The sequence below is a fragment of the Lepidochelys kempii genome, chromosome 7, assembly GCF_965140285.1.
Source record: "Lepidochelys kempii isolate rLepKem1 chromosome 7, rLepKem1.hap1, whole genome shotgun sequence".
Taxonomy (NCBI): domain Eukaryota; kingdom Metazoa; phylum Chordata; order Testudines; family Cheloniidae; genus Lepidochelys; species Lepidochelys kempii.
In genome coordinates this window covers 100,031,481-100,134,622 of record NC_136386.1, presented here as the reverse complement: position 1 = coordinate 100,134,622, position 103,142 = coordinate 100,031,481, and the positions used below count along the sequence as shown (strand labels likewise).

The 103,142-nt window shown below is 40.1% G+C and overlaps 1 protein-coding gene across 1 annotated transcript; it reads right to left on the bottom strand.

Annotated features, from left to right (window-relative positions):
* Positions 1-25,878: 25,878 nt before the first annotated feature.
* On the bottom strand, positions 25,879-95,836 carry LOC144930751 (uncharacterized). Its single transcript, XM_078853845.1, has 8 exons — positions 95,620-95,836; positions 87,954-88,065; positions 87,717-87,782; positions 81,741-81,818; positions 67,763-67,816; positions 43,606-43,704; positions 41,324-41,449; positions 25,879-27,100 (listed from the first exon to the last, which is right to left on the bottom strand). Exons 1-7 carry the CDS (start codon positions 95,695-95,697, stop codon positions 41,409-41,411), a joined length of 528 nt encoding a protein of 175 aa, XP_078709971.1. The 5' UTR covers positions 95,698-95,836; the 3' UTR covers positions 25,879-27,100; positions 41,324-41,408.
* Positions 95,837-103,142: the final 7,306 nt, after the last annotated feature.

Genomic DNA, 103,142 nt, shown 5'->3' with positions numbered 1-103,142 from the left:
AAACCTAGCTCTGTGTAGTTTGCAGTGTGGAAGAGTGCAGAGTGTAATGGGTGCACGCGTTCTGCTCATTTGATGCTTAACTTGTATTTAATGTTTTTAACTTTTGAAATCTCAGGCGGATCAGAGAGGCCAGTAGCGTCCTTAGCAAACAAAATAGGTCTGGAAAGAAACACATTTTCCTTGGAAACAGCTTGTCTTAAGGAGAGGCTCCGAAATGAGTGTATCTTGTCTGAGCAGGTACATGACACGTCTAAATTCTGCCTGGGATCATTCTGGGAAGCGTGGTAGTTACCAAATCTTGACCTTAGAAAAGTTAGTCATGCAGAAGGTGTGTGGATTTGAATGAGATTTGCATGCTGCAGCCAAGACCTCCCGAAGTAACGACCCTCCTCCTTACAGAGTGTGAAGTATTCCTTTTGTGTGAATTTACGGGGTGAGGCTTCAATGATCCCCCACAAATTTGCATTTAAATAGCGACATCAAGCGATTCGCGTGCCACACACCAGTGGGCTCCCAGATGTCAAGCCGAAGTCAGTCAGATGGCCATTGCCCAGCTGTCCTCCTAAACATCATACCAGAGCATGCAGTGACCTTAAAGGGACAGAGCCCTCCCTTGCTTTTCCACTTTCCCGGCTTTCGGTTTGTTCCTTCAGCATATCCCAGTGTACAGACATCACCTTGTAAAAGCTTGAAAAGGAAATCTCAACATCTACAATAAATCAAGTGTAAGATTCCTTTCCTCCTTCTCCCAGTGTTCTAACAACACACAGCGTAATAGCACATAATCACATACTGTACATGGCTCTCACAGATTAAAATTGATAGCCTCATTTCCAATGCCGTTATAGGATTCTCCTCAACTTTATTATTTTTTCCTCAGGACAATTCTCTTGGGACTATTATCTTAATCATTTCAAATTTTTGTCCTGAAAGAAAACGTTACATTCCGATGTTTTAAACCATACCACTTTTCACACGTATGCACTTTGCAGTAAATTGCAACACTGGTCTGCATGGTGCTCGCATCCAGTGCTGCTCCTTTCCTTCTACCAGTGTGTGAGAGCTTCGTTTACCAAAGAAACTTTTTCCGTTGAAAGTTCAGCTGGGAAACTGCAGAAGTGATGACTACACAAGTTTCAATCTTGTCCTTCGCTAATTTACGATTGCTTTCTTAGAGGGGCAAGTACAGAATGAGAATCAAACTTGCCAGCATACATTCTTCAATTTTATTGTTTTAAGGCGCCTTCATTATTAACGTGTTTGGTTACAGTAGGTGTAATTTATGCCTGATTTAACCGAAACGCATCTCTAACTCTTGTTTCCTGTGTTTCAGAGGAGTTATAAATTCGCGTTTCAGGTATTTTTAATATAGCAATGGAATTCCCAGGTAAAGTAGATTCCCCATTTAGGGGGGTTGACCGCTGACTGATATTTCAGAATACAGTTCGCTGTGTAAATTCGAGGGGGAAAGACTTAGCTAAGGTTTTAATTAGTATAACATGGTGCAGTTTTAAAGAAATCGATATTGCAGAGAAAGTCTGAACTAATAACACTCTGGCAGCTCCGGCACAAGGTGTTAATGGAGCAAGCAACGGGATTAGGCAGCGGGGATCATCCCCCAGCATCCAGGGCTGGAGTTTTGGGCTCCGGGGCTGCACAGGACATGTGTTCCCTGGCTGTGGGCGCAGAGGTTTGGCGGCCCCTGTTCACAGTTGCCATCTCCTCTCCGGGAGAAGCGACAAGCACAGAGATGCTGAAAAGGTTTCAAGAGCTGGAACTGCAGCCGACCTACCTGTCTGTGTTTCTTCACTAAATCAAACCCACCACTTCCTTCCAAACAGCTCACAACAACCCCAACACAAAGGGCAAAGTTACAGGGACAAACAAGGAGGACAGTTTAGAGTGGACGTGGGGGATTTTAAAAAAAAATCCGTATGCTAAATCGTCCACACAAAGCTATGTGCTGGGCAGGTTAAACTTCATCACGGATTTAAGAAACTCTCACTATATTTTCTCTTACTAGCCTCGCGATTTATTTATTTGTTTGTTTGTCTTAGTTGTTCAGATACTTGACTTGGATTCAGATTCTTAAACATCCAGAGTCGAATGAAAATAGGTACGGACTATATATACTTAATCACATAAGCCTTGCCCTATAATGTCTGGAAAGAATAATATAATAATAATAATAAGAGACAAAAGTAGGTTTATATCGATATACTCTATGTGTGTGTTCTGAGTGTCAAACATTTGTCCTTTCTTCTTGGTGCCCCAGGGAGATAAAATAGTCCTTTTCTGTAACTAGTTTAATTATTTGTAACGTAAATGTTATGCTCAAGATGTTTAGGATCTATAAGAACACACGTTTGTTTGTTTGTTTGTCCCTCCCCTTCCCCACCTCCTCTTGGGTCCGAAAAAAAAGGGGGTCTCGAGTTAATTGTCATGATGGGATATCAGCGAAAGGTAAAGAAAGGAAGGCACCTTTTAAAATATTAGATGAGTTTCATTAAACAACAACAACAAAAAGTCTGAGCAAGGATGTTTAATTCTATAAGTGAAGAATTTCTAGTGCAGAGGAATCGTGCGAGGGCGATGAAGTTTGATAAACAGCGCCTCCTGGGGTGGAGAGAAGAGATTTTCATCTCAAATCAGATCTAGATCGCAAGAAAAAACTATCATACTTCATATTGTCTTATTAGGGATAAGGAAATTATATGTTTATCTACCACTATTTCAGAAAAAAACCTCATCTTTACTGGCCTGCAGTTTTGGCTTTCTTTTTAACAGGTCTTGCTGATCATTTAACCCTACTTAACAAACGGGACGTCTGAGAGGGCTGTCTGAGCAAGATACCTAAAGTAATTGTAATATTCTTATATGTTCTTATATTGCATAAACACTTTTGCCAGCAATATGATTTTTTTTTCATATTGTAAGTGTCTAGTTCGGTTTTTAAAGTATAGTTTACATCTTTCCACTGACGTACGACTAACTTCAAAATATATAAAAAGTCATTTTATTTGGCAAATAACGTGCATAGTATGAGAATACCGTTATTTATGAGTAAACAATCTGTTAAACTATGCAATGATATTTTACACCAAAAAACGTTTAGAAGTGGGCTTCTGGTGCCACGATTAGATTCTCTGAAACCCGAACGTTTTTAAACTTAAAAACCCACCCCGTTTTTTTTAGACGTAAACTTTTTCTATAGCTACATCGTGTAGGTGACCCTGGCGGTTGTGTGTCAAGGAAAGAGGGCTTTCCTTAAAGATAAAACTATCCATGTGCGTGGATTGCAAATCAAAAGCAGTATGGAGGCACATTGGCACAGAGGTCCGCAGCCTTTAAAACTGTTTGTCACAATAAAGACTGAAAAACAGAAATCAAAAATAGAAACGGAGATGAAAACTGCCGAGCTAGGAAGGACCTTGCTGAGAATGGAAAGATTGTTTCATTCGTGCTTATAATAAAGTTTCACAGCGTTTTAGGAAGTGAGAAACGTTTCCTTGCTCAACACACTGCTCTGACCCTGAAAGAAACTGCACAGAGGCAGTTCATCTGTATTTATTTTAATGACGATTTGTCATTCTCACCATTTGAGCACTGTACCGTACATACCTATTTATTTGTAAACCAAAAAAAACTTTCATAAAAGAAGTTTGCAAATCGATCAGTTTTCCTTTATGCTACGATGAAAATATAAACTGACGCAAACTGAACAAACAAGCATCGATCAGATAATTTCAGATATTATAATTGGCTTTAATTAAACACACTTCGTTCTAATTAACTCTGAAATTTTAGCATGCTTTGGGACGTTGGTGTCTGATTTGATATTGTCAGTCCAGATGTCCTAATAAAATTCAATCCTCCACTCAAGACTTCAGTATTCACTAAGAACAAAATGCAAATTAAATGTAAAACCTAAAGTATCGCCAAAGGTATAATCAAGAAAGGTGTCTCAAAACTTCTCACTTTTTATTATGCAGTAGTTAGATTACATCCTAATAAGACCTCTCCTGAATAATATAAATCTTAACTCTTTCCTGGTCGAGGATTTTCTCTCGCTCATGCTCTGACCTAAAGGGGATTAGTAACATAATCCCCCAATATACAGTAAAATCTTCATGGCACAATGATAACGTTTAATAAAAAGTGTGTCCGTTTAATTCAGAAATGAAAGTCCTGCATCTCCTGGCAGCGTAATTTTTGGACAATAGGTTAACAAAAGTTTCAGCTATGAATAACTACTTTGCAGCCAAAGCCAAATGTCCAATAGCTGTTTCAGACCATTATGGAGGATGTATATTTCCTTTTCCGTCAACATAAAGGAAGTCGTGCAGTGGGCAAACGCCCGGCCCTTTGGATAGGTCAGCCAGCTCCAGTAATGAAATAAACTGATAGGGGACACGAAAGTGATATGACAGTAAGTCAAAGAATGAAAATAGTACTCCTGCCCTTGAAAAAGAATGCGCACAAGGGCCCCCTTCTTTTAGCCCCAGAGCTTTCCATATACTTAGACTTTCTTTGTGAGCAATAACTGTCTTTTAAATAATTAAAGCCTTAAAAGCAGGTCCATGATCTGCAAAGTTACACGACAGTCTCTCTCTGCAAAGCCTATTAGAGATACAATTTAATGGCTATTGGATAGTTTACCTTGGTAAATGTCACTTACTTGTTTTACTCCGGGTTCTTCCAAGATGAAGAATTTTTTTTTAATTAAATCAGAACCTTTGCTAAATGTACAGACCAGAATAAATACTGCTAAAAAAGAAAGCTAGTCCAGCATTAAACATTTGTATGGTTTCCATACTAATGGAGTCACTTAAAGCTGTTGCTAATTTAACTTTTTTTAAAAGGCCACACTGTGGTGATTTGCATTTTCTTTAGGATATTGAAATGAAGAGATAACTGCTGGGCGGTTAGGCTGCCCAGAGCATAGCTGGGGGCCATGCAGAAATAAAAACAGATAAAGAAAAGAAGAAAGAAAGAAACTGGCTTCTCTTCTAGACTATTAATAAGCAATTTGTCCCGCTGAAATTTACATTGCAAAGAAAAACGTGTCCAAGCGTTCGTCTGCTGTTTGAGTTCTGTCAGCGCTGTCCAGCCTGTGTGGTGGATAGACACATTTTACCACAAAGCTGATTTATGAGAACGCTTGAACTTTCAGTCCTTCCAACCGTTAGGCAGATCCAGCTGCACAAGGCTAGGCTGGCCATTTATTTGAGTATACATGATCACCTTGTGTTGTTCTGGTATCTTTCGTTTCAAAACGGACTTCTAATTCCACTGTAAATGTCCAGAAGCACAGATCACACACTTGGTGACTAGCTGAACAGTTAGTTTTCAATTCAGCTCTGATTGCTAAACGTGTAACTTGTTTTTGAAGTTTATTTTTAAATCAATTTAGTAGTTGTTGGGAAATAAATACATTCTAGTTTAGATAAACAACAAGTGCTGAGATCGACATTTCTCTCTACCAAATTTCCCTCTTGTAGCAGAGAAAGGAGTTTGCTAAACTCTAGTGTGGGGACGGTGTGCCATCTACAGGACACTTTCATTTGCATTTACAGCAGGAATGGCAAAACCCGGGTTTTTCACATAACACTCTTCTTATATTTTGATTGCTGTTTAAGTCACTTATAAAAATAACTTGAACGTTTCTTTGTGCCATTTTGGTTATGAAACATTGATTACTTGTTATTTGAACTTTTAAACACTATATTAAAACTTTAAAAATAATAAAGGCTTTAGCACTGCCTGCAATTTTTAGACATTAGATTAAAAGATATGAAATGTAAAGATAATGCAATTTGATTTGTTAGTCTAACTCTGCGATTTGAGAGTTGATGTCCCCAAAGACCAGGCTAGCTTTTTCCCTTTATTTATTTTTATTAAAACATCAATCTACTCTGGAGCTGGGTGAACTCAGTTTCACCTAGAGAACATAAAATTCTCCATACCAAGGAAATAAGCACCTTTCATAAATCAACAGTATTCCTGACAGATCGATCAATTTTTGGTTGTTAATCCGAAAGGAGGAGTTTTAATTGCTTCTTGCGTTTTAGTTCAGGCACCGTGGCGTTTCAGCCCCTTCAGTACTTGACTGTGTTCTTTGCTTTTGTATTGGGGGTGGGGGTGGTGGTGGTGGTGAGGGGAAGCCAGATTATTCGGTTAAATAATCAACATCAATGATCAACATAGCAGCATTCCCGATTTTGTACACAGGATTCAAACCCGCTTTGATTCATTAGCTCCCACCTATCCTCTTAAATCGTCTAAACAAAGTAAGTCTGGGTAACACACTAGTGCGCAAAGGACGAATAGCGCAAAGACATCCACATAGAAATAGACACTTAAAATGATTGGAAAGTAACTGCGAGGTAAGATATATAATATACACATGTACTTATAACCTGTTTGATGTATGTAGCAAATTGACAGTAAGTAGCATAACTCTGCTGCCCTGTTTGATCAATCTGTCCCAGCCTAATTGTAGGCAGTGCAGCCCAAGGAATGGAGCGAGAGTCACTCCTTGCAGTTCGGATTTTACGTTATCCTTTTACTCATCCACACGCACAGTCTTGTGCAACTTTCCCTATCATTTATGCAGAATCAGACCACGCCGCGGTGACACACACACACACACACACACACACACAAATGGGACTTGGAAACCCAATCGCTTACCTTTCACGGGTAATTAGGCAACAGACAGGTTTTCCTACTGAACGCCCCAAACTCAGAAAGGAGGATAGTGTTTATTGTGGAGGAAAGCTGGGCTGAGGAGTGTGTGTGATCGGTGCTATTTAATACATTACTTACCCTACGACAATCTCGGGAAAGCTCTGTGGGGCAAAGTGATGTGCGGCGCGCAGCAGTGCGCAAGCGCCCCCCCCGGTTTAAACAGGAGGGAGGCGGGAGCAGGAGGCTAGAGGGACTGGGCAGAAATGGGGGTGGGGAGGCAGGAGGTTAGGAAAGGCAACACACCGCCCGAGAAAAGTTTTGGGGAGCCTGCCCTGTAACGGGAGAGAAGTGCCTTGCGATTCCCGCCCTTGAGCTTGGGTCAGCTGGGAGAGAAATCAGCACCAGGACAGCAGGTTTGAGGGATGTGACAGCAGGACTTGTGCCTCTGATTTGTGCCACTTCCCTGGGGAGAGACTTTCGCCCACTCTCCCCAATGGGAACGGGCTGCGGCGAATTAGCGAGGGGGAGCGCTGATGAGCAGCATTTAGCACAGGCAACGCGCAGACCTCCCTTGTGGAAGATCAGCCAGGGGACATACAAGGTGCACAGCAGAGAGCCGCAAGTGGGGCGCATGGCGTGACTCGGCTGGCAGGAAATGCCCGTTCACAAGTTTCCTACTTAAAACATTCAGACCAAAGGGGCAAATCTGGCTGTCCGTCTGTTGGGTTAGGGCCAGGAATGAGGAATGAGGAAGAGAGGGAGATTTTAAATGGCTTCCCTGAAACGCATTGCAAAATCCTTCAGCACCAGAGGTAGAGACTTTAAAACCGGTCTAAAATGAATAGAAACGGAGGAAGTCTGGTCTGCCTCCCCCAAGAGGAGTAAAGCTCGACACGCCTCTACATCTGGTTCCCTTTGGTAGATTTCTCAGCCGGACTTGTTTGAATGCTGTGCTCTAAACTTGTTTTGAGTTCCAGTTATAGAACACACGTCTCGGTCACGCGGCCTTGGCGTGGTGCTTCCCCACCAAGTGCATTCCGCTACCAGGAGCTGATGGATTGAGCGCTTCAATTTAAGGACAACGTTTGCGGAATAATAGCATGTAACACGCGTGCTAACTCATTCCCATTTTCACACATCTGCACTGATGCTTTGATTACGTTTACATAATCCCTGCAGAAAATGTATTCTCCCAGCAAGTTTGCATTGGGCACACAGAGTTATCCCAGGTTACCGCTAGACACTTTAAATAAAAGCATTAGGAGACGTTTCTAGGAAGGTAAATTGGGTCGTTGCATTGCAGGATTAGATCAGAAAGAGCAATTGAAGTGTTATAGGAATGCACACAGACTAAAACTGTTTTTACCAATATTGGCCTGCTTGAATAATCAACTAGTGGAATTTACATATGGTTAATCATTAACATTTTACTAGCCCCCATATTGTTTAGCCCACAGGAGCATAATGGTGCCATACAAGGAACCTGCTGTATCACACCATTTTCAACTGCCTCTCGCTTCAAATATTCTCAGTCCTCCAGTGCAGCCAAACTGTTTTATTAACAATAAGGTTAAGACAAAATACCTGAAACGATTGTAAAAAGAAAGTGGAGCCATGGCGTTATGGCAATGAATTAGTTACTGTATTATCATGTGTAACACAAATGTGACCTGAGAGTAGATATGTTAGTTATTTGTGCTTAATAACCATTATATGAAACCATGGGAAGGTTAAAAAAAAATCATGCTAATCATTGGTACCCAGGATTTGCGCACTCCTGCGACTTACCTTTCTTTTGTTGCCCTCTACATAGTTTGTTTGCATTTGAACTAGTTGCATGCCAGTGAGGAGAAGGAGTCTGTGCAGAACTAGAAGCACTCATTGTTTTGACAAGAAGTTTGTGTTATATTTTCTGAATAAATGGTGGTAAGTCTCTAGATACAATATTACCTTTTTATGGATTAGATGCTATTTAATCTGGCCCTGTACTTTAGAAGGCCTCCAACCTGAAGAGCATTTGCTTCACCTGTTCAGACGGTGCTTCTGTTTTGGAGCTTGTAATGAAACTCTGTAGGATAAATGAAGTGTGCATCGGTATGGAAAGTTTCAAAACCCGTCACATTTCTTGTTCTTCATCTGCAAAGAAAACAGTAGGGTTTAGAACTAAAAGGGATCGATCCTTGAGACTTTACCATACGATTACTGGCATGCTTTAGTAAAATTCATCTCTGTGACTTGACACAATTAGAGAGACAAGGTGGGTGAGGTAATATCTTTTACTGGACCAACTTTCGTTGGTGGGGGAGAGAAGCTTCCTAGATACATAGAGATCTTCTTCAGGTCTGGGAAAGAAGATCTCTGTGTGGCTCGCAAACTTGTTTCTCTCACCAACAGAAGTTGGGCCAATAAAAGATATTACTTAAGCCACCGTCTCTCTGTTATATCCTGGCACCCACAAGGATACAACTACACTGCATACAACATGGAGAGATAATGCTTTTCATCTCCTTAAACCAGGGAAAAAAATCTATTTACCCTTGCTACTCAAATGCTCAATGAGTATATTTATTTTGTAATAGGTTTATTAATTACTATTTTAAACTGTTTAACTCCATTTTAATTATTAAGAGTTTAAGAAAAATGCATAAAGACAACTATTTTCCTTGTTGTAAACATAGTGGTTTTCCAGATGTAAATTTTCTTCCCAAAGTAAATATTAAAGGTGATGAATTCTTGTATTCAAAATATTTTAATGAACAGCAGGTTTCTTTTACAACTTTTTCTTTCGTCAGTTAGTGTGTTTTCAGCTTCCAGTAATATTAAACACATAAATTTACCCATCTTAACTTTCAACAAAAAACATAGGAGAAAGCAAAACAAAACATTACCACCAATAGGTAGCTATTGGTAAAGCTCTGTTTTAACTATTTAGTTTACCTATTTCAAGTGGAGTTGAAACTGAATTTTTTTGGTCATGAAAATGAAGAAAAGCAGTGAGGAGCTTGAAAGTTTGCCTTTTTCACCAACAAAAGTTGGTCCGATAAAAACTTATCACCTCATCCCACTTTTCCCTTTCATAAAATAGGATGACCTTCACAAGTACTGGGTTTCCCAGACTTCTTCCATAAGTTAATATTTGATACTGAAACATATGAGGGTGTATGCAGTGTATAAAGAGCATGACTAGCTAGAGCAAACTTTGACTGATGCTGTTCATTTATTTGTTTTTTTTTAGGTTGGTTGAAGATCTTTATTGGTATTGGTTATTCTTTTAGGATGGAATTCCTGTTGTGATCTTTTAGCAAGCTCTACTATGACAGATATCTTAAACTACTATTACATGTCTGGAAGTGATGCACAATTATTTAGTTTGAAGATATTTGGAACAAAATTATAGTTACAAAATCAGACTGATTATTTAGATAATGGAAAAGGCACAGTTTTGGAATGCAGTTAGATTTAAGAAATTAAAACTTTTAATGTTAACCCCTGTCATAAATTCAAATAACATCTCCTATGTTTTTCATTATTCTAATGCCGATATTTGTTTTGTTTTTAAATTTCAAACATTTATTTAATTTAATGATCATAGAAAGTATCAGGTTGGCAGCCTTGGAAACAGAAGATATCTGTTTGCAGCACAGAAGGTATTGCAAGGGGAGCTGCAAAACAAGATTGTTCCACTAGTGTAGCTCAAATCTGACCTGAAGGGACCATCTGTGCAGTGAGAAAGGTAATTCAGCTTAGACTGTAAATTTGGCAGGACAGGATCTGTGCCCTACTGCACATTTGTGCAGCACCTAATACTGTAATACGAGGTCCTGATTCTGACAGGGACCTTTATGTATAATAAAATGAGTTGTTTCTTTGTCTTTCTGCTAAGGACACCAGTTACTTCCAGTTGGGATGTTGTTCTCTCCATTACTGACTAAACAGCCATCCGTTCATTTCAGATAGCCCACTGAACAGCCTTCAGAGGATATTGACTTTTGTATTAAGGCTGTCCTGGGTTGGCTTTGCAGCAATCCAGACTCTGCAGGAGGAGAACTACAGTCTTTTAAGACATTGCTGGATGTGTCTACCACTGCATTTTGTTTGAATGAAATTTCCAGTGAATCAGATCAGTTCTTGGTACTGGGGGGCATGGATCAGCATTCATGTTGCACTCCCCATCAGTACCTGGCCCAAACTGGGGAAGCTCATGATTCAACTAACAGACCAAATTTGGTGATGAATCCTGGTCACATGCCATTTGAAGGACTTTGCACATACACTAAGAAGGTCTTAGTACTAGTAACCCATAAGTGTCCTTGCTGTAGCATTGAAAATGGACTTGTGCAAAGATGTTAAAGGTAACCTTGGTAGTGCCATGATATTTGCACATGAAAATAGCTTGCCAATAAGTCTTTAGTTATCTGCATTTTGGATGCATATTGGTAGTTCTGAGCAGGGTGGAGGAACATAATGAATTGACTTTTAATTACCATTTCCCTAAATACGTTTTCCTTTCTCAGTATGCTGTCCAGCACATTTTCTTCTCTTAAAGACATAACCAGCAGCCAAGAGAAATGGTGAAGCTTTACAAGCCTCTTTGATTAAGGGAGTACACCTGCTCCTTGTTACTGAGCTTCACAGTTTGGGGAACGTGTTAAATCCTCAGCTGTGGCTGAATGCTCAGCCATAGCTATAACCAATATTGCTCTTTAAATCTGTGCTCAGTAACAAGGGTGCAATGTTTTCTCCTAATGTGTGCCACACAAGTTTTGTATACCTTTGCCATGTTAGAATTAGACTCTTGCAATGTTCTGTGCACAGGGCTACTTCTTGGGACCATTCAGAAACTTAAACTAACATAGAATGCATAAAAAATAGCCATTGCATCTGTGCTCAACGCCCTGGTTAATCTCCAGGTGAAGTGTTGGTTTTGACCTATAAAGGTCCTACATGGGTTGGGATCTGGCTACCTGTGATAGCTCTGTAGTTGTGATCAGTAGAAGGACTTTGGCTAATAGTTCCCTGTTTTAAAAAGATGCTGGAGGCAGGGCGTTTTCCATGAGAGATTATAGAAGCTAGAGCTCAGAGCTGCCATTTGACCCTAATAGGATTATTAGGATGTTCCAGAACAGGTGGGATGAGGGATTTGGAAGGACTGATTGGGTAGGGGGAAGTTATTAATTTATGATGAATTGATTTCAAGGATAGTCTATTGTTAGAAATGTGAGTGGTCTGTATAGAAAGTGGTTAAGTTTATATACTTTTATTAGGGCTGGCCAGCGAACAACAATTCCAGTTTGTGAAACATTTCAAAGTTTTGAAATCTGATTTTGTTCCACACTGGAATGAAAATGAGGCCTTTCAGAATCTTTTGTGAGATAGGGTTGGATGGGGAGAAGAGTGAATGACACACACACACTTATTTGCCTGGTGTGTTGGGCTCTGGCCTGGGCTGTGGGAGTCCTAGATTCAAGTCCTTGTGCTGTCTGATTTGGTGTGAAAAATTCTGCTCTGACTCTCTCATTCCGAGCAAAAATGAAAGCCTGGACTTGAGAAATCTTCTTGACAAAATGTTCAACAATATGTTTTCATAAACCATTTTGATTTTGACAGAAAAAGTTTCCTTGGAAAACTTCAATCGGCTCGAACTCTGATATCAATTTGTAATGTTATATATTTTAATGTTTTGTACAAGCAGCTAGAGCTTGGTATATTTATATTAAAATAAATAAATAGAAGATTTTTTGACTGACTTACAGGAATACATCAGACCCAGCATAGCAAATCATTCTCAAGAGATTGTATTCAATGCTCCTGCAAACTATTCTGTATTCCTTTGCCCAGAGGTTCGATGGAGTGAGTTCTCCCTCACACTTTCACTTTTGAACTGTAACACACAATGTTGCATTTAGTTGCTGACCATGAAAAAGCCTTTCAACACGTTTTAAAATTAATTGTGCAAATATTTTTATGCTGTCTGTAGAATTGCAAATACATTTTTTAAATTTTAAATGCAAACCCTTTATTTTTCACACACTCATGTTGCTCAGAAAAGAATTTCTGGTTGTACTCAAGGCTTTTAAACACACCAGAATGATAACGTACAGGCAGATGTCTGAATTGTCCTAGATGCTAAGAAAGAATATCAGTATCATAATTTCTAAATTCTTTGGGCCGAATTAATCTGTAGCGTTGTTGAAGTCAGAAGAGTTGCATGCAGGATAAAATTGTCTCCTTTATTTTTAAAAATCAACTGGTACTGTATATGTCCTCCTGGCCTCTCCCATTCAGAAGTTAAATTATCTTGCTTTGGGACTTCTTTCTAAAGGTAGTCAGTTAAGATATGAGAATGGGTCTAAAGGAACACATTGATGTTCCCCGTCCATTATGAGAATGGGTCTAAAGGAACACATTGATGTTCCCCGTCCATTTATTATTTGCTCATTGTTTAGTGCACCTCGCCCTCTATCAGCAGTTTCCATTCTTCATTCTTTAATCTTAGCTCTAGCTTGCAGTGCGTCTTGCAGTGCTGAGGCAGTGACACTCCACATTTCAGCTCTGCAGGGATGCTATAGAAGTGAGGAGGTAAGTTTCCCCACGGTATCAGCATGTTACCTTTGCAGTTTCACTCTTCCATCAGCCTGGAGCATCTTGTCCACTCCAAATCAGGGTTTTCCTCATGACAGCACATATTTGCTGCTCTTTTACTAGTGGGCATGTGGCAAACATGTTTCAGCATATGTGAAATATATTGTTAATACTTTAAATTTTCAAATTCCATCTGTTATGTGGGAGTTTGAAATCTAGGATAAAGGGTCTTGCATTTTCTGTGAAAAATAAGCATTTATAATTAAATGAACCATCCTACACTAGTCATTCTGCATATTCTATATTAACTCATATCAATTTGTGACTAGAAGTATATAGAATAAGTGTTTGTTTACAACTAATACATTATTGGGATTAATTTATAATGATAAAGGTTTAATTATAGTGCCTATTTTTAAATGATTTTATAAAATGCATTTCTGATCTTATTGAACAGTCCTTTATACAGGACTTGCAATAGATTTGTAAGGATACTTGGTTAAAAAACCAGACTACTACTGAATCATAATTAATGATTAAAAAAACTGCATACAATTCTTTGTTTTTAGTTAATCATGAAATTATTTTCTTTATTTGGTGAAATATTTTACAGCTCTTCTTTTTCTGCAGAATAGAAAGTGAGTAAAGCACCATGATAGAAAAGGTCATAATCTCAAAACCTTAAAAAAAAGTAACGTCATCTCCTCTAGTGTTGAAGGTTAAATATTTTAGTGAAAAGTGTCAGGGATGTAAGAGGACATTGACTGAAACAGTGGCCCACTTTCTTAAGTAACTGTCTTTGTGCCACAGTCTTGAATCCCCTAGTTTAAAGACCTATTGGAAATGAGGTCATGAGGTGAGAGGTCATGTACCAGGTGACCAAGAGTTCAAGTTAAAATATGGCAGCAGCATTCATCAGGGACAGAGCAAACCAAAATCACAAAAACTTCACCAACAGTCAGAGTCCTGTCAGGCACACAGAAAATAAAATCTGTTCTCTTTCTGTATCAAAAATTAAAACAAAAATGGGAGCTATAGTAAATGTTGCCTCTAGGCTTGTTTGCTAGGGGGAAAGTCTTATCACCAGCTGATGGAGACTGTTGGGATGATGAAGGAAAATGTGTATGGTTTTATAAAAAATAACAGTGAGCTCATAGAATTTAATTACTAGTAGAGGATCCCATAATGTGAAAAAAGCATTTTTAAATAAAAACCATTATAATCAGAACATATTTACATGATTATGGACTAATAAAAGTGTTAATAGTGTATATTTTATTTCCAATACACAGAATGTATAATAGATATAAAATAAGTATTCTTTAAATCACATCTGAATTTAGTATGCAATTTTCAGCTTTTAGCCAACATTTAGAGTTAACTTTTTTGGTGCATGTAAAATATGAAGAATAAGAAATTATAAAATAAGATATTGTGAATGTTTGACTGATCAGCTACATTATATATTTTCTTAGTGTGATGAAGTATATAAACCCAGCACTGGGACTGAAGGGGTTAAAGATGATCTCGCCCAACTGCACATGAAGATCATGCTCCAAATGGAGGTGAAACTTAAAAAGAAGCCAGAAAGCTCAGAAGGGGGCTAAAAAGACAGGGAGAAGAACCTGCTCTGGGAGCTCCGGAGAAGGCACACTGCAGCAGCTTCTCTGGGGAATGAGAAGCCTACCTGCTGAGCCCACACATGTTAAAGGTGCAGTTTGTACCTTTTCTTATTTACCTTTTGCTGTGGACTGCAAAGCTTGGACCAAAGAGATGGGGGTAGGAAGTGCTTCAGGGTGGGCAGCCTTAGAGCGCTCTTGGGTGCCTGACCTTTGGTGATCCTCACAGGTGCATGGGCTGGAGCCTGTGGATTGTGAGGACCCTGGCTCCCCTTTCAATCCTCCTCCTCGTTAAGAAGGAACTGACTCCCTAACCACTCAGCAATGCTTCCATCAAGCAGCAACTTTCACACAGACATACAAAAGGACTTCTGCATATGCCTGTCCCTGTGAGATAGAAGAGATTCTGGCACATTGTTTCAGGTTCCCAACTAATAACAAGCTTCCAGACAATGACATGATAGGCCTGGGAGTAATGTTCCTGTCTGTTGGCATATGAAAAGAAAAACTAGAAAAGATTCTGAGCAGTTAGATACTTCAGAACTTGTACACTGCATGTCACTACAACAATAGTTATGAATGATGGGACTGTCATGGAATCTTATAGATTATTCCATTCCATAGGTGGAATGCTAGTGGGCTCCATTGTGCTAAACAGAGTAGTAAGGGCATTTAACACAAAAGTACAAGAGCTAAAGTGCTGAAAACTTCTGGAGAGTTAAAAGGGTGTGACCAGACCTTACAAACTTGATGCTCCAGCCATGGATATGGAAGATGTTCACTGGCATTGGCTCTTGTATAACAGGATGCTCCATGGAAAATATTGTTGAAAAATCCAATTGATGGGGACCATTAAATGTACAATTTTCAGTGGCATTATTTGGTTACTGAGGGAGCATTCCACAGGCAATATTGAATACAATCGTGTCTAAAAGAATCTGCTGTATAGCAGTATCCATTCCCCAGACAACCTTCCATGTCTATATCCACCTGGCAAGGCATCTACTAGAATACTGTTGGCATGATTACTGCTAGTAAGCATAATCAATTAACTACTTGAATTGGGTATTTAATTTTTTTTAATATTCAGTTCTAAAGGCAGAGAGTGACAGTTTCTGTTATGCATTAGACATATTGGATTAAAATAGTTCTAACTGTAAAAGCCACCATAAGTACTGGATTCTGATTAACTTGAAATAGTAAGTACATACAGGTTTCACTCTTGGAACATAATAAATGCAAATGACATCCCTCACCTTAAGTTTTACTACTAGAACAGGTTAGATATGCACTTTTGTTCAAAGGATATTTTGTCTACACCATACATTAAGAAAACTGACACACCTCCAGTTTGAGGAATGAATATTTGCTGGGTGTAAGCAAGCCAGCCAGCGAAGTAGGATGTGAGAAAAATGAAATGCTTGAAGGATCTTTTTTCACTTTAAGCAAAGCAACTGATCCCACATATAAACAGGACATAGGCATCACCAGTGTTGGTCCATTGATCTTCAGTCCCATACTTTCCCTGTTTACCAGGCATGATCTTAACACAGTCCTTGAATTATTTCAGTAGGCCTTTTTGTTTGTACTAATTCAGTCTTTCAGCTTCTTTTGCATCTTTTCCCCATCAACATTTATTCTTATATGTTATTGTGACGCTATATAAAACTTTCTCACAGTTGAGCTCACAATTAAGATAAATTTGCAGACCCACTTCAAGCCCCACCTCTAATTTTATGCCCTGGTTTAGAAAATATCTTCTTTTATAGTAATAATTTTACACTGTGAAATAAAGAACAAAATATATTTTACAAAATCATGCCCTGTTCTGTTTCTAGGATATCAAAGCAGCACCAGAGCTGGCCATCATGGAGCTTAAAAAAAGAAAGTTTCAAAAATGATTACAATAATTTATTTGCAGAACGTCTCTCACTCTTGCTGCTAGAGGCATTCAGTACTTTCTTCTCCCACTTTCAACAGAAACATCTGCAGGCATTAATTTTATGTGGGTATTAATTCTATTTCTCTATACATTAAAATAGAATTGCTCTATACAATATCAAAAATGTTTTTGGAAAATGAAAATTTCCAGTTGATAAATTTCCTGATTGTGCTATTGTTTCATACTCCTCTGTAAAACTCCTGGGCAATTTAGTTGTAAATTGCACCTGTAAAGTTGACCTGACATTATTCAAGAACAGAATACATTGCTATGCAATTTGTTTCAAACTCCTAATGTACAAAAAAAGGAGGAAATTGGTTAGAATTTATTAATAGTTCTTTTATTCAGTCTTTATAATATAAACACAAACCTGTTACAATTTACATCCTGCCTCCATCTATGTAACTTACAAATATTATTGTGAGGGAATAATATGTAATTTTAAAAATATGAACCTTCCCTCTATTCTAAATATTCTGTTTCAGAACACAATTTACCCTGTAATTAAATCTACAAGTGTTCAATGGGTCTAGACTCCTAACCTCAGATTCTTCTTAAATTCCTGTTTCAGTTTATTCTCTTGCCATTAATTCCAAGGAAGCAATATTATTTAGGTGTAGAAACTCTTCATGCAACCCTCATTTCTTCCATGGTTTCAGCACACCATTCCTCTGCTGCTTTGAGATTGGAGGGGCTTTTACCCATTATATGCTCTACTTCTCTAACAAACTTTATTGACATTCACTTTCTTATAATTAAAGCACAGCAGGAGAAGCCTTCAACCACCTGAGAGGTGGTTCCAGAGAGGATGTTTCTAGAGTATTCTCAGTGGTAGAAGAGAACAGGACAAGGAGTAATGGTCTCAAGTTACAGTGCGGGAGGTTTAGGTTGGATATTAGGAAAAAACTTTTTCACTAGGAGGGTGGTGAAACACTGGAATGCGTTACCTAGGGAGGTGGTAGAATCTCCTTCCTTAGAAGTTTTTAAGGTCAGGCTTGACAAAGCCCTGGCTGGGATGATTTAATTGGGGATTGGTCCTGCTTTTGAGCAGGGGGTTGGACTAGATGACCTCCTGAGGTCCCTTCCAACCCTGATATTCTATGATTCTATGATTCTAAGCCATCCCCAGGTGCTGGTTGTGGGATGCTGGGAGGAATAATCACCCTTGAGGTTTTGTAATTGTCTCCCTATGTCTCCCTTTATTACAAGAAGTGGAAGGTTGGACATATGACCAGGGAAGAGTATAAAAATATTGCTTGGGCATGTAGGAATGAAATCAGGAGGGCCAAATCGCACCTGGAGCTGCAGCTAGCGAGAGATGTTAAGAGTAACAAGAAAGGTTTCTTCAGGTATGTTGGCAACAAGAAGAAAGCCAGGGAAAGTGTGGGCCCCTTAATGAATGAGGGAGGCAACCTAGTGACAGAGGATGTGGAAAAAGCTAATGTACTCAATGCTTTTTTTGCCTCGGTCTTCACTAACAAGGTCAGCTCCCAGACTGCTGCGCTGGGCATCACAACATGGGGAATAGATGGCCAGCCCTCTGTGGAGAAAGAGGTGGTTAGGGACTATTTAGAAAAGCTGGACATGCACAAGTCCATGGGGCCGGTCGAGTTGCATCCGAGAGTGCTAAAGGAACTGGCGGCTGTGATTGCAGAGCCATTGGCCATTATCTTTGAAAACTCGTGGCGAACGGGGGAAGTCCCAGATGACTGGAAAAAGGCTAATGTAGTGCCAATCTTTAAAAAAGGGAAGAAGGAAGATCCTGGGAACTACAGGCCAGTCAGCCTCACTTCAGTCCCCGGAAAAATCATGGAGCAGGTCCTCAAAGAATCAATCCTAAAGCACTTACATGAGAGGAAAGTGATCAGGAACAGTCAGCATGGATTCACCAAGGGAAGGTCACGCCTGACTAATCTAATCGCCTTCTATGATGAGATTACTGGTTCTGTGGATGAAGGGAAAGCAGTGGATGTATTGTTTCTTGACTTTAGCAAAGCTTTTGACACGGTCTCCCACAGTATTCTTGTCAGCAAGTTAAAGAAGTACAGGCTGGATGAATGCACTATAAGGTGGGTAGAAAGTTGGCTAGATTGTCGGGCTCAACGGGCAGTGATCAATGACTCCATGTCTAGTTGGCAGCCGGTATCAAGTGGAGTGCCCCAAGGGTCGGTCCTGGGGCCGGTTTTGTTCAATATCTTCATAAATGATCTGGAGGATGGTGTGGATTGCACTCTCAGCAAATTTGCGGATGATACTAAACTGGGAGGAGTGGTAGATACGCTGGAGGGCAGGGATAGGATACAGAGGGACCTAGACAAATTGGAGGATTGGGCCAAAAGAAATCTGATGAGGTTCAATAAGGATAAGTGCAGGGTCCTGCACTTAGGACGGAAGAACCCAATGCACAGCTACAGACTAGGGACCGAATGGCTAGGCAGCAGTTCTGCGGAAAAGGACCTAGGGGTGACAGTGGACGAGAAGCTGGATATGAGTCAGCAGTGTGCCCTTGTTGCCAAGAAGGCCAATGGCATTTTGGGATGTATAAGTAGGGGCATAGCGAGCAGATCGAGGGACGTGATTGTCCCCCTCTATTCGACATTGGTGAGGCCTCATCTGGAGTACTGTGTCCAGTTTTGGGCCCCACACTACAAGAAGGATGTGGATAAATTGGAGAGAGTCCAGCGAAGGGCAACAAAAATTATTAGGGGTCTGGAACTCATGAGTTATGAGGAGAGGCTGAGGGAACTGGGATTGTTTAGTCTGCAGAAGAGAAGAATGAGGGGGGATTTGATAGCTGCTTTCAACTACCTGAGAGGTGGTTCCAGAGAGGATGGTTCTAGACTATTCTCAGTGGTAGAAGAGGACAGGACAAGGAGTAATGGTCTCAAGTTGCAGTGGGGGAGGTTTAGGTTGGATATTAGGAAAAACTTGTGATGATTTAATTGGGGATTGGTCCTGCTTTTGAGCAGGGGGTTGGACTAGATGACCTCCTGAGGTCCCTTCCAACCCTGATATTCTATGATTCTATGATTCTATGTATATGAAAGAAACCAGGGCAGAGCTTAGAGAAGTTATATTTTATAATGATAGGAAATACCATTCTTTTATTAGTGATTATCACTCTTTTTACTAGTGTATAAATACATGCATATGTATTTTTAAAAATGCAGATACATTTTAACTTGTCGGTGAGGGAGAATCCACAACAGCCTTTGATAAATACTTCCAATGGTTAATTAACCTCACTGTTTAAAATTTGCACCTTATTTCTAGTCTAAATTTTATAGCTTCAACTCCTAGTCATTGGGTCTTGTTACACCTTTGTTTACTAGATTGATGAGCCCTCTAATATCAAATTTCTGTTCCTCATGTAGATAGTTCATCATCAAGTCATGCCTTAATTTTCTCTTTGTTAGGATTAAGAGATTGCACTTCTTGAGTCTTTCCCTATAAGGCATGTTTTCCAAGCCTTTAATCAGTCTCAGGGCTCTTCTCTGAATTCTTTTCAATTTTTCAACATCTTTCTTGAAGTGTGAGCTCAGTATTCCAGTATGATCATGTGACCAGGCTGAGTGCAAAGCAAAAAGTAAAAGGCAGGTGCTGTTGCTTAATCTGTGAATGACCTGCTTGAGAGCCAAGAGGACTGCAACCATCAGGTCTCTCCAGATAAGGGCAGGCCAAAGAGCCTAAGAGGGTATGGCTGGGAATCAGTGAGTGGGCCTGGGGCCATTTGAGTGAAACAGTGGAGAGCTCCCCTAGCTGGGGTGGAGCTTGAGGAACTGTTGCGTGCAGTTGGATACAGGCAAGAATATCTACTGACTTTGTGGAAAGGTTTGGGAAGCCTGAGGGGAAGGCTTGAGACTCTGGGAACAGACTGATCTGAAGGGAAGGAGCCTCAAAATGAGAACATCTCCTTTGCAAGATAAATGACACCCAGCTGTGGAGACTTTGGTTTGAAATGTAAAATGTGGGGTTTATGTGTGCATGATTGTACGGAAAGGTGGAATGCGAGGCAACAGCCATACACTGACAATGGGCTAGTGAAGCACTCTGTGATTGTGCTAGACCCTGAAATCCCCATATGGAAAAATCTGACGGTATGTTTACAATTAAAAACCTGCAGCTGGCCTGATGCCAGCTGACTTGGACCAGTTGTGGGTTTTTAATTGCAGTGTAGACATACCTTCTCTGACCTCAGACTGGACTATATATGTATATTTGTTTAGTCAGCAAATGGGCCAGACTTTCTGGTGTGGTTACTTTACACTGCACCAACAGAAGAATCTGGCTACAGAGCTGGTGTATTTGGCTCTGGGAAGATCAATATTTAGGGATCTGGGGCAAAAATTTGGGATTGGCCCTGCTTTGAGCAGGGGGTTGGACTAGATGACCTCCCAAGGTCCCTTCCAACCCTGATATTCTATGATTCTATTCTATGATTCACTCTAGCGCAAGGGTGATTATCCAGTAAAGAAGGAACTGCCTAGACTAGACTAGACTTACACCATGCCTGCTGCCAGGGAGACCAGGGAACTGGTAATCTTGGAATTGCAAGAATGCAAATGTGAGCATTATGCTACCTTTGTACACCCTCAGAATCCCACATAAATCCATAGCATGGATAATCCATAATACCCAGTGGACCGCATGCCTAAGGGAGATGACCATGTGAAACTTCCATAGAAAACAATGAAAGTTGCAGGTGTTAAACACTTCTCAAGATTTGGCCAATTGTACTTATTAAAGCTGTTACTCTGCATGTGCAAAACAAGTTTTCAAAAATCACCTATAGTGCTGTATTTTTTTAACTGAGTTGTAAAAAGTTTTGCATGTCTCTTGGAAAAATACTTTTCTTTGAATGGATGAATGAAAAATAGCATCTACAGGGAAAGCAACTCCTCACCAACTTCAAGGCTGAGACATTTTAATAAAAGTTTCAGAAAATATTTACACCAAAAATAAATATAATCATGGTCTTCCATCTAAATACAGACTGTGTCCCAGCTACAGGACATTTTGGGTGCTAATAAATGGCATACTTGCTAGTATTTTTTTAATGCCAGATACTTCTTGGCATGAAACAGAGAAGCACCTGTTCAAATGGCAGAAGGTGCAGAGAAGGTTCTCATACTAACAGTGGTGAGACTGAATGAAGAGACTTAAAGGAGGATGTGATACACAAGAGGAGGAAAGAGAGGCATTGTCCTGGGGCTATGCTGGGAGCCCTGGTTGGTTTTAAATATAAGGACATTTTTTGACCACAAGCAGCACAGATTAACACACAAATTAGCTGCAGTCCACAGGAAGGTTTGGCATCTGTTGTTCTGTGTCGCTTCAAGGTTTATGTTTTGGATTAGGAAAACTTGACTGTTGTCATTGTTTACAAGCTCCATGGCCACTGGGTTAAGGAATTGGGACTTAATATCTCTACGTGATAATGCACAGAGTATTAGCAAAAAGGGAGGGAACTAGAAAACCTGGATAAAAAATCCTGGCAATATATAACCAGCATCTAAAGGGTTTTGTGTCTTAATTTCTTCTGTATGGATTAGAACAACTAATGCACAAGTTGTTTTAAAGCTGTTTTTCTGCCACATATGACTGGTTATTCATGGTTGCTGAGTCATTGTGCTGACAGCTTCATATTAAAAAGTACACATGGGCAAGTCTCACCATCACTATCCATCTCCTCATGCAGAGAAAAGAAGCAGCAGGCTGTGTTTGCAAGCTCCTTGCATCTTCTGAAGTGCTGAGCCAAACTATTTTCAGTTGGGTTAACACTGAAGTTAAGTGTGGCTTTTGGTCTGTGAGCACAGAAAGGAGAGCACTTTGCTAACTATCTCTAAGCAGATTAGGAAATGGCTTAGCAGTAGCCAGCAATTGCAATAGCTGCTGTGTGAGACCAGATTTTGGAATTTGGCCTTGATTAGTAGCTAGTTTTGTTTTTTGATATACTCTGGGGCTCGGTCTAAATGCTTATGATCAACTTTTCTTGCTTGCTGTAAGTTTTGGTTCTGATTGGTTGAGCTTTGGCAACTGACGTCCCAGACCAGGCGAGATGGTGATTTTATTTGAAAGTGTGGCTATGTGAAGTGGGTAATATTTATCACCTGAAGGTTTCTGTGTTTTTGCTTTGCTTTGCTTTTTTTTTTGGCAGTTTTCATTTAGGCACAAATCACAGGGCAGGGAGCCAGGACTGCTTGTCTCTGCCACTAACTAGCTCTATGTTTTACATCTCTGCATTTGTTTCTCTACCTGAAAAAAATCCCTACCCAATTTTGTAAAACACATTGAACCCTACAGATGAAAAGTGCTAATGCTGGATGACCTGTGTCATAAATATAAAGGGAAGGGTAAACCCCTTTAAAATCCCTCCTGGCCAGATGAAACTCCTCTCACCTGTAAAGGGTTAAGAAGCTAAAGGTAACCTCCCTGGCACCTGACCAAAATGACCAATGAGGAGACAAGATACTTTCAAAAGCTGGGAGGAGGGAGAGAAACAAAGGGTCTATGTGTCTGTCTTTATGCTGCCTTTGCTGGGGATAGACCAGGAATGGAGTCTTAGAACTTTTAGTAAGTAATCTAGCTAGGTACGTGTTAGATTATGATTTCTTTAAATGGCTGAGAAAAGAATTGTGCTGAATAGAATAACTATTTTTGTCTGTGTATCTTTTTTGTAACTTAAGTTTTTGCCTAGAGGGATTCTCTATGTTTTGAATCTAATTACCCTGTAAGGTATCTACTATTCTGATTTTACAGAGGGGATTTCTTTACTTCTATTTACTCCTATTTCTATTAAAAGTCTTCTTGTAAGAAAACTGAATGCTTTTTCATTGTTCTCAGATCCAAGGGTCTGGGTCTGTAGTCACCTAGGCAAATTGGTGAGGCTTTTTACCAAACCTTGTCCAGGAAGTGGGGTGCAAGGTTTTGAGAAGTATTTGGGGGGAAAGATGTTTCCAAACAGCTTTTCCCCAGTAACCAGTATTTGTTTGGTGGTGGTAGCGGCCAATCCAAGGACAAAGGGTGGAATATTTTGTACCTTGGGGAACTTTTTGACCTAAGCTGGTAAAGATAAGCTTAGGAGGTTTTCATGCAGGTCCCCACATCTAGCGTTCAGAGTGGGGGAGGAACCTTGACAACCTGTCTTTTTAAGGGGTTCAAACACTAATTCTGACCTATGCCTGGTGACAGAAATCAGGTGACTGTGAGCAGTATAAGGAGTAGCTTGCAGCCAGGAGGGTTGGGAGTAACACTTTTGAAAGGCACTGCAGCAATGGGGTACTGTCTATTGGTATCTCCCTGCTGAAAGGGAGCTGGTGAAGAAGCAGCCTAGGGAGGAGGCCTAGAAGGTGGGTTACAGAAGGACCTTGGAGAAGGGTTTTTGAACTATGGGAGCCAAAGGTGAAGGCCTGATAGACCATGGGCTTGGGTACCACAGGAAGTGGCCCTGACAAACAACAAAGCAATTTAGGGTAGAATGCTGCTCACAGTTTAGAGGCTTGTAGCAGAGGTAGGGCAGGCACCCCCAGGACTTACCTCTACATGGTGCCATGAGAGAACTGGCAACACCTGTGTTGAGGGGGAAAGGAATATTGAATCCAGAATAGGCTGATTAAGGGTTGTCTCTGATTAGTTTGGGATATCTTCTTTTGCCAGGAAGAAGAAGCCTTTTGCTTTGCCTAGAGAGCCAAACCACCAACTCAAGGGAGCACCCAACTATTTGAGAGTGAAAAGAAACTGAGGCATAGGTGACTGGATGTGGGACAAGAAAAACAAGTTTGCAAGACCCAAGGATAAGTTATCTAGGGATAGGTTGTAAATACTCCTTATGTGGCTCTGCAGTGGGGAGCCGGCTAGGGGGTATAAGCAACTTCCTCTCCAGCCCATTTGTGCCCAACTCTCTTGTTACCCATGTAAGGGCTAGCCTGCATTGCAGTCCTTGCATATGGAGAAATGCAGGGAATGCTACTGGGATGCTTTTTCCAACCTCACCCATGCAATTCTCTTGCTAGGAGCACCATGGGGTAGGTGGAGCCATGACTCTGCCTCTTGCATGCACAGATGCATGCATACTTGCCAAATGCTCTCCCCTAAATGTTGCTGAGGTGTTCTTAGAGGCATCCTACCTCTTGGTGGGGAGAAGGGAAATGCTTCCAGTGCAGCTCCCCAGTATTCCTTATGGGCTAGATGTCACAACTAGCTCTTATAATGCAAACTCTTTATAGGACTGTAACCTGTTGTATGGACAGGGATGACTATACACTTTGGGAAATATATATAATAAATTATTACTTCAGTGATATTACTCTGATTTGTACCTGTGTAACTGAGATGAGAAGCTGGCACGTAGAGGGGGGAAAGAGAGGTTGCAGTTTACCTTAAGGATAAATTGAGTCTCTTGGACATATCTCGGCAATAAAGGGCAGTATGGAGCCATATATCATGCAGGGAGATTAGGGAAGTGTAATTCCTTCCTGAGCTCCCCAGTGCATGGCAGATGTGCAAGCTGCACCATTCCTTAAGACTGTGCAGTCTTCCTGTCCCATAAGCTAATGGCCTTGCCTCCTTGCTGTATGATTGTGTCTGGTGGGGTGCTCAAGGGTTGTTCAAGGGAAGAATCATCCCTTTCCTTCCCAGGCTAAGAATAGTGTAATTTTAAAATGGAACATGGTGCTTTTGTGATTTTAGCCTGATTGTGAAATCCTTAATCACACAAAGTAGCACTTGCCCAGCAAGTAGTCCCATTGAAGTTAATAGGGACTACTCATGTGAGCAAGGCTGGCTACTAGGGTTGTGGAATCAGCTCTTGTGGCCTGACAACATCATGTAATAATGTAAAGATTTAGTTAATATTAAAGTGATTGCCATCAAGAAAAACAAAGTGAGGATTACCCAGAGTGTATGCTGTCAACTTTTAGGTTTTTTAAAATAATACAATCCATGCCTATGTTTTTTGTGATTAAGTTTTTATTAATTTTCATAAAGAAACAAATCTACAAAAGGTAAATGATTGATAACTTGTATAGGTTACCAAGTACTGCACATTTCACAGGATTATGTAATTACACAACTTTACAACTTGTCAGAGCTGCAAGACCAGACAATACAAAATCTGACAATATTACATAGATATAACATTTTACAGGGGGAAAACAATAATAATTAATTAAGCAATAAACAAATAGTTGAAATGGAGGTCAGGCATTTTGAACTAACTTCTGCTTTTTCCCTCCCTCTTTCACCATTCCCTCCTTCACCCATCTCAGCATTTTTTATCCAATGCATCAAGAAATGGGGGCCAAATTTTTCTCAATTAATATTATTACTCTCTACATTGATAAGCTGTTCTTTCTTTGGCTGCTAACTCAGGCAGGTCCAAATACCACTGCTCTATTCTGGACATAAGCCTACTTCTACATTTTTGTTGACTCATACACTTGGTGATCATTGTGGCCCTCAAGAATAAACGTGGCAGAGTTGTGGCAGAGTAATAGGTACATAACCTAAGATATAATTTTCAGCTGAGTTTTGGTTGCTGACTCCAAGTACTTGTGTCCGCCTCTTTTCTCAGCTGCCTGAAGGTTGGACAGTCTCACAGCATATGTATAGGGCTCCTCTTCTTTATGACAGCACCAACAAGGATCCAGGCCCCCCTTCTTGCACAGCTCTGTGGCTTCCAACAAATTCTGAATAGAATCTTTTGCAGTATCAGATATAGCCTGACACCCACAGAAGCATTTTTAATATTCCATAATATGCCCTGCCACTGGGTTCTTTTATGAGCTGTGATAACTCCCCTTCCCATGCTTTTGTAAAGAACTCCAAACCAGTGAAGTTCTTCTTTATCACTAAAGCATGCATAATGGACATGGGTTTAGGGAATTTGAGTCATTTACAAGGTTCCCAGTAGTTCTGGGACCTGACAGTCCTCGGACATCTGGACCAAACTGATACATTAGCAAATGTTTTTAGTTGTAAATATTGCCACTCCGCTGAAGGTGGCAGGTCATATAGTTACTTTAGTGTTAGAAAAGAGATTAAAGCCCTTTTCCTTGACTAATTGGGAAACCCGTATGATGCCCTTGCTCTTCCAAATTATAGTTTTTTCCTCCCATTTGTAAGTCTGGATTACCCCAGATAGGCGGTTTTGCCTGATGGTGAGGATGAAATTGGTACCTCTCAGCAAGGATAGCCCAGACCCTTCACGCAGCCACCACTGCAGGCACCTTATTTTTCTCCATCAGACTAAAAGAGGAACCAAGGAGACCTGCAGGGAGAATTGGATGCATTAATACCCATTTGATTGCTATCTGTGTGGGCAAAAAAGGTGTTAGCATGCTGGAACCAATTTGACAACTGTGGCTTGATAAAAGCATAATAGTAATTTTGTAAATCTGGGAGCCCAAACTCTTCCTTGGCTATAGGATGCTGGATAAGTGATATTTGTGGGCATTGACCAGAGCCCCATAGAAAGGCTCTAATAATGTTATTAAATTTTCAAAAAGAAGACAGAGGGTATGTTTAAGTTTTAGGTTCACGCAATCTTAAACTGTTGCAATAAATATATGGAATAGATGAGCAGAAATCTTATTGCTAGCTGGCCAAAAGTAGTATTTCATAGCAATGCTTATTTATATAATCAGGAAAGTGTTCCAATCTAATGATAGTGTTTTTTATTGCATTGTTCTATTTTGTATCCACAACCACAGACTGGAATATGGTCATTACAGTTGAAATGCCTCAAATATGTAATTATAGGGCTATAATTTAATGCTTGTGAGGCCATAACCATGAAGTACGACCTTTATGCAGAGTAAGAAAACCCAGACCAACTATTATGGTGTCTCAGCTAGTAGAATTCTGGTATGCAAATGACCTCATGTAAGCACTGATGTCACAATCTATCCCAGCCTCCTTCATCATAATTCTCTCAAACTACCTACAAAGCTTTTCTTTCTTTCTTAGTAAGAAAGTAAGATATTTCTATCTGGCACACTGAACAATACAGGATAAGGGGCTAAAATGTGATTTTAAAAATGAAATACTTAGCAGTGGCATTTACCCCCCCAACATGATTTCATATTGATATAAACATAAAAGTCAATACACATTGATTTAAATATAGCTGTTATTATTCTTAGTGTCATTCCACTACCATTCAAAATGCATTATCTTACAGAGATCTCAAAATACAGCTTTAAGTGTAAAATATGGAAATAAACATGGAGATGCACAGGACGCTTTATGATTAAAATGTTTCACTAAAGTCCTAAAGGAAAAGTGCTTATAAGCTTCCTTCTCTATTAGTACATGTTAAATAGAATTTTCCCCTCATCATCATATGTTCCACTGATAAAGACAGGGATAAATTTTACTTGCCTTACTCACACAACTGTTTCATAGATCTAATCACATAATGAAGATGAGCAGGATTTGGTCCACAAATAACATTAAGTTCTGTTTGTTCCATGTAGAAATTGATATTTCAGATCACATTATGGATTTTTACATTGGACATTTTCTTCACCATTTCCTGTATTACAAAGCACTGTGACCCAGTCATGCTACGCATAATCAATAAAATGTTACAATGGTGTATTACATTTGCATATACTGTATATAATTCCAACTTCTTGAAGAATAATCAAAGGATTAGATAAACTGCAGAGTTTATTTTTCTTGCAAGCCAAACTTAGATACAGTACATGGTTTTCTTGTGGGTACATTTCTTACCTTGTAAAGAATATGGTGGTAGTAATGAATGTCTTAGACAAGATGAATATTGTTATAGTGTAAATTTATCTGTACTTTTTTGTCCTGCTTTGCTCACTTTTGAAAAACAGAGCCTTTGGCTTGAATTAATCTGATCTGGGTTGTTTGAGACACTAACTGTGTTTTTTTGCATCCATAACTCTTTAAATTGTCCCTAAATGTGTACTAACAGATCCTGCTAGGATAGTTAAAATACAAAAACAATTGGCTTTAAAATGAAAGAATTTTGAAGGAAAATATTATTCTGTGTCTCTTACTAAAATGATTTTGAATGATCTTATCAGGCTTTGCAGGCCTGCCATCTACTGGTTACTTTTAATTTTTTTTTAACCAACAGGCAGTCATGGTGACTAAAATGTAAGCCTCCATGGAAATGTCTCAAACTTTCTTTACAGAGCTACGGGAGATGAGACTAGGGAGAACGTATTCTGCTGTATTGGGCAGCATATGTACATGACAGGCATAAATTTATACCTAAAACTAACAGAAGACCAGAATGGAAGAATCATACTTGATAAGCTTTTGGACTTATTTCTCTTTTTAGATTGCACATAATTTTAACTGTGTAAATAGCATACATTCATCTATGGATCAAAACTTTCATAATAGCAACAGAAAAAATACCTGGTTCCAGATCCGCTTTTGATCAAGGTCAGCTTCCCCCTCCCTCTTTGAAGCAGCATAGCACAGTGGCTGTGTTTGACTATTTTTAAATTATGCATGTAGTGGGCTTAATGAATGTCACTTTAGATCTCAACAACATATTTGCTTTTCATTCACAACTGATCCATATGTTAAAATTTACTAGTGACAGATAATATCCAAACACACTCAGCTCTAGGAATAAAACAGATGAAGTGAGCTGTAGCTCACAAAAAGCTTATGCTCAAATAAATTTTGTTAGTCTCTAAGGTGCCACAAGTCCTCCTTTCTTTTGCAGATACAGACTAACACGGCTGCTACTCTGAAACAGTAAAGGTTATATTTCTAAATATATTGATAGTTTATTAGATAATAACTGATATTTCCCCTTCATTATCTGCTTTTCACCTAAGGATTTGGGAACTCCAATCTTCTTCCCCAGGTTCCTCTTTTATGGGCCCCGTCTGCAGTTCTTCCTAAATCCTAGTGAAATTAATGGATACTTGGTCAAAATATAGATCATGTTAGGACTGCAGGATTTATATAATTGGATTATACGATAAGAGAATTTCAAGGTCCAGGAAAACCTAAAGGATCTCCTCCCTTAATGACATTCTGCAATGTCACCTACTCAGGCTCTCTTCTCGAACTGTTGCCCAATTTTTAAAACTTCCTGCTCAGTTATTCATTTTTGGTGAGAAAACATGGCTGTATTCAAGAAACAGGTGGCTTAATGCATGAAGCCCTTACTAATGAAGGGAGCAATACTTCTTTCTTTAAAGATGCAAAAAATAACAACATTAATGGATTCCTGTATTTGAGCATATAGCTAATAGATCTGTGAGTACCAAGTGACCACTGTGAGGATTATGCTGCACACTACACCAGTAGCAGAGCTAGAACGCCTGTCTTACTGCTGCAAAAACTAAAGCTATTCTCTCTTGCACTAAATGAAAACATCGCTTTCTGGTTTCAGTACAGGGTCTATGAAATATAGTTAAGCTGCTTTGATTCTATCCAGCAGATGACAGTACTGTACACATAAACAAGTTAATTACAACAGAAACAACATTCATGCATAAGAGGTTGAGTCAAATGCTGCCTTGAAGTCAAACATCTGTGTGTGTGTGTGTGGGGGGGGAATTAATGGGGAGGTGGACTTCGGAGACATACTATTGGTATAGGGATGAATGTTCCACAGAAAGCCAGCATGACACTCTTTTTTTTTTTTTTTTAAGCAAGAGCAATGGGTGTGTTCTTACTGCTGTTGGCTAGTGCTTGTGCCTGATGACAATGGGCTTAACAGCTGGACATGCTCTTCTTACTAGAGATCATTCCTCTGGGGAGATGTGGTGTAAGCCTTGCTGTAAAGTGTGCATAATTCCCAGAGTGCATGAGTGGACTTTGGCAGGACCCTACCCTTACTCACAAAGGGGAAAGTAGAATAAAACTCCCTAAGTATTCTCCCATTGTACACCAGAAAAAGCACAGGGCAGGATTTTCCTATAGGCTTGCTATATGTGACTTCTTGAGTGATCTAATACCTCAACCTTGCTGCACCAAAACAGCTCTTATGCACAATAACTCCAGTTAGAAAAAAGTGTGAGTTTTACATGAAAAGGGCTTCAGGATAGGGGAGATCAGCCATTAAAACTGTTCATTGCTATGTGTGTTCTAGGGCTATGAATGTTCATTTATCCTTTAATTATTCCTTTCTCAAATGTTATGAATACAACTTTAAAGTTTTAAAATTCTCAAGCATTCTAGATCTCAGTAAAATAAAATTAGAGAGTATGTTAACGATACTGCAATGTGCGCTTTTTTTGTTGATGGCCTTGATTCTGCAAACACTTATCCATGTATGTGAGTACTCCCATTAACATAAATGAGCACACTCACATGTACAAATGTTTGAAAGATCAAGTCCTATTAGTGAAAACTTTTACCACTCAAAAGTGAACTCAGCTTACTGTACAAATCATTATACTTTGGGGTCAGACTTTCTCCTGTCTAAATTACAAACTGAAATAGTAGTTCTGTTGGGAACAGCTTTGTTATCCTTTTGTTCTGTTCTCCCCCCTCCCACCCCCCCCAAGGCTTTTGTTAATTTTAGTCAGTTGCGTGCTATGTGACAGGTGTTTTTTTTTTTTTTGCTGCTAAATGCTTGTTTGTGGAAAAACCTGTTCAGGAATTGGAACAAAGAATTAAAAGGCCTAAATAACAAATAATAAAATAAAGATTGTTCAAGTCCTCTCTTTTTTTGTCTTAAATAGGTCTCAGTTTGGCTCTAGAGAGGAAGGCTTAGTTAAAGAACTGTTAGAACCAGCATATTTCAAATAGTGTTATCCTTACTGAAAAGAGTGTGAAATTCCTAGAGTGAAATTGTGGCCCCAGTGAAGTAAATGGGAGTTTTGCCACAGACTTCAAAACTTGAACTGGTGTAAAGAATCCATGATGAATACACACAGAGCTGCTGCAACCTTAATTCCTGCCCTGGACAAATTCTTGCTATTCAAACTTTCTGTCTGCCAAATTCTGCCTTCAGACACCTATCCAAAACTCCAGCTGAAGCCCAAGTGAGTTGTGTACATGTTTGGAAAGGCAGATTCTGACCCTGTGAGAATACTGTGAAGGAAAGACAAACATTTGTTTAGTGTGAGTGATATATCCGCCATTTCACCAGACTCTAAACATAGTTTTCCAGATCCTAAAGTGTGAGTAAGGAGAGCTCAGCATGGACAAATGCAAAGGCAGCTCTGACCCTGGGGCAACCTGGGTGTTGGTCTGGTATTTGATGTAGATCACAGCCTGAAAACTGCTCTAATTTATGCTAATTGCCAACAACCTGAGGGACTGTTTTTTGGCATTCTGAGCATAGGGATGCCCTGGCTGCCTCCTTTCCCTAAACCAGGCTCCCTACCACTGCTGCCAGGACGACTGCTGGTGTGGGATTTATGATGATTTTGAAAATAGTTTCCTCACACATCTTTTCCTGCATAGTCACTTCATCATTTGAAGAGGTAGATATACCAATAAGTATACACTGAGAAATGAGAACACCACATTACAAAAGTATTGGTTGTGGTACATCTTTATGTTCATGTCTGCTTTATGTGGTCAGTGAAGGAACTGGGAAGAGAGGAGTTGGGGATATTAGAGAGACATTTAGGGTGAAATTCTGGTCCCACTCAAGTCAATGGCAAAACTCCCATGATGTTTGGATGGACATGGAGAAGAAAAAAGTGGAAAAAATGTTGAGGGAATGCATCCTGGGGAAAAGTGGTTTGTCTGTTTTAACTGATCCCACAACATACCTACAATGTGTTTGGAAAACAAATTTTCTCCAATAAATTGCATTGTCTAGACTATTAGTATCTAGTATATTTAGAGTGCACTGCATATTATGTAACATAGCCAAAGAAGACTAGAAAACTTATCAACTACCAGAGTTAAAAAAGGCATGGAGTTGACACCATGTGCTTTCTGCCTGAAGTGGATGCTACAGAATCATTTTTTAATGGAAGGGCTGTAACGAAAGGGCAGTTAGTTACAAGTCTGAGGCTTCCTATCAAACTGTGGGGGTGTATCAAGTGGAATCCTGTCCTGGGTCTGCTACCAGTCAATATTTTCATTTAATGTCTTGGATAATAGAATGGAGAGAGTGCTTATAAAATTTACAGATAACACCAAGATGAGAGGATTGCAAGCACTTTGGAGGACAGGTTTAGAATTAAAAATGATCTTGATAAATTGGATAATTGGTCTGAATTCAACAAGATGAAATCCAGTAAAGACAAATGCAAAGTACTACACCTTGGAAGGACAAATCAAATGTACAACTGTAATACTACTGCCTAGCCAGTTATTCTCCATTTTTGTAGAAGAGGATCTGTGGGTTGTTGTGGATCACAAATTGATTATGAGCCAATAATGCAATGAAGTTGCAAAAAAAGGCTAATATCATTCTGGGGTATATTATCAGGAGTACCATATGTAAGATATGGGAAGTAATAGTCCCACTCTGCTCTGCGGAGGCCTCTTCTGGAGTACTGTGTGAAGTTAAGGGAGCCACACTGTAAGAAACATGTGGACAAACTGGAGAGAGTCATGAGGAGAGCAACACACAGCTTAGAAAACCTGACCTATGAGGAATCATTTTTAAAAAAACAAAACAAAACCTGAGTATGTTTAGTCTTGAGAAAAGAAGCCTGAGGAGAGATTTGGTAAATCTTCAAATGTTAAAGACTGTTATAAAGATGAAGGTGATCAATCGTTCTCCATGTCCACTGAAGGCAGGACAAATAAGTAATGGGCTTACTTTGTAGCAAGGAAAATTTATATTAGATATTAGGAAATCCTTTCTAACTATGATTGCTAAGTACTGGAATATGTTACCAAGGGAGGCTGTGGAATCCCCATCATTGGAGGGTTTTAAGAACAGGTTAGATAAACATCTATCAGGGATGATCTATGTATATTTGGTCCTGCCTCAGCACAGTGGATGTATGAGATGACCTCCTGAGGTCCCTTTCAGCCCTACATTTCTATGATTTTGTGAAACCCAGTAGAATAATGCTGCAGTTTGTGTGCATGACCTCAAAGAACTTAGCAATAATATTTGTAAACCCTTTTATCTTTTATCAGTGTTGTTCACGTATGCTGGGTTTTTAAAACTGATCTTGTTTTCTTGTTATGCAAGATGTTTTTGCAGGGATTTACCATAATAATGTCTTCTAATAAAGCTGATTATGTATCCCATATGGGACATTAATATATGAATACATTGTTCTTAGGGTACATCTGTTTATCAAATGAACTGTAATAAGCATAATACAGTGTTCCATAGAGCACAGTATACAGTGTAATATATATGCTGCATTTCTAATATTTTCACTCTTTTTAACTTCTAGACTCATTGTCTGAACAATGAAAAACTGAAGCGATTAGTATGAGAAGGAGAAAAAAGAATTGAAAGATCTGAGGATGACTGCTGGGGTCTGTGCTGAGGACAAATCCTCACTGATAAGGTATATCAATATGCAGCTATCACAAAATCAGTTTGCCTTTATGCTTATTATTGAATATGGTGCTTCAGAAGGAGCACGGATGTTGATTCAAAGCTGTACGGGGAAAACTGATTATAGGTGGTATTTAGAAAGCAACAGAGACATCTAATGAGGACTGTGCCACATACAGACAAGAAACAGTTATTGCTGTTTCTTTTACAGGTCAAAAGAAACATGAGTGTTCTATTCCTGTGTTTTCTCTGCCAAAGGCTTGAATAACCTACTTTCCTGTTCTTAAACCACAAAAACCTCTACACAACTGCCTGTATATTATCTTTTATTTTAAATCCATAATGTCAGGTTAATTTTTCTTTTTCAACGTATTAAGTGTTAACGATGCCTTCTATCTATATAGCAATGTGAAATGCAAACTACAGCTCCTGTAGTACAGTTTTAATACAAAATGAATTGGAGTGCATAACCCAACAACTCTCTACTCTCATTATGAAGCTCTATGCTATATCTGGCCATGCTATAAAGCAGCTGCATGTTGGCTCTTTGATACTATTGAAATCCTATTGTCATTAGCCTCATTGTGACAATACTTCTTTATAATATTCAAAATATGCCTCTCCAGCAGTGTATTTGTCTCTGTGTTACACAATAGAAAAGGAAAATAAAGCAGGGAGTATGTGTAATGGGAGAAGGGGGGATTCAGATCCTTTGATTAGCATCCCCAAGACCAGTGGTGGTACTAAGAGTAAAAACTTTTTCACCACCTCAGGGGGTGTGTGTTTTGATGGTGATGTCTGTTAGCAGATGGAAAAAATGGCTCATTGATAGTGTTTCCTCTTAAACTCTATAGTTGCCTTAGTTAACTACATACGTTACCTCAGTGTTTACATTACTCAGTAGGTATCCCTGTAATAAGTACAGGGATAAAGTAAGTACTGAGTTAACATGATCTAGTTACTTAAGAAAATTGGGAGGTTTTTCAGGGTGACTTCAGTACATGTTGTTTGAGTGCAATGAGTGAAATCAGTGTTCTGAAAGATGGCTGTGAAAGAACAGATTTAAAAAATGACAGTAAAGAGGGCATTTTAGTCAAATCAGGAAACAAAAGAAAATGGCTTTGTGATACCGGTTCTGGTAAATAGTAGGATGACTGGAAAAACTGATGTAACTTTTGTCCTGAACTGGCAAGCTTTGGGGTGTTTGCAATTCCTCACAGGAAAAAAAAACAAATTCCAAAGGGCTAGACCAGTGGTCCCTGAACTTTTAAGGGTTGCACCCCCCAACCCCTGCCAATGCCCCTGGAACTGGGACCAGGGCCGCAGCTCCCAGAGGGAGGGCGGGTGGTGGTGCAGGCAGGGGCCACAGCTGGGGGTGAGTCTGGGATCAGGGCCGGGTGCGGAGCCACAGACTGGCTGGGGGTGGGGCCAGGTGTGGAGCTAGGGCCACAATTGGGGGCAAAGCCAGAGCAGAGCTGGGAGCGGAGCGGGGCTGGGTGGTGCTCCCTCCCTGCCCCCCCGGGGACTGGCTTGGGTCCTGCTGCACCTGCAAACATTCCTCCATGCCCCCTGGGGGAGTGCACCCCACAGTTTGGGCTAGGCTGAGCAAAAGGCCTATTTGCCTGTTTTAGGGAGTAAGAACCCCTCTATACAAGCTACCTGGATCTTGGATCTGGACAGGCAGGATCAAATGGGTCTTACTTCTCTTCAAAGCAAGAGGGATTAGGAGAAGCAGGGAATGGGCAGAGCCTTGGCTTTGCCCCTCACTCATTGACCAGCACAGTGTAGCTAGCCTGGAGGGAAGGGAGGTAGTGGTTGGCTGTTAGAGTAAGACAGAAGCAGTAAATTAATACATACAGGTGGAACTGTATCTAAGCTACAGGGCTTCCTGGGATGATACAGTTTACATGCCACCTCTTGCTCAGGGCTGTGCCTAAAGGCATAATCTAGCCCATAACAATTTTCTTGTTTGTCTGCAAAATCTGCATCAGAAAGGTGGTGGTGACTAGCAAGCTATTGATTGGTTGCCTGGATTTCAAAAGCCCCCTCTAATCCTACATTCTTTGGGATCTAAAATGGGCTGGGTATAACTAAATATGACCTGAGAATGGGGCTTTGGTGAGTTCATTTTATAAATAGCTCTATCAGCCAAGGTGAAGATCTATGACTGGAAGTCTACAACAAATTTAAACTATGCCTCTAGTAGCCCAAGGGTAAAAGGGTACTAACTCATATTGTTCCATTAGTGTTATTTCTATACTTCAGTTTTACACTAGTGTGTTCTGTCCTCTTGCTCAGAATGTCATTCCCCATGTACTTGGATAAAATGTTAATTAACTGGTGTATGAGTTTCCCAAGGGACCAGAAAAATCTCTCGTACAGATAAGCCAATTTTTATTGTAGGTAGGAGTGGGATGGTCCATTTGTAGAGCAAAGTGCGTTTTGTGTATTAATGTGGTAGTTCTCCATTGTTTTTCAGGGGAAAGACAGGTTAGAAAAGTCTGAGCTGGAGGTCAGCAATAAGATGAATATGGGGCAGTTGGGGTAAATATCCCCCCCCCCAGTGTGATTTGCAGACTTCAGAGAACTTGAATCCACATTAGTTGCCATGTTTATATGTATGTGGGGATCTCCTAATAGATGACTGAAATAAAAGTTGCCACCATGATATCTCCCACAAGGGAGGTCATTTACCCAAAACCTATTGGCCGGGCAGGGGACTGGTGCACCAGATGCAGAATTTTGAACTGGATGAGGAATAGCTTAGTTTCTGTTCCTGAACCATGGGGATAATAGGCAACACACAGAACCAGCCCATATTCCTAGGAGCATTTTCCTTTGTAAGTGCCTTGTCATTATTAACTCTCTGTAGTGTAGCGGTGTCTTCTATAAACCTTTTTTTCCCAGCATGTCTTTCTGGAGCTGGCCCTTTAGGACTGCAGCTGCTTGACTTTATCATAAGTAAAGTGTTAATTTTGCAAGTGGCTTCTGTTTGCTACCTCTCCCTCTCTTCCAGCTGTTAAGTATTAACTCTTGTTATGTTTTCTCCTTCTCATTCCTATGGAGACGACATATGCAGAAGATTTGTTTCCACTGTCTCTCAGAAAATGTAGTTTTACAACCCCTTACCCAGTTCACATTGGGATTACATAGTTTGGGGGCTGGGTAAATCAATTCTGGAGTAAATGTTCTGGGAGTGAGAAATAAGATAGTATGGAGGGATGTAATCAGCAGGGCTTGAAGAGTGATGCTTGCTTCTGGAAGAGTAAAACTTACTGTACAGAATGCGGCATACATCTTGTCTGATATCTTGCCTTTAGTGATCAATATTATCAGACTAAATGTAAGGGGATATTAATGGGAGTTTTACTTCCATGAGATTACAGGAGTGGGGCTTTAGTTAGGCTAACATTGGAGTATGTTCCTACAGGGAGTCTTCTACTGTGGGTTATGGGAAGGATAGCAAAACCATACAGAAATTGCCAGTGTCTATTTCAGCTTGCACGTGTCATAGGCATAGCTCTCACACTGCAACTTTTGTAATTCTCAGTGTTTTTTTTTATACTGCATAAGGAATTTATAATCTGCATGTCTGACTGGGAATACCATTTTTTTTTTTTTTTTTTTTTTCATCTGAGTGCACTCCATTTTGACTTGCGTACCTCTTGGGTGTATAACAGAGGATGCCAGTTGTGTGGAGAGGAAGAGGTTTGCTGAATCACAAAAGAGCACACTATCAGAAAATCTAATAATGTGCAACACTCTTTTAAACTAAACCCTGTGTGACCAGCTGGAACTTTGAAAATTTTACCATAAACCACTGGGACAATTAATCATAATAGAACTTACTTTATATGCAGTTTTCTGAAGTAACACATGATTGCATAATTATTACAAGAGAAAACATGTTGGATGTGATTTGGGGTGGATTTTAAATAAAAAGCTGTTGTACTGTTTTTCTATAGGTATAAAGACAAGTATTCTTCGAGTTCTCTGGTGCTTGGTTCTGGTATGAGAAAACAAGCTGCTCAGTTGCTATAGCACCCCAATGGTATGTAAAGATACACGGGTATAGCCTCAGTTATGGAGCTTTTTTGCAAGTTGTCATACAGTGAGGTAATGACAAAAATTAATAATTTTCAAGTTGAAGATCCAGCTGTAAGAAGACAAGACAGCAGTTTATTTTATTTGTATGTGAGTATTGATTATAATGAATAATTAAGTTTTTGAAATGTTTTTAAATTCAGAATATATTTTGGTGGGGGCGAGGCTGACTGAATTGGATTTGTAATGGTGAAGGATGGTCTAGTGGATAGAGCGCTAGACTGGGGCTCAGGAATCCTTGGTTTAATTCCTGGCTTAGCCATAGATTTCCTGTTTGACCTTGGATATGTCTCTCAATGTACCCTGTGCCTAATGCTTCCTCACCTTTTCGGGTAATTGCAGGATAAATTCCATTAAAGATTGTGAGGCACTCAAATATTATGGTGATGAGTGCTATATAAGTACTTAGATAGAGATTGTGATCCAAAGTTACTACTATTTGCTGGTTGTTTAGTGGTCTATCAGTCTACTTCAGAGTGGGCAATTGTCTAAATCACAAAACACCATTACATTTAGGACTGATTGGAAATCTCAACAGAGAAACCAAGGACAAGGAGAAGGAATTCTGTGCCATTGGCCTGGATGATTCTAGAAAGGGTTGAGGTACACAGACCGGGCCTTTACTGTTCTGCCCGTGCTGGAACTATTCTGTAGATAAACAAAAATCATTAATCTCCTTTCATGAGCTCCAAATTCATTTTACAAAATTTTAAATTCACACTATTCAGAATAATAGATTCTCACCCATAAAACCTCCTCCTAGCCTTGCATTATAACTGGCTTTCCATGTTCAAATGCTTGACAATATTGCATGCAAAATCTAGCATGAATGCAAACTTAAGGTCAAGATATCAAGCACTTTAAAATAAGGATTTTCAAAACCTACAAAGTTAATTTCCCTATATTGCACCTCTTCCCTATTTTGATATAGATCAAATAAATATTAAAATGTACATTTAATAAAGAAAACAGGCATAAAAAAACCCCTACATTGTGGCAGAAACCTTAGCTTCTGGAATTCTGACACATGAGTAAATTAATTTCTAAACTATCGTGTTGGATCATATGTAGCTCTTAAATTTAATTTCCTTCCTTGTTTTTTTTAAGAAAAAATATCAATGGAGCCTAATCAAGAGTCTTAACAAAGAGTCTTAACTGAGATGCAATTAATTGAAGAGTTCTAAATTCAGTTGACCTTTACTGAGAGTGGCTGGCAGCTGGCTGTGGGTCTAACCCTGCACACACCTGCAGGCTGTAAAACCTCAGATAGCAGGGTGATACTACTGACAGAATCTATGGTCTGTAGCAGTTGCTGAGGCCTACCCACTACAGGTGCCCTTCACTCTTGCCAAAAGTTGCTTGGAGTAATTCTTTCCTTCAGCTTCCACAGAGATATCCTGTGCAAAGTCTGCTTACTCATGCAATGATCTGATTGAGAAGATACCATAATTTTTACTGTATTACTTCATAAGACTCTCTGAAATAAACTTGATGTATGTGGCATCACTGTTTATAATATCTTATATTTAAATATATATTTTAACAATAAACCATAGTATATACATCCGTTTATTTACTGAAAGGCATCAGTCTTCTAATAAAAGTCTGTTGTGTAAAATTCTGTTATACTTACTGTGACGGGTTTCCCCCTGGGTTGCCACTGAGCCCTCTGACCCACCAGCCTGGGCTCCCTCTCACACCGTGCTGCTGTGACAAGCTGCAGACATGCTCCCAGTCTTACAGTTCCACCAGCATACATATAAGTAGGGACACAACCAGCTGCAGTTACGTGCAGGCTTTCTGACCAGCCACTGCATGTGGACCAACAATAGAGAGGCTACAGCCAAAATAACCTCCAGCTTTCCAGTTTAGGACCCCCTCTGGAGTATAAACCCAGAATTATACCATCTTGCGCTGCACAGGGAACTGTACAGTGTAAACTCATAGAGTTTGCCCCACCCCCCAGCGTGGAGAGGAATATGCAACAGCCTTTGTCCCTTGAGCTAAGATTTCAAGGCACTTCACTCCAAACTCATTGGCTTAGATTAAAACAAAAACAAAGATTTAAAGTGATTACAAAGCATAGCAAACAGATCAAAGCAGATTAAGCTTAGTTTGTGTTTTGTTTATTTGCTAAAAGAACAGGAGTACTTGTGGCACCTTAGAGACTAACCAATTTATTTGAGCATGAGCTTTCGTGAGCTACAGCTCACTTCATCGGATGTTACTCTGAAACCTGTTTATTTGCTAGGTAATCTACTAGATAAATTGGATATGAATTAGCAGATTCTCGCCCTAACTGATGGTACAGGCAGACTTGTAGATTCTTAAGGCTCAAGCTGCATTAGCTTTACAGCTTGGGTTTCTCAGGTCTTCATACATCGGCTAGAAATCCCCTTAGTCTGTGTCCAGCACTTCCCCTAGTTCAGTCTTTGTTCATCAGGTGTTTCCAGGAGTCCTCTTCTGAAGAACAACAGATGTAACTCCCTGTCTTATATAGTTTTAGCATATGGCAGGAACCCTTTGTTTCAAAATTTGGTTCCTATACCAGTTTGTGGAAAAATACTGACATCCCAAGATGGAGTACAGAATCATGTGACCTGGTCACATGTCCTTGTAGAGTAACAGAGGCCATTACGTACAGACTGTCTGGAGTGTTCTCAGGAAGGCTCACCAGGTGGGAGATTAGCTTCTCCTAAGGCCTATTGTTTTCCCTAATGGTTCATTACCCTGAATAGGCCCTTCCCAACCAGCTATCTAGAGTCAAAGCATCTTGTCTCGTGGCCATTACACAGGTGTAACTACATTTGAAGTACAGATAGTCAGTGTTTATAACTTCAGATTCAAAAATGATACATGCATACAAATAGGATAATCCTATTCAGCAAATCATAACTTTTCCAATGACACCTTACATGACCCATCTGCCATAAAATACTTATGTATCACACTTACTTTAAAGCAATCCAGTGTTTTTTTTTTTGGTCTCCAAAACTTCTGGCTCCTGAAAATAATCTGAGAACGTTTGCCCAAAGTGAGGTTAGTAGGCCATTTGTAGTCCAATCAGTAAAAGACAGAAGCCTAAGGTCATAGAAAATGCAGTTTTCATTCATATGTGAAGGTTAGACTGCAACATCTCAACTTTTTTTCTTTCATTTTTCTTTTTAACAAAAATCTGCTTAAATTTTGAAATAGATTCTTGAACAAGTCAAAAGATCTTCCCTGGTGAATTTCACCACCATTAAGGTTGCTCTTTACTGATGTTTCCCGTTCATTTCAGTGGAATGAAATGGCATCCCGTCTCTTACATGGTGGGTAAAAGCAGCAGGAAACTGAAACTGAACAGTGGTACAATCCACAAGGGAAGTTCTACTACAGGTTTAATGTATTCCCATCAGAAATCACAAAAGTCTTTCAGAGTCTTGTGTTTATTGTTAAAGTTCTACAACATTTATGTGACTAAAGGCACTTGTATATTTTACGTTTTGTTGTTGCATGTAAAAAGAACAGGAGGACTTGTGGCACCTTAGAGACTAACCAATTTATTTGAGCATGAGCTTTCGTGAGCTACAGCTCACTTCATCGGATGCATGCTGTAGCTCAGGAAAGCTCATGCTCAAATAAATTGGTTAGTCTCTAAGGTGCCACAAGTACTCCTTTTCTTTTTGCGAATACAGACTAACACGGCTGCTACTCTGAAACTCGTTGCATGTAGACATTTTATAAGTGAGTGCAGAAATTTAAAGTAACTATTCTTTGTTTTTACAAGGTCAGAGTAAGAAATATAAATATTAGTGGAGAGTAACTTTGGGATATTCTTAATTATGCTGACAGACTTTTGTATTGATTTGTATTGTTAATGACTAAAGTATCAGTATATTGTATAGCAATTATTTTTGCTTTGAATACATTTAAGTAATGATAAAATACTATGTACCATAGTAGAAGGGGCAGTATGTTTATTTCTTCACGAACACTTCATTACACAAAACCAATTATTTATTTCAATCCATGTATTTCTTAGAATCCTCTTTCCAATAAATAAACTTTTAACATGTTAGCCGTGTTTAAAACCAGCTCTTTTTACAGCCCTTATAAGTGTATCAGCAACACATACACACTGAAAACACGTCTCTCCTTTTCTTTGAAATGCAATTAGACATGCTTATGTTTGTAATTCTATTGGGATTCTGTTTTTCCAATTACCAAAGAGTTTTCCCTTATTTGAATTTTTTTTCCTTTGACAGCCCAAGAGAATCTTTATAAAATAGCCAAGTGTTTAACTTTGAACTAGAATTCAAGGAAATAACTAATTGCATGAAGGCAATGAGTTCTTAATTTAGACACAATATTAAAAGGAGATTAAAAATTATCAAAATAAATAAGAAAGGAAATAGTAACAGCAGTATCAGAAGCAAGTACACATTTTACTGTAGAGGCCTGCAATAGGAGTGTGGGATAGGGATAGAGAAAGGGAGAACCTACTTTCATAGCTGTAAGTTATCAGAGGGTGATAAAAGGGGTGGAGAAGGGCACAGGCTTTCAAATTTACCTAAGTGATCTTTACACATTTACTATAGTTTATTTGTTGTCTAGCACTTAAAACTTGTCATTGAGTCTGCAATGGAAATACTTTTGTAATTGCCCGTATTATATGGATCATTGACCTTCAACAGTGGAACTGCTGAAGCAACTGTCCATTTATCTGGAAAATTACCACATGGCAAGTTCACATTAGACAGTTTTACAAGGGCCACTCTAGCAAAGTGCCCATGTATTATTAGATCCTGGACCACACAAATCTCTTTGCATTTGGTTATCAGCTGTACCTGTAATTACTAAATATAAAAGAAAAAAGGCACCAGACTACCAACTTGCCTTGTCAGTAATTTTTATGTAGTTATATTTTCTGTTTTCACATAATTCATTATTGGAAAGAACTTGTAAAAACATAGCCCTTTTTAGCATTGAAGTAAAAAAATACTGAACGTTATCACAGGAAAATATACACACCAAAGTTCCAATTCAATGGAAAGGTTAAAAAGAGGAGCAAGTGATAACTTGTTTCTGCTCTACTTTATATTGCCTGAAATATATTAGAAACAATATTTTAATTTCTATAAAACAGCAGAAAGTGTTTGGGCTTGAAAATAGAAATCTAGACAGCATTTTGGGGGAATAAAGCATTGAGAAAATGCCAGCAAAACCACTAATTATTGACTAAGGATTATATTTACCTGCAGTATAATCTCTCCAAAGCAGATGTGAACAACAACAATGAGACTTTTCTATATGGTCTGGCTGTAAGAGACAAATGTAGGCGCTCAGCTGCAGACCTGAAATGACAGGAGATAAACATTGTAAAGAATGTCACACACTCTAGTGCCAGTTGTGTCAGGGTGCTATAGATAGCAACCCTCATGGGACAGTTTACTTAAAATACAGCATGTGTTAGCAACAGTGATCACGGGCTGATGTGTATGTTTGCATATATGTGTCTTGTTTTAGCCTTCTGAGCGGTCTGCATATCATAGTTACAGAAGCTATATGAATAGAAATGTACTTAATGTAGATGAGATTATTGATTGTGATAATCTGCATTACATTATCGAGACCGCATTTCTTTCTAAATGCGATGCTCTATTTACGCAGAAATAACTGGGTAAAATCCTATGCTGTGAGTTGTGCAGGAGTTCAGACTAGATGTTCACACTGGTTCCCTTTCACAAATTTGAAGGCAAGAATCCAGTTAAAAAACATAAAAGGCTTCAGTCAATTCTTCCACTATCAACAGCCTGGTTTTTACAGCTAAAAGAGCATGAAGTGCATTCCTGGCTAAGGCCCTGATTTTGCAAATGTGGCCAACCGCTATGAAGCCAGCCTTGTGCCCAGGCAGATTCCTACTGCCGTCCGTGAGACTCTTGCTAGCACAGACCAGGTATCCATGTGATCCCACATGGAAAAACTTATTTAAATCAAAATCCTGTGAGTGTACCCACTTAATTTGGAATCTGAGCTCTTGAGTCTAGGTTATAGATTAGGAAGATGCCCAGAATAAAGATCCAGACACCTGAAGATTTCCTAAGGAGCTGATAGACATGCTTTCTGAAGTTCACCAAACTCACTGGTTTGGAAGTCTTCAATATCCACATGGGCAATGCCTTTGAGAGGACAGCCCAAAACATAAAAAACTCTGTTTTTTATGTTTCTCACTGGCCGTCTCTATCCAGCCCCACCTATGGAACCAGCCATACCCAAGATTGAATCTGTGGAGTGGATGTAAGAAATGCAAGGGCCACCCTCTCTCCCCCCCCCCCTTGCCTGCTCAGACCAGGAAATAAAAAACAACTCCATTGCAAGGCAAGAAGAAACCACTCTGGCTGACCTCCCGGGAACTCCTGGACTTTACCACGTTCCAAAACTTAATCATAGAAAACTCCATCCAACTAAAAGACCAAGCACTAGAATGACTAACGCCTGGTCTACACTAAAAAATTAGATCGGTTTAACTCAGGGGTATGAAAAATCTACTCTCCTGAGTGGCATTGTTACAACAACCTAAGCCACCATGTAGATGGCACTAGGTCAACGGAAGAATTCTTCCATTGATCTTGGTGAGGTAGATTACTTCTGGTGACTGGAGAACCCTTCCCCTTGGCATAACTAATGTCTACACTGAAGCGGCACAGCTGTACCACTGTATTATTGACATACCCGAGGCACTGCAAAGTCCCTGACTGTTGCTATATATGGTTTAGCAACAATGTAACCTGTGACACTCCATTGCCCATGCAGACTACTGTGGTTCTCAGATTATCTTGGATGTGGGGGAAGCGGGGAAACAATTTGGAGCATTGGTAACAGAAAACATAGTCTGGTGCAGACAGAGTCAGGCTCAAAGGAGAGCTGACCTGTCCTAGGCCACAAAAGTAGCAAAGGTTTCAGAGTAACAGCCGTGTTAGTCTGTATTCGCAAAAAGAAAAGGAGTACTTGTGGCACCTTAGAGACTAACCAATTTATTTGAGCATGAGCTTTCGTGAGCTACAGCTCACTTCATCGGATGCATGCCGTGGAAACTGCAGCAGACTTTATTTATACACAGAGAATATGAAAAAATACCTCCTCCCACCCCACTGTCCTGCTGGTAATAGCTTATCTAAAGTGATCATCAGGTGGGCCATTTCCAGCACAAATCCAGGTTTTCTCACCCTCCACCCCCCAACACAAATTCACTCTCCTGCTGGTGATAGCCCATCCAAAGTGATAACTCTTTACACAATGTGCATGATAATAAAGTTGGGCCATTTCCTGCACAAATCCAGGTTCTCTCACCCCCCTCCCAAAAACCACACACACAAACTCACTATCCTGCTGGTAATAGCTCATCCAAAGTGACCATTCTCCCTACAATGTGCATAATTAAGGTGGGCCATTTCCAGCACAAATCCAGGTTTTCTCACATCCCCCCCCCACCCCCATACACACACAAACTCACTCTCCTGCTGGTAATAGCTCATCCAAACTGACCACTCTCCAAGTTTAAATCCAAGTTAAACCAGAACATCTGGGGGGGGGGGTAGGAAAAAACAAGAGGAAATAGGCTACCTTGCATAATGACTTAGCCACTCCCAGTCTCTATTTAAGCCTAAATTAATAGTATCCAATTTGCAAATGAATTCCAATTCAGCAGTTTCTCGCTGGAGTCTGGATTTGAAGTTTTTTTGTTTTAAGATAGCGACCTTCATGTCTGTGATTGTGTGACCAGAGAGATTGAAGTGTTCTCCGACTGGTTTATGAATGTTATAATTCTTGACATCTGATTTGTGTCCATTTATTCTTTTATGTAGAGACTGTCCAGTTTGACCAATGTACATGGCAGAGGGGCATTGCTGGCACATGATGGCATATATCACATTGGTGGATGTGCAGGTATACGAGCCTCTGATAGTGTGGCTGATGTTATTAGGCCCTGTGATGGTGTCCCCTGAATAGATATGTGGGCACAATTGGCAACGGGCTTTGTTGCAAGGATAAGTTCCTGGGTTAGTGGTTCTGTTGTGTGGTATGTGGTTGTTGGTGAGTATTTGCTTCAGGTTGCGGGGCTGTCTGTAGGCAAGGACTGGCCTGTCTCCCAAGATTTGTGAGAGTGTTGGGTCATCCTTTAGGATAGGTTGTAGATCCTTAATAATGCGTTGGAGGGGTTTTAGTTGGGGGCTGAAGGTGACGGCTAGTGGCGTTCTGTTATTTTCTTTGTTAGGCCTGTCCTGTAGTAGGTAACTTCTGGGAACTCTTCTGGCTCTATCAATCTGTTTCTTTACTTCAGCAGGTGGGTATTGTAGTTGTAAGAAAGCTTGACAGAGATCTTGTAGGTGTTTGTCTCTGTCTGAGGGGTTGGAGCAAATGCGGTTGTATCGCAGAGCTTGGCTGTAGACGATGGATCGTGTGGTGTGGTCAGGGTGAAAGCTGGAGGCATGCAGGTAGAAATAGCGGTCAGTAGGTTTCCGGTATAGGGTGGTGTTTATGTGACCATTGTTTATTAGCACTGTAGTGTCCAGGAAGTGGATCTCTTGTGTGGACTGGACCAGGCTGAGGTTGGTGGTGGAATGGAAATTGTTGAAATCATGGTGGAATTCCTCAAGGGCTTCTTTTCCATGGGTCCAGATGATGAAGATGTCATCAATATAGCGCAAGTAGAGTAGGGGCTTTAGGGGACGAGAGCTGAGGAAGCGTTGTTCTAAATCAGCCATAAAAATGTTGGCATACTGTGGGGCCATGCGGGTACCCATAGCAGTGCCGCTGATCTGAAGGTATACATTGTCCCCAAATGTGAAATAGTTATGGGTAAGCACAAAGTCACGAAGTTCAGCCACCAGGTTAGCCGTGACATTATCGGGGATAGTGTTCCTGACGGCTTGTAGTCCATCTTTGTGTGGAATTTGGTGTAGAGGGCTTCTACATCCATAGTGGCCAGGATGGTGTTATCAGGAAGATCACCGATGGATTGAAGTTTCCTTAGGAAGTCAGTGGTGTCTCGAAGGTAGCTGGGAGTGCTGGTAGCGTAGGGCCTGAGGAGGGAGTCTACATAGCCAGACAATCCTGCTGTCAGGGTGCCAATGCCTGAGATGATGGGGCGCCCAGGATTTCCAGGTTTATGGATCTTGGGTAGTAGATAGAATATCCCAGGTCGGGGTTCCAGGGGTGTGTCTGTGCGGATTTGATCTTGTGCTTTTTCAGGAAGTTTCTTGAGCAAATGCTGTAGTTGCTTTTGGTAACTCTCAGTGGGATCATAGGGTAATGGCTTGTAGAAACTCGTGTTGGAGAGCTGCCGAGCAGCCTCTTGTTCATATTCCGACCTATTCATGATGACAACAGCACCTCCTTTGTCAGCCTTTTTGATTATGATGTCAGAGTTGTTTCTGAGGCTGTGGATGGCATTGTGTTCTGCACGGCTGAGGTTATGGGGCAAGTGATGCTGCTTTTCCACAATTTCAGCCCGTGCACGTCGGCGGAAGCACTCTGTGTAGAAGTCCAGTCTGCTGTTTCGACCTTCAGGAGGAGTCCACCTAGAATCCCTCTTTCTGTAGTGTTGGTAGGGAGGTCTCTGTGGATTAGTATGTTGTTCAGAGGTATTTTGGAAATATTCCTTGAGTCGGAGACGTCGAAAATAGGATTCTAGGTCACCACAGAACTGTATCATGTTCGTGGGGGTGGAGGGGCAGAAGGAAAGGCCCCGAGATAGAACAGCTGCTTCTGCTGGGCTGAGATTATAGTTGGATAGGTTAACAATATTGCTAGGTGGGTTGAGGGAACCATTGCTGTGGCCCCTTGTAGCATGTAGTAGTTTAGAAAGTTTAGTGTCCTTTTTCTTTTGTAGAGAAGCAAAGTGTGCGTTGTAAATGGCTTGTCTAGTTTTAGTAAAATCCAGCCACGAGGAAGTTTGTGTGGAAGGTTGTTTTTTTATGAGAGTATCCATTTTTGAGAGCTCATTCTTAATCTTTCCCTGTTTGCTGTAGAGGATGTTGATCAGGTGATTCCGCAGTTTCTTTGAGAGCGTGTGGCACAAGCTGTCAGCATAGTCTGTGTGGTATGTAGATTGTAATGGATAGCAAAGTCATGCCCCAAAGAACTTTTCTGAACCATAAAATGGCTTTGTAACCCCAGATCAATGGGAGGAAGTATGTGAGCATCAGAGACTGGGCTTTCATAAGAACTAGACCAAGGCTATGGAACTCACTCCTGCAAAAGATCAGAATGATCTTGGAATTAATTTCAGACTAAATGCAAAAATAATTCCATCTTAACTTTCCTCCAGTAATATGTTCATACATAAAGACACAGAATAAGGCCACACACAGCGCATAAGCAGGTGGGGGGAAAAAAAACCAAACACCAAACTCTCAGTAATAACACACCAAAAAACAACTTCTGAATTAAGGTATTTCTTACAGGCTGGGAAGGGACACATACACAGAAATTATTATTGTTCTATTTTTAAATTACCGAGAGGCATTTCAGATTCTAGTGGGGCTATATATATATAAAATTTTATATATAGATATATATACATTTAGACAGAAAAAAGCAAGACTACATTATTTTTCCTTTTGAAATGATTTTTAATGTGATGTAATATACATGTAATCTCTGATTTAGTACACAAATACACTATAGGTATTACATAGTGGGTGCTTCAGATATAATATGTTAATACAGAGTGGATTGTTTCTCAACTTTTCATCAGTTTCAAAAAAGCTAAAATTTGTTAGGTTTGCTTTTAGGACAAAGCTATTCGTACAGTTCTGTTTCTTTAAAGAACATTAGATAGGAAGAGAAACAAACCCCAACACTTCTCAGCACTAACCCACACCAAAAAAGTCAAGAAAGGTGACTTAAGGAATAAACATTCATAAAAGTCGCACTAAACTCGTAATAATGCTTTGGGCTAAATTCTGTTCTCAGTTCCATATAGATCTCAGTTCTAATGTTCTCTCCCACTGCACACAGAATCAAACTCCTTACAGGTCGAGGGCCAACATGTTGGTTTGAGATTAGAATTTTGGCTTTAATATTTGTAGTCCATTAATTAAACTCACCCTGGTTTGTAAATCTGGTGCATGTGTAGACTTTCTTAGGCTATATCAAAGTAAGTAATGAGCTCAGTTGCCAGTGGGGAATTTCATTGTCTAAATACTGCTGTTCTGAGATCAACTCTTATTGTTCTACTTTGTATGGTTCCTGTAAGGAAACTGAACTTGAATGGTACAAAAGTTTCTAGATTAACAGAACTTAAAAGTGGAGAAGATTTACTGGTTCAACCGGTCCAAACCCCTCCCAATACAGAATTGTTTCATCCAGAATACTTTCTAGTATTTGTCCAGTTTTAAAAGTACCAGTGGTTGAGTGCTCACCACTTACCTTGAGAGACTTTTCTGTAGCTGAATACATCTCCTTGACAGGAACTTCTTCCTGCTATTCAGACAGATTTTTACTTTATTCCTTTTATCCCATTACTCTTAGTGTATCACACTGGAAAAAAAAAACAAACAAACCCATCCTCTACTTTTATGGTCTTCAGACCTTTAAATTTTTGCATACTGTAACCAAGTCATGTTGTATTTGACAGATGTTAGTCATGTTACTGTTGTAAGGTGCTCTGATACTACAATGATGAGACTGGTATCAATCAATAGGTTTTTTTTCTGCTCAGGATTTTGACTTTTTGGCAAAAAATAAAAAACAGAGAAATTTGGGTCAACAATTAAAAAAAAATTGTTTTGTAAATGCTGCTGCAGCAGTGCCTCATAGGAGTTGCTGTTCAGGTTCCTCATACCTCCCTTCTCCTCTGTGGACCAAGCTCACTAGCTAGATTACATCTCCCATTGTGCACCAGGGCTCCTCTCTTGCTGAGCAATCACCATGCATTATAAGAGTACCAGGTTGTCTTGCATCCTGGGAGATGTAGTCTGAATGGGGAACCTAGCCCACTGAGAAGAATGGGGGCATGAGGCTCCCAACCACAACTCCCATAGGAACCACAGCAGCATTTCCAAATCAAGACAGTTTTGGATTTGGATAAAATTTTTAGGTTTTTGAAGTATTCAGTTTCTCAACAATAAGTTAAATTTTCCACAGAATGCAGACATTTTTCATGAAAATCTTTAGTCCAAAACCCATTTTTTTGTCAAAAATATTTTAATCAGAAACCACAACTATTCAGAATTTATATAGAATAGAATGTCCCTTTTTCACTTAGCTAACTTTTCTATAATTAGCTCTCTTAATCTTTCCCTTAAGTAAATACTTCCAGCATAATTTTTGTTACTCTTCTTTCAGTTCCCATGAACTTATCTATTATCCTGTTAATTAGAATTAGGTGCAGAGAAGTGGTGGAAATTCAGCTATTTATTGGGGGAGGCAAATTCCAGTCCTCTTGCCCTCCCAGCCCCCTAGTAGGGACCTCATTCCAGTCCCTGCTTGTTCCACTCCATTCTCTCCCAAAGGGACTCTGGGTCTCTCTCACCCATGCAGTGCACGAGCTGGTGCCACCAAGAGTAGAGTTCTCAGAGGACTCCTCTGTGTTCCATCACATAGGAACAGACTCCCCCTGCAGCAGGTTACACCAGCATTTGGTCTGGCCACCCTTCCAACTGTGCAGAGGGCCGACTGGGTAAAATTTCAGTGGTGTTGTGACCACATAGCCAGAGCTATGTTCTGGCAGCAGCTGTACTGATTTAGTATGGGACCACTGCTTAAAAGTGGTCAGATCATGGTCCCCTCAGCTCTGGATGAAATTTGAGCAAGTACAAAAACCTTGGAGGGGATGGAGGGCTGATTGCGCCCCTCCCTCCCATCCCTTAATTGGTGCCACTGGTGCAGAGCTACACAGAGAGGGCCTATTACCTCCTTTCCCCACTGACGCATGCTTCTGTTGATGCAACTCACCATTGGCATTGGCTTTTTTATGCTGCCATATCATACGGGACGCTCAAGTTTACTATACTGTCCACTATTGCTGGATGAATGCACTATAAGGTGGGTAGAAAGCTGCCTAGATTGTCGGGCTCAACGGGTAGTGATCAATGGCTCCATGTCTAGTTGGCAGCCGGTGTCAAGTGGAGTGCCCCAGGGGTCGGTCCTGGGGCCGGTTTTGTTCAATATCTTCATAATTGATCTGGAGGATGATGTAGATTGCACACTCAGCAAATTTGCGGATGATACTAAACTGGGAGGAGTGATAGATACGCTGGAGGGGAGGGATAGGATACAGAAGGACCTAGACAAATTGGAGGATTGGGCCAAAAGAAATCTGATGAGGTTCAATAAGGATAAGTGCAGGGTCCTGCACTTACGACGGAAGAATCCAATGCACTGCTACAGACTAGGGACTGAATGGCTAGGCAGCAGTTCTGCGGAAAAGGACCTAGGGGTGACAGTGGACGAGAAGCTGGATATGAGTCAGCAGTGTGCCCTTGTTGCCAAGAAGGCCAATGGCATTTTGGGATGTATAAGTAGGGGCATAGCGAGCAGATCGAGGGACGTGATCGTTCCCCTCTATTCGACATTGGTGAGGCCTCATCTGGAGTACTGTGTCCAGTTTTGGGCCCCACACTACAAGAAGGATGTGGATAAATTGGAGAGAGTCCAGCGAAGGGCAACAAAAATGATTAGGGGTCTAGACACATGACTTATGAGGAGAGGCTGAGGGAGCTGGGATTGTTTAGTCTGCAGAAGAGAAGAATGAGGGGGGATTTGATAGCTGCTTTCAACTACCTGAAAGGGGGTTCCAAAGAGGATGGCTCTAGACTGTTCTCAATGGTAGCAGATGACAGAACGAGGAGTAATGGTCTCAAGTTGCAGTGGGGGAGGTTTAGATTGGATATTAGGAAAAACTTTTTCACTATGAGGGTGGTGAAACACTGGAATGCGTTACCTAGGGAGGTGGTAGAATCTCTTTCCTTAGAGGTTTTTAAGGTCAGGCTTGACAAAGCCCTGGCTGGGATGATTTAACTGGGAATTGGTCCTGCTTTGAGCAGGGGGTTGGACTAGATGACCTTCTGGGGTCCCTTCCAACCCTGATATTCTATGATTCTATTACCCCTCGGTCTCTTTCAGCATTACCACTTCCTAAGATTTTCCTTCCCATTGTTTTGGGTGGTTTTTCCTCTGCTGTATTAGTTATATGAAATTCAACCTGGGAAAAAATTTAGCTAATGTTTCCTATGTCCTCTGATATTATTCCTCCATGTTCCAGATATATAACATTCAAATTTGAATGAAAAGGGAATGAGGTATTTTAAGTGTTATGAGGGAAATTTTGTCCCTAGGAAACAACTGGGTTGTATGTTTGGGAAGTCGGTAGGGTGAGATAAGATTCAGAGAATTCTGTGTAGGGCATGGAGTAACATTAGGCAAGCTCTGTTGTTGCTATTGCAACTTTCAGGTGATTCCCCTCTATGGGACCAATCCAAAGCAAATCAAAGTGGAAAGACTTTCACTAGTTTCAATGAGATGAGGCTGATGGAGCTGAGTAGTTGCAACCTCCCTCTTTTCTTACCCCAAATCTTTTCTCCGTAGTGTTATGTTGGGATCTCCTGAGGAACTGTGCTGTGCAGACCCCCTGCATGGGCACTCCAAATCCTGCTTCCTATGAACAGTGAGGCCACATCAATTCCACTTCGTCCAGAATCTTCTGCACTTATGGAAGTAGAGCAGGATTTGCCCTTTAGCATGCACAGGTCAATGAAGATTTACACTCCTATTTTACACACACACACACACACACTAGCCAGGCTAACAGTGTTCTTTCACCTAAATAGTGTGCATCTTGCTGCATTACCCCATATCATTGTGGGGTTGATCCAGGATGAATCATGGCATGACTAAATGCTGACATTTGTATCTTCCCTATTTTGATATCACATGGCTGTGATGTCATTGTCAATGACACTGGTAGAATTATGTTGACATAATATATTTTTAAAATATTTTTAAAATTGTCTTTGGGATTACATGGAAAACTGCAATTTTATATATAAATGTGTAATCTCTAAATATTTGCATTTTATAAAGTGACTATATCTACAGAAAATGGAGAGAGCAGGATCAAGCTGAAGATAGGTTCTTTGTTTTGTTAGGAAGAGCAGTTTTTAACAGGCTTCATTTTCACTACATAAGCCACTCTATGATCTTTCTTATGCATCTATTTTCCCTTGATCTTACTGTGTGAGTGACATTTACTTTACACTAGCATTATCTGTCAAAATATTAACTGGAATATACTATCTAGAGCACATTTTTATTATTATTAACAATAAAAATGCAGGGATAATTGAATCCCTTTATATTCTCTATATAATGTAAGGAGAGTAAGACAGTGTTCAGACCTAAGGGGAAAACACATGTGGATTTCCTCTTTGCCCTAAGATCATGTACTCTCCCTTGCACTGTAACTACTTTGATTCAGTGTACCTTAGAGGGAGATAAAATTTTCAATATGTGCATATCATCTAAGGAAACAATAGCATACATACATTTTGCTATAAAACTCACATTAAATAAGTATATAGCAAGCTGCAATGTCACAACAAGTAGATGTACAATTATGAGGACAAAATACCCAAAGGAAATCAACACAAGACTTTATTAATATCCAGACCTGTAGAAGACAACTGTCAGACAATTGGTCAACAAGGTACATTGTATCTGTTAGATACTGACTAACCCATTATGATCTTTATGAAGTGTCCTTTTGGGGGTCTAGATCTTCAAATATGAGTTGGAAGACCCTTTTCTTTTATTAGTTGCTAAGCTCTTTATACTTTTACCATATTGCAGCAGGTTAGAAGTCTGAGCTTTATTGTCTTATGTTATTGAAAATCCAGATTCCCGCAGCCTTCTCCCTCAGGTCAAGATTTGTCTGAGAATACATTCTCATTTCTCCATGTACAAAGGCTGTCTGGAGAGAGGCAGAAAAGATTATGACTGTAATATACTTAAATCCAATTTATTTGCCTGACTAGAAACTTCCACACTTCACAATTGCTTCCTACAGAAGATTTTGTATTTAATTCTTTCATGGCAGTAAGAAGAAAGAGTGATCCTAGTCATCCAACAGGTATATATATTCAGCACACACCTGAGCCATACAAAATGCAACAGAAAAGACAGTGGTGAAAATAGCAAATTTATACATTTATTTTTCCATTTTCAGTTTATTTCCACTTAAGAATGATTCATTTGTTTGTTAGAAATAGATATTTAAATCTCATGTGCAAAGCTGGTGTTATACATCTGTGCACGAGGAATAGATTTTTAACTAGATAATCAGATGTCTGACATAAAAGCTATTTGATCCAAATGTGTAGTGGTTTTTACTGTAACATTATGCACACCCTTTTCATGTAGGTTATAATTCAGGAGTCTGCTATTTTATCCCAGCATGTTCACTGATGATACTATACAAGGGTTGTGTTGTTGCTTCCATTTTAAATGCTCATTTGAGAGAAAGGGTGAGAGAAATGTTCATATGGATGGTCTTATTTTTGACATGCAGGATTCTGTGTCAGGAGATCTGGGTTATTTGCACCCCACTTTGCAAGCTGTGAGTGAAGCAAATCCTTCCTGTGTACTTTTAAGAAAGTCAATCTCTCTCTCTTGGTCAGTTTTCTTTTGCATAATGTGGGGCCAATAATACTTAGCTATCCTGCAGGGGTGACATAGTGCTTAAATTGTTCCTGTTTGAAAGCACTTTGAGAGCCTCAAAGGCAAGGTGCTATGGAAGGACAAAGTATTAATTATTACTGTTACAACTTTCAGGGATGTATTAGTATGTGATTGTCTCAGTTTTCCTACTTAGGAGACCTCAATAACTTCAGGCTTTCTTGTTGCACTACTACCAGGGGTAGTTTATTATAAGAACATAGTCCGTAACAAAAGTGTCAGACATGTAGTCCATTTTCACACCAGTGCAAGCAATCATTAAAACTCAAGACAACTCATCATTCCATTCCCCAAATACCATGCACTGATGCCTCCAACCATGCCCGGACACTGTCAGTCATCTCCTGTCCTTGTACTAGAGCAGCCACCCTAGCCCTTCCAATTGGGGTGCACCCACCCTTTCCCCAGTGGGCACTCCCATAGTCTCTCTTCTGGGAACTTCCTTGCCATGGGAGCATTCCTCACTCTCCTGGCCCTCTCACAGTTCCTCAGGTCCAGCTCTCTGGCCCACAGATTTCAGTAGGTAAGCCCCCAAGCCTTTGGCCTTCTGGCCCTAGCTCTGGCCTGGGGACACCAGCTAGCAAATCCCTCTTGTTACTCTCTTGCCTTCCGCTTCCTTCTGGGACTCCTCCAGTCATAGAATCATAGATTCATAGAATATCAGTTTTGGAAGGGACCTCAGGAGGTCATCTAGTCCAACCCTCTGCTCAAAGCAGGACCAATCCCCAACTAAAGCATCCCAGCCAGGGCTTTGTCAAGCCTGACCTTAAAAACTTCTAAGGAAGGAGATTCCACCACCTCCCTAGGTAACGCATTCCATTGTTTCACCACCCTCCTAGTGAAAAAGGTTTTTCCTAATATCCAACCTAAACCTCCCTCACTGCAACTTGAGACCATTTATTCCTTGTTCTATCATCAGCTACCACTGAGAACAGTCTAGATCCATCCTCTTTGGAACCCCCTTTCAGGTAGTTGAAAGCAGCTATCAAATCCCCCCTCATTCTTCTCTTCTGCAGACTAAACAATCCCAGTTCCCTCAGCCTCTCCTCATAAGTCATGTGTTCCAGCCCCCTAATCATTTTTGTTGCCCTCCACTGGACTCTTTTCCACATCCTTCTTGTAGTGTGGAGCCCAAAACTGGACACAGTACTCCAGATGAGGCCTCAACAAAGTCTAATAGAGGTGAACGATCACGTCCCTCGATCTGCTGGCAATGCCCCTACATATAAATCCCAAAATGCAATTGGCCTTCTTGGCAACAAGGGCACACTGTTGACTCATATCCAGCTTCTCGTCCACTGTAACCCCTAGGTCCTTTTCTGCAGCACTGCTGCTGAGCCATTCGGTCCCTAGTCTGTAGCGGTGCATGGGATTCTTCCGTCCTAAGTGCAGGACTCTGCAGTCCCGTGGTCACTGGCAACTCTCACCTGCACTTCCTGACTTGAACCAGTTGGATCTGACTCACTGGGATTCCCCCTCACTGGGTTGCTCTCTCATCCTTTATAGCCCCCGGGTGCTGCCCTGCCCTCTTTGTTAGCCAGATTGGAGCAATTGCTCTGGCACAGGGGAGCTGGACCTGCTTTGTTTACTGGGCCCAACCACCCTGTGATAGTGATTCTACTTGTTTTCAGGGTCCAGACCATCAGGAAGTCTGCCAGGGGGGAATGGTTTGCAGTAGTGCAAAGTGTCTGTGACCTCTCATCAGATGGGGGAACAACAGGGAACCAGCACTATTCCAAATGTAGATAGTGTTTGCCAGTGAGAGGTTGGCACCTGGTCATTCTCTTAGCACTGTGTTCTGGTGAAACAGAGATTAAAACTGCATCCTACTGGATGAAACAAGGGAAGGTCAATGGTGGAATACTCCTTTACTGTGGTGAGAAACCAGGATGGTGAAAGGAGCTACTAATGCATCTCACTGTGTTAGTAAAGATGAATTTGGCCCCCAGATTTCACTTGGTCTTTGCTACACCAGTCAGAAATGCAGATGTCTAGCAGCTTTTTAAACAGGTTGGTGGTGTGGTGATGATGAAGAAGATTAGCAGAGACAAGGGCATTCAATACTCTACAGGTGAGAGCTACATGTACTGAGGAGTATGTTTGGTAAAGGAAAGGAGAAAAGACCAGACTAGATTAAGAAGGCCTTGTCTGTGTCTGCCACCAAGGCTTCCTCTCTCTTTGCCCTGTAAGTGGCCATAGAAAGAGAGCAATGTTCCCACACTCAGGGAACCTGTAGCCCCTTCAGACTAGTAAGCGTCTATTATGGACGGGTTAAATAGTTATGAGCAAGACTGGCTTTATCCCTCTGGTCCTGTCAATCATCTCAAGAGTGGAACAAGGGCTAAAAACAGAAAGTTCCCAGCAGTTGCTGGACAGCTCTAGGAAAGAGCAGACCGTGGCTCTACCACTCCCAGAGGAGACTCCTGGAAGCCTGCAAGGAACTACCCCAGGAAGGCCATTTACCAACATGCCCTTCCCTCGCCTTCTTACAGGGAAACAGTGACCCTGGTATACTGGCTGAGTAAGATAGCTCTCGTAAGCATCAAGGCTAGGCAGTTGAGGTCGCTACCCTCTTCCCCTTTCTGGGTTATAGAATCTGAGAATAGAGACGAGGGGAGTGGGAACCAGCGCCTCATCCCCTGTCACATAAAAAGACTACCTCAATTTATGTCATAGAGACTCCTACTTAGGTAGATGGAGGTGCTCGAAGGAGTTCCTAATGCCTGTCTAGTAAGAAGCACCCATCAGCAGCCTGAGAACTGTGACAGCTTCCCAGGCACTCAGCCTTAAATCAGTGAAATGTTCACTAGGTCCATCCCAAGCCCTTCATCCTTCAAAAGACTGAAGAACTATAGTTCTTTCCAAAGATCATTTTAAAGCTCACCAAACATCCAGAGTACAGCCTAGATCAGGGATCACCCTGAGAAAAAAGAGGGTCTGCTGACAATAGAACGTCTTCCCACTCATTGCCAACATGCTTATGGGCAACGTGGTGATGGACAAATTCATAGATTCCAAGATCAGAAGGGCCCACTGTGATCATCTAGTCTGAACTCCTGTATAACACAGGCCATAGAACATCCTCAAAATAATTCCTAGACAATATCTTTTCGAAAAACATCTAATCGTGATTTAAAAATTGTCAGTGTGCAGAATCTGCCATGACTCTTGGTAAGTTGTTCCAATGGTTCATTACTGTCACTGTTAAAAATTTACATCTTATTTCCCATCTAAATTTGTCTAGCTTCAACTTCCAGCCATTGGATCAAATTATACCTTCTCTGCTTGAGTGACTGAAAAGCCCATTATTAAATATTTGTTCCGCATGTAGGTATTTATAGACTGTAAACAAGTCACTCCTTAACCTTCTCTTTGTTAGACTCAAGGAGCTCAGTCTATCCATTTTATCACTATAAGGCAGGTTTTCTAATCCTTTAATCATTCTTGTGGCTCTTCTCTGAACCTTTCCAATATATCAACATCCTTCTTCAACTGTGGACATCCACAGAATTCCAGAAGTGGTCACACCAGTGCCAAGTACAGAGGTAAATTAACCTCTCTACTCCTACTTAGGATTCTCTTGTCTGTGCATCCAAAGATTGGATTAGCCCTTTTGGCCACAGTGTTGCACTGAGAACTCATGTTCAGCTGACTCTCCACCATGACCCCCCAAATCTTTTTCAGAGTCACTCTTCCCAGGATAGTCTACCTCATCCTGTAAGTGTGGCCTACATTTAACCATATTTAAAATGCATATTGTTTTCTTGTGCCCAGTTTACTAAGTGATCCAGATTGCTCTGTATCAGTGACCTGTCTTTTTCATTATTTACCACTTACCCAATTTTTGTGTCATCTGTAAACTTTATAAATTAGTATTTTATATTGTCTTCCAGCTCATTAACAAAAATGTTAAGTAGCATAGGACCAAGAACCAGTCCCTGCAGGACCCCATTAGAAACACATCGGTCTGATGATTCTCCAACTACGATTACATTTTGCAACCTATCCATTAGCTAGCTTTTAATCCATTCAATGGCTGCCATGTTAACTTTTTATCATTCTAGTTTTTTAATCAAAATGTTGTGTGGTACCAAGCCTTACAGAAGTCTAAGTATATTACATCAATATCATTATCTTCATCAACCAAACTTGTAGTCTCATCAAAGAAAGATATCCAGTTAGTTTGACAGGATCTATTTTTCATAAACCCATGTTGATTGGTATGAGTTATATTGCCCTCCTTTAAGTCTTTATTAATTGAGTCCCACCTAAGCAGCTCCATTATCTTTCCTAGGATCGATGTCAAACTCACAGGTCTATAACTACCCGGGTCATCCCATTTACCCTTTTTAAATATTGGCACAACACTAGCTTTCTTTCAGTCTTCTGCAACTTTCCTAATGGTATCGTGAGTACAGTCTAAACACCTAGACATTGCAGAGTGCAGATACCAGTGACAGGATATTGGGGTTTCCCACTGGGCTTCAGGTGTCTCTCTCTGGAGTCCCACGCTGGAGTCCCACGCTGGAGTGTGCTGGAGACCTGCTCAGGAGTTTCTCACTGGAGTGTGCTATAGTCCTCTGCTGGGGCTTGTGGCCCTGCACTGAAATTACTGGCATGTGCTAGGGACCAGGTCTGGAGTCCTGCACTGGGGTCTCTCTTCTAGTACTGAGGTGTACTAGAACTCCTTGCTTGGGCACTGGGGTCGTGCATTGATTTGGGATGGGGCAGATTCTTCTTTCTGGGTAGCTGCTTCTTTTCCCAGATGCAGGCAGGCAGCAGGAATATGTCAGTAACAATACCTCCTTTGAGTTGCTCCTGTTGCTACCCTTACACCTTTAGAGATGGGACTCTGGTGGCATCGGTGGCTTCTGCAGCTCCCCAGCAACGGGTGGCTCCAGGCTGAGCAGTGGGAAAGTAGCTGCTGGTAGGGAAGTAGCTGCCTGAGCTGGGTCTCTTTTGTCAGTCTCAGGAGGCTGCTCCACTGGTTCTGATTGGCCTGTAGCTCCACCAGCATAGGAAGGGGCCATGATCAGATGGAGACCATTGTTAAGTATTTCAAGCATAGGATGAGAGAGCTGATCTTAGAGTTTTTCAGGACCCAGGAATTTCTGTTAAGATGTAAATAAACAATTGCTTCAAAATCCAAAGTTGATTTATTATCATTGTCAGGACTGTTTCTTTTATTCTTTTTATAGTCAGAAGGGGACTGTTTTGGGAGAGTAGAAAGGTAGGCTCAGTGATACGTATTCTGTTTCTAAGGCATCTAGCACATGGGCAGGACTGCAGGGTTACTTACAAGGAAGCTGACCTAGCTGAACCCCATTCAGGGGATTCAGGGGACACAGTGAATGGACCAGCAAGCCCTGATCACTAGGCCTGCTGATCAAACAGCCCCCTTCACAACACACCATTCTGCATGGCACTCCCTGCCTCAGTCTGTAAATGCTCCAAGCCAACTCTGTGATGAATACTCACTGTGCAAGGAATCCTTCTCCTTGCTGGTCTGCCAGGAGCTGGAAGGAGATCAAGGATTCCATGGGTGTGTCTACCCCTTGCTGACAACAGGTGCTCAGACTGTGCTGAGCATGGTTTGTCCCGGACTGTACTTGCAGTTTAACTGTGTTCAGAACCATTCAGCTGCATCCATTGTCAGCATTTATTGACAATGTCATTTCCACAGTGCAGAGAAAGCTATAGAGGGGCTGGGAAAGAACTGGGGTTAAAATAGTAGCTGCTTGAGGAGAGTTAAGGGAGGGCCAGGGTGGCAGAGAAATAGCAGTTGGGAAATGGGAAAATAGACACAGAGGCAGAAGAAGAGAGAAGAAAGAACAAAACACAGGTCATACACAGCAAGTTAAACGTTTATTGTTTCAAGAAAATCTGCTTCCAAAATATTATAATATATATTTATAAAACTATACGCTTACACACACATAGATACATACACACACCACACTACACAGTGTCTGAATTGTCAGTCTCCATTGGAGTCAGTGCCTAGATACTATGGTTGAGAAAAAGAATGACAGAAAGAATTAGGTGTTCCAATATATTGTTTTGAAAAATCACTTCAGCCACTGCTGAAATGTGTGGAACACAGCAGCTGTTTATCAGCATAAAACAACAGTATGTCCAAATGAAAGGAGGTAAGTGAATAATACTGTATTCAATTGAAAGAGCAGTTTTAATTTGGGTAGCCTTTTAGTATTGGGATCCTCCATTCTGACAATTTTTTCTACAGGTCACTTTTAAAATTGTGGACATATTTGACTTCATTAATGAGCATGTACAACTAGTAAATCTAAACATTAATTTGTTTTAAGTATGTGGATCCACTGAATATGGGCTCTACAGAGATTTTTAGTGTGCACATTACATTTTAGTCTATGCACTAAAAATATTTTACCCATGTATACAACTCAGAACAAAAAGAGCAAAGAGTCCTGGGGAAAACCCAAACTATAGGAACAGTGGACTACTTCCTTAATACTTTTTTTAATGCAGGTGCTTCATCTGTAACTCTGCATTTTCTTCATTTTTATCACGATAGGACCTAATTCTCTATTCCAAAGTCTCTACACCATGGAGTTCTAAAATCATCACATTTAATACTGGAAAAGCCAGTGCAGGATTGTTCTGACATGTAAATAAATTAATGGGGTAAAAACTAACTAGTGGCCCGCTGTGGAGAAAAAATTCCTGAATTTGGAAGTATTTGAAATGAACATTTAGAAGGAAGACACCGATAGTACCTATTTGCACTCAACTGTAAGTTACCCAGGCAAGTTTTAATCAGTAATCCCATCACATTTAATTCCCCTTCCAACTTTTTACCTTCTTTTTACCAAAAGATTTAGCCCATGTCCTCCTCCCTCCAACAAGCAGTTTAATGGATTTATGAAATGCAATAGCCAATGTTTGTGCCATGTCTAGAGAGGTTAAAAAGTTTTAAATACAAACCAAACTTTAACGGGTTCTTGTCCCGTTAAACTAATGTTCTTTCTAAGCTTCAGCTCCTTTGCAGGAAAAATAAGAGGCAATAGCAGGAATTTGTATGCCTAGTCTCTGCACAGATGCCCAGAACAGCTAGATACTGGATGGGGTTGCTGGGGGGAAAGAAAACCCATCAAGGACAATTAGACAACTTGGGAATGGTGGCCTAAAGGAAAAGTGCTCAAAGATAGCAATCATGTTCTTTATTGACGCTTCCTCCATCTCTAATTGGAAGCGGACATTATTGCTGCAGTGTAGTGCTGCCCAATCTTTGCTCTTAAATATACAAAAAAACTAAACTTTGATTAGGTACAATCTGGAATGTCTGTCTTACATATTTCCTTGTTAAGTTATACGTCGTTATTATTTTTTCTACCTCTTTCTGTTTTTCAGCTACATTTTCTTCTTTCCATTTGCTCTCCCTTCAAAACAAGCTTACATATAATCTCCCTCTCCTATCTGCTGTTCAGCAGCTCTCCTGCTACTGTGCTTATATCAATGGCATGTCTGACTTATGAGGGTAAGACCTATCACATGCTAATATATTATGTGAGTTAAGGACTGTTAGTAGCCTCCATGAGTAAATTCTGATCTGCTGGTATTCTACTGTCCAACAGATGTACTTGTGGCACCTTAGAGACTAACAAATTTATTTGAGCATAAGCTTTCGTGGGCTACAGTACACTTCATCAGATGCATAGAATGGAACATATAGTAAGAAGATATATATATACACATACTGAGAACATGAAAAGGTGGAAGTTGCCATACCAACTCTAAGAGGCTAATTAGTTAAGATGAGCTATTATCAGCAGGAGAAAAAAAAACTTTTGTAGTGATTATCAAGATGTTCCATTTCAGACAGTTGACAGGAAGGTGTGAGGATACTTAACATGGGGAAATAGATTAAATTTGTGTAATGACCCAGCCACTCCCAGTCTCTATTCAAGCCCAAGTTAATGGTATCTAGTTTGCAAATTAATTCTAGTTCAGCAGCTTCTCGTTGGAGTCTGTTCTTGAAGCTTTTCTGCTGCAAAATTGCCACCTTTGTCTGTTATTGAGTGACCAGAGAGGTTGAAGTGTTCTCCTACTGGTTTTTGAAAGTTATGATTCCTGATGTCAGATGTCACCTTCAACCCCCAACTAAAACCTCTCCATCGCATCATCAAAGATCTACTACCTATCCTGAAAGACTATCCCTCACTCTCACGGATCTTGGGAGACAGACCAGTCTTCGCTTACAGACAGCCCCCCAACCTGAAGCAAATACCAACCAGCAACCATACACCACACAACAAAAACACTAACCCAGGAACCTATCGTTGCAACAAAGCCCAATGCCAACTCTGTCCACATATCTATTCAAGTGACACCATCATAGGACCTAATCACATCAGCCATGCCACCAGGGGCTCGTCCACCTGCACATCTACCAATGTGATATATACCATCATGTGCCAGCAATGCCCCTCTGCCAATTGGCCAAACCGGACAGTCTCTATGTAAAAGAATAAATGGACACAAATCAGATGTCAAGAATTATAACATTCAAAAACCAGTAGGAGAACACTTCAATCTCCCTGGTCACTCAATAAGAGACCTAAAACTGGCAATTCTTCAACAGAAAACCTTCAAAAACAGACTCCAATGTGAAACTGCAGAACTGGAATTAATTTGCAAACTGAATACCATCAAATTAGGCCTGAATAAAGACTGGGCGTGGTTGGGTCATTACAAAACTAATTTCCCCCATAGTAATTTCCCCCGACTGTTACTCACACCTTCTTTTCAAGTGTTTGAAATGGGCCACTCTCATTACCACTTCAAAAGTAATTTTCTCTCCCTTGGTATCCTACTGTTAATTGAATTGCCTTGTTAGAGTGACCTCCTACTTGGTAAGGCAACTCCCATCTGTTCATGTGCTGAGTATTTATACCCACTCCTGTATTTTCCACTCCATGCACCTGATGAAGTGGGTTCTACCCCATGAAAGCTTATGCCCAAATAAATTTGTTTGTCTCTAATGTTAGGATATAGATATTCAGGCCTGTCTGCAAAGGCCTGTACTCTAAGAATTTAGGTGTATTCTTATCACTTGGCTAGTGATAGAGGTATAAAAGAAAGAATCAAAATCACTGTCTGCTGGTGTAAGGGCCTTCTCTTACTGTGACAGTCTGAGGCCCTGGTCTTAGGCTAAGGCCTTTGGCTAAGCAGCAGAGGCAGCCATAAGCTGGGAAGCAAACAGTCACATCCTCACATTCCAAACTAGTCACACTGAAATAAGGTGCTATTCGGCTGTTAGGAATACAATCCTGTCCTGATAGTTCCTATCACCTCCAGAGAAAGGGAAGTGCCTAGAAAATGTAAAAGGAAACTTAGTTTGATAGCATCCTGTCTGGCAAGAACTCACTTATCAATAGCTGGGATGTGAAATCCTCACTTCTGTATTGTCTTGTCATTATAGTTCCCACTTTGCTGCTGTTTGTCTGTATAATCTCTGTCTGGTTTTGTGATTGTTCCTGTCTGCTGTATAATTAATTTTGCTGGGTGTAAACTAATTAAGGTGGTGGGATATAATTGGTTACATAATCATGTTACAATATGTTAGGATTGGTTAGTTAAATTTCAGGAAAATGATTGGTTAAGGTATAGCTAAGCAGAACTCAAGTTTTACTATATAATCTGTAGTCAATGAGGAAGTGACTGGGGGTGGGCATGTGAGATGGGAACAGGGAATGGGGGTAAGAAAATTGGAATCATGTTTTGCTAAAGGGGGAGATGGGAACAGGGAATGGGGGTAAGGAAATTGGAATCATGTTTGGCTAAGGGCAGGAATGGGAACAGGGACACAGGTGTAAGGCTCTGTAGTGTCAGAGCTGGGAAGGAGGATACTAAGGAAGGAAACTGGAATCATGCTTGCTGGAAGTTCACCCCAATAAACATCGAATTGTTTGCACCTTCGGACTTCGGGTATTGTTGCTCTCTGTTCATGCGAGAAGGACCAGGGAAGTACGTGGGTGAAGGAATAAGCCCTCTAGCATCTAAGGTGCACAAGGACTCCTCGTTTTAGCTTCATTTCTTATGACTATCAACTTAGCGTTCCATTGATGATTGTCACTGTTTGCTTTAACCATTGATGCTATTCTAAGAGAATGCTAAATGAAATTCTGTATCTGAATTGCAACAGGAGATGAAATCCAAACAAATGATTTTACTTTGACCTGATTATTCTTAAATTCCATAAAATCCCCAATGTCTGGCCTTCCATTTTATTTTATTTTTTTGGTGCAAAAACACTTGGGCAGGTGGAACATGATGCCATTAAAGGCTCTGAATTATTAAAGAAGAGTGAATGATGAAAAAACCAGACACTTGCTATTTTTAATGTAAAATAATGCATCAGATCATTTTACTATGTTGTATTTGTAACATTATTATCAAGGATCTGTTATCAATGTGAACTAATTGCTTTGCTTATTTTGAGAATTATCACAATTGTATTTAAAGCAAATTAGCATTTGGCCTGTGGATTAATTTTTTATTCCCATAAAATTCCAAAGGTATTTTTAGCATACAAGCATCCTGCATATGTTTGGCACTCATAGAACTCATAGAATATCAGGGTTGGAAGGGACCTCAGGAGGTCATCTAGTCCAACCCCCTGCTCAAAGCAGGACCAATCCCCAATTTTTGCCCCAGATCCCTAAATGGCCCCCCTCAGGGGTTGAACTCACAACCCTGGGTTTAGCAGGCCAATGCTCAAACCACTGAGCTATCCCTCCCCCACTCAATAGATAGTGATGGCTCAAAAGGATCTGCTGAAGTAAACCAGAGCTATAATCCACAAACTATTTCAGAAAGAGGTAGTTGGCAGCAATGACTAAAACATTATCTAATAAAAATCTTAAATACCTCGCCATAATAGTGAAGTGTGTTTAAAGGTTAAAATCTTAACTGAATTACCTGACACTGCGTATCAACACTTAGGTTATAAAATTGTTAGAGAACAACTTTTTCCCGCTTTTCTTAAAGAAAAGTCATAGACTGGTTACAGTGAAAGATTAGTGTTTTTTTAATGTGCTCTCATGATCTTTACAAAAATTGAATTATAACAACTTCCCTTTTAGGTAAATGTTATGGTTAGTTAAATACAAATACATGTGATGTTTGATTAAGCAGAATTTCCTACCTATTTTTGACTAGCAATCATTGTAATATTATAGTAACAACAATTTTTGCCCATTATAACTAAGGTTAAAATTACACTCAAGGCCTCTCTTCAGAGTCCTTATCTAAAAATAATCCAATCCTTTGTCTGAAGTTTTTCATACTTGGTTTTAGCTCAGAAGTGAATATTTTTGGACAATCTCATAAAATCAATTAAACCTTTCTGAGTTATCCAGTCATGAAATAAAAATCTTTCACCTGGTCAGACATTTTTCAGACAAATTTTTTGAGTTCGGATAGCTCACAGTGGCTTTATTTTCATCAGATTAAATTATGGAGTCCTGAATGAGAACTAATACTTTTGACATGTTTGAAGAAATTTAATTTAGACATAAACTCATATGGGTTTTTTTCAGATGGCACACTGAAAATGCACACTGCATTTATTCCCACTAATTTCATAGACTCACTAGACTGTGATGCTCTGAATGCGTAGATACTTGAGTACAAAGTCATTCTCATAGCCCCAAACCCTTCTCCTAGGAAAAGCAATAGCCTGATACAAGTAACCTTACAAACTTAAGATATACAGAAAAGCTATTAATGGAGCTATGTGAATTTACACCAGATGAGCATCTGGCCTAGCAAGTGTATGTATTTTCATTACAGATTACAGTCAACTCACAGTGAGTACTGCTCTATACTCTTTTCCTGCGTCTTTCCCAGTGGTGTATATAATTTTAAAACTAAAAGTACAACACAAATAACTAGAGCTGCTCACCATCCAAAGCTCAGACTACTGCTGTGAGCATCATCCAGGTAGGAGTCACTAAAAACAGTATTTGTTAACATGGACAACTCCTGACCGCTGTTCACCATCCAGATAGAGGAGAGATTAATAGGATGGTGTTAGCCGACGGCCAAGGATGTTTGGTGAGGTGCCAGCTATGCCCGTTTATACCATCCGTGACTTTAACCGCTAGGACGCACTGTCCCTTTGCGGCGGGCAGCCCGGGCTAGGCTGACGGATGCCCCAAGGTCCTAACCACCCGTGACTTTAACTGCTAGAGCTCAGAGCTCCTTCGTAGCGGGCAGTCAATACTGACTGACAGGTGCCCCAATGGCAGCACTAAGAGCCTCTCCATACCCGTGACTTTAACTGCTAGAGCTCAGAGCTCCTTCGCAGCGGGCAGCCAGGATTGACTGACAGGTGCCCCAAGAGTTTGCCCCGTGGAGGCGGCACAACTCAACACTAGGCTCTTAGTACTCTCACCTAATGGCCAGGCTTTAGAGCCAAAACGGCACAAATGGTTACCAAAATTTATTAAGCTAGATTCTAATCATGTGGTTACAAAATTGCTAGTGCCTACTTATTTAAATGTAGAGATGTTACACACATAAACAAGTTACAAAACTGAAGCCACAATCCCAAAGAAAGAAAACAAAGTATAGAGCTCTATTTCAAAATATGTGTACACTAAAGATAGGAGATCAGGTGTGGGTGCTTCTTACCCTCCTTGCATCTCTCGATTCCAGCGGTGCCAAGCCAGGATCGGTCACTCAATTCTGCGGAAAGACGAATAAGGGACAAGGTGTAGGGACCCTCTTAGCTGCAGAAGCCTTGGGAGGCTGTCACTTATCTGACCAGCAGATAGATAGTGAAAAACACTCAAAAATCATGGTGCTGTAGGTCCTCTACTTATACCTCTGTACTCCTTTATTCTCTTTCTCCTTTCTTATGCCAAATTGAGGCTGGTCTGTCTGGGTGATGCCAGCTTTCGCAAGAGTAGTTTACACTTGCAAAGGAGAGAAACAATAAGTTTTGACTACTGGACATTTCTTTTATCAGGGTAAATATTTTCCCACCTAGGATGTTGGTGTGTGTGCATCACGCTATTTAGTAGGGGCTAAGAGCCATGTCTGTCACAGGGCCTCTGCCTGCTGTGAGCTTAATCGTCGTATCTGTTCCCAGAGGCACATTGTAGCAGCACACCTGTGCTTTCACAGCTTCAAAGGCTGTGCTGGAATATATGTTAAGTGCCCTGTTCCGGCTTCCTCCTGTGTTTCCAGCAATGCTGGTCTGGGGGGGGGGGGGCTGTCTGTCTGGCTACAGATGGGTCTTACTAGAGAGTAGACGACTCATCAGAGGTACTCATCTATGAGGGTGCCTGCTACTGCTGAGGATAGGTGGAAGTGAGTAAATAAAAATAACACATGCACAAACCCATAGGACATGGAGGTGGAGAGGGAAGTGGGGCTTCTTTATCTAACATTTTAGGGGGAAGCTGGTTTTGCCGTTTATAATGTCAAAAAGTGTGGGAGACTCTAATAACCAAATTCTGCTCAGTTGCACCAGCACAATTCTATAATGTCTGTGTTTACAATGATGGTACAAAACCAAACCAAGCCTCAAGACTCTGTCAGGCGCTGTCTTGGCCCAGTGTGTATGTCACTTCCTTTGTTTCAAATTTCGGTTTAAAGGATTATATTCTTATTTTAGGAGATGCAGTGGATTTTGTATTAATTGGATGTCATGGGCATGGAGATGAGTGAGACTGAGGGAAAGTGTGATAGTGTGGGGGGATATTCTGCTGGGAAAGAGGAACTTGATTTTGTGTGAATTAAAACATCATAATGGGATGTTGGCTGTAGGTGGGTCTTCTAGATAGTGGCATTTTATAATGCGCAGATGACTTTCTGTCTGCAGTGAGATGCATGCACGTGTGTCTATATTTCACTAGTGGTTTTTCTTCATTTTCCCCTTGGTCTAATCGGGTTGAGGTCTTACAGAGGAAGGGGCAGATTGTGAGGGAGTTACAGAGTGTCCACCCTCCTGTTTTATATGGAAACACCTTTATTTATTAAATAAGGCCCCGCTTTGGCATGGTTCTTAAGCACATACCTGACTTGAAGCACGTGAGTGTACCTTGCTGAACTGGAGCCTTCAATTTAACATTACGTTCTTTTGTTCTTCAAGATGATTTTTAGCTGGGTATGCAGTTGCAATGCTTTAGAGACACTTTTTTAACCTTTAGAGTAAATATATTTACATAGGCATTTCTAGGTCATTCATCACTGTACTATGAGCACACAGTGGATATGAGCAATGTCATCATGACCTCGAAACATGGGGGACTAGACAGGAGATGGTTTCTAGAGGCTTGGATTCTCAAATGTTTTTGACATTGGATGAGGATAAGCATTGATAGTGATCTGCAGGTCCAGAAACATTAGAGACAGTGTCTTTTTGCTGTGTACAGCAGGAGTCCTAGACAACATGGTGCATTGGTTGGCTTCATCGCTCACCTTAAACTCAAACACAGGAATGAGAGTAAGTGGGTCGCTGAAGTGGTGTGAGCACAGAAGCATGGAGGGATGTGCTCTGCACAGAGTTAGGCTATGCCATTTGTGGGTACTATTCCTTTGCAGTTGAATGGCCAATCAGGATGTTGTGGCCTGAGGAGCTGACTACCAAATGACTGAGTGCATGGTGCTGTTTCATCACATATGGGCTTGATAGACCATGATTTGAACAGTAAGAGGCCTTGTTGGTTGTGCATTACCATTCTAAGATTTTTGACAGATACTTTGAGTGCTTCCTAAGAGTTGCCCCTCATGCTTAACCATCGCATCTATTTGCAGCCTTTATTTGCAATCACTTGTGGCAACACCAATGCAGTATGGCATATTATGAACATATGCCCCAGAAAATCTCAGGTTGGCTTCTCACTGGTAGTTCTATTGATTCAGAAAACCCCGTTGCTTCTGCAGGTCAATATTCCATCTGCAGTTTTGTCTGTAACTTCAGATATTTTATTATACATTAAAAATAACCCTTGCTAGAAAGAAACATTCCCACACTCAAAGATCAGAGACATTTTCTTTTACTTTTTTATTACATTGTTTCCTACTGCTTATTACAAAGGTTTGAGAAAATGTTTTACATGATATAGAATTTTTATTAAATTTACATGATATATATTTGTATTAAACAAAGAATTTAGCTATGTTTATTCAAATTAGGCCTTTTTCTTGAAGCTCACATTTTTGGAAATATGTCATCAGACTTAATTAAAGTAGAATGGAATGCATAGTCACAAATCAGTGTTACGGACAGTGTTGATGTGACAGAATCAAAACCAAATATAAAAATAAATATGACATTTTGTCCTTCAGATATGTAAAAATGTGAATGCAAATTCTGTAGTCTTATTTTCTGATCCCTGCTACTCTCGAATCTTATCAAATATACATTCACATATTCTGAGAAGGTCTGATAAAGTAGGCTGATACAAACAAGTTGCATTAGATTTTGTAAAATACATTTTCCTAGTAAATCCGATTCCACAATTTTTTTTCTGGTGACATATTAGCCATTTCTTAGTATATAAAAAGGTATTAGAATATTTTAACTGTAGAAGACAGAACTATGCTCTACAGCAAAATGTAGCTCTACAGCAAAATGTAGTATAATGTAACCAAACTGAATATTATCTGTTTCCAGAAAAAATTGTTTCTTTAATGTTTTACAGTGTGTACCTGGTCTACTCTCTCAGGGCCCAGGTAACTAGCAAACATCTTACTTACCACTTCCTGTCCTCATGCTGCTTATCTGCTCACACTTTCTGATATCATTGTTTGTATCTGAATGGAAGAGCCTCAAGATTCATAAATCTGTATGCAGTTGTATGGTTCTCATTTTAATTATGTGTGACATAAAAAGACCACCTACAGCTGAGAATACAGTATAAGATTCTCAAGGTTACTATGGGGAATACTTCATAACTGAAGTATGTTTTCCCAAAGGAGTTATACTACCATTTGATTTAATTTTTAATTTTTACATTTTAATCAAAATAGATCAAATGGTGGTGGTATCTCCTGGGAAACGTACTTCAGATATGAAGCAGTCCATGTTCCCTTTAAATATGTAAAGCTGCCATTTATGTATAACTCATGAATGACGCCTTGTGTTGCAAGCAAATATCATGCAGTGATTCCCACATTGTTTTAGTAACAACACCATAATCACACATACATATCAAGACATGGCATTAATTAGTATCAACACCTAATTGGTTCAATATATGGTTGGTCCAAAAAAGAGCCAATTCTTTATATTGACAGGTCCCATCCTCCACGTTGTCCCCAAACATCAAACAAGCCTTTACCTGGGGTTTCCAGAAGGCCACAACTATAACTTGAAAACTCAGAATTAGAAACACTGCTTAATTAAGAATAGGAAAGAACAAAGCAACAGTTTCAAACTTGGGTGTCTAAATTTAGGCCCCCTAATCCGTAAGTAGGCACTGAATGATGATCTACCAATTTTAAGTCCAGCTGCCACAGGCTCGCTCTCTCCCTTTGCTCTGTCCTACTCAGGTTCTTACACTCTGTTCATCCCTATAGTATCTGAGCACCTTCTCCAGTAATGCATGAAACAACATGATTAACATCTGCCATGCATTTGTTCTCTCAACCTCTCCTGAAGGGAGAGAAGTGTGTGCAGGGGACTATTTTGTTTTGGATTTTTTCTTTTTTTTTTTAAATAAATGACACTAATACACATACTCTTATGTTAGAGAAGGTAAGGTCAAATAAATGCTTCTTGCATTTCAAGCAGAAGGTGGTGGAGGTCTTCCCAGCTGCCTGCTCCAGCTCTGCCAAAGAGATTTGAACTCGGGCAAATGCTTATGTAGCCCCATTTGAAAATAAGCTTACAAATTCAATGCCATCTATCTGTTACACTGTTCAACCTGAGTGTATGTGAAATACATTAATTATATCTGGATGATCTACTTAACAGGAGAAAAAGTCAAGTCTAGGAGAAAGTCTTTGAGACAAGAAAAATAAGCACCTCAGAGAGCAAACCTTTTCTTGAACATTTCTTCATGGGCTTTAATTAATCCCTTGATAGATTCATGATCTTGACGATTTTTCTATTTATTTTTAAAGAGATCTTGCTCATCAAATGATCTTCATATATTCTGAACTTCAGTTTAATGGGTGAAAATAATCTCTGATGATTTGCTAGTGTCAATTGTGTTGGCCTGATGTATAAGCAGTTCTTAAAATCATGTTAAACATTTTTTTTCACTCTTAACAATTTGTCATCTGAAGATAACCATGGGAGCTAAGATTTTCAAAGCAGTGCAGTGGATTTAGTCACACATCTTTCCTTAAAGATGATGCACTGCTTTGAAAATCTCAACCAGGAAGTTCTCTTAACACAAGTCAAACACTGGATCTTTTCCTATCCAGCTTTTGAATATTATTTTCCAATACTAGATTCTGAAACAGCATATCTACGAAGTCTGCGACTTCTAACAATAAATTCAAGTCAGAGGAGATCTAAGGTTGACTAGAAAAACCAACACAGGCTTTGACACTAGGTTAGGCTCAAATATCAGTAGTGACTTCAGTAACAACTAATTTGACCTTAACAGGTAGGATGGAAGGAACTTTAACACTTGCTTTAAAAAAAACAACAACAACTTCACCTGGCTTTTTATGTGTTGCTTTCCATTTGGACTGTTTCTGGCCTGAAGACTATTGCAAAAAGAACTAGGGAAGCTAGACCTTTAGTATTACCTTGGCATACCTACTCCCTTGACCTGTAGAAACTGGCCTCAGAAACCATAGTAGGCACTCTAGAGCCCCACATGTTAGGTAAGGAGATGTGGAGAACCCTGGATGGCAGAACCTCATCACAAGATTTTTGTTCTTTTCCTTCTCTCATTTTTAGATGTATGTGTCTGACAGAGACGTGTCCTTTTTGTGGTGGCCTTAGTAGCTGGGAAGACAAGCTGGGAAAGTTCACTCAGTGTGTGCAAGAGCAAGATTGGGACTTGGAAAATACTTGAGGTGCCTCAGCACCTCAGCAGGTGCCGCAAAACTCTTGAGATTTCATTGGCCACTTATGCTTTTGTTCAAGTGTGATATAAACAAAAAAATTAATTCATGGGCTGAGCATGTTCACTCGGTCCCCGATTCAGCAAAGTACTTAAGCATATGAATAGCACCTAAAATGCAACTGGTACACATTTTTAGAGTTTTCTTTTCAGAAATAACTGGTAAAATAAAATCTGCTGCATCAGTCAAACTTCAGGATATTGTACTCATTAGGACTATATCGTGCCACTAGTTTGTATACAAAATTCCCATTAACTTCAGCGGGCGTTCCACATGGACTAATGGTAAGATACGAGTCCTAATGTTAGACTTGCTATTCGTGCACTTTATGTTTAAATCTGAAATTACTATAAAAACAAAATTATTGAAATGTGACTTAATATAGGTCAAATACTTCAATTACATTGTTTTCTTACAGTATTCCCAAATGGTGATAGGGTTATCAGCATTAGATTTGCTTTGGTTTTGCATGTAAAAGGTCAGCTTGGTAATTTACAGCATGACTCTTGTTCAAGTTTCAAATATACTGTAACTTTTTGTATTCATTTTTGAGTTTCACCTGCTGGCATTGATAAGCCTATGAAAATGCCTCTAAGTTTTGATGACGCAGTTTCATGAAGGGCCAGCACCATCCAGCCAAGTAGAATATGAGTGCCAATACAGTTTGTTGATAATTATCCCCTGTCCCAAGAAACAAAAGAAACCTTTTGAGTAAACTCTATTTTAACATAAAAATGTATTATTCTTATCCTGGCCCTTTCATGTTCACTCTCACATTGGATCAGCCCCTCTTACTTGCTCAAATCAGACATCAAGCCGGTAGTAGAGGCCTGATTCTCTTCTCTTGAATGGTGTGTAGTCAATTTTCATCCATGCAGAGTGGATGTAAAACACAACCAAATCAGAATCCTTCATCCAATCCTCAAAACCACCCCCAAAACCAAACTGCCAGGGATGGTCTATATAATACTTAGTCCCTTGCATTCAGTCAGGACTGGACTAGATGATCTATCAAAGTCCCTTCCAGTCCTACATTTCTATGATTAACTTGCACTGATGTCAGTATTTTACACCGACTGTACACAGGTGTAAATGGCTACACAAGATGAAAAGCAGGGAAAAATCAGGTCTTGTAGCGCCCATCTTGGCTTCAAATATTAACTTCTTAAGTAAGATTATTCCTTTTTCAGGAATGTGAGTTTTCAGGACTTTGTTCTGCATTTGTACAGCAGTGTGGGATTCTGGTCCATGATTAGGGCTCCTAGTTGCTACAATAATACAAATAAATAATACTCTGATATATAATAGTAAAAATCAGAAAAGTGTAATTCCTTTAATGTTCCCTTTCTTAGGGCTCCTTTTAAAAGAAATCTGCACCATAACTGGAATGAATGCAAGCCAATACATCAGGTTTTTTTAAAAAATATTTTCTCATTTATAAGACATGATTTACAGTTTAATTTATAACTCTATAACGCTGGCATCCTAAAGAGGGGTTCAAAGACAGCTGCTACTTTGCTTTGGATGGGAACAAGGCACAGGGCATTCTAGAACTGGTAATTTCCCAAGGTCTTTAGGACTTGCAGCAATGTATGATGGGGAAAGAGGCAGGATATAAAGCCCTTTCATTGTGTAATGAGAGACCTGGAGCGAACAGATTTGTGGTCTCTCCTCTGAGGAGACCTGAAGAAAATGGCAGCTGGTGAAGGAGAAGACCTGTTGTAGGTCTCTCTAGGCACTATAGAACATCTTGAGCAATTAAGCTTGAGGTGAGGACTAAAAGACTGGTGTCAGTCTAGAAAGAGTCCTGAAAGAAACCAAGAGTAAGGGGAAAGTTAGGATGGAAGGCTTCATGTATATTTACTGGAGACATTTTCTTTTGCCATTGACCCAGAGTGTAGGCAGGGTGATGCTGTTCAGGACTTTACTAAAACAGAGCTTGAGGGAAGTGAGTTTGTTTTGAAATGTTAGTAGTTTCATATGTGATTACACTAGACCAGGGATTGAACTGTCTGGCATGGGATGGGGAAACGGCACCTGGCTCTACAGTGGTGTACAAAATAAAAATGGTGTACATTTATCTACATACTTCAACCATCTGAAGAGTGTAACTTGATTATGAATGGGAATGTGAAGAAAAAACAGTCACTTTCACACTTTTAAGCCAAGATGGTGTTTACTGCTTTTGTGAACAGCAATTTACAAAATACAAAGTTAAAAAAGATCAGATAAAAATATTAGATTGTATCAGTTATATCTGGATTAAAACCAGGAAACAAGTCTGTGTATTGCTATACACATTCAAATGTACCTCCTACAGGTTATTTTGTGTACAAAAGCATAAACATTAGGAAATATAAAGTGTATATAACATTACCAATAAAATCAAAATACCACAGTGCTACATCATATGGTAAGGAAAACTCTCAAAACAATAATTTTGTGGTTCTAGTGCAGATTTAAGACAAGTCTTCGCTGAAGAATGCTTACCTCGCCAAATCTGTATTGTATTTGTCTGTACCCATTACAACAGCTTTACCATTCTGACCGATGGCAAGCCTGGAACTGGATGACAAATACAATACATTAAAAAAATTAGTATTGTTATGTCTTTAATATATTAAAAGATCTCACTTTCAAAAGGTTTTCATACTGGCCTGTTTAGACACACATTCCATATTCCATTGGGGGAAAAAAAAATTCAAAACCATTCTAGCATGTAAACATACTACAAAGCAGCCCAGAGTTGCCCTAAAGCTTCAGATATGGAAATGAAAAGTCACCCACTCAATTTCTGCAATGGAATTTTACATATTTTCTAGTTCATGAAAATCAAGAGAAATTACATTGTTTCCATTAAGAACCAGCCAAAGTTGGTATCTGATACTGAACAACAGTGACTGTCCTGTGAAAAGGCCAAGGGAAGAACATCAGGGACACCTAGAAGGCCATGTCTTACTCCCAATGAAACAATTAGGAGTTTGCTATTGAATTGATTGGGAATATGATAGGGCCCCAGAAAGTGATGCTTAACTATACTAGGTGTTTCACAAATGGTTATGGACACTATACATAAAGTTGGATTTGAATCTACACAGAAGTATTTTATTAAACAGCATCTAGCAGCATCCCCAGAAACACAAGTAGGCTGGCTGAATTAATTTTAGGGCTTCTGGCTATGTGCAGTGCACTACAAGTTCAAAACAATGGGTGGATTGTTAGATTGGTGGATCCTAGACTGTTGTGATTTTAAAAGATACGCTGCATACCTTCCTCTTATAATTTTACATCACAGAAGTTTTTCAGTATTTTATTGTAAACTACATTAAGAAAAAAAGTATTAAGGGGATTGTTAGTAGATGCCATTACGAAGTTAGGATGAATGTACTTTCACAATGTGAATTAATCTGAGAAGTAATTTTGATAAGACTTTGATTAGTGAAGGACCTACTTCCTGTACAGTAAAGCCACCAATGCTAATCAAAAGTAGCAAGACTGTTGATTAGCATCAGAGGAATGGCTGACCAATTTTTTCTGTTTGTTTTGCAGTCTATGAAAAAAGGTGGAAGCATCAGAATTACAAGATGACTAAAAATGCAGATCTGAAATAACCTATAATTTCAGTGCAAATTGTAATCTCAGGTCTTAAGGTTTACTGAAGCAGCAAGAGAATTAGGTGATATCCAGAACTAAAGCACAGTAATAACATATGGTGTTTAAAGGACTAGAGAAAATTGGCTTGTTAAGTAAGAGTGTGGGGATGCGAAAGTTAAAATGACATTCCTCATTCATGGAGAAGTGTGGCAAGGTCTAAGCAGAAATTCTCTTAATGGGTCTTTCTCTGAGGAACAGAAGAGAACACTATATTCTGCTTTATACAACTATTCTGTATTTTACAACAACCATATGTATTATGTGAACTGGTAGAGACAACTGGTTTACCTAATACTTTTTGCAAACTCACAGTGGCAGGTGAGGGTTGAAATAGGCTGGAAGGACTTCGTTCTCTAATTTGTTAAAGCACAGTAGATTAGATCAATTCATAATCGTCATCACTTAGCTAAGTGAGCGTTTTCTTCCAACAGTTTTATAGTATTGTTTAGGGCTGTCAAGCGATTAAAAAAAATAATTGCGATTAATCGTGCGATTAATTGCAGTTAAACAATAGTAGAATACAATTTATTTAAATATTTTTGGATGTTTTCTATATTTTAAAATATATTGATTTCAATTACAACACAGAACACAATGTACAATGCTCACTTTATTTTTTATTACAAATATTTGGGCTGTAAAAAACAAAAGAAATAGTATTTCAATTTACCTCATACAAGTACTGTAATGCAATCTCTTTACCATGAAAGTTGAACTTACAAATGTAGAATTATGTACAAACAATAACTGCATTCAAAAATAAAACAATGCAAAACTTTAGAGCCTTTAAGTCCATTCAGTCCTACTACTTATTCAGCCAGTCACTCAAACAAGTCTGTTTACATTTGCAGGAGATAATGCTGCCCGCTTCTTGTTTACAGTGTCACATGAAAGTGAGAACAGACGTTCGCATGGCACTGTTGTAGCCAGTGTCACAAGATATTTACATGCCAGATGCGTTAAAGATTCATATGGTCCCTTCATGCTTCAACCACCATCCCAGAGGACATGTGTCCATGCTGACGACAGGTTCTGTTCGATAATGATCCAAAGCAGTGCAGACTGACACATGTTCACTTTCATCATCTGAGTCAGATGCCACCAGCAGAAGATTGATTTTCTTTTTTGGTGGTTTGGGTTCTGTAGTTTCTATGTTGGAGTGTTGCTCTTTTAAAGCTTCTGAAAGCATGATCCACACCTCATCCCTCTGAGATTTTGGAGCTATCTTTAGAAATCTTACATTGGTGCCTTCTTTGGGTTTTTTCAAATCTGCAGTGAAGGTTCTTAAAATGAACGTGTGCTGGGTCATCATCCGAGACTGCTATAATATGAAATGCATGGCAGAATGCGGGTAAAACAGAGCAGGAGACATACTATTCTCACCCAAGGAGTTCAGTCAAAATTTAATTAGCACATTTATTTTTTTTAACGAGCGGCATCAGCATGGAAGCATGTCCTCTGGAATGGTGGCTGAAGCATAAAGGGGCATACAAATGTTTAGCATATCTGGCATGTAAATACCGTGCAATTCTCGCTACAGAAGTGCTGGTGAATGCCTGTTCTCACTTTCAGGTGACACTGTAAATACGGAATGGGCAGCAATATCTCCCGTAAAAGTAAACAAACTTGTTTGTATTAGCAATCGGTTGAATAAGTAGGACTGAGTGGACATGTAGGCTCTCAAGTTTTACATTGTTTTGTTTTTGAGTGCAGTTATGTAACAAAAAAAATCTGCAAGACATTTGTAAGTTGCACTTTCACAATAAAGAGATTGCATTACGGTACTTGTATGAGGTGAATTGAAAAATACTATTTCTTTTGTTGTTTTACAGTGCAAATATTTGTAATAAAAATAATATAAAGTGAGCACTGTATACTTTGTATTCTGTGTTGTAATTTAAATCAATATATTTAAAAATGTAGAAAAACATCCAAAAATATTTAATAAATGTCAATTGGTATTCTATTGTTTAATGATGCGATTAAAACTGATTAGTCACAATTAAAAATTAATTTGATTTAATCGCATGAGTTAACGGCGATTGACAGCCCAAGTATTGTTCCTAAATAAAGAAGTCTCATACTGTTGCTATACAGTGCAAAAGATAACTATAAATTAACTATTTTTGTGACAACCTATTCTGAAATTGGTGTACAGTTTTTATGATTTTTTCCAATTTACTTTCCGAACTGTAGCGTTTAGATGTTCAGTACATATAAGTCTATTCAAATGAATAACTCTATCGATGAAACGTTAAAGGATGAGACAGTGCAAAGAGATGTAAAATGCTACCAGTCTGATTTGTTAGCATATTATTCCTCTGCTCTGGGGTAAGTGACCACACAAGATGCAGGGCAATGGTGAAATAGGCCCATGCTCATGTTACAAGCAAAAGTGGTAAGAACAGTCTAAAATTCTCTTGTTGTTGGACTCAACAGGTACAGTATAGTCCAAGGATGAAGTCTTGGGAGTCATTGTGGATAACATAATGAAATACCTTCCCACTGTGCAGCAACAGTGATAAAAAACCCATTATAATCAAACACTAGTATAACTTAATCAACACTCTGTAATACCGCCAAGGACTGGGACCAATCCTTGTGATTTCTGTAAGGTGAGATATTACAAAAACCAAGTATTGTATAGCCTGAAGGGAGAAGAGTTAGTGGGAACATGATATAAAAGTTATGAATGGCACAGTGAACAATACTTGGACCCTCATTTTTTGCCACATCTCATAACAGAATTAAAGCTCAGCAGTTTAGATCAAACAGAAGAAATATGCATGGACATTATCAATAATTCACTGAAAGAATTCATATCTTTGTTAACAAATAAGCATCTCTCCAAACTGATAATACATGAAGACATATCTTCCAATGTTTTAAAACTGGTGACACACTATTGCTATAATATGTACTGGCACAAACTCATTCCTGAGCAGAGTCAAGTCTGCTTTTGCCCCGTCTCTTCTTTGGTTACATGTTGTTTCAGCCCGATCTTTTCTTTAGCTATATATTGTTATACCCATGATTAAATTTAGGGCTCATCTACACTATAGGTGCTGTAGGGGCACAGCTATCGTGCTGCAGCTGTGCTGCAGTAGCACAAAAGTGTAGACGCTTACTACAGTGAGGTAAAGGGTTTTTCAATAGTTGTAGAGAGGCGACCCCTTGAGAGGCAACAGCCAGGTTGATGGAAGAATTCTTTCATTGACCTAGTGGTTTCTACACAGGGGCGTAAACAGACTTAACTACATCTCTAAGGGGTGAGAATTTTTCACACCCCTGGAGTGATATAGCTAGATTGACATAAATTTTAGGTGTGGACCAGACCTTATATCATAAAACAAAAGAGCGTTTGAGTCATTGTGCAATAACTGAACTTTCAGATGCCTTTGTACCTTCGACCATCTACTTGTACTATAACTGCAGAGAAACTCATACCTAGTCATGCTTATTGCCTGTCTTTGCTCTTTAGATGGTGTCCATCAATGTGGTATCAATTTATTTAAGATTCATATATTTTTAAGAAACAGCCATCCCTACACCACGTGCTCCTTCTACCTCCACCCAACACAAAAGGCATTCTAGCGGTTTGAAGGGGACTTGGCTTGAATGTCTTGTGCCCTGTCAATTCCTGTCTGAATACTAGCCCTTAGAGAGCTATTACCAGCCTGGTGTACTTGCAGCTTCAGGGCTGCAGTCCTAAGATGCTCCCAGAACTGCGGAGGCAGAATACTGTTCTAATGCCAACTCTGCCCTGCTGCCCCTGTGCTGATCATAGGTTAACTAGAGTGAAGGATCTGGCCCATAATCTTTGTTTTGGGCTAACCTATTTGACTGGCTGCTTAAAGGAAGCCCTCCCTTGAGCAGCAGTTAGGTACAACTGTAGTTCAGAGATTTCTCTCTGTGTGCACCTTCTGGGGTATGACACAGCAAAAGAAAGTTGAAAGAGTTTGGGCCATATGCCATCAGTCTCCCAGGCAGGTGCCCAATATGCTGGCTATACCTCCTCTGCTCCAGAACCTTCCACCAGTGAATATATATAATAGAGATTAAAATAACGTTCAAACAATTTCAGCAGTGGCCAAGATCCAGCAACCAAACCAACAACTGGAAAGCAAGTGAGTCTTCCCTACTAAAGTTAAGCAGTGGCAAACTGGTTGCGTCCTTGGCAGCTTTGAGCAGGGAACTGCATAGCACAGGTGCTACCATTCAATTTCACATGCTGGAATGTTGCAAAAATAGTATTTCTTTTTCAGAGATGGGTGTGTGTGTGTGTGTAAAACTGTGTTCATTTATAAACAAGTAGAAAGTTCTTAAAATGGATGGGGGAATATGTTTTTGGTGAGTAACAAACAATGGAAAGCTTAGGACCAGATTGTTATTGGCCTCTGTGCAAGTGTACAGAGGCTGTGGGTGTGTAAAGAGAACCTCTGCTTTGTCAATCTGTATAAACTTCTAGAAAAAGCTAGGCTACAAATGCAGTCCCTGTTCTCATCTGAGCACAGGGATGGTCACTACCAGTGCCCCAACAGGTGCCCAAAAGGAACAGAGAGTGGAGCAAGAGAACTAAGGGTTTGCAGGACTGGACACTGGGCTAACTAAACTCTTATAACAAAGCAAAATCAGACCTACTTTCATGACTTTCTTTACCCATTACTAAAAACACCTATGTCTGAATGAAACACTAGCCTGTGTGAAGGGCCTCAGGGAGGGAGTAGGAAGGAAGGATCAAGATAGAAGTTATTTGCACTAATAACTTCTTAAACTATAAAAACAAAGGAATATGGATTTTGTATTAAAAATACAACATAACGCACAAAATCTTATATAATGTATAACAAATCTAGATCCACATTAATTGAATGGGTGTGTACAGAAATCCAGCTGTATGGTGTTTACACATGCACGTTCTTACGTTTTAAAAACAGAAATCGAACATTTCTGCTTTGCAGGCTCTCTTCTTCTAGAAGCCCATAATATGGTTGAAGTGTCCCTGAAATGACAAAGTTTCACACATCACAAAACAAAACAAAACTGATGCAGCATTTTTGTCATTGTGCAGTGAAACTCTTTGGTCAAAGAGAAATATACACTGTACCACTAAAAGCATCATACCTTGAGCAGCTGAATGACATAGTGGACAATGAATCAATCTGGATAATCAAGGAAGTTTTCAATGTCATTTTTATTGGGAATATGGTTCTCTTTTGGATAAGACTTTCATATGTTGGTTAAAATGTTATGCATACAAAAAAGTATACAACGGAATTGCATACAATATATTGACAATTTTAACATCCCATTGGTGTTAACTGTTAGCATGTTAGAAATCATACTCTTTTGATTAAATATAAAAGAATTTAGCACAGTCCAAATGGGTTAAGGTTTTATTTTCTGGCTGGGGACTTATTTTAAATTATCTTGTTCATTTTTATGTATACATTTTTACATGATTAAATAAACTATTTGTGGGTATATATTTTACAAACAGATCAAACAAAAATGACCCTTTCACACTGTGTAGCCTAATATAAAGGATTTTTTTTAAAGTAATTCAAACAAATTTGTCCCAAAACTTTTCACCTGTGCATTCCCCCCCCCCACCCTTTGTTTCTCTTACATTCAAACTCTGATCCAGAGAATGCTTAAAAGTAGAAACTGTTGAAATAAAAACTTCTCCTCACCCCACCCCTAGTACTAGTTTAATTCAGTTGCATTTTTCACAGCACAGTATTTAAATGTAATTTTTACCTTGCCCCTTCCTATATTAGCTAACCAGTTTAAGCTTGAATCCTGTCCTCTCTACACTTTTAAGTGCAGACCTAAAAGTGGAAGCATTCAGGAATTGCTGATGTTAGTCAAGTTCTTTACATTCCCCATACACTGCATAAAATCAGGATTTCCCAGTGCAAAACACAGTGCTTATAAAAGGCCCACCAATAACCACAAAAGGGTTGTGTCAGCCCATTAGGCTTTGTGTCTGATTTACCTCAATCTAGCTGCCATATTTTACTTTAATTCATTTGTACTCCACTATAAACTGTAGAATGTACAGCTTCTTATGTGACTTTAACATATCTTATGTTATTCCTTGTAAAATCAATAGAGGCATGCTTTATCTCTTCCCACATCTGGGCTCCTCCTCCTTGTTAAAGCCATATTGGAGTATAATTTCCACGGTAATTATTTTGAAAGGTATCAGAATTGGATCTCTGTGAATGACAAGCCTTTAAATATTTTAAGGTGAAATTTGATCTCTGCAGAAAGTTACTAGTTAGCTGAGCTAGTAACACCTTTGCAAGGCTTTATACTGTAGTCTGATACACTGCAATTTAAAATTGTTTCGTGAATGAAAATAATGTACCAGTTTGGTTCCTGATCAATTGATCAAAATATGTGTATTTTCTTCTCTTATGATATTGGCCAGAAGTAGCTGATTAGTCAAACAGAACGTAATGAGTGAGTCTATACATGCTGATCTTTAAATGATCCATGTCAACCCCATTACATTTTAATCCTTGACCTCTGCCTCCACTGACAATATGATCTCCTGTATCAAGCATGGACAAATGCTTTTGTTCCTAATCGCCTCATGGCACATTGAAGACATAGTTTCACTTGATCCAGACATTTTAAAGTTGCTCTGCTTTAACTGGGAAAAGTATTTATCCATTCTTGGGTGGGCAAACCTACCTAGAAGAGTAAAAGAGAAGCCCCGTAAAGCTATAATTTGAAATTCTTATGCTTTGCAAGCTGAAATATATGGTGGAAAATAGATCTTTAGTTTTGAAATTGTGGTGTTCCTATATAGGAAAACTAGAGCTATAAGAAGAGACTGGGATAAAGAAAACTCTTTTCCACTATCAGATATGTCTACTGAATGCACTAAATTTAAGAGCAACATGAACAGATCATCCATGGTATTAGCCTTTCATAGATGCAACCACTTACACAAGGGCTGAATTTTACCTGGCAAGTTTTTTGGTTTTTTTTTTTGGCTCATAAATTTGTTATTACATTTACTGATGTAAAATTTAATGAAGAGAGGCACAAGACTATTGCATTTCTAATACTACTGCCAAAATAGAAATTATGTTATTTGAAATTATGAGGTATACACAAATATTACCTAAAGCTGGGTATAATGTATTCCAGGACTAATTTGCAACTGTGTAATTCATCAAAAATTAGTTTCACATTAAAACTGAAGAATCTTATTAACACTAATGCTGGCACTTGTAATTCTGAAAACCATTTTAAAAAGTTAGAGGTCAAAGAGTGACTTCTCTAAAATGGAAGTAACATTCTAAAACAATTTGGGTTTTGATCCAAAGATGCATTTTACAGTTTGCATGTGGAGAAAGAATACGCAATATGTTCACAACAAAAGCTTATAAAACTTGATAATTCAAGTTGATTAATAGAACAGATTCTTCAATTTTCAGTGACTTCAGTGGGAGGGAAAGATAGTCAAGGGCAGATTTTTAAATATATTTAGGTGTCTACAGATATGCAGAGGTGCCTATTGGGATTTTTAAAGGTGCCTACTTGCTTAACTCTCATTGAAATCAACAGAAGTTAGATACCTGTGTGCTTTTGAAAATCCCAGTAGGAATCTGATGCACCTTTAGGTGCCTACATACCTTTAAAAATCTGGCCCTCAATGCCTTACAAGAGATGCTTGTTGCAACATTTGACTCTAGGCATGGAATCCTAGCCCTCTTGAACTCAATGGCAGTTTGCCCATTGATTTAGCTGAGTCCAGGATTTCACCCTAGATCAGTGATACTCAGTGAACCTCAGTGGTTCAAGTGCCAAGTTAGTGATCAACATTACCCAAAATAGCCACAGCAGTGTGAATTCATTGTTTGTTTCATTTACTATAGTATGGTCTATTCATATTTAAACAAACAGTATGATGGGAAATATTTAGTTTATATATATAATTCTCTCAGCAAAATGACTGATCAAGTATTATTTTATCAACTGCAATTGGTTAATAACATAGTAAAAGCATCCTGATTGGTTAAATCACACAGTGTTTTAATATCATGTGCTGCAAAGAGCTGCAGGAGACACATTAAAGAACCATTTGCGAGCCTCAGCCTGAGTATCACTGCCCTAGATGTTCAACCTTCTCCTCAAGATTGACTGAGACTTCATTCACATATCCCTCCCATTCTCCTACTGGCTGCTCTTGCAGAACTCTGCTTGGATGGATTCAACAGTAGAGGGTGCAAACACAATTTAACAGTAACTCTCAGAGTAATACATTTTTAGGGGCTTCCCTATAAGCTTTGTGTGTGGATGTCCAATGGATGGTAAATCTTCTGTGGGATCTGGTAGGAAATGACACTGTAGAGACAGCACTTCCTCTTTTGCCCATCTGGGACCCGAAAAGCACCCAATACTAGATGGCTACGGCCGCCCTCGTATGTAACAGTAAATTTCTCACACTGTTGTCATAATACAGTAGAACCTCAGACTTACGAACACCTTGGGAATGGAGGTTGTTTGTAACTCTGAAATGTTCATGAGTCTGAACAAAACATTATGGTTGATCTTTCAAAAGTTTACAACTGAATATTGACTTGAAACTGTACTAGGCCAAGAAAAATGCTGCTTTTAGCCATCTTAATATAAATGAAACAAGCATAGAAACAGTTTCTTCACCTTGTCAAATATTTTTTTAAACTTTGCCTTTATTTTTTTTAGTAGTTTATGTTTAATATAGTACTGTATGTATTTGCCTTTTTTGTGTCTCTCTTTGTTGCTGCCCGATTATATACTTCTGGTTGAAATGAACTGTGTGGTTGACAGGTCAGTTTCTAACTCTGGTGTTCATAACTCTGAGGTTCTACTATATTTATTTAAAAGGTGTCTTGTAATATCATTTGAAAACTAATAAACTAGACATTAATATCACTGTGAAATGCATGTTACAATGCTGTTTTTAAAATAAAAATCTTATATTTTTCATAGTCTGTGAACAGACAAAGGAGGCAAAACTGTTTCCCCCAGGCAAAGAAGAACTGCAAACACCTCTTTGGCTCAACTGCAAATCAAGCCAGGTGTGACCAGAGACAAGGACAACTGGGCTATTCATTTGCAATGCAGATTTCAGGAAGATCATTTGCACTGTAAATCAGAGGGGACTGCAAAATTAAGATGGCACAGGCTCCCTGGTGGACACACAAAGCTGAAACAACGAGGAGTCCTTGTGGCACCTTAGAGTCCCTTGGAGGGCTTCCTGACCTCCAAGACAAAGATAAACTTTGGTGACATAAGGAACTGCTGAAAGACTTTGGGGTGTCCATCAGCTGAGAGAACAAAGAAGTCAGCGCTTTGTATTCATGAAAGATGGGTCCTGCTAAACAGGCTGGAGAATGCTGACAACTTGGTGTGAGTTAAAAAAAAAAACTGTTAGAAAAAACTTGGTGTGAGTTAAAAAAAAACCTCCCTGGTCACTCAATTACAGACCTAAAAGTTGGAATCCTTCAACAAAAAAAACTTCAAAAACAGACTCCAATGAGAAACTGCAGAACTGGAATTAATTTGCAAACTGGACACCATTAAATTAGGCTTGAATAAAGACTGGGAGTGGATGGGTCATTACACAAAGTAAAAACTATTTCCCCATTCTAATTTTTTCCCCTAGTGTTACTCACACCTTCTTGTTAACTGTTTGAAATAGGCCATCCTGATTATCACTACAAAAGTTTTTTTTTCTCCTGCTGATAATAGCCCACCTTAATTGATTAGTCTCATTTAAAGTTGGTACGGCAACACTCATTTTTTCATATTCTCTGTGTGTATATATATCTTCCGACTGTATTTTCCACTGCATGCATCCGATGAAGTGGGTTTTAGCCCATGAAAGCTTATGCCCAAATAAATTTTTTAGTCTTTAAGGTGCCACAAGTACTCCTCGTTTTTTTTGCTGATACAGACTAGCACGGCTACCACTCTGAAACTTGTTAGACAAAGCTATACTTTGCTAGAATTAAGTTTTATACACTAGAGAGCATGATGTTTTTGTTAGTAACCCTTTCATATCTCTTTCACTCTTGCTTGAAATCACTTAAACCTATGCTCTTTCTTAGTTTTACTACATACCATCTGTGTTTGGGTAATACGGTGGTTTTGGGTACAACTCCAGCTGACCTAACGAGCTGTTGCGCATACTGGTTCTTTGGAGGCAGCGAACTCAGTGTTACCTCTGCGAATATCCAGTAAGAGGGACCGGACACTGCAGGGGAAATGGTTTTGGGGAGACTTGAACTGCAAGGGTTTTGGGGGTCATCCTGCAAGGAGTAACTGGGCTGGCCAGGGGAGACCATGGTGCTGTGAGCATGTTGCAGGTATCAGGACTCTGAGCCAAAGCTGCATAGCACAGAGGCACCCAAGGTTACAGGGCAGGAGGTGACAGAATGCCTTACTGGCCTGTATGAACTCCCAAAGCATCACACCATCACTGGAATACTCAGCACAATATCTAAAAAAAAGTAAGCAGGTACCTATTAAAAATCTGAATAAAATGTTCAGGGACTCTACTCTTCTTAACTATCTTAATGAGAAATACTAGTGGAAAAGAGGAGATGAGGCATTATTTTTACTTAAAAATGCATTCAGTTACTTCAGTAAACTGCTTTTTAGAGCGAATTTGAAAAATATGCTTGCAATCTCTATATTTTCAACTTGATTGTGGAAACATATTAGTTTGTACTCTGCTAGCATACCTCGGAAAAGCTAAATCAATCTGCCTTTTTTATTTACATGCTTTATTCCTGAGAAATGTAACTGCGATTTTTATTAACTTTATGTTTTATGGATCTAATATTTAAGAACAAGTCTATCTTTTATGTCACAGTAAGAAGGTTAATATACTTACAGATTCTCCTGCAATACATCTTGGGCAAGGCTGGGCAGTACCTTTGCTTCCATGATTTTGAAAAATCTAACAAAAACATATACAAAACTCTCAAAAAAAGCAATTATTTGCAATTTTATTATAAAATGTATTTTATACTGCATGTTCTACTAATAAATAGTTATTGTTGGTGATGTAAACATACCATTGAATTTGGCTTTTCCTTAGGGGTCTGAGGAATAAATTGTTCTGTGGTACCTTTCTGTATAGAATCCAGCTCCATAGTCCAGTAATCCATAGCACATTCATTTAATTGGTGGCAAAAATCACTCTCATTTGGAATGGGCTCTAAACTCTTGCATACTCGTTTCTAAAAGAATAAAAAGCAATATGTACCTATCGTCATAAAGCAGAGTCCACTGCAATTAAAAAAAGAAAATCCTGAAAACCCGTAACAGATAAGAATCTTGAGTTCAATTCTCAAGTGTGCAAAATTTCCATAGCCCGATTATATTGAGGGGCTTTACAGAACAAGATGAGGATGGGTAAAAATTTCAAAAGCATCTAAGTCCCATTTTCAAACATGACTTAGACATTCCAGATCCTAAGTCCCATTGACTTTCATGCTTTATTCAGAATCTCTAAGTTACCTTTGAAAATAGGACTTAGGCTTCTAAATAACGTAGCTTTGAAAATTTTCCCCAATATCTTTTTGAACCAACTTTGTTTTTAGGAATAGCAACATTTTAATATGTGGTATCATGGTACAATAATCTACATTTTCCTCTCCGTACCCCAGTGTTGATCAGTGTTACATATTGGCCCATTAGCATAGATTGCTTTGCAGATTCCAGTACTGTCTATTGACAGAGTCAATCTTCACAATGAATACCGAGTGAAATATTCTCTCTCTCCCAGTAGCATAAGAACTTCATAGGCAGGAGATGACTTGCCAGCAAACTAACCAGGCTCCTGAAGCATGGAAACTAAATTTAAAATTTGAATATATATAAAAAAATCCTGTTATGTAAAAATAAAATGGATCAATACGCCAGGAACCTCAGTGGAGAACAGTTGAAACAAGAACGCTACTGAGGAATAAAGCATATTTGTAAGGGAGGTAAATCAAAAAGTAAAATATGTATTGTACTAAGAAAGTGAATAATATAATAACATAGCCTGAGAAGGTCCTCTAAAGACAGGCTTTCCTCCACTGGGAAAACATCCTTTTCCCTTTGTTGTTGTAGAATTTGTCCTTTATTAAAGGCTATGGCATATCAGTACAGCAACATAACTAACAAGATGTATGAAATGAAGGATAAAAGGAAAAAGTGATTTACTGCTATGCATTGTAAGAAATTTGGCTTATCAAAAATAAATTCAAGGTATTGTTTTTTGGGTTTAAGATACTTAATATCAGTGAGGGAAATTTAGCATACAGAGTAGTTGGCTGACAAAATCTTATCATACTGATGCCAAAAGAACTTGAAGTTTCTAGAGAGGTTGGCTGCAGAGAAGACTGAACTATACTGAAATTATATGAAAGCAGAGCATCATCTCAGGGAAGAAGAACAGTAAACCAATAAATCAATTCTGACTGTCGACAGAATCCAAATAACGCAAGATCTATTAAGTTTACAATTAATAAGGCCCAACAGGTCAGCTGTTCAGAAAGCCTAGTTTCCACTAGGCAAGATTACATCAGAATGACCCTTTATTTACCAGGAATGGTAAACTCAATCTAATGATCGCTTTATGCACTATATCCAATGTGGGTCCAGGGCTCAAGACAAGAAACACAAGGTCATATTCTATCCTAGGAAAGACAGAAAAGAACAGATCCTTCTACAGAGAAGATACACACCAACCTATCCTTTTAGGAGCAAAGTAGGTGTGAGTGTTTGGAGGAGAAAGAGGAAGGTTTCCAGATAAATCCCTCTTCCCCTTGAGTACTGGTGAAGTTGCCACAAGTTTATTTCCTAGCTTTGTAGAACACACTGATCATGAAAGGGTGATACAGGTGGTGCAAGAACCAGTATGAAAAATTAACTGAGCTAAATGCAATTGCAGATGGTTTTGAGAGACTGTCAACTGCTTTCTTATCATTTTATATATATATATATATATATATATATATATATATATATATATATATATATATATATAGACACACACACACAAACAGAAAGATGCATAACATCTTAGAAGCTTCAATGTCAAGTGCTTATTCCTATTTTCTTTTGTTCTCTCTTTGCCAAACATTTTTCTCCTGTATATACTAAGAACCACACTGGCAGTTTTGTTTTATCTTTTGTTTATAGTATATCTCAGCCTGTGTTCCAGCTGGATGACAGCAAGTATGTACAAAACAGGCTCCCAACGTGCAGTCTTAGAGAATGCTAAGCCCTTTGCTAACCTTCAAGTCAAAGTACCTGGAAATGAATACAAAGTTAATAAGGAACTTCTCAAAAATTAGAGGTCTATCTTAAGTCAAGCCCCTATAATATACAGGAAGAATTACCCAGATATGGAAAAGGGAACCATATAGATGAATAATGTGCAAAGGAGCGTGAGGGAGGCTAAGAAAAGACAAGAGGGAGAGAAGAGAGGACACAAGGAATCTTCCCCCTGCACAGGAACCTAGCAACTAGCTTTTTGCAGTTAGAGTACAAAGAATGAGGAAGCCTAGTATCCAAAGTGGTGCTAGCCTTTCCAGAGAGGACAACATTATGGCACCTTTACCCCTATGCAGCAGAATGCCCACCATGCCCCTTGAAAGGATGTCAGTGTCCGAGTTTCCCCTGGGTACTGACTGCCACAAAAATGATGCCTCCAGAAGATCCTGCTCGAACCGTAGAGATGCACACTACACCCTTTGTTGGCAGCAATTTAATAGCCACAGTCAGGCCCAAAAGATTCCATGTTAGAGGGAACCTAAAAGGGAAGAGTTTTGCTGTTTAAAAACAAAGTGTAGAGCTATGTACAGTGCTCTGCAAATTATAAAACAAGACCAGTTTCCCAGCATTAATACTAGGGGTAATCTTAAGGCTTCTACTATTAGTTTAAGTCTAAAACAGAAACCAGGTTCCACTTCCTTGGCTCACAGAACACCTGTGATGCAGTCATGAGCGGCTACTAATTTGCTCCTTCAGAGGAAAATTCTCCTTTCGGATTGTGTCTAGTAATTTGCTTTCTAGATGCAAGGATCTCTCACAGGAAAGAGAGCAGAATATGCAAGTTGGGATCTGGCATGTGGATCTGAGAGGATAATTTTATCTCATCTCTGAAAAATGGTCTCTAACTTATTTGTTACCACACATGGACAAACTACAATGACTGAGCCAGGACAAGTCATTATCTGGCTGTGTAACCTCAAAAAGGAACAAAGAGAAGTTCTTTTTCTCTTATGCATTCTACTCACTTATAGTCAGACAGGGCTTGAAAGCAAGAGTTCACTAACAGATTTTTTTTTTCTTTCTTACCTGTAAATGGATTTCTCTGATGGACAAGGTTAGCCTCTAACTAGATGGGTTTTTGCTCATGTCACACTCGAACAGGCATCATCAACCAATGGAGTAAGAGCATATGAGCACCAACACAAGTTGTCTTGAGGCTCCTGTTAATTTCCCCGAAGTGAATGCCCTGGCACTCACTATAAAGAAAAATGCTTACAAGCTAGGAGGTGAGAGACACCTTCTTGGAATGAATTTGGTTAGAGAAATGAACTCACTCAAGCTTAAAACTTTTATCCTGAGAAAGCAACAATAAACTCCTAACAGACTCTCCTCGTGAGACATTTCAGAACTAGGCCAGTAGCAAGTGAATACTGTTAGTACTGCCAACTGGTAATAAGGCAGAATACCAACTAAAGTGCGGCTACTGAGCAACAAAGTTTTAGTGCTGAAAAGCACCAGTATACACAGCACTTTATCACGGGGATAAAACTACCACCCCTCATTCAGGATGGCCTTTTTTTTTTTTTTAAATCGCTGGGAGAACTCTCCCCCCGGCAATAAAGCATCTACACTGTCTATGTCATAGTGCTGCCACAGGGGCAGTGCAGACATACCCTTAGAAGTAAAACGGTCTACAGACCGACCTTACCCACTCAGAAAATAACTATATGGGATACAACAATCTCTTTTAATACATATGGGACATCGCAAGCTGCAAAGCCAGAACAAATACTGAGGAAAGCTTTGTGAGTAGAAGCATGTGTGTCTGCCATGCAAGGGCTAATAATAGTATATATGTAGAACCACTTAATAGCACTCCATATCAGTTCTGTGCTGACCATGGGCAACATTGGCTGCAAAAGTATATCATCCTATGGACATTTTCAGAGAGTTTGTATCTAAATGGTCTGTGTGCCTGTTCAGTGTATGTTTTAGTGACTGGAAGGTTTCACACATCCAGATATTTTAGCACTGTGGAAGCAGCTGTTTTAATGTACATCATAGTCATGTGTAGGTTAATACACTATGACTCTTGGCTTATGACAGATGTTAACCTGGGCCTGGGGGATGTGTAGCCAGATCACATCTTGTCATTGGTTCCTATGCTGTGGGTTTAACAACTGCTTCTGTAACACATACGGGATGGTGCATGGTTTGTGGGTGCAACTGTGAATGATGGTTGAGTGGGGGATACAAGTCTGGCCAATACTTGTATCAATTGTTCTTCCCAGGGTCTTGATTCATAAAGAAGGAAAGCCTCAAAATGGTATGAGCACTTATGTGGGGACGTGTGCTAGTGAGGTAGCAGCTGGTAATTTAGAAGATGACTTCTGTTTTACAGCAGTGATACTCAGACTGAGGCTTGTGAGCTGCAAGTGGCTCTTTAATGTACCTCCTGTGGCTCTATGCAGCACGTGATATTAAAACACTGTGTGAGTTAATTATTAACCAATTGGGATGCTTTTACTATGTTATTAATCAATTGTAGCTGATAAAATAATGCTTGGTCAGTCATTTTGCTGTGAGAATAATTTTTATATATATATAAAATAACGAATTCACACTACTGTGGTCCTTTGGGTAACGCTGATTGCTAATTTGGCTCCTGAATTACTGAGGTCTGAGTGTTACTGTTCTACAGTATGCCCTGCTGCATTCCTCTGACTGGAGGGTGCTATGTATCTGCATCAACATGCTTTGTCTGCGTGTCAAACTATGTCCTTTTTCTTAACTGCTAAAGATTATTCTCTCATGTTTAGGCGGATGAGCAGTCATGGATCCTGACATTCATTTGCAATATAAATTAACCTAGCTAACTACTCCTAACTTTCACTACCAAAAGAAAGAGGAGAAGAACCATAGCATGTTCCTCCCACCACGAGAAGTGTTGTGGAAAGCAATATTGCATGCTGGCTGCTTGGTAGTAATGCGCTACAGGTCTGCACAATTGTGTGTACTGCTCTAATACTAGTAGCATGCCTTCCCAGTGATACATGGGTGCTTGACATAACACATGGATTTCTAGTACAAGAGGCAATAATTGGTTATGATGTATCATTTCCATTGTGCAGTTGACTAGCATACTGTGAGAACTATGGGACCTAATTGCCCACACAGCCAGGGGAGTCACACATACCCAAGCCCCGTTGTCTTCATGGCTGACCTGTGTGCTGCCCTCCCATTCTACAGGGCTCAGATGGTTTATTTGCTGGATATTTATGAGCTAGTGTTATGGGCAACGTATGGGCTCTAGGCAGACGCTATGGGCCACTATTTTGATTCAATTGGTACAGTTTTCCCCGCTCAAGGCCCATGTCTTAGTTAATCAGTGTTAAGTGGTGCAATGTCTGCTTGGCTCAGTGAGTATTGCAGAGGGAGGGACGGCCAGTTCTTAACCAACATCTAGATATGGTGATTTATTGATAGCTTTTTACTTTTTTTGGCTTCACCACAGAATGGTTATCAATGTTCATGTATATGTATATCCCTTAGCAGAGTTGTGCGATACTGACTGCTGCCTGTGACTGCACACTTTGGGACATGAGCAGAGGTTCAGAACTCCTCCAATCAGCAATTATCAGTTTGTTAGTCCTGTTTCTTTACTTAATGACAATTTTCTCAGTGAGCCTATTAAGTTGCTGTTGGGCTTTGGGTCATAATGCCTTGTATAATTTTTGCCTCCAGCTTAATTTTATGTTTGCTTCTGCATTGAATAGGTTCCACTAACCTGAAGTGGTGGATGGGTAGCCTGTATGTAATGGGAAAGGAGGAGGACAGAGGTCATGACAGATCTTACCAGTTTTCTTATTGAAAAGGTCAGCAAGATCTTGCATATATAGAGGAAAATGTACTTTCTACTTATTAAAATAGTTAAGCACTGGAACAGGCCTCCCAGGGAGGTTGTGAAATCCTCATCACTTGGTGTTTGTCTGACCAAACTATCAGCGTACATGCAGTTCTCTTTCAATTTTAAGAACTTTAATTTTGCTAACAATAAACAAATAAACCAATACTTCAGCTAGGGCTGAATTCTGCAAACACTTTCACATGTGCATGAAAGCACTGGTGTGGAAGGTTATGCAGGGTTGGGCCTCTAGAGAGTTCAGTAATATTTCAGTACTAACGCTACGGGGCTAACAGCCAAAACTCCAGCCAAATAAACTCAAATTCCAAGAGTTAGTGGCATATAGCTCAGAAAGTTCACAACTCATTTTAACCTAAGACACTACATTTTTAATTGTTAGAAACTTTGTAGTTTACAAGAAACCTATCCAAAGCCTATTACATTTGGAGGAAAGCCTCAAATTACCTTTAATGGATCACTCAAACCATATAGTACTTTTACTTAAACAATGAAAAACTTCATTTACAACAAAACGAATGAGACTTTTCCATTTTTCCTCCTGAAAATGTCTTGAGAGCAAAATGCCCACAATCCTTTAATCTCTTTCTCATATCAGTATCTACTCAAGGTTAAGCAACAACTAACAATTAGAACATGACTGTATTATAAACACAAATATTCATTTAATTTCTAGAGGAGACACCCATTACTATACATGTACTATCACAAAAACGTTCGTGGTAGGGCTTTTCTGGAGTTAAGGACTCAGTCCTGCAGTTTTTACACAAACAAACTGCTTCTTGTAGATTTGGGCTCCAATCCTGCAAATATGCAGATGTGGAACTTTAGTCCCATGAAGCTATGTGAGTAAAGTTACAAGCACAAGCGTCTCTGGGACTAGAGCTGTAGCTATGAAATTTGCTTCAGCAAAGATTGCAAGAATTGGCACAACATACAGTTAATATTGGATACAGCAATTTAAGCTACTTGAAGCGTCTTCAATAGGACCATATCTCAGTGGCTCTCAAGGGCGAAATGTATGCAAAGATCCAACACAAGGGACCAAAACTTGCAGGAAACTTAAAAGTCCATGGTGGACTAATCCCTTTAGTGTAAGTAACCCATTTCCACAGCAAAAAGAGGTCAATACCATTATCCACATTTTGCAGCTCGGGAAACTGAGTCAGGGTACGGGGGGGGGGGGGGAGGAGGGAGTGATTTCCCCAAGGTGAAGCAGAAGGCTTATACAGCTGACATCACTATCTTTTCTCAATAAAAGTGACGGGGGCTTCAAACCTGCGTGGACGCCGAGCGAGCTCCCTGGAAAGGACAAGGAGCGGTAGCGCGCAGCACAACTCGGAGTGGTGTAAACAGAAGGGGGAAGCGCAGGGTTTGCAGTTGTTTTAGGAACTCACGGGGCCCTCGCGAGCAGCTAGCGGCTGCGAGCGCCGCTCGGGAACCTGCCGGGTGGCAGCAGAGCGCTCCGGGCCTGGCAACATGCCCGGGGAACCAGGAGTCTTCCGCAGTCGCGCCGGGGCACGGACCACCCCGGCCCGCCGCCAGAAACCGCGGCGCCCCTTCCTTCCTTCCTTCCTTCCTCCCTCCCTCCGCGGGCGGAACTTACGCGCTCCGGTTCTCCCGCGGGCTCGGGCGGGACCAGCGCCCCCCGCCGCCGCCGCGTGTGCAGCGCCAGCAGCTCCATGCGGCCCAGCGCCAGCCGCTGGTCTCCCTAGCTCGGCGCTCGGTCCGCAGAATCCCGCTCGAAGCGCGCGGTCTAGGCCCGGGCCGGCAGCGAGTCCCGCCGGGCCGGGCGGAAACAGGGCGGGTCGGCCCCGCCTCCTGGGCCAGGGGAACCTTCTGGTGCAGATTGAGCCCAGGCACAGGCCGTGCACAGACAAGCAGCCGGCCAAGCACAGGCTATGCACGTACACGGATGGACAAACACCCCCCTGCACCCACACAGCAGCTGCCCTTCTGGGCAGTATAGTGGCTGGTTTCCGGGGCAGGCTGTGCAAGCAAAACCATTATAATTGTTTCACTCAACCCCTCTCCAAAACATTTTCTTCTCGAAGTGCATTGCCGTTGCACGCACACACACACACCTTCGTTCGTGTGCCTGTGACCCACCAGCATCAGCTACATAAAAGTTACTTTTAAAGTAACCTGAGAAATACTTTCTTGCTGTGGCAAATTACACAAGAGTTGTCCAAGGCTGGATTTCTGTACGCATGTACCAGTGTAGCAACAGGCTGTTGAAGTATCACTATCTACCAGCATTTTAACCACGATGTTGCTTGGACAGGCTCTCTGCAGAGGGGTGGTTACTACTGTCCCTGCTGCTGTTGCGTCTGGTGGAGCTGCAACATGATTTGGGACTCACATTATTGTAATATTTTTTCCAGATGTTGCCCTGTTTCCCTCCTCCAGTGTTAACCCACAACATGGAACCTCCTTTTCTCTTCCAGCCTGCCATGTGTATCCGACTGTCCCATCTGCACAGGAGGAATACAATCCACACCTGACAGGGTCCTTCCGCACTCTGATCAGGAGGTTTGATGTAGCCTATTAACATTAATTCCCTCCTTACTGAGATTTCTTTAAAAAGAGGAATATTTAGGAATTTGCATTATGTAGTTAAAGCACAGCAAAAAAATTGGTGAATTACAAAAATAAAAATGATAAACCTTGGAGCTTGAGACAGAGAACAAAAGACTTTCTAGTAAAAAAAAAAAGTCACTGAAAGCAGCCTACACTGTCTCCTAGGACTTTAACCTTCAGCTTATGCCTTTTATTTTATAACACACAAGGTTGTTACAGCAGGGTGTAACCTCTAAGCTTATGTTACTGTGAATGCAGCTTCTTATTTTACCCTAAATGGATTGAGATCTGTAGTTTTACTTTGCCAGGAGTTCAACTGCATGCATGTTTTACCAAGAATCATAGTTCTGATCTCGTGACATGTCATCTCCTACTGTATGTTTGTTTGTTTTTTATTCCTGAAAGGAGTTGATATAGTGTTGCTTTGAATTTAAGCACTTCAAACTGATCTGCTGAACCCTGTAACTAAAGTCGAATGGGAGTCTTACCATTGACTTAAATGGAAGCAGCATCAGGTCCATTTTTCTTTTATTTTCAAAATCATTGGTGTTCCTACAACTCAAAATGCTTTTGTTTCAGTGAGCCTTTTCACAATTGGTTTATAACGTAGGCCTGGCCTTTTAGGCATTATTAAAATATAGAACAAGTAGAGGGATTTTTAAAAGTATATTTTAACGCACATATCAATATTAATACACATCTGCATTATGGCCTATATGATACAAAACAAGTGGCAAAATCCTTGGCAACAGCTCCATGTTCTTACATATAATTATGTGTTTGCTTATAGTAATGAATTACAACGGACACAAATCAGCAAAAATGATCTACTTTGTTGCCTCATATACATGAAATCCAATTTGCTCCCATTGAAGTCAAAGGGAGTTTTGACATTGTCTTCAGCAATAGGAGGGTTGGGCACTGAAGTAGCCTATTGTACCATAACAGGTATTCCCAGTTAGGCCAATTAAGGAGCAGGACTACATCTGAGGCTATAAAGGGTGAGAGAGAGACACAATGAGAGGGGACTGGCTGGGAGAGAGAAAACTGCAGGCACTAGCACAGGGGTGGGCAGAGTACGGCCTGTGGACTGCATCTGGCCCGTCAGACTCTAACACGGCCCTTGAGGTCCCGCTGTGCCGCGCGGCTCCCAGAAGCACCAGCATGTCTCACGGCCAATGGGAGATGCAGGAGCCATGCCTGCAGACAGAGCAGAGTGCAGAGCTGCCTGGAGCCTGCACCCCGACCTCCTCCTGTGCCCCAAACCCCTGCCCTAGCCCTGATCCCCCTTCCGCCCTCTGAACCCCTCGGTCCCAGCCCAGAGCACCCTCCTGCCCCCCAAACCACTCATTCCCAGCCACACCCCAGAGCCTGCACCTCCAGCGAGAGCCCTCACCGCCCCACACACACCTCAACCCCCTGCACCAGCCTGGAGTCCTCTCCTGTCTGAAGCCTGCTCGAACCCCCCAGCCCAGAGCCTGCTCCCCCATACCCCAACCTTGTGTCCCAGCCCGGAGGTCCCTCCCGCACCCTGAACCTCTCATTTCTGGCCCCAGCCTGGAATCCACACCTCCAGCCCAGAGCCCAAACCCCCCGCCACTCCAACCCCTGCCTCAGCCCAGAGCCCCCTCCTATACTCCAAACCCCTCTGCTCCACCTCCAGCCCCCTCCTCCACCCCAAGCCCCTCATCCCTGGCCCCACCTCAGAGCCCAAACCTCCAGCTGGAGCCCACACCCCAACCCCCAATTTTGTGAGAATTCATGGCCTGCAATACAATTTCCATACCCAGATGTGGCCCTCAGGCCAAAAAGTTTGCCCACCCTTACAGTAGCAGAACTGCCAAAGTCCCATGAGAGAGGAGGCAGTGAGAGCCCAAAATGTAAAGGGTGAGCTGAGGAACTGGTTTGTTTAAGTTTGGACAGTAAGTCTGCCTAAAAGAGATTGTGGGTATGGCAGCAAGTCCTTAGCAAGGTTGAGAGAAACCCTGTCTTGTGGCACACTTCCTCTCACAGGGGACTCTGGCAGTCTTGCACTTCTGCTTTCAGCAATTTACTAGCTTGCTCCCTCTTTCAACCAATTCCCCCACATTGGTGCTATGTCTCTACTAGAAATTCTACAGTGGCGTACACTTACAGTGATGGAAGGGAGTCTTCTGTTGCTGTAATAAATCCACCTCTCCAAATGCTGGTAGCTAGAATTCTTCTGTCAACCTAGTGCTGTCTACACTGCGGCTTAGATCAGCTTAACTCTGTCTCTAAGAGTGACATAGCTAAGTTTCAGGTGTAGACCAGCTCTTTCTCTCTCTCTCTCTCTGACCTTTTATAGCCCCAGGTACAGCCTTCCCCCTTAACTGGCCCAACTGGGAGCACTTGTTCTGACACAGGTTGCTGGATCTACTTCAGTTTCAGGAGCCAGCCACCCTGTGACAGGCCTAGTGTGATCATTTTTTTATTTGTAACAAAAAACTATAAGTATATATGTGCTTTAATTTAACCTAACATTAAGAGCCTTCCTTAACCCAGTACAAGTAAGGGAATTAAAGGCTGAACCTGAAATTTCATTGCATGGTCTTCAAATACTGTGTGATCTTATATACTATACCATAAATTCTGCAGTAGCTTGGAACAATACATTGAATTAAGGATGGAGTTTCAGGCTTCACTTTGAATTTTCTCGCTTTTGAAGGTGTTAAGTCAAACTGGAAATGTTATTTGAAAAGGTTGTGTGTGTGTGGTTTAATGTAAACGGTAGTCTAATTTCTGTGCCTTCAAGCTCTGGTAATGCTGTAACATAAAAAAAACAAAATCCATGTGGAAGTATAACTGATGCTGCATTAGTCTGTGGGTTGAAAATAGAAAGGATTATAAATGATTCACTAGGTGTAGAAAATAAGGTAAGAAGACTTATTGGGGGGAAAAAAGTAAAAAGGTTTGTTCTGTTTATGCACAGCCTGAAGAAGGCACCATAAAAGATATATGACCATCCACCTTGTTTTTATTTGTAAAGTGTATTTTATTAGCTTATTTTTATCACTAGCAGTAAATGTTTAGTTATCTAATTACGAGACCAAGGTTGTTTCAATCATTAAACAAAACTAAGTCTATAATTACCTGTATTCTAAAGCTAGGAGTAAACTCCAACGTCCACATAACGTTAATGGAAAGATTATTGTAAAATTATACATGTTAATGGTAAGATAAAACAGCAAAGCAAGGGAGTAAAGTCCAGCTTTCTATTGTGCTTCTGTGTAATTACAGAACACATTACTGAATAGGAAGGAAAATGTTTAGTCTGCTTCCTATTTTTTGAGAACAATTTTACCTATCTCCAGTAGGGACATATTTAAATAGGATGTGTATCCCAGGTGGTACAAAACTGAGCACTAAGGGAAATGACCACAATTTTCAAACCTGGAGGCCTCAAGCCAGGCGTCTAAACCCATATTTAGGCATACAAATAAACCATTTGGCATTTAGAGGTTTTAAACACCCACAGTTCACTTCCCTTTTTTTGTTGCATGTTAAGTATGTGCTGTCACCTGTCATCTTGATATGAGGTGCTATGTAGCTGCCTGACTCTGATCAATAGTATTATGTGGCTAGAGTCCTCGTGTGTTTTTCAACACAAGGGTTTCACTGACAATCTGAGGGCATGCTGCAGTAGTTATTCCTATAACTGGTTTTTGAGTATTTTTGTGCATTTCAGCCTTTTCCATGCTTTTTGATGCACAAGGAGCACTTATGACCCACAGGCAGCTATATAATTTTTATTAAAAGATAAAAAGTCATCCAACTGTACAACCAGTTTTTTATTTGTTTGTTTTTTAAATGCACTGGTGTGTGGGAGTACCCAAGAACCCTCCTCAAAAGCCCTTGAATTGTGGTAACCTTCTTCCTACTCTGAAGTGTTATGGTTGTGACCACTTTCAAAGTATGTCATAGAATCATAGAATATCAGTGTTGGAAGGAACCTCAGGAGCAGGACCAATCCCCAACTAAATTATCCCAGCCAGGGCTTTGTCAAGCTGACCTTAAAAACCTCTAAGGAAGGTTTACCTCCCTAGGTAACTTCACCACTCTCCTAGTGAAAAAGTTTTTCCTAATATCCAAACTAAACCTCCCCCACTGCAACTTGAGGCCATTACTCCTTGTTCTGTCATCTGGTACCACCACATCCCTTTGGGTGTTGTGCTTCATGGGCAGATTGGCTCATGTGGGCTCCACCCTCAGCAGTAAGTCATGTAAGGTTAGCTTTCCTGTGAAAGGCACAAAGAGAATGTTTTCATTCTTCTGAGAATCTACTGAAACCATCTGCTGCCTTAGTGTGGATATCATCACCTGAGGTTCATTTATACACAACAGAATTGTCTGCTGGGGATGCAGATCATTTGGTGGATGGAGAACAAGAACAGCTAGAATGTCCTCCTTCTTTTTCTACTCATGTTAATATGAGATCTTCTTTGATCTCGCCACTATGACTTCAGAAGCTTTCAAGACCTTCCTAGAAGGGTGGTGGAAAATCTGGATATCCAATTTTTGGTAGTTCAGGAAAAGATCCATCAGTTGATAGCCTATTGATAATTAATCATTGCAACAATTTACCCAGTGTCGTGGTGAATTCTCCACCACTGAGAAGTTTTAAATCAAGACTGGATGTCCATTCTGGCTTTAGAATCTATATCCTAGAGCTACATAAGAAAGAGAGTAAGTGAATGTCTCCTGCAGCTGGCAAGGGATATTGGCTCACTCTTGCATCCACACTAGTCTGATAAATAGATCAGATTCTTCAATATGGGTTAAAGCATTTTTATGAGCACTCCTCCAAAATCACTCATTGTGTTACTTTTTAGCAAGAGGATCAGAAGCTGGGAGAGCTTCAACATCTATGCCACAAGAAAAGGAAGCAAAGAGTATGGATGCTTTCAGAAGCATATATTCATAAACAACTATACAACTGTATTGCAAATTTTCAGGTGTTGTTGGTGAAATATTACTTCTGTTTGTAGACAAGCTTCTCCTATCATTGTAGCACCTTCTAGAGATGGAGAGAGAGAATATCAAAGCCTTAGTTTCTGAATGGGAAAATATACTTCATAGTGGTGTATTTCACTCATGACATTGTGGTCAACTCAGTTGTAATAGTTACAATGCACTCTTAATTTTGACTGAAGAACTCCACCCTGTCTTTTGAGGTCAAGGCTAAAACAGAGGACATGGGTATTTGAACGCCCAAACCTGTTCATTGTTGTCAAGGTTCCTTCCCCACTCTGAACTCTAGGGTACAGATGTGGGGACCTGCATGAAAACCTCCTAAGCTTACTTTCACCAGCTTAGGTTAAAACTTCCCCAAGGTACAAATTAATTTTATCCTTTGCCCCTGGATCCACTGCCACCACCAAACTTTATCTGGGTTTACTGGAAAACGTAGTTTGGACACGTCTTTCCCCAAAATCCTCCCAACCTTTGCATTCCACTTCCTGGGGAAGGTTTGGTAAAAATCCTCACCAATTTGCATAGGTGACCACAGACCCAAACCCTTGGATCTTAGAACAATGAAAAAATGTTCAGTTTTCTTACAAGAAGACTTTTAATAGAAGTAAAGGAATCACCTCTGTAAAATCAGGATGGTAGATACCTTACAGGGTAATTAGATTCAAAACATAGAGAATCCCTCTAGGCAAACCCTTAAGTTACAAAAAAGACACACAGACAGGAATAGTCATTCTATTCAGCACAGTTCTTTTCTCAGCCATTTAAAGAAATCATAATCTAACACATACCTAACTAGATTACTTACTAAAGTTCTAAGACTCCATTCCTGTGCTATCCCCGGCAAAAGCAGCATACAGACAGATACAGACCCTTTGTTTCTCTCCCTCCTCCCAGCTTTTGAAAATATCTTGTCTCCTCATTAGTCATTTTGATCAGGTGCCAGAGAGGTTACCTTTAGCTTCTTAACCTTTTTTCAGGTGAGAGGATTTTTCCTGTGGCCAGGAGGGATTTTAAAGGGGTTTACCCTTCCCTTTATATTTATGACAACTGTCAAAATAGAAGACACTCTTGAGATAATGGACATGTGCTCCTCCTTTCAGTCCTTGAGCCTTTTGCATACCATCTTGAAGAGGAAATCCACTCCATTCGGGTGTAACAGAGGTAGTCCTTTTCCCAGCAATGCAGAGGTCTGGATCAACAGCTTCTTAAGAAACAGCCTTTCTCCAAACAGAAGGGCAATCATGGAAAAGTCAAAGCCCTCATCTTTCACTTTATCCAGAGCATCTTCTAATGAGTAGTAAATTTGATGTAATATCAGTGAGCCTCTCTGTAAATCTAGAGGATGTCCCCTCCTCCATATTGTCATATGGAAATAGTCTCTATGGCATGGAGTAGAGTTGCTTTTTGACAAATAAGACCTACAAAATATTCACAAAGAATATGTTCTTTAATTCCATTCCTTGATGCCATTTCCCTTCTTTTTCAGGGATTCTTCTCATGAGGAATTGCTAATGGATGAAGTAGTTTCTTTCTTCAATTACACACTCCATAAGAAAT

What these genes read in the sequence shown, in the direction of transcription:
- LOC144930751 (XM_078853845.1), bottom strand. Translation starts at nt 95,697, where the DNA reads ATGGAGCTGCTGGCGCTGCACACGCGGCGGCGGCGGGGGGCGCTGGTC. An exon ending in GCTGGATTCTATACAGAAAG is followed by an intron (nt 87,783 to 87,953) that starts GTACCACAGAAC and finishes TGTTTTTGTTAG; the next exon opens with ATTTTTCAAAATCATGGAAG. An exon ending in AATCGAGAGATGCAAGGAGG is followed by an intron (nt 43,705 to 67,762) that starts GTAAGAAGCACC and finishes CTGTCATTTCAG; the next exon opens with GTCTGCAGCTGAGCGCCTAC.